Source organism: Scyliorhinus torazame, chromosome 5, assembly GCF_047496885.1.
Source record: "Scyliorhinus torazame isolate Kashiwa2021f chromosome 5, sScyTor2.1, whole genome shotgun sequence".
Lineage (NCBI taxonomy): Eukaryota > Metazoa > Chordata > Chondrichthyes > Carcharhiniformes > Scyliorhinidae > Scyliorhinus > Scyliorhinus torazame.
The window spans coordinates 107,426,180-107,570,358 of record NC_092711.1 but is presented as its reverse complement, the minus strand read 5'-3'; the positions used below and the strand labels follow the sequence as shown (position 1 = coordinate 107,570,358).

General features: G+C 47.5%; 2 protein-coding genes and 1 gene segment (V, D, J or C); 2 read left to right on the top strand and 1 right to left on the bottom strand.

Annotated features, from left to right (window-relative positions):
* Positions 1 to 15,809: 15,809 nt before the first annotated feature.
* LOC140421621 (Ig heavy chain C region, membrane-bound form-like) lies at positions 15,810 to 39,498 on the top strand. The segment is given in 7 exon segments: positions 15,810 to 15,895; positions 31,867 to 32,166; positions 32,366 to 32,677; positions 33,502 to 33,810; positions 35,285 to 35,614; positions 39,207 to 39,334; positions 39,475 to 39,498. Coding segments are annotated over 7 exon segments (1,431 nt in total).
* A 41,277-nt stretch (positions 39,499 to 80,775) lies between these two features.
* On the bottom strand, positions 80,776 to 115,924 carry LOC140417844 (uncharacterized). Its single transcript, XM_072501292.1, has 4 exons — positions 115,852 to 115,924; positions 108,241 to 109,379; positions 92,060 to 92,116; positions 80,776 to 82,529 (listed from the first exon to the last, which is right to left on the bottom strand). The coding sequence occupies exons 2-4, from the start codon at positions 109,270 to 109,272 to the stop codon at positions 81,735 to 81,737; spliced, it is 1,884 nt and encodes a 627-aa protein (XP_072357393.1). The 5' UTR covers positions 109,273 to 109,379; positions 115,852 to 115,924; the 3' UTR covers positions 80,776 to 81,734.
* On the top strand, positions 115,666 to 124,829 carry LOC140421630 (uncharacterized). 11 transcript variants are annotated; one of them, XM_072506414.1, is made up of 3 exons: positions 115,666 to 115,759; positions 117,304 to 118,519; positions 123,631 to 124,637. In XM_072506414.1, the coding sequence occupies exons 2-3, from the start codon at positions 117,411 to 117,413 to the stop codon at positions 123,665 to 123,667; spliced, it is 1,146 nt and encodes a 381-aa protein (XP_072362515.1). In that variant the 5' UTR covers positions 115,666 to 115,759; positions 117,304 to 117,410; the 3' UTR covers positions 123,668 to 124,637. The 11 variants fall into 11 exon arrangements, 4 of the variants coding, with proteins under 4 accessions (XP_072362515.1, XP_072362519.1, XP_072362518.1 ...); XM_072506418.1 differs by having other exon boundaries at positions 117,304 to 118,528; XM_072506417.1 differs by lacking the exon at positions 115,666 to 115,759 and adding an exon at positions 115,802 to 116,204.
* The last annotated feature ends 19,350 nt before the right edge of the window (positions 124,830 to 144,179 follow it).

Below are 144,179 nucleotides of genomic sequence, written 5' to 3'. Positions count from 1 at the left end.
ACATGGGAGAAGAAAGAAAATTCCCTGGCCTGCGGCCTTGCAAACCGCCATGGGTCCACTCCCCCCATCTGATCCATAAACCCCTTAAGTACCTTGGCCACCGCCGGCCTCTTTCCAGTCCTTGATTTGGAGCGGTCCAGTGCTGGATCCAACACTGTATTGAAGTCCTCTCCCATTATCACGCCTCCTATCTCCAGGTCCGGAATGCGCCCCAACATGCGCTTCATGAATCCTGCATCATCCCAGTTCGGGGCGTATACGTTTACCAACACCACCCACGTCCTTGCAGCCTACTGCTCACCATTACATATCGCCCTCCATTGTCCACTACAATAGTCTTGGCCTCAAATGTCACCCGCTTTCCCACCAATATTGCCACCCCTCTATTCTTCAAGCCCAGTCCCGAGTGGAATACCTGTCCTACCCATCCCTTTCTTAGCCTGAACTGGTCCGCCACCTTCAGGTGTGTCTCTTGGAGCATGACCGCATCCTGGAGCATGACCACGTCCGCCTTCAGTCCCTTTAAGTGCGCGAACACTCGAGCCCTCTTCACCGGCCCATTCAGGCCCCTCACATTCCACGTTATCAGCTGGATTGGAAGGGCTCTCACCCCCCCCACCCCCCCCCCCCCCCCCCCCGCCGACTAGCCATCTCCTTTTCTGGGCCAGTCCCGTGTCCACACCTCCCTCGCCCTCCAGTCCCCCAGACGGGGACCCCCGCCCCGACCACCTCTTCTGTGTCCCATTCCCTTTCGGCCAGTGCAGCAGCAACCCTTCCCCCCCCCCCCCCTTCCTCCTCTCCCCTCCCCCCCGCTAGACCCCTGTCTAGCCTTTTTGCTCCCCCCATGTCACTCCCGTAAGTCAGCTGACACCTGCTGACCCCGGCTTCCCCCGGTGTCCCATTGACCTCCCCGTGTGGGAGTCCCCCAATCTATCTGCATTCCTTCGTTCCCCTTCCCGCCTTTCTTCCCAACACCGCGCTTTCCACAGCCCACTCTGCCCCCTCTGGCGCATCTCCTGTCGCGGCCTTGTCTCTCTCCCCCAGACCATGTAACATTCCTGCGCGTGGTTGACCCCCTATATACACCAACCATCACACATCAAACCTCAAACGTCCCCCCCACCCTCACAAACCCTCAGTAACAGTCCAACTTTTCGGTTTGAATAAAGGTCCACACCTCTTCAGGCGTTTCGAAGTAATAGTGTTGGCCCTTGTATGTGACCCACAGTCACGCTGGCTGCAGCATTCCGAATTTCCCTTCTTTCCGGTACAACGCCGCTCTGGCCCGGTTGAAACCTGCTCGCCGCTTTGCAACCTCCGTGCTCCAGTCCGGGTATATTCGGATCTCTGCATTGTCCCACTTACGGCTTCGGTCCTTCTTGGCCCATTTCAGGACCCACTCTCTGTCCGTGAACCGGTGAAACCTCACCAGCATCGCCCTTGGCGGCTCATTTGCCTGGGGCTTCCTCGCCAGCACCCGGTGTGCCCCGTCCAACTCCAGCGGCCTCGAAGGGGCCACCTTGCCCATCATCGCCCCGAGCATCGTGCTCGCATATGCCCCAGCATCGGCCCCCTCCAATCCTTCAGGGAGACCCAGGATCCGCAGATTCTTTCTCCTCGACCTGTTCTCCAGGTCTTCGAGTCTTCCCGCCCACCTCTTGTGTAGCGCCTCATGCTGCTCCACTCTCACCGCCAGGCCCAAGAGCTCGTCCTCGTTCTGACTGACTCTTTTCTCTACCTCCTGGATCTTAACATCGTGGGCCTTCTGGGTGATCCCGAGTCCTTCAATTGCCGAAAGCATAGGCGCCAGCATCTCCTTGCGCATGTCCTCGCGCTGCTCCTCGAAGCAGCGCTTGATGAACTCCTGCAGCTACCCTTTGTCTCTGGCCGCCGCCATTTTGTTTTCTTTCCCTCGCTTCTCCCGCTGCTCCAGTGACGATTTTTTGGCCGTTACACTTCTGGTCCCTTTCATAGAAGTTGGAGGGGGACCTCTCTCTTCCCTTCCCCACGGGTTGACGTCAAAAAAAGTTCCGTTGGGGCTCCTCTAGCGAGCCCGAAAGTCCGTGGTAGCGGGAGCTGCCGAATCGTGCGGCTTAGCTCCGCATAGCCGCAACCGGAAGCAGTTGTGGATTTTATCAGATCAGCCACGATCTCATTGAATGGCAGATCATATTCCATCAGCTGAATGGCCAACATCTGCTCCTCCCTCTTATAGTTTTATGGTAGCTGGGGGAAATAGCAATTGAATGAATTAATAAATCAGAAATAAAAATCATCGTGTCATTCATAATACTCATGAAGCTATCGAAATTTCGCCAAGTCCAGCAGATTCACCAATGTCCTTCAGGAGGAGAAAGCTTCCCTCCTTAATCTCTCTGCCCTATATGTAACTCTAGGTCAACAGTGATGGGTTGACTATTAACTATCTCTGATATTGCCGAGCAAGCAAGTCAGTTGATGGGAAGATGCTACAGAAAGTCAAATGTGAATTAAACCGCCCGAAGTGCACCTTATCAAAAAGGTGGTTCACATCCGGCTCCTCGGGGTGGACAGTTAATGCTGACTGTGTCACTGATGGCCATATGGCGGAAATAAATCCAAAACTGTTCAAAGTACTGCAGATTCTGGAAATCTAAAACTAAAACAACAAAAAAGGCTGCTCAGCAAGTCAGTGAGCATCAGCAGAGAGAGGAACAGATTCACATTTCAGGTGGATTACCTCATTGACATAATTCTAAAGAGCAGAGCTGCTTTTCCCAGTATGCTAGACCAATGTCCGTTCTTCAACTAAAATCACAGATTAGCTGGTCACTTATCACATCTCAGTTTGTGGGAGCTTGCTGTGCACAAATTCCCTGCTCTGTTTCCAACATTACAGCAGTGACTAAATTCAGCAAAAATATATCAGTGAGTTTTAAGGGCGTTGGGATGACCTGAGATCGAGTAAAGCGTTTTACAAAAGCAAGCTCTTTCCAAATGTTTACATTTTAAACTGCAAGTTGTAACATGTCGAATGATCTGAGATTAATGTGACAATAGATCACTCCTCTGCCTTACGTTTTAATTTAAATACTTTAAACTGGTTAATATTTCAATCAAAGTAACATTCAGTGGAAAAGTAGCTGGTTAAAGGTGCTTTATTAATTGAGGCTTCATAACTTTCAGAATGAATATTTAATTTAAATCTATTTTTCTTTCAATTAAGTAACATCTGTTCTAATGGAAGTTTCTATTCACTTTAACCAACTGTCAATATTCTTAAAATAAACCACTATTTGGAGTTGAAACCAATCAATACGTGAATATGTTTATCTCGTTTTGCTGAAATGCACACTTAATTGTGACCAGTGAGGTGTTTAGGTAAATAAACACAGAAATAGAAGTCCCAGTTTAGATTGTGGACTGAGAAAAACAAAACAAATATTTCCCCACCAACACAACACTGAAATAGAGGCAAGGATGCAAATAGATCAACGGATTCCAGTAATGCTTGTTTTTCGACATTTTCTATTCATCAGTTATATGAGAAAAATTTCATGATGATATCCATGTTCAGAATTAGGAAAGATTCCCTCTAATCTCTAAATATAAGGACCTGCGAAATGTGTTCGTGGAGTTTTTCTGTATCCTATCTCCTTCTCTGCCTTTCTGATAACTCTCCACGATGGGTCATTGTGCTTAATCGACAACATGAAGTCAACATGTGGCCAATACATTCTCTCAGCCCAATCGCACCCCATTGGTTTCCAACTAAATGGATTGAATCCAATGAATTGGAATACGTAGAGGGAGTTTAACTCTAATATGTGGTTGGAGCATTCAATGATCTTGGAGTGTTTAATGAGAACTGTAGGAAAATGTTACCCTATCTGGGCTGGGCCTGGTGGCGAGGATTTGATGTGGCAGGGCCGGAGAATCTTTCCTTGTACTTCACCAAGCTGCCGTGACCTTGGAGCATTTGTTTGCCCAGGGTGGAGCAAGCTTTACTTGCATGTAACCTGCACTAAACCTGCCCTGTGAGTGTTTGTTATGGATGTGCACAGGGTGATTTACTCCGTATCTGAACTCTGCTGGACCTGACCTGGGTGAGTTTGATGGAAAAATGCAAGGTTTCTTTACCCAGTAACTAACCCCACTGTCAACCTGGCTTGGGGATCTCGGAATGAAGAGTGCAGAAGAGCTTTCGCCTGGTATAGAACCCTTGATTTCCAGGCCTTTAATGTGTCTAAGCGAGTTATGTAGAGGGAATTTCGTTCCACATAATAATAATCGCTTATTGTCACAAGTAGGGTTCAATTAAGTTACTGTGAAAAGCCTCAAGTCGCCACATTCCACCGCCTGTTGAGAGAGGCCGGTATGGTAATCGAACCCGCACTGCTGGCATTGGTCTGCATTGCAAGCCAGCTTTTTAGCCCGCTGTGCTAAACCAGCCCCTCATGCAATCTGCAGCTTCTCTGGGAATGTTTGATGGGGACAGTATGATTGAAGAAGTCCTGGCAACATCTTGCCTCCAACCAATGATGCAACTGTCCTGCGAGTGTTTGAAGGGACAGTAGGCCCTGCCTCTGTATTGTACCAGGCCGTGAACCCACCTCTGTTTATGTTATACTACCTCGTACCCGTGTCAGTTTATATTCAATAAGGATCTGTTTCTGATTATAGAACATAGAACATAGAACAATACAGCGCAGTACACGCCCTTCGGCCCACGATGTTGCACCGAAACAAAAGCCATCTAACCTACACTATACCATTATCATCCATATGTTTATCCAATAAACTTTTAAATGCCCTCAATGTTGGCGAGTTCACTACTGTAGCAGGTAGGGCATTCCACGGCCTCACTACTCTTTGCGTAAAGAACCTACCTCTGACCTCTGTCCTATATCTATTACCCCTCAGTTTAAAGTTATGTCCCCTCGTGCCAGCCATTTCCATCCGCGGGAGAAGGCTCTCACTGTCCACCCTATCCAACCCCCTAATCATTTTGTATGCCTCTATTAAGTCTCCTCTTAACCTTCTTCTCTCCAACGAAAACAACCTCAAGTCCATCAGCCTTTCCTCATAAGATTTTCCCTCCATACCAGGCAACAGCCTGGTAAATCTCCTCTGCACCCGCTCCAAAGCCTCCACGTCCTTCCTATAATGCGGTGACCAGAACTGTACGCAATACTCCAAATGCGGCCGTACCAGAGTTCTGTACAGCTGCAACATGACCTCCTGAATCCGGAACTCAATCCCTCTACCAATAAAGGCCAACACTCCATAGGCCTTCTTCACCACCCTATCAACCTGGGTGGCAACTTTCAGGGATCTATGTACATGGACACCTAGATCCCTCTGCTCATCCACACTTTCAAGAACTTTTCCATTAGCCAAATATTCCACATTCCTGTTATTCCTTCCACTGATTGTTCATATTAAACTAGGCCACCAATTAGAGGACATGCCTTGATCAATAAGGAGTTCAGGGGTTATTGGAAGAAGGCAGGAGAATGGGGATTCGGAACATATCGGCCAGGATTTAATGGCGGAGCAGTCTCGATGGGTCGAATGGCCTAATTCTGCTCCTATATCTTATGGACACATGGAATCTGTTTGTCTCTGTTTACATTAACCTAGAACCTGACTCTGTTTCTATTAATTTAAACCTGTCTCTGTATTAAATTAGACACAGCCTCAGTTCTGCATTGGGCCATATCTCTGTTCATATTACATTGGGCCCAGCCTCAGTATTTGCTGCGGTACACCATGCACAATAATGTCGAAAGTGGCTGGGGTGGAAATTGTGAAGATAAAGAAAAACTGAGGTAACAGTAATAATGTAAAATTCTTCAGCGAACAATGCTGATCTATGCCCAGATAAACGTCGCCATCTGTCTTGTCAGCACCCTAGTTGTGTGTACATACAACCACAGATCTCCCTGATCTTCTTGCAGCCATTTCAAATTGTGCAACTTAACTTCTATTGCCTGGGCCTAGTGCAATAAACTAAGGGAATGGACCAGTTGTAATTGTGCAACATAAGCAAAGGACCATTAGATAAATAACTGAGTACTTAATGTTACAGCAACATTCATTCTCTTCACAACGGCCACACAGTAGCTGCAGTGTGTAACATCGACGGGATGCACTGCAACAACTCGCCAAGAATTCTTCAACAGCACCTTCCATACCCGAGACCTCCGAGAATCACAAGGGCAGCAAGCACATGGGAACACAATACTCTGCATCCTCCTACACATACAGCTCTCTGGGGCAGAAATTGGTCTTGGGCATTGGAAAAGAAGAAATGCCAACTGAAATCTAATTCCGCTAACTGCACTGAAAATGAATATCAAATGTTGCATCGCACACACTGTAGACACTATACATCCCGTTTCAGGCTGTTGCCATATACTGATTTCTTGTCCAAAATATGTATTTAATATATTATATTTCCATCTCAAAGACATGTGGTATAATGCTCCCACAGTTAAAAACAGAGGTATCATATGGTGCATTAATAAAAGTGAGCAGGTCTCGGAAAAAATAGGCAGATTCAGGATCAAATATCGAATCCCTATAGGTCAGAAGGTCACTCGGCCCATAGTATCTGCACCTACCTATGAAAGATCACCCTCCCCCATCCCCCGCCCTTGCACCATGACCTGCGCAATTTAGAATGGCCAATAAACTTAACCGACGCATCTTTGGACTATGGGAGGAAACCGGAGCACCCAGAGGAAAGCCACTCAGACACAGGGAGAAAGTGCAATCTCGGCACGATAGTCAAGAATTGAACCCTGGAGCTATGAGGCAGCAGTGCTAACCACTGTGCCACCGTGCCGCCGGCACCATAAGCAGAGGCTGGGTCTCGTGCAATCTAAACTGAGTTCTGGTCTAGCGGAGTGTCGACTGATACAAATTGAGACATAAACAATGCAGCAATAAGAAGGATATTGTACAATACAAGAATAACAGGCAGGGCCTAGTGTTATATAAACAGGGACATGGGCAGGTGTAGCATTAACTAAAGCATGATTGAGTTTATTAGAATCTAAATATCTAGTAGAGTAATAATTGAGACAGAACCACATGTGATGCAAACAGAATGTTGTTCCAGTTTATGATGCACAGATAAAAGTTCTGATGCAGTAACGATTGTGACGCATTTCTTACCAGATTCACCGAGACATGGGTCAGTGCGTCATAATTAATGATTTGTAATATAAACAGGGTGTGGGCTGGTATATTAACAACTGATATTCAGCCGAGTGCAGGAAAACTGAGAGAGAGCCTGTTGCAATGTGATAGAGACACGGCCGAGTGTAATGTAATCCGAGGCGGGGGCTGGGTGAATGTAAGTTGAGCGATATGTTTAAAATGGTTTAGTGGGATCTTGGCGTCACCAGTAACGTCAACATTCGATGCCAATTCCTAATTGCCCTTGAGAATGAGGTGCTGAGCCCACTTATTGAACCATTGCATTCCATACTGACTAAGTACACCCACAGTGCTGATAGGAAGGGATTCCAGGATTTTGACCAGTGACAGTGAAGGAACAGAAACATAGTTCCCATCAAGATGGTGTGTGGCTTGGCGGAGAACTTGCAAGGCCTGCTGTTGTAATGCATCGGTCGGGCCTGGTCCTTTTAGATGGCTGAGTTTGTGGGTTTGGGAGGAGGCAGTTGCTGCAATAGATCCTTGAATATCGTTCACGCTGCTAGAATTGTACACCCGTGATTCAGGCAGTGAATGTTTAAGCTGGTGGATGGGGTGTTCGTCGAGTCGGCTGCTTTGTCGTGGATGGCGTCGCGATTCTCGAGTGTTGCTTGATGGGCACACTTCAGACAAATGGAGAACATTCAGTTAAACTCCTGACTTCTGCCTTATCGATGATGGATCTGGGTTAGGAGGTCAGGAGGTGAGATGCTCACCGCAGAATTTCCAGCCACTGAGCTGCTGTTGTAGCCATAGTATTTAAAATATTCTTCCAATTCAGTTATTAATCAATGATAATACAGAGGATGTTGATAGTGAGTGATTCAATCGCGGTGGTGTCATTTAAAATCCTGGCGAGATGGTTAGAATCTCCCTTTTTGGGATAGTCATTGCCTGACACTTGTCAGTCCAAGTCTGAATGTTGTCCAAGTCTTGCTGTATATGAAGACAGACTGCTTCAGTATTATAGGAGTCGAATATGGTGCAGAACACTGGGTAATCATCAGCGAACATCCCACTTCTGACGTTATGATGAATTGTGAAGCTGTGGCCGGGGACATTATGCTGTGGAGACTATATGTGACAGGGTGATCCTTGACACTTCTCATAAAGTTGCTGATAATCGAATGCGGACTGATAGGGAAATAATTAGCTGGGTTGGATTTATCCTGCCTTTTGTGGACGGGTCATGTTTGGCAATGATACACATTGTTGGGTACATGCCAGTGCTGTACCTGTACTGGAGGAACTTGTCTGGGGCGCAGCCAGTTCTGGAGCACAAACCTTCAACATTGTTGCTGGAATGTTGCCAAGGATAATGCATTTGCAGCGCCGTCTGCCATTTCTTGATATCGTGTGGAGTGAATCAAATTTCCTGAAGACTGACACCCATGATGATGCGGACCACCGGAGGAGGCCGAGATGGATCATCCTCTCGACACCTCTGGCAGAAACTTTCAGTCTTGTTTTTTGCTCTGACGTGCTGGGGTCCCCCATCATTGAAGAGGGAAATTTTATTGATGCTCCTATTCCGGCTACTTGTTTATTTATTCATTAATATTCAGGACTGGATGTGGCAAAACTGCAGAGATAGATCCTGTATATTGAAAATAGGATCACATTGATTGTGTGATATAAACATTGACAAGTACTGGTGCAGTACTAATTGAAACAGAGAGTCGCGTATTATAAACAAAGACAGAGTCTAGTCTGACAAAAATACAGATGGAGTCCAATTTAAAATGAGCAGAGACAGCAGTAATTATTGAGGCAATGTCTGCTTCATGTAATGTGAGGCATTTCGATTTAAATTCCATCTGCTGGCCAAACTTTGCAATTGCAGTTACTGTGAAAATGTCGCTGTCAGGTATAATCTATGATGTTGATGTATCCATAATCCATTCCCACAAATGTAAAATCACATCGCCTTCTGCGGGAGGTGCCAACATTTAAAGTGTAACTAATTGCAGGTGTCGCTGGCTGATTCTCCCACATTGAGATCAGCACCAGAGCAAAGCGGCTCAATTCCTGGTAATGCATTTTTGTTCATCTTTGTTAAATGGAGGAATCTTTACCTGGGCGCTTAATGGAGTCCGTGGGAAATGTAACATTCATCTAACAAACATAGTGTTGGGGAGAGTTTATTGATTCATTATACCACCTGGAAAATGGTTGGGGTCATTGTCTCCGACGCTTCCCAGGAAGTTAACATGGGATTTTAATTTTAAAGGGGAAATGTGGGTGTGCGTGTAAGACAGAGAGAATGCGTGTGTGAGAGACTGTGTGTGTGTGTGTGTGTTTGTGTGAAACACATGTTGCGTACAACTAAATTTCACAAAGGCCACGGCATCCTTCTTTTTCCAATAGATACACAGCAAATAGTTCCACAAATGTTGCACCTGAAGCTCCCAATTGTCTTCTGGGTTGTCATTTTCTCGGTTTGTGTCTATTTCAAAGCTGCTCAATCCACTGGTCCTGGTGGTTCACACCAGCCCGCCGGAGGTGTCGCCATTATTTTCCGTTTGCAGCTGGTGACACCCAAGTGTGATGATCAATGTTTAGGTTTAGGGACATTATGTCAAACTTGGAAGAATCATTGAAGCGGATATCGGGCTTCCCACTGGATGCGTGGCTCCGGCTACTTCGCAAAGTGGAAATTCCTTGGTCGTGTGACCATGTCACATTTAGGGACCATACTGGAAATGTGCAAACCACCTATTTTTAATTGTCTTGGAGAGACTTGGAAGCTCTGACTTTGAGAGAACTGCCGCATTTCTGATTTTGTCCCGCCAGTAAATATCCATAATGCATTGCGGACAACAAAGATGAAATTGGCTGAGCTATTTTTCTTGACAGCTGGAAGTCGTTGTTTCACATCCATACAACAAGGTTCTGAGAACTCGGGCCTTATAAACCATCAGCTTGTTCCAAAGGGTCAGCTTGATATTATTCCATGGACATTCAATGAGTAAAACAAAGGTCGGATCTGCTTTCCCCATGTCAGCATCACATTCTACTTCAAGGCAGCCTCTCAGCGCGGAAACTCGGCAGCAGAAATTGCTCGCCTGCTCTTATTTTGCGTGACCATTGGCGAAAGTGCAACACCTTGTCCCACGACCACGGTTTTCCTCATACTACTCATTGGTAAGGAAGAACAAATTACAGGCACCGGAGACATAGTTTCTGTAGATGATGTTTTGTTTGGATGATTCCGCGTAGAGGAATTCTCTGTGGAGGATGTATTGTGATTATGTCTCCGTTTTGATGACTGGAAGGTTGTAGAGGTTGCAGCCTGGCCTAGTGTGCAAGTGGACTTCATCCATATCTTCAGGGAAGACGAAGATCAGCAGGATGCTGTCCAATAAAGTTGGGTGTGGGACACGGTCCTCTTTCATTCAATTATTCACTTAGAATCTGTCGGAAGTGGAATCATCAATCTGTACAGTGTTTTGCCAGGGAAAGAGTGAATGAAACAGTGGAGCTTTAGCAGACTGCCAAATGTCTCCAAATCGGATAGTCCCTGCTCTGCTGACGGTGTCGAAAGTTTATTGAGATTGACGAAAGTAAGGTGAAGAGGTAGACGTGTGGCAGAGAGAGCAGATCATGTCCAGAGTAAATCTTGCGACATGAATACCGTGCCTTGCTTCGAGCTACATTCGGCCTGCAAGCAGATGAAGTATTTAAAGTGTGAAACTAGCAGAGGCCTTCCCAGTACTGCTATGAGTGAGATATGTCAATAGTTGCTGCAGTTTCCTCTGTCCACTTTGCTTTCACATATTGGTTATGATTTTACATCATGAATCTCCTGAGAAGGAGAAGGCCATAAATGTTCAGAAACATAGTAATTATATTCACAGTTTTTCATTTATTTAAGAACATAAATAATTAGATTCACCAACTCCCATCGTTTCACAAAGATTACAACAGTTTTAAATTAAGTTATACGGTGTGGCCGTCGCAGGCTCGCCATGATTTATTGTCCATCGCTAATTACCCTTCACAAAGGGCGGTGAACTGCGTGTTTGAACCTCTGCAGTTACTCTGGTGCAGGCACACCGACGATGCTGTTAGGGAGGGAGTTCTAGTCATTTGAACCAGCGACAGCGAAGATTCGGCGATATATTTCCAAGTCAGGGTAGTCAGTGATTTGGAGCGGAATTTCCAGGTGGTGATGGTAGAAATGAAAATGTCTGTACCTAATGTGACGTTATTGCACCTTTAAATCCCGATTTGTTATTACACTGTTTTGGAAAGTAATTCAAAGTCTGCAGCTGTCCACTGAGTTTCGCGGTATTTCTGTTTTCACATTAATATGTTTTTAGTCTGGTGTCTTCATTAATTTGGGTGAGGACATCTTGAGTGACTTGTACATGAAATGACCACATGTTCCAAATATTACCGTCCCTCCTCAACGTAATCATGTTCCCGCTTTCTGTCATTGAGATGAAGATTCACCATCAGCAGAGAAGAACACCAGCACCACAGGAGTATCTCCAGTTTCCTCCTAGTAACGCCCAGCTGGTCTGTTCCCAATAGTCTGGGGATGGAATTCACACAGAAAATCTTCAGCCACCGATTGTATCATTCTGACGCAAATTATAAAGGACCAGCTTTAATTTGTGAAGTCATCAAGCGCAAAACTGAGAATGTAGAACAGCATCTTTCAGGACCATCTATCCATCCATCCATCAACCCCATTCACTGATTCCTCAATCAACATATTTAGGCATCCAACCAACATCCATCCCTACATCAAAGCCGTAATCCTTTTATCTTTTGGTTGGGCGGTGGGGGAGTATTAATGCCATTGAACCAATAATGCAAAGGCTCAGGCTAATTCTGTGGGAACTCGCGAACAAATCCTACCATGGCCGGTGGGGGAACTTGAGTTCAATTAATAAATCTGGAATATAGACTAACTGTGTCCATGGAATCCCCTCTGCTTCACCAATGAAGGAAATGTGACATCCCTCCCTGGTCTCACCTACATGTGGCTCCAGTCAGACAGCAACATGTCTGACTCTTCAGTTCCTTCTGAGCTGCCCCAGCAAACCACTCAGTTCAACAGCAATTAGGGACAGGGAACACACGGTGGTCTTGCCAGTGAGTCTCACATTCCATGGAAGCATGTAGGAAAAAAGACAGAATATACATGTTGATCTGTTACAAATGGGCCCCTGTCTGATAGTCTAATTGTATTTCTATCCATCATCACAATGTTATGAGATGTGGGAGAGATCTCCAGCCGGCTGTTGTTGCTAAGAGGGACAAGAAAAGCTGGATAACTCTCCTTTCCTGAGATGGGAACAGTTCAGATAGGTTCGCAATTTAAAACGTAAAATGATGTCCAGTACTGTTGCTGGGTAGATTTGTTTATAAATAGTCCTCATTGACAATGTTAAGAGTTTGAAGTTGGCTTGCAGCCAAACGGTCAGTACTGAGGAAACAGATCTCTGAAGAAAAATCCAGATGCTTCCTGTAAACAACTTTGAACATTCGAGCCTGCCTGCTGCAGGCGGCTGGATTGCTGCCAAATACTGTGTGGGGCAGATTAGCCTGAATATGAATGGATAAAATGGGATTTATTCATTTAAACAATAAATGTTTCAGTCGCACATGAAGTAAACGTTTTAAATGGTGTTCCATCTAAATAAATATATTCAGTGAATGCTGTGATCACGCTGAGGTTAGACGCGATTGGAACATTGTAAACTGACCAGATGCTATTTAATTTATATTAGTTCTGAGTAAAGATCACTGTAGTTATTGAAGTCCGTTTGTTAAGTACCTAATGAAGTGAGAGTGAGTGGTGTTCATGGACCCAATCCACAAGCCCAATAAGACGAGGTACTTAAATAAAATCATAAAACTGCCTTGAACCCGCCTGAATTCCTGGAATATTCTCCGAGTTGTTCACTTCATTTAAACGGAGGCGTCTCTTATACCTGATTAACACCGTGTTCTGTACAGTTTAATTTGTGCTGATTTCCATTATTATTTAACAGTCCCTCTCATTGCTGCCAATGAGTGGAGAAATGACCAGTTCATGACCTGCTTCAGTGGAAGATAAAACATTTATTCTTGTGATATTGTGTAACATTCCGCAAAATCCTGTGTTCCCAACATAGCGAAAGTTAGACAGCCGGTGGCCAGTGAAATTAGCGGCATTGATTTGGATGCTGAAGGATAACTTTGCTGATCGCCCTGTCCGTTCTGATTCATTCTGTCAAATGTTAATGTCAATTTTATGTTTGCAAGCGGGTTTCTTTTACCGCTAATGTTCACAGGACTGTCTGAGGCTCAGGGGCAGTTCCGGAAATGTAAGGAGAGACGTTGTGTAATGTTAGGAGCCTTGTCTGCAGACCCGCAATGCTCAGTGATAGCCATCCGCACTGCAAATGGAATCACCTTATTCATTCCCGCATTCCGACATAAATCGTCAACAATTCCTCTGATAAATGATACATGTTTACAAATGGAATAGGGACCCGGAGTGTTGCAAATCAGACTGACATACAACCTATTCCCTGACAAAATAATTAGTCTTTTTAAGATCATCTCAATATATTGGAGTAGAAATAAAGGGACTGAATTTGCAATGGAATCGTTATTTTCTTAACAGATGAGCAAACGTAATTTCGCAATGGGGACATTATAAAGAATCGATTCAGAGAAACAAATATCCCGCTACAGATAAATGTCTATTTAATAATAACCCATAGTAAATCTCTGGGTCCATTCTGTAGGGGGGGGGGGGGGGGGGGGGCGGGGCGTGGATCCAGTCGCCGCCTCCACCAGGGAATCAACAGGCGGCGCCTGGAAACCCGCCCCCTTCTGCCGGGTATTTAAATGCCGCTCACTGGGACCCGAATCCAACAGTCCGGGAGCTGGTTTGTTCACTGAGTTCCTGACACAACCATTTCCCCCAAATGACCAGAAGGATGAGGTGGGCCATTTCTCTCAGTTTGTTGCTGACCTTCGTATCCCGTGAGTAGTTTTTACTGTCCAAGTCTCTCACTGTTACTGTCTCAGTGTTAGTCTCTCTCTGGAATGTTCCAGAGTCACCAATCATTTCACCAGCATTAATCCTCGGGCTTTTTGATATATTTTTATAGGTGTCCAGTCGGAGGTTGTGTTGACTCAGCCAGAGGCAGAGAGCGGGCGTCCCGGAGGCTCCCTGAGGCTGACCTGTAAAACCAGCGGGTTCAATCTTGGCAGCTACCGTATGCACTGGGTCCGCCAGGTCCCCGGTCAGGGGCTGGAGTGGCTGGTTTACTACTATAGTTCATCCAGCAACAACTACGCTCCAGCAATTAAAGATCGATTTACTGCGTCCAAAGACACTTCGAACAACATCTTCTCTTTGGCCATGACGAACCTGAAGACCGAAGACACCGCCATCTATTACTGTGCAAGAGACCACAGCGAGAGGAACCAGGGCTGGACCCGCACAAGAACAGCTCGAGAGGGAATTCAGCAACTTGCACCTTAACCTGAAGGTCAGTACTTGATCCAAATGTAATTATTTATGGCAGTGATCAGAGTCAAAACACAAGCTGCTTCTTACATAACTGACACAGGGAAAATTAAACAGTAAAACCGAACAAACCAATCGATCTGCAAGTATTAGCTTTTGTCTGTTGATGTTTACTGTTAACAGTTTCAGTAAATCCAGGCCTGGATATACTCATCGTTGTATTATTTCTGATACTTGGAGAAAGTATCTGTACATTGCGTTTTATGAACTGCTGTCTAAATTGTAAATTAGATCAGAAGTAATCGTCTATTTGAAGTGAATATTGAGCGGCAGGGCTGAACAGGGAGTGAGTGCAGTTTTTGTGCGGGTGTCTGTCACTGTGACTACAGCAGTGGGGTCACGGTGCTGTGCACAGCGACATCCTCATACAAAAACCTCAGTGAAAGTGTTTGTCCAAATTGGTGATCATTGCCACAGCAGGATTGTCAACGTAAATGAGGCTTAAATAAAACACAATATTAGTTTGTGAAAAGGTAGAACAATCTTCCACTTTATCTCCGTGGAACGACACGCTAAATGTGCCCAGAGGGTTTAAAAGTGTTCCGATCCTCTTTATAAATGTATTGACCAGGACAAGCTGAAATAACTCAGATTCGCTCTTGGAAGAGACAGAGTTCGTTTTTTGAACGCGCAGTGAAATTAAATCTCTGTATTTTACAATTAACAGTCTGCCGCAGTATTTGACACGCTGTGTCTCACTGTGATAACTGGATCACAGCAGTTACTGTCAATACAAAAAGCCCCTCAGCACCAATTAACTGAGGCTGGCTCAGTGATCGCTTTTACAATCCAACTTTATTTACAGTGAAGTATTATTCATGTCCAGCATTGACAAAATGACAATAATTAATATGGAAATCTGTGACAATTATTCACTCGTTAGTTGGTGATTTCAAGAACATGATCATGTGTTACTCTGAAATATAAAACATTAGGGTCGTTTCTGAACAGCAAGCGATCTCCACAAGTACAATTCTAGTTTAATGAAAATGTACCGCGATTTTACCTTGTCTCTGGTTTGTGAATATTTAAAATAATGGTGGATTTCTGTCTATTTTGTGCAGGTCCGGTTATTGTACGGAGCTGCTCAGGGAATGTGACACTGTGACGCTATGGACTACTGGGGACAAGGCACCATGGTGACGGTGACTGCAGGTAAGAATCATTCAATTATTTATGAACTGTTTTACTTGAGTCTATGTTTTATTTATTTTTCTATTTTAACTATGCATTCGTTCACTGAATTGCGGGTTTGCTGGATTCTGTATTGAGATTTTGTTGTCATGTTTTATGTGATTCTGCTGGAAAAGGAATTATTCTGCCTCTTGACAAAAGGTTCTGCTGAGGGATTCAGTCCCTGGTTGTTGTGATTTGATGTTTATTTGCTGAGGATACTGTGGCCGGGTTACTTTAAATACCTAACGCCTGTTAAACAGTTTGGTATTTCTGCAATGTTTAATCTCGGTGACACCTGGTGGCTGCAGATTTTACCGCCTCCTGCACAAGTGTTAGAAATCTACCCAATATTCACAAAATATGCTGAAGTATCTGTGTCAATTTATTGAACACTTCCCGCATATTGACAATGCTGATGATATTCTTCCATATTTCTGTTTGTTTTAATTGTTCATTCACTTGCTGAAAGGCGGATTTGGTGGGTTCTAGATATAAATTTTCTTGAAATGCTGTTTGATTCTATTGAAAGTGTTTGAAGAATTGAGCTGGTTCTCCATGAGACGAGTTTCAGCCCCTCGGTGATGTGATTTGGTGTTTTTCTGCTGAGGAGATTGTGTCTGGGTGATTTTGAATGAGTAAAGTTTGTGAAACGGTTCTGGCGTGTCTATACTCTTTAAACTCGGTGATATTGAGCGTTTCCATGTTTTGTAATTGAATGAAAATAAGACACGTGTTTGAAACTGCTTGGCACACGATTGTGGGTGGACAACGGTCAGGATTTTAGAGTTTTTTAAAAGTGATGATTGCAGATTAAACTAAGCCACAGTTTAAAATGCTCTTTCCGAACATAATTTGTTCCTGCAATCACAGCCTGGCTTTTCTTCAATGTTCCATCTTGGTGGGATTGATGGATGCAGCTTTTATCTCTCCTGTCAACTGTTGAAATGCGTTTGAAATATGGTCCAACATGAATAAAATATGGTAAAGTTTCAAAAATATTTTGGATATACCCCACCTGCTCACAGTGATATTACTGTTGTTCTGTATTTCTATTTAGTTTGATAATTCATACATTTGGTGCCGAACTGATTTGCTGGATTCGATATTCAGATGTTTTTGAAATGTTACGTTTGATTCTGTTGAATGTAGAATTGAGCTGCTTCTCAATGAAACGGGTTCAGTCCTCACGATGAGTTTTGGTGTTTTGCTGCTGAGGAGATGGTGTGTCTGGGTGACTTTGAATAAGTACAATTTGTGAAGCGGTTTTCTGTTTCTACGTTGTTTCTGCATTGTTCAAACTGGGTGACATTGAGCAGTTACACGTTTTCTGGTTAAATGTAAAAAGGTTTGCGCGTTTGAATCTCCTTGAAACACAATTGTGGGGAGTAAACGTGGCCGGTTTCGAAAATAAAGAAAGGAATTAAAGATTTGATTGACATTTTTAAATTTTACCTAATGATTACTGATTAAACTAAACCATAGCGTCATTAAGAACGCAATTCGTTACTGCAGTCTGAAACTATTTAATTAAAACGTTTTCAAATTCGTGAGTAAAATTAATATAACTTAAACAATTATAATGCGGTATTATCACCATATTATCCAAATATGTTTCCATATTAATATCATTAATCATCAATCTCCTTCCACAATTCTGCTGTGCTTTGCACACCATCAGCATGACCGGAAAAGTTTGTAGGCTGGGAATATTTTGTGATTATTTATGAAACTGTTTTAATAATAACATACTGATTCTACAGCACTGTTCAATTACACAAGATATATTTGAATTAATTTTTATTTCTCTGATTACGTTTGCAGTTACTTAAATAGGAGTTTTATATTGCAGTTTGGCAATTTATGTATCCGGTTATAGTATTATTTATGTGCAGCAGCAAGAATATTAATTATTTCTTCAACGTCATTTGTAGTTGTCTCTGACCTAATCATAAAGAGTTTTCTCAGAGGTGGAAGTCGCTGACAGTGCAGGAATTGTTCTTATGATTTTATCTGAATTGTAGGAATGTCCAGACTGCACAGTGCTGGAGCTTGACAAGTAAAAGCTTGAAATTCAAAGAGATTAATTTAATTACAAAAAGAGAATATTAGCTTTGCAAAAAATAATAACATCCTGTCTCGCAGAGCTGTGCTGTACACAATATAACATTATTGAAATAAAACAAATTATACAATCGAAGAATAGATTATATCTGAGCCTCAAGCTTATTTCTTCTTAACTCGTAAATTGAACAAAAACATTTCTCCATCATTTTCTAGATATTACACATGTCTGAATTATTCCATCCGATAATTTGAAGTTTAATATTTAATTAAATCCAAATATTTATCAAATTTCAGGCAGGAGCAGGTTTTGAATTACAGAGAACCATGTTTTATTATTTATATTATAGAGTACAAATCAGCTGACAGGTCAACTAATTGACAATTGGCAATAACTTGCAATGCGACTTTAGTACTAACTAATTCAACATAAATTAACTGCTACAATTGAGTAGCATACTGGCGTGTTATATCAAAGCTATTGGAGAATGTTTAATTGCCCTGAAAATAATTTAGAAAACAATACATTTATTTGCTCCGGTTGAATAGGTGGCCCGCCTCCATTGTTTTGTTGATTGTATTTAATTAAGACATTGGATCAAATCGGGTAATCAGTTTCCAATGTGAATGTTTCCTGGTTTGTTTATTTCTTATCAAACACTGGATCCCTGTCACAGACATTAAACTCCCCTCAATCTGTTCTATTTAATGTGTTCATTCTCAGTGAAAATACATTCTGCCCAGTTCAGACAGGAGAAATAGCTGAAAGGCGAAGGGAGTTTGAAATTTATATCAGTTTAATTTCACAGTGGTTATTAATTTCATTTGTCGTAAGTTGACCATTTATCAATTAGAATCAAGCAGTTTGAATGATTCGATCCCCTGTGTTTCAGAGTGAAATTTGACACACTAGGTACACTCTCATCCGCACACTGTTTCTCCCTCACACACTCCCTCTCTCCCAGAAACCCGGACTATTCCTCAAACACACAGACACTCTCTCTCACAGACACTCTCACATCCACGATAGCTCTTCAAAAACACACAGTCTCTCTCACACACATACTCGGTCACACACGCATTGCCTCACACACTCATTCTCTTACATACTCTCTGTCTCCAACTTTCTCTCTCTCCAACTCTCCCTCACACACCAACAGACTGTCACTCGCTCTCTCACAGACACAGGCACATTATCCCTCTCTCTCTTTCAGACAATCTCCCTCTCTCACACTCTCACACACACTCTCTCTTACACGTTTTACCAATCTCACTCACATACACAATCATTCACAGACACACACTCTCGCGCACATGCACTCTCGCACACATTATCTCTTGCACACACGCTCGTTCACAAACATGCCCTGTCACACACATCTCTCCAACACAAAAACGCTCTCTCACATACAGGCTCTCTCACACATCCGTTCTCTCACACATACACTCTCTCACACATACACTCTCTCACACATACACTCTCTCACACATACACTCTCTCTGACATGCATGGTCTCTTGCAGGCATGCTCTCTCACACACATGCTCTCACACACACGCTCTCTCGCACACACACAGCCTCTCGCTCACACATGCTCTCTTGTACTCCTGCTCTCTCACACATATATCCTCTCTTGCATACATGCTCTCTCATACACATGCGCTCTGATACTCACACTCTCTCGCACATTCACTCACTTGCTCACTCACACTCATGCTCGTTTACACACATGCTCTCTCACACACATGCTTTCTCACACACTTGCTCTGTTGCACACATGCTCTCACACCCATGTACTCTCCCACACATGCTTTCTCACGCACACTCTCTCAATCACATATCTCTCACATTCACGCTCTCTTGCACACACGCTCCCTGACACACATGCCCTCTCACTCACATGTTCTCTCATACACTTGCTCTCTCACATACACACTCTCTCATACACTCACTCTCGACACTCATGCTCACACACACACACACTCTGACACACACGCTCACACCCACACACTCTCTCTCATTCTCTCTTGCACACACGCACTCTGACACACCTCATGGTCTCTCTCGTACTCATGATTTCTCGCACACATGCTCTCTCACACATGCTGTCTCGCAGTGATGCTCTCTCACACATGTTCTTTTGCACACATGCTGTCTCATGCACACGTTCTCTCACACACATGCTCTCTCACACATATGCTCTCTTGCACACATGCTCTCTCACACATATGGTCTGTTACACACTCACACACACGTGTTCTCACACACATGATCTCTCGCACACATGCTCTCACATACATGCTGTCTCACTCACATGCTTTGGTGCATACATGCTCTCTCACACACATGCTCTCTTGTGAAAGCACTCTTTCACTCACATGCTGTCTCACACACACAATTTTGCACATGCAGTCTCTCTCCTGTGCACACTATTTTGCTCCCTCACACACACAGATATCCTGTCGCTCGCAGAAATACACACAATCGCGCTCTCACACACAGATATTCTCTCACACACAGATACTCTCGCACACAGATACCCTCTCGCACACACACACTCACACGTGTACTCTCTCTCTTCCACTCTCTTGATCCATCTCTCGCAGAAACAATCACACGCATGCATGCAGACACATGCATACACACAGTCACGGGCTCTCACATACCCAAATTCTCCCTCACACACACACACACACACACACACACACTCTGACACGCACACACTTTCAGATACACAGGTGAGAGCGACTGAACTAACATCAATAATAATAATCATTATTATTGTCACAAGTAGGCCTACATTAACACTGCAATGAAGTTACTGTGAAAAGCCCCCAGTCACCACACTCTGGCGCCTGTTCGGGTACACAGAGGGAGAATTCGGAATATCCAAACCACCTAACAGGTCGATTTTCGGGACTTGTGGGAGGAAACCGGATCACTCGGAGAAAACCCACCCAGACTCCGGGGAGAACGTGCAGACTCCGCACAGGCAATGACCCAAGTGGGAATCGAACCCGGGTCCCTGGTGCTGTGAAGCAACAGGGTTAACCACTGTGCTGCCGTGCCGCCAAATCAAGGCAGCATTGAAACGTGAGACCTCAAGCAGCCCAACCAAAGAATGAATGGATGGGAATCAGGGGAAGAATCTCCGCTGGTTGGAGTCACAACCAGCACCAAGGTGGATGGATTCCATTGCTGGAGGCCAATCAGCTCAGTTCTAGGACATCACTGCGAGACTTCTTCAGGGCAGTGTCCGAGGTCCAACCGTCTTCAGCTTGTTCATCAATTACCTTCTTTCCATCATCAGGTCTGAACAGGGGTTGATGGCAGATGATTGCACCATGCTCAGCACAATTTGCAACTGTGCAGTCACTAAATAAACATGTAAATAAAGCAACATGGAGGCTCTATCCGGTTCTGGCTGACAAGTGGTAAGTAACAGTCAAGTCACCCAATTGAAGGCAATGCTCACCTCCAGTAAGAACGGATCTAACCACCGCCCCTTAACATTCACTGGCATTACCATCAGTGAATCCTCACTAACAACCTCCTGGTGCTTAACATGGACCAGAAAGTGATCTGGGCGAGTCATAGAAATTTTGAGGCCAGAAGAACAGATCAAAGGTGAAAAACCCATCTTCTGACTCCCCAAAGCCTGTCGACTGTCTAAAGATCCGCTGCAGAAGCTCATCGTGTCTCCGTAGGCAGCATCATCCAAACCGTTGACAGCGGCCATTTGGACAAGGACAATAGACACATGGGAACATCACCAACTGGAAGGTCCCCTCCTCACCATTCACCATCATGACTATGTAATATATCTCCGTTCCTGCACTGCCGCTGGTTCAACATCATGTATCGGACTCGGGGAAACACCACATGGACTGCAACGGTTAAAGAAGGAAGCTCAGCACCTTCTCAACGTCAATGAGGGATGGAAGATAAATGCAGGCCGAGCCTACATCACAAGAATGAATAAACACAACACACTGTCTCTGACACAATATGACAAGACTTTTACGGGCACAAAAATCCCATTTGCAAAATGAAAATCCGTTAAGTCGCAGGAATGTTCATTGTCCCAGTTCTAAATTGTTTTCTCACTCAACTTTTTTCAGCACCACGCACTCACCCACTCTAACACATCAACCCTAAATCACACATCCCCACTCACTCATCCTCTTTCAGCAAAGTGCATTCACCCACTCTAACACATCAAGCCTCACTCACACACGCTCACTCACCCTTTCACACACACACCCTCATTCACACACCCTCACTCACACAACCTTACTCACACGCCCTCACTTACACCCTCATTCGCACACCCTCACTCACACGCCCTCACTCACACACCCTCAATCATACACCCTCACACACACACCCTCACACACACACACACCCTCACTCACACACCCTCACTCACACACCCTCATTCACACACACTCACTCGCACACCCTCTCACACACCCCCTCTCACACACACCGTCACTCACACACCCTCACTCACACACCCTCACTCATACACCCGCAGTCACACACACCCTCATACACCCTCACTAACCCACCCTCTCACACACACATTCACACACACACCGTCTCACACCCTCACTCACACACACTCTCACACACCCTCACTCACATACCCTCTCACACAACCTCACTCACACACCCTCTCACACACAGACTCACACAACCTCACTCGCACGCCCTCACTTACACCCTCATTCACACGCCCTCACTCACACACCCTCACTCACACACCCTCACTCACACACCCTCACTCACACACCCTCACTCACACAACCTCACTCACACAACCTCACTCACACAACCTCACTCACACACACACCCTCACACAACCTCACACACACACCCTCACTCACAAACCCTCGCTCACACACCCTCACTCACACACCCTCATACACCCACACTCACATACCCTCACTCGCACACCCTCACTCGCACACCCTCTCTCACACACCCTCTCTCACACACACCGTCACTCACACACCCTCACTCTCATACCCTCACTCACACACCCTCTCACACACCCTCACTTACACATCCTCTCACACACCCTCACTCACACACCCTCACTCACACACCCTCTCACACACACAAACTCACACACCCTCTTACACACCCTCTCACACACACACACACTCACAGCTCCCACTCTCCCACCCAGACACACCCTCACTCACCCACCCACATTCATTCGCCCTCACTCATACACCCTCACTCACACACCCTCACTCACACACCCTCATACACCCACACTCACACACCCTCACTCACACACCCTTACTCACACACCCTCACTCACACACCCTCTCACACACACCGTCACTCACACACCGTCACTCTCATACCCTCACTCACACAACCCTCACTCTCTCATCCTCACTCACACGCCAAACTTACACCCTCATTCACACGCCCTCACTCACACACCCTCGCGCACACACCTTCACTCACACACCTTCACTCACACACCCTCACTCAAACAACCTCACTCAAACAACCTCACTCAAACAACCTCACTCACACACCCTCACACACACACCCTCACACACACACCCTCATTCACACACCACCTCATTCACACACCCTCACTCACATACCCTCACTCACATACCTTCACTCACCCACCCACACTCACACACCCTCAAACACACGCCCTCACTCACACACCCTCACTCACACAACCTCACTCTCACACCCTCATTCACACACATTCACTCACACACCGCAACTCACACACCCTCACTCTCATACCCTCACTCACACACCCTCACTCACACACCCTCACTCACACACCCTCTCTCACACACCCTCTCACACACACACTCTCATAGATCTCACTCACTCAACCACCCACATTCATTCACCCTCACTCAAAGTCTCACTCACACACCCTCACTCACACACCCTCACTCACACACCATCACTCTCATGCCCTCACTCACACAACCCTCACTCACACAACCTCACTCACACGCCCTCACTTACACCCTCATTCACACACCATCACTCACACGCCCTCACTCACACACCCTTGCATATACACCCTCACTCAAACCCTCACTCACACACACTCACACACCCTCACAAACACACCCTCACTCACACCCTCACTCACACACTCTCAATCACACACCCTCACTCACACCCTCACTCACACACCCTCACTCTCACACCCTCACTCACACACTCTCAATCACACACCCTCACTCACACACCCTCACTCACACAACCTGACTCACACACCCTCACTCACACACCCTCAATCATACACCCTCACTCACACACCCTCACACACACACCCTCACACACACACCCTCACTCTCACAACCTCACTCATACACCCTCATTCACACACCGTCACTAACACACCCTCACTCACACACCCTCACTCACACACCCTCACTCACACACCCTCACTCACACACCCTCACACACACCCTCACTCATACACCTGCAGTCACACACGTCCTCATACACCCTCACTAACCCGCACTTTCACACACACATTCACACACACCGTCTCACTCCCCCACTCACACACACTCGCTCACATACTCTCTCACACAACCTCACTCACACACCCTCTCACACACGCTCTCACACACAGACTCACACAACCTCTCTCACACGCCCTCACTCACAACCTCACTCATACACCCTCTCACACACACCCTCATACACCCTCACTCACACACCCTCACTCACACACCCTCACTCACACACCCTCATTCACCCTCACTCACATACCCTCCCTCACAGACACACCCTCACTCACACACCCTCACTCACACCCTCACTCACACACCTTCATACACCCTCACTCACACACCCTCACTCACACGCCCTCACTCACACACCCTCACTCACACACCCTCACTCACCCACCCTCACTCACACACCCTCACTCACACACCCTCACTCACACACCCTCACTCACACACCCTCACTCACACACACTCACTCACACACCCTCACTCACACACCCTCGCGCGCACACCCTCACTCAAACAACCTCACTCAAACAACCTCACTCAAACAACCTCACTCAAACAACCTCACTCACACACCCTCACTCACACACCCTCACACACACACCCTCACATACACACCCTCATTCACACACCACCTCATTCACACACCCTCACTCACATACCCTCACTCACATACCTTCACTCACCCACCCTCAAACACACGCCCTCACTCACACACCCTCACTCACACACCCTCACTCACACAACCTCACTCACACACCCTCATTCACACACATTCACTCACACACCGTCACTCACACACCCTCACTCTCATACCCTCACTCACACACCCTCACTCACACACCCTCACTCACACACCCTCACTCACACACCCTCACTCACACACCCTCTCACACACCCTCTCACACACACACTCTCATAGATCTCACTCACTCAACCACCCACATTCATTCACCCTCACTCAAAGTCTCACTCACACACCCTCACTCACACACCCTCACTCACACACCATCACTCTCATGCCCTCACTCACACAACCCTCACTCACACAACCTCACTCACACGCCCTCACTTACACCCTCATTCACACACCATCACTCACACGCCCTCGCTCACACACCCTTGCATATACACCCTCACTCAAACCCTCACTCACACACACTCACACACCCTCACAAACACACCCTCACTCACACCCTCACTCACACACTCTCAATCACACACCCTCGCACACACACCCTCACTCACACACCCTCACTCACACACCCTCAATCATACACCCTCACTCACACACCCTCACACACACACCCTCACACACACACCCTCACACACATACCCTCACTCTCACAACCTCACTCATACACCCTCATTCACACACCGTCACTAACACACCCTCACTCACACACCCTCACTCACACACCCTCACACACCCTCACTCACACACCCTCATTCACACACCCTCACTCACACACCCTCACACACACACCCTCACACACACCCTCACTCATACACCTGCAGTCATACACGTCCTCAAAAACCCTTACTAACCCACACTTTCACACACACATTCACACACACCGTCTCACTCCCTCACTCTCACACCCTCACTCATACACCCTCTCACACACACCCTCATACACCCTCACTCACACACCCTCACTCACACACCCTCACTCACACACCCTCATTCACCCTCACTCACATACCCTCCCTCACACACACACCCTCACTCACACACCCTCACTCACACCCTCACTCACACACCTTCATACACCCTCACTCACACACCCTCACTCACACACCCTCACTCACACGCCCTCACTCACACACCCTCACTCACACGCCCTCACTCACCCACCCTCACTCACACACCCTCACTCACACACCCTCACTCACACACACTCACTCACACACCCTCGCGCGCGCACACCCTCACTCACACACCTTCACTCACACACCTTCACTCACACACCCTCACTCAAACAACCTCACTCAAACAACCTCACTCAAACAACCTCACTCACACACCCTCACACACACACCCTCACACACACACCCTCATTCACACACCACCTCATTCACACACCCTCACTCACATTCCCTCACTCACATACCTTCACTCACCCACCCTCAAACACACGCCCTCACTCACACACCCTCACTCACACAACCTCACTCACACACCCTCATTCACACACATTCACTCACACAACCTCACTCACACGCCCTCACTTACACCCTCATTCACACACCATCACTCACACGCCCTCACTCACACACCCTTGCATATACACCCTCACTCAAACCCTCACTCACACACACTCACACACCCTCACAAACACACCCTCACTCACACCCTCACTCACACACTCTCAATCACACACCCTCGCACACACACCCTCACTCACACACCGTCACTCACACACCCTCAATCATACACCCTCACTCACACACCCTCACACACACACCCTCACACACCCTCACTCACACACGCTCATTCACACACCCTCACTCACACACCCTCACACACACACCCTCACACACACCCTCACTCATACACCTGCAGTCACACACGTCCTCATACACCCTCACTAACCCACACTTTCACACACACAGTCACACACACCGTCTCACTCCCTCACTCACACACCCTCGCTCACATACCCTCTCACACAACCTCACTCACACAACCTCTCTCACACGCCCTCACTCACACCCTCACTCATACACCCTCTCACACACACCCTCATACACCCTCACTCACACACCCTCACTCACACGCCCTCACTCACACACCCTCATTCACCCTCACTCACATACCCTCCCTCACACACACACCCTCACTCACACACCCTCACTCACACACCTTCATACACCCTCACTCACACACCCTCACTCACACACCCTCACTCACACACCCTCACTCACACGCCCTCACTCACACACCCTCACTCACACACCCTCACTTACACACACTCACTCTCACACCCTCACTCACACACCCTCACTCACCCACCCTCACTCACCCACCCTCTCACACACACATTCACACACACACCGTCTCACACCCTCACTCACACACCATCACTCTCACACCCTCATTCACACCCTCACTCACACACCCTCACTCACACACACATTCACACACACACACATTCACACACACACCCTCACTCACATACCCTCACTCACACACCCTAACTCACACACCCTCACCCACACACCCTCACTCACACACCATCACTCACACACCCTCACTCACACGCCCTCACTCACACGCCCTCACTCACAAACCCTCATTCACCCTCACTCACATACCCTCCCTCACACACACACCCTCACTCACACACCCTCACTCACACACCCTCACTCACACACCTTCATACACCCTCACTCACACACCCTCACTCACACACCCTCACTCACACGCCCTCACTCACACACCCTCACTCACCCACCCTCACTCTCACACCCTCACTCACACACACTCACTCACACACCCTCACTCACACACCCTCACTCACCCACCCTCACTCACCCACCCTCACTCACCCACCCTCTCACACACACATTCACACACACACCGTCTCACACCCTCACTCACACACCATCACTCTCACACCCTCATTCACACCCTCACTCACACACCCTCACTCACACACACATTCACACACACACACATTCACACACACACCCTCACTCACACATCCTCACTCACACACCCTCACTCACACACCCTCACCCACACACCCTCACCCACACACCGTCACTCACACACCATCACTCACACGCCCTCACTCACACGCCCTCACTCACACGCCCTCACTCACACGCCCTCACTCACACACCCTCACTCACACACCCTCTCACAGACACATTCACACACACACCGTCTCACACCCTCACTCTCACACCCTCATTCTCACCCTCACTCACACACGCTCACTCACACACCCTCACTCACACACCCTCACTCACACACCCACACTCACACACCCTCACTCACACACCCTCACTCACACACCCTCACACACACACCCTCACTCACACACCCTCCCTCACACACCCTCACTCACACCCTCACTCACACCCTCACTCACACACCCTCACACACACACCCTCACTCACACACACTCACTCACACACCCTCCCTCACACACCCTCAATCATACACCCTCACTCACACACCCTCACTCACACACCCTCACTCACACACCCTCACTCACACACCCTCACTCACACACCCTCACTCACCCACCCTCACTCACCCACCCTCACTCACACACCCTCACTCACACACCCTCACTCACACACCCTCACTCACACACCCTCACTCACTCACCATCACTCACACACCCTCACTCACACACCCTCACTCACACACCCTCACTCACACACCCTCACTCACACACCCTCACTCACACACCCTCACTCACACACCCTCACTAACACACCCACACTCACATACCCTCACTCACACACCCGCACTCACTCACCCTCACTCACACACCCTCACTCACACACCCTCACTCACACACCCTCACTCACACACCCTCACTCACACACCCGCACTCACTCACCCTCACTCACATACCCTCACTCACACACCCGCACTCACTCACCCTCACTCACACACCCTCACTCACATACCCTCACTCACACACCCGCACTCACTCACCCTCACTCACACACCCTCACTCACTCACCCTCACTCACACACCCTCACTCACACACACACACTCACACACCCTCACTCACCCACCCTCACTCACCCACCCTCACTCACCCACCCTCACTCACACCCTCACTCACACACCCTCACTCACACACCCTCACTCACACACCCTCACTCACACACCCTCACTCACACACCCTCACTCACACTCACTCACTCACACACCCTCACTCACACACCCTCACTCGCACACCCTCTCACACACCCTCACTCACACACCCTCACTCACACACCCTCACTCACACACCCTCACTCACACACCCTCACTCGCAAAGCCTCACTCGCACAGCCTCACTCGCACACCCTCACTCGCACACCCTCTCGCACACCCTCTCGCACACCCTCACTCACACACCCTGACTCACACACCCTGACTCACACACCCTGACTCACACACCCTGACTCACACACCCTCACTCACACCCCCTCACTCACACACCCTAACTCACTCACCCTCACTCACACACCCTCACTCACTCACCCTCACTCACATATACCCTCACTCACTCACCCTCACTCACACACCCTCACTCACACACCCTCACTCACACACCCTCACTCACACACCCTCGTCCACACACCCTCGTCCACACACCCTCACTCACTCACCCTCACTCACACACCCTCGTCCACACACCCTCACTCACTCACACACCCTCACTCACTCACACAACCTCACTCACACACCCTCACTCACACACCCTCACTCACACACCCTCACTCACACACCCTCACTCACACACCCTCACTCACACAGCTCACTCACTGACCCTCACTCACACACACCCTCACTGGACTGTGACGTGCACAGCTCAGTTAGCTGGATTGTGACGTACACAGCTCAGTTAGCTGGATTGTGACGTACACTGCTCAGTTCGCTGGATTGTGACGTACACAGCTCAGTTAGCTGGATTGTGACGTGCACAGCTCAGTTAGCTGGAGTGTGACGTACACAGCTCAGTTAGCTGGATTGTGACGTACACAGCTCAGTCAGCTGGATTGTGACGTACACAGCTCAGATAGCTGGATTGTGACATACACAGCTCAGTTAGCTGGATTGTGACGTACACAGCTCAGTTAGCTGGATTGTGACGTACACAGCTCAGTTATCTGGATTGTGACGTACACAGCTCAGTTAGCTGGATTGTGACGTACACAGCTCAGTTAGCTGGATTGTGACGTCCACAGATCAGTTAGCTGGATTGTGACGTACGCAGCTCAGTAGCTGGATTGTGACGTACGCAGCTCAGTGAGCTGGATTGTGACGTACACAGCACAGTTAGCTGGATTGTGACGTACACAGCTCAGTTAGCTGGATTGTGACGTACACAGCTCAGATAGCTGGATTGTGAAGTACACAGCTCAGTTAGCTGGATTGTGATGTACACAGCTCAGTTAGCTGGATTGTGATGTACACAGCTCTGTTAGCTGGATTGTGACGTACACAGCTCAGTTAGCTGGATTGTGATGTACACAGCTCAGTTAGCTGGATTGTGACGTACACAGCTCAGTTAGCTGGATTGTGACGTACACAGCTCAGTGAGCTGGATTGTGACGTACACAGCTCAGTTAGCTGGATTGTGATGTACACAACTCAGTTAGCTGGATTGTGACGTACACAGCTCAGTGAGCTGGATTGTGACGTACACAGCTCAGTTAGCTGGATTGTGACGTACCCAGCTCAGTTAGCTGGATTGTGAAATACACAGCTCTGCTAGCTGGATTGTGACGTACACAGCTCAGTTAGCTGGATTGTGATGTACACAGCTCAGTTGGCTGGATTGTCATGTACACAGCTCAGTTAGCTGGATTGTGACGTACACAGCTCAGTTCGCTGGATTGTGACATACACATCTCAGTTAGCTGGATTGTGACGTCCACAGCTCAGTTAGCTGGATTGTGACGTACTCAGCTCAGTTAGCTGGATTGTGACGTACACAGCTCAGTGAGCTGGATTGTGACGTCCACGGCTCAGTTAACTGAATTGTGACGTACACAGCTCAGCTAGCTGGATTTTGACGTACACAGCTCAGTTAGCTGGATTGTGACGTACACAGCTCAGTTTGCTGGATTGTGACGTCCACAGCTCAGTTAGCTGGATTGTGACGTAGCAGCTCAGTTAGCTGGATTGTGACGTATACAACTCAGTTAGCTGGACGGCTGGTTTGTGATGAAGAGCAATCCCAACAGCGCGGATTCAATTGTTGTACCGGCTGAGGATATTCATAAAGATTTAACCCTCAGGTTAAATCACCACCAGTCAGCTCTCAGAAGGAAAGGGCAGTCCCCGGGACTATGGCAACATTTCTATTTTATTTTACATGGTGGCTGAAATAATGGGGGAAACTCTCTGCTCCTCTCCTTCAATCCAATGACAGTTACATCATTCAGGCGGCATCAAATGTTATTTTTTTGTATGTGTTAGAAACGGAGAAAGGGATGCGAGTTTCTAATGAGGCGGCAAAGAGATGGTGATTCTCAAATCATAGAACTAATAGACGCTGAAATATGGATGTAACAGTTAATGAAAACATGTTAGGTTAAATGCATCGTCACATTTTGATGTGCTTGGTAACTTATAGATCACAAATAACAGAGTCTAACTTGTTGAATGGGCCATTCTTTCCCAGCAACACCGTCTCCACCCACTCTCTACAGCCTGGTCTCCTCCTGTCAGCAACACAACAATGACGGCTCCGTGACCTACGGCTGTTTGGCGATGGACTACTCCCCAGAAATCACCAGCCTTACCTGGAAGAAAGATGGGCAGCTGATCACCACTGGAGTTAAGAAATACCCGTCAGTGAGAAACAAGAAGGGAACCTACACCCTGAGCAGCCAGTTAACCATCACCGAGTCAGAGGGGGGATGCAGCAAAATCAGCTGTGAGGTTCGACACAGCGGCTCAGACAAGAGCATTGGAATTCCATGTAAGTTTTGTGGAATCTGTGAGAAACAGATGCTTTGATTACTTTATTTACATCTTTGGTGATTACACATTTATGGTTCTCTGCATAGTTCTGATTCCTGCGCGAAATAGTGACCACAGAGAAACTGTTAAAATATAATTCGTCATTTTATTCGTTACAACATCTTCTTCAAGAAATGTCTAACTTGTGTTTCTTGAAGGCCCTCCACCTGTCAACACTCCAAATGTTCTCCTCACCGTGAGTTCCAATGAAGAAATCTCAAGACAGAAATTTGCAACCATGGTCTGTTCAATCAACGATTTCCAGCCAAAGTCAATGACGGTAAAGTGGCTGAAGAATGGACAACCCATGGGTTCAGGATTTGTCACCTCGCCCCCCTGTGAAGTGAACGGGAACTTCTCGGCGAGCAGTCGGCTGACAGTCTCCGCTCGGGAATGGTTCAGCAAAGCCGTCTATACCTGCCTGGTCACTCATCAAGAGGTCACCCAAAGTCACAACATCACCGCGTCTGGTAAGAGACTCAAACAGAGGAAACAATAAATCATCCTGCACTCTGATGTTAATCCAAATCAGGAATTTACTGAAGTTAGTGTAAAGCACAGAATAACTTCTAATTTACTGCCATGTCGTTTGTGTTTCATTCTGATGTAAGAGCTGCATGAGGGTTGCTAATCATTCACGATTTTATGAATATAGAAATAAATGTATCCGTATAATTTGAAGTCATTTAGTGAGTGAGGTGAATGAATGAAATGAAAATCGCTTCTTGTCACAAGTAGGCTTCAAATGAAGTTACTGTGAAAAGCCCCGAGTCGCCACATTCCGGCGCCTGTTCGGGGAGGCTGGTATGGGAATTGGATCCGCGCTGGTGGCCTGCCTTGGTCTGCTTTAAAAGCCAGCTATTTTGCCCTGTGCTAAACCAGCCCCTGGGGTACTTGATGCCAGCTTTATCCTGAGACAGCTGATTATATTTGAGTCAGTGGGTGTCTCAAACACTTAACTGATAACAGCTCCGGGGGAAAGTGTTGGAAAGTTCATCCAACCTATTTATGGATCAGCCGCCAGTACTTCGTTCCTGAGATCAGGAATGGAATATTTGTATTGGGAATGCTGAAATACTGATTCGTTAGAATGATATCGGGGCTGACTGTATTTCACAATGAGAATAGTTTTCACAAACCAAACTGGTTTTCCATTGCTTACAGAAGATTAAAGGCGATCTTTAGAGGTTGATGTTTCTAAGTTGATTTATTCCCATGTAGAGTTCAGGCTGAATCCTGCTGCCCTGATTCTGAAGATCAAACTTGGGTTAATTTCCACTTTTTTCATTCGCAGATCCTTCCGGTTGCACTGATGCCTCAGTAACAATACTGCCACCACCAATAGAACAGGTCTTATTGGAGGCGACTGTAACCTTAACCTGCGTCATTTCGAAGGCTCCTTATGGAGTCAACGTGTCCTGGAGTGAAGCGAAGAAGCCGCTGAAATCAGAGATTGCCGACCAGCCTGGGGCAGATACTGAAAGCGTGGTCAGCAAATTAAACATCTCGACACAAGCCTGGCTGAGTGGTGCTGTGTTTGACTGTGTGGCGAGCCATCAGGACCTGCCAACTCCTTTAAGAATTTCAATCCACAAAAAAATAGGTGGGTAGAGAGATTGAAGCAATAAGTGAGTCATTGTGTCTATTTCTAGTGTCAGTGCAGCGGTCAGTATTTAGCATTCAGGGTATTTATGGTCCATTCTGATTGGGAATTCCACTAACTAAATACTCTGGGCGTTTAGAGTTTAAGGGGGAAATTGATATGCAGATGATCGAACAATGAATTGAAAGCAGTGATATTGGGTTTAGATGGAGCGAGACCATAGACCACAAGACTTAGGAACAGACATAGGCCATTGGGCCCATCAACACCGGTCCAGCCGGCAGTGAGGTCATGACTGATCTGATGTGATAATCTTCAACTCCTCTTTCCCGACTTATCCCCATATCTCTTGACGCCTTTACTGATTTAAAATATTTCTCTCTCAACCTTGAACATATTGAACAACCCAGAATCTACTGCCCCCGGGTTAAATAATTCCACAGCTTCACTACTCTCTGAGAGAGGAAGTCCACCTCATCTCTTTGTTAAATGGGAGAACCCTCACTTTGTGATCCTGCGCTCTGGTCCTAGACGCTCCCACAGGGGAAAACAACCTCCCAGCGTCTATCCTAAGAAGCTCCCTGAAAATCTTTCATGTCTCGATTAGGTCGCCTTCATTCTTCTAAACTCCAATCAGTACAGCCCAGCCTACTTACCCTCTCCCCATAAGAAAATCCCTCCATACTCGCGATCAACCTCGTGATCCTTCTCTGGACTGCCTTCAAAACCAATCTGTCTTCCGTAGATAAGGGCACCGAGACTATTCAAAGTATACCAGGTGTCGACTAACTAGTGCCTTGTATAGTTTTAGCCAGACTTCCCCATGTTTATATTCTATTTCCTTTGAAATAAATGTCAACATTCAATTTGTCTCCATATTACCTGCAGAACTTGCTTTGTGTGGTTTCTGCACGAGGGCCCCCAATTCCCCCGTTACTTCAGCTTTATCCAGTCTTTCTCCATCTAAATTTGTTCGGCACTGATTTCGCCTTCACGAGGCCGCGCTGACTCTGTTGATTATATTGTGTATTTCTAAATGCTCAGCGATTGGATCCGTTATAATGGACTCTAACCGTTTCCCACTGACAGATGTTAAGGTCACTGGCCGATAATTACATGTTTTTGTCTCCCTCCCTTTTGAATAAGGGTGTTACATTGGCAGTTTCCCAATCCTTTGGGAGTAAGGTGGGAGGGGCTTGGTGTGGAGCTTATACACCAGCACAGAACAGGCGGGCCGAATGGCCTGTTTCCCTGCTGTACACTTTCTGAAACTTTCGAATCCAATATCCGTAAATTCTCAGGGAAAAGGCTTGTGTCCGCCTCAGCTCCGAGCTGGGAAACCGGACAGATCCCAAAGTGGAAAATGGAAACCTTTAAAATCCAACACAAAACACATTTCTCTCACATCTAACCCGCGGTTCCAATGTCTCCCGAATTCCCCATTTTACTGACATCTATTGTACATCTTCTGCAGATCCCAATCCGCGGGAACCGTCCGTCTCTGTCCTCCTGCCCTCGGCTGAAGACGTCTCCGCTCAGAGATTCGTCTCCCTCAGCTGCTTAGTGAGAGGTTTCTCCCCCCGAGAGATCTTCGTCAAGTGGACCGTCAATGACAAGCCGGTGAATCCCGGGAACTACAAGAACACCGAGGTGATGGCGGAGAACGGCAATAGCTCCTTCTTCATGTACAGCCTGTTATCCATTGCAGCGGAGGAGTGGGCCAGCGGCGCTTCTTACTCCTGTGTGGTGGGACATGAAGCCATCCCCTTGAAGATCATCAACAGAACGGTTGATAAATCCAGCGGTAAACCCAGTTTTGTGAACATTTCCCTCGCTCTGATGGACACCGTTAATTCATGTCAATGAGAATCTATCAATTGCATTTCGAACTAAATTAAAAATAATAAAGTTTTTTTTCCTCTAATTGTGATTTAAATGCACAGCCGCTTAATTAATGGAGCTTCGACTTTGCTGATATTAGATCTGTTCAAGGAGACCAAGATTTCTACAGGTCTCAGCCCCAAGTCTGATACAACCAGAGCTCCGAGCTCAGATACACCCTGGGTCAGAGACAGAGTAAAATTCATTCATTGCAGTATTCACAAAATATATTCATTGACTTTCTTCTCGCTGAGGAGAAATCGGACAATTTCCCATTTCAGACAGACAAACACATCACATTTAGATCTCGGTGTTCCTGCTTCTCCCATTGCCCATCCCTTTAAAATTGATGTCAGCTTAAAATTGCTGCATCACACCCACTGGGAACTGAATTGAGAATCAAACAGAAACAAGGACCAACAATCGCCCATCACGGAGAGGGAAAAGAGAAATTGTTAATCCATTATATCTCCACCTCTCCTACAAAATCAGGAGGAGGGGCGTTAGTTAATCCACTGTCCCCCCCCCCCCCACCTCCCCAACAGAGACAGGAGGAGGGGCATTAGTTAATGCACTCAACTGCCACTTCCTCAAAAGAGAGAGGAAGGGGCATAAATTAATCCACTGCAACCACACTTCCCAAACAGAGAGGGGGAGGGGTTATAGTTAATCGACTGCACCCCCACTTCTCCAACAGAGAGTGGGGAATGGACGTTCGCTAATGCCCTGCACCCCAACTCCCTAACAAAGAGGAAGGGACTTAGTGAACCCACTATACCCCTCACTTCCACACCAAAGCATGGGGGCAGTAGTTAATCCAGTGTATCACCACGCCCCAACAAATAGTGGGGGAGGAGCATTAATTAACCCTGTACCCCCACTTTCCCACCAAAGAGCTGGGGCATTAGTTAATTCACTGTACAGCCGCTTCCAACAAAGAGAGTGGGAGGGCCTAAATAAATGCACTGTCCGCCCACTTCCCCAACAGAGAGAGGGGGATGGGCATTATAAACCCATTTTACCTCCACTTTCCCGACCAAAAGAGAAGGAATGTGATGAGTGAACTCTCTGTATCTCCACCTCCTCAGCAGGGGGAACCCAAAGAGAATTTGTTCAGCTGGCCAGAGAGGGAGAGACTATTAAATCACTATCCACCTACTCCCCAAGCAGGGAATTTGGGAGTGGATGTGTCTCTACACTAAGGATTCAGTTACTGACATTACAAGATGGCTTGTAGCTTACTGGCTGAAGATTTTAAAAGCCCATCATGCTAAATATGTTCTTAAACTATCTATTCACGCAACATATTTTTCTTTAGCACCCTTGTTCCTCTTATCCATATGCGACAACTGATTTCCCAAAATCCAAATCCAGATGGTGATTGAATTCTCCCTGGGTTTTCACTGTTCTCTCCTGAGGCACTTCCTTGTATTTTTGCATTCTGTCAATGATGTCAGCTTGCACCTCACAGAAAACACATTTATAAGCAGAAAGTTCAACATATTCCACATCGGTACCAATAATACCCACAACTGGCAAAGCTACAGGCAGCTGATACAAATACACAGACAGATAAAGACACAAACACTAAACATACATGCACACGTACACACACCCACAACCATATACATGAGCACACATAGACACAAACACACACATAGATGTACACATAGAAACACATGCATACATATACACACAAACAAACAAAAATTTACAAACATGCACATAAACACAAACAAGCACACGTTTATGTACACAAAGACACTCGTGTACACACACACACAAATCCACACACACAAGCCGGCATGCACAAACATCCACATGTCCACACAGACACACAAATATGCAAACACAAACATATAAAACCATACATGCAGACTGACCCAAGAATATGAAACACAACTGTAAGCAATAACATATACATAATAGTAAAAATAAAGTTTATTGTCACAAGAAGGCTTACATTAACACTGCAAGAGGTTACTGTGAAAAAACCCTAGTCGCCACACTCTTGGCGCCTGTTCGGGTACACAGAGGGAAAATTTTGAATGTCCAAATTACCTCACAAGCACATCTTTCGGGACTTGTGGGAAGAAACCGGAGCACCGGACGAAACCCACACGGACACAGGGAGAACGTGCAGACTCCGCACAGACAGTAACCCAAGCCAGGAATCGAACCTGGGACTCTGGCGCTGTGAAGCAACAGTGCTAACCACTGTGCTACCGCGCCGCCCGTAATCGCACAATTTCACAATGACAGAAATATTTCCATTAAAACAGAGACAATAATCCACATTAACACACTAATGGGCACATGTAGTTACATATTAACAGATTCGTACACACGCTCATACAAACACACATGAATACACATGGAGGCGTCAATACACAGCAATAGATATAAACAAACATCAACGCACAAATAGCACTGCTGCCTCACAGCGCCAGAAACCCGGGTTCAATTCCAGCCTCGGGTGATTGTCCGTGTTGAGTTTCCACATTCTCCCGTGTCCGTGTTTCCTCCGCGTGCTCCAGTTTCCTCCCACAGTCCAAAGATGTGCAGGTTAGGTGGATTAGCCACGCTATATCACCCCTTCGCGCCCAAAACGTTAGGTGGTGTTACGAGGTTCTGGGGATAGGCAGGGCGTGCACCGTTCTCCTCGGGAGGGTGTTCTTTCGGAGGGTCGGTGCAGACTCAATAGGCCGAATGGCCTCGTTCTCCACTGTAGGGATTATATGATGATGATTCTGTGATGAAATACGCGCATTGACACACACACACACAAACGCATTTATCCAGACACAAACATTAAGACACTGGCATGCATGTTGAACGCAAAAAGACACATTAACACATATATTACTAGACAGGAAAGTATAAACACATATTAACACAGGCAATAATATATAAACATAGATTTCAACACATACACATACAATATATCACTCATATATACACATTGACAGAAGACAAACAAAGTTCACACACAGGCGCTGACACACAAATACACAGACCAATACTCATTGACACGATGAACACACAGTGAACCTACACAGACATCTGGACACACAACAGGGGAGTAAATCAAAACACGGAATTTCGCATCGACACAGACACAAAAGCGAAGGAACAAACAGAAACGGCAGGCAATGGCGGCACGGTGGCATAGTGGTTAGCGCTGCTGCCTCACGCCACCATGGACCTGGGGTTGATCCCGCTCCTGGGTCCCTGTCCCAGTGGAGTTTTCACATTCTCCCCATGACCCGTGGGTCTCACCCCGACAACCCAAAGATGTGCAGGGTAGGTGGATTGGCCATGCTAAATTGCCCCTTAATTAGAAAAAAAAAGTTAAAGACATCAATTTCTGAGTGTCATGAACGCAACAGTAGATATGCAATGACAAATATATTAAAGAATGAATTAGCAGCTGGAGAAAATGAAACGAGAATATTAAAAATAAATCGTGGATTAATGAACAATCTGATTATACTTATTCGGCTCTATCTTCGTAGATACCACAGAACACACCTGGACTGAAGACGATGAGGATGATAACGGCAACATCTGGACAACCGCTTCCACATTCATCACCCTGTTCTTCCTGAGCATTTCCTACAGCGCTGCAGTCACTCTGGTGAAGGTGAGAAGATTCAATCCACTCACACTTCAAACTGACAGAAGCCGTTTCAAAAATCTCTAAATGTTTGATTGATTAAAAACTCTAACATCAATGTCCCAGATTATAAACATCTGCTTCATCATTCTCTCTCTCTTTTACAGATCAAGTGATCGGTTGACGTTCGGACGCTGTAGATTTTCCTCAGCTGTTTATTATGATCTGTGTGTGACACAAATACAATATTTCCTCTTGGTGACTCTAACAGTAAAATTCTCTCAGTTTATTATTCTGCATCTGTAACTGAGACAATCTTGGACAGTATTTCTGTTTCCCAGTTTGAAATGTACGAGATAATTTTGGCTGTAATGTAATTGTAGCTAATAATTTCCCTCAATATCATGTCTAAATAAAGTAACTTATCTCGTTCCTTACTCATAACTTTGGCCTTCCCTTTACATTGAGCTCCTGTTCTCTCTTTCTGGTGTCTGTTACAGTTGTACATACATTTGGCAGCTCAGAGGGCATGTGTTCTGTTCTCACTGTGACCCTCAATCGTTATGTTTCCTTTCGTCAACTTCAAAATAAACTTTTGTGTAATATTTTCTCTGAAATTTTAATAAATATTGAATGAAAAATGAAGAAAATAAGACTTGTCTGAATCCTTTCTCTCAGGCCAATCGGCACCGCTCCATTTCCCCGATTATCCAGTTTTCTCCCCTTTCCCAGACAGATATTTCTCACCAGTCCTGTCTGGGATGTGTCTGAACTCAAGGCCCCTCAGTGAAAGAGCCACTGCGCCACCAAGCGGTCCATCCGGGTAAACACATCTTCACCTTTGCCTTTTTCTGGTTAAACTCCAGCGACAGGATGATTGCACAGCTAAAGAATTCCACAGATTCACTGCGCTCTGAGAGAAGAAATGTCGCCTCATGTCTGTCTTAAATTTGAGACCCGTTACTTTGAGATTATGCCCTCTGGTCCTGGACTCTCCCACAAGAGGAAACATCCTCTCAGCATCTACCCTGTCAACCCCCCTGAGAATGCTTATGTCTCAAAAAGGTCACCTCTCATTCGTCTCAACTCCAATGAGTACAGGCCCAAACAACTCAACCTCTTCCAATCAGAAAATCTCTCCATATCCGGGACGAACCTTTAGTTAATTGGATTAGGCCAGTTTTCAGAGGCTAGATTCACAGTATAAAAGTGATCCACCGACAGTGCAGACTTTGTTTGCACTGAGTGCTGAATTTGGTGCATTTGAGTGCTATAGTGAGAGTTTGGTGACTGAGGGAGCTGGGGGAGGAGGGAGTAAGGTGCTCCTTTCATTTTGTTTCCTACATTTCCTCAAAGAGTGAGAAGGGAGCCAGGAGTTTACAGAGAGTGCAACTGACTGGGAGCAGAGTCGGAGGGCGGAGGTCCAGTTGGTCCACAGGGCAGCTATATTCTGTAAGGTAAGAGGGGATGGAGGCTAGGCCAGTTGCATGCTCCTCCTGTAGGATGTGGGTGGTGAGGGATACCACCAGTGTCCCCGCTGACTATACCTGTGGGAAATGCACCCAACTCCAGCTCCTTAGAGACCGTGTTAGGGAACTGGAGCTGGATGAACTTCGGATCATCCGGGAGGCAGAGGGGGTTATAGAGATGAGTTACAGAGAGGTAACCACGCCCAAGGTATAGGACAAGAGTAGCTGGGTTACAGTCAGGGGAAAGAAAACAAACAGTCAGACAGTGCAGGGATCCCTCGTGGCCGTTCCCCTTCAAAACAAGTATACCGTTTTGGATGCTGTTGGGGGGGGGATGACCTACCGGGGGAAGGCCCTAGCGGCCAGGTCTCTGGCACTGAGTCTGACTCTGGGGCTCAGAAGGGAAGAGGGGAGAATGGAAAAGCAATAGTAATAGGAGATTCAATGGTGAGGGGAATAGATAGGAGATTCTGTGGTCGCGAGCGAGACTCCCGGAAGGTATGTTGCCTCCTGGTTGCCAGGGCCAGGGATGTCTCGGATCATGTCTTCAGGATCCTTAAGGGGGAGGGGGAGCAGCCAGAAGTCGTGGTGCACATTGGTACCAACGACGTGGGTAGGAAAAGGGGTGTGGAGGTGATAAACAAGTTTAGGGTGTTAGGCTGGAAGTTAAAAGCCAGGACAGACAGAGTTGTCATCTCTGGTTTGTTGCCGGTGCCACGTGATAGCGAGGCTAGGAATAGGGAGAGAGTGCAGTTGAACACGTGGCTGCAGGAATGGTCTAAGAGGGAGGGCTTCAGGTATTTGGATAATTGGAGCGCATTCTGGGGAAGGTGGGACCTGTACAAGCGGGACGGGTTGCATCTGAACCAGAGGGGCACCAATATCCTGGGAGGGAGGTTTTCTAGTACTCTTCGTGAGGGTTTAAACTAATTTGGCAGGGGAATGGGAACCGGATTTGTAGTCCAGCAACTAAGTTAGCCGATATTCAGGACGCCAAAGCGTGTAGTGAGGCAGTGGGGAAGGGAACACTGACAAAGGAGAGTACTTGCAGGCACGGAGATGGGTTGAAGTGTGTATACTTCAACGCAAGAAGCATCAGGAATAAGGTGGGTGAACTTCAGGCATGGATCGGTACTTGGGACTACGATGTGGTGGCCATCACGGAAACTTGGATAGAAGAGGGGCAGAAATGGTTGTTGGAGGTCCCTGGTTCTCGATGTTTCAATAAGATTCGGGAGGGTGGTAAAAGAGGTGGGGGGGGGGGGTGGCATTGTTAATTAGAGATAGTATAACAGCTGCAGAAAGGCAGTTCGAGGAGTATCTACCTACTGAGGTAGTATGGGTTGAAGTCAGAAATAGGAAAGGAGCAGTCACCTTGTTGGGAGTTTTCTATAGGCCCCCCAATAGTAGCAGAGATGTGGAGGAACAGATTGGGAAACGGATTTTGGAAAGGTGCAGAAGTCACAGGGTAATAGTCATGGGTGACTTCAACTTCCCAAACATTGAGTGGAAACTCTTTAGATCAAATAGTTTGGATGGGGTGGTGTTTGTGCAGTGTGTCCAGGAAGCTTTTCTAACACAGTACGTAGATTGTCCGACCAGAGGGGAGGCCATATTGGATTTGGTACTTGGTAATGAACCAGGGCAAGTGGCAGATTTAATAGTGGGGGAGCATTTTGGAGATAGTGACCACAATTCTGTGACTTTCACTGTAGTAATGGAGAGGAATAGGTGCGTGCAACAGGGCAAGGTTTACAATTGGGGGAAGGGTAAATACGATGTTGTCAGACAAGAACTGAAGTGCATAAGTTGGGAACATAGGCTGTCAGGGAAGGACAGAAGTGAAATGTGGAACTTGTTCAAGGAAAAGGTACTACGTGTCCTTGATATGTATGTCCCTGTCAGGCAGGGAAGAGATGGTCGAGTGAGGAAACCATGGTTGACAAGAGAGGTTGACTGTCTTGTCAAGAGGAAGAAGGAGACTTATGTAAGGCTGAGGAAACAAGGTTCAGACAGGGCGCTGGAGGGATACAAGATAGCCAGGAGGGAACTGAAGAAAGGGATTAGGAGAACTAAGAGAAGGCACGAACAATCTTTGGCGGGTAGAATCAAGGAAAACCCCAAGATGTTTTACACATATGTGAGAAATATGAGAATGACTAGAGCGAGGGTAGGTCCGATCAAGGATAGTAGCGGGAGATTGTGTATTGAGTCTGAAGAGATAGGAGAGATCTTGAACGAGTACTTTTTTCAGTATTTACAAATGAGAGGGGCCATATTGTTGGAGAGGACAGTGTGAAACAGACTGGTAAGCTCGAGGAAATACTTGTTGGGAAGGAAGATGTGTTGGGCATTTTGAAAAACTTGAGGATAAACAAGTCCCCCGGGCCTGACGGGATATATCCAAGGATTCTATGGGAAGCAAGAGATTAAATTGCAGAGCCATTGACAATGATGTTTTCGTCCTCACTGTCAACAGGGGTGGTACCAGGGGATTGGAGAGTGGCGAATGCCGTGCCCCTGTTCAAAAACGGGAATAGGGATAACACTGGCAATTACAGGCCAGTTAGTCTTACTTCGGTGGTAGGCAAAGTAATGGAAGGTGTATTGAGGGATAGGATTTCTGAGCATCTGGAAAGACACTGCTTGATTAGGGATAGTCAGCACGGATTTGTGAGGGGTAGGTCTTGCCTTACAAGTCTTATTGAATTATTTGAGGAGGTGACCAAGCATGTGGATGAAGGTAAAGCAGTGCATGTAGTGTACATGGATTTTAGTAAGGCATTTGATAAGTTTCCTCATGGTAGGCTTATGCAGAAAGTAAGGAGGCATGGGATAGCGGGAAATTTGGCCAGTTGCATAATGAACTGGCTAACCGCTGGAAGTCAGAGAGTGGTGGTGGATGGCAAATATTCAGCCTGGATCCCAGTTGCCAGTGGCATACCGCAGGGATCAGTTCTGGGTCCTCTGCTGTTTGTGATTTTCATTAATGACTTGGATGAGGGAGTTGAAGGGTGGGTCAGTAAATTTGCAGACGATATGAAGATTGGTGGAGTTGTGTATCATGAGGAGGGCTGTTGTCGGCTGCAAATTGACATAGATAGGATGCAGAGCTGGGCTGAGAAGTGGCAGATGTAGTTTAACCCTGAAAAGTGTGAGGTTGCCCATTTTGGAAGGACAAATATGAGTGCGGAATACAGGGTTAACGGTAGGGTTCTTGGCAATGTAGGGGAGCAGAGATCTTGGGGTCTATGTTCATACATCTTTGAAAGTTGCCACTCAAGTGGATAGAGCTGTGAAGAAGGCCTATGGTGTGCTCGCGTTCATTAACAGAGGGATTGAATTTAAGAGCCGTGCGGTGATGATGCAGCTGTACAAAACTTTGGTAAGGCCACATTTGGAGTACTGTGTACAGTTCTGGTCACCTCATTTTAGGAAGGATGTGGAAGCTTTGGAAAAGGTGCAAAGGAGATTTACCAGGATGTTGCCTGGAATGGAGAGTATGTCATACGAGGAAAGGTTGAGGGTGCTAGGCCTTTACTCATTAGAACGGAGAAGGATGAGGGGTGACTTGATAGAGGTTTATAAGATGATCAGGGGAATAGATAGAGTAGTCAGTCAGAGACCATTTCCCCGGGTGGAACAAACCATGACAAGGGGACATAAATTTAAGGTGAATGGTGGAAGACAGAGGGGGTATGTCAGAGGTAGGTTCTTTACCCAGAGAGTAGTGGGGGCATGGAATGCACTGCCTGTGGAAGTAGTTGAGTCGGAAACATTAGGAACCTACAAGCGGCTATTGGACAGGTACATGGATCATGGTAGAATGATACAGTGTAGATTAATTTGTTCTTAAGGGCAGCACGGAAGCATTGTGGATAGCACAATAGCTTCTCAGCTCCAGGGTCCCAGGTTCGATTACGGCTTGGGTCACTGTCTGTGCGGAGTCTGCACCGCCTCCCCGTGTGTGCGTGGGTTTCCTCCGGGTGCTCCGGTTTCCTCCCACAGTCCAAAGATGTGCAGGTTAGGTGGATTGGCCATGATAAATTGCCCTTAGTGTCCAAAATTGCCCTTAGTGTTGGGTGGGTTACTGGGTTATGGCGATAGGGTGGAGGTGTTGACCTTGGGTAGGGTGCTCTTTCCAAGAGCCGGTGCAGACACGATGGGCCGAGTGGCCTCTGTCTGCACTGTAAATTCTATGATAATCTATGATTAATCTAGGACAAAGGTTCGGCACAATATCGTGGGCCGAAGGGCCTGTTCTGTGCTGTATTTTTCTATGTTCTATGTTCTAACCTAGTGAACCTTCTCTTGACTGTCTCCAATGCCCGCATATCTTTCCTCAGGAAAGGGGACTAATGTTGTTCACAGTATTCCAAGTGTGGTCTAACTATTGCCTTGTATAATTCCAGCTGGACTTCTCTATTTTTATGCTGCATTCCCTTTGAAATAAAGGCCAACCTTCCATTTACCTTCCCAATGACCTGCTGAACCTGCACGCTAGCTTTTGTGATTTATGCCCAAAGACCCCCAGGCCCCTCTGTGCTGCAGTTTTCTGTAGTCTTTCTCACTTTGAATAATATTCAACTCCTTTATTCTTCCCATCAAAGTGCATACATTTTCGGTTTCCTACATTATATTCCATTTCTCAAGTTTTTGCCCACTCAACTAACCTGTTTATAGCCGTGTGTAGACTTCCCACCTATTTTTGTGTCATCCACAAAGTTTGCAAAAGTGCATTCGCTTCCCTCGTCCAAGTCATTAATATATATGGTAAATAACTGTGGCCCCAGTATGGATCCCAGCGGCACTCCGCTAGTTACGTTGCCATTCTGAAAATGCCCCCTTATCCCAATTTCCTGTCTTTTATAATAGTAATAATTATTGTCACAAGTAGGCTTCCATTAACATTGCAATGAAGTTACTGTGAAAACCCCCTGGTCGCCACACACCAACGCCTGTTCGGGTACACTGAGGGAGAATTCAGAATGTCCAATTCACCTAACAACCACGTCTTCGGGACTTGGGGGAGGAAACCAGAGCACCTGGAGGAAACCCACGGAGACACGGGGAGAACGTGCATTATCATGGTCAGTTTCCCAACACTATGAGCTCTTATCTTATTATGTAGCCGGTTGTGTGGTACCTTATCAAACACTTTTTGGAAATCCAAGTGTATTAGATCTACTGGCTCCCCGTCATCTATCCTGCTTGTTACCACCTCAAAAATTTCTAAAAATGTTTCAAACATGATTTCCCCTTCATGAAGCCATGCTGACTCTGTTTGATGATATTATGCTTTTCAAAATGTTCTGCTATTACATCCTTTATAATGGGCTCTTAACATTTTCCCGATGACAGATGTTAAGTTTATTGGCCTATCGTTATTGGTTTTTGTCTCCCTCCTTTATTAAATAACGATGTTGCATTAGCAGTTTTCCAATCCTTCGGGACTTGTCAAGAATTTGACCAGGGCATCCACTATCTCTGCAGCTACTTCCTTTACTATCCTGGGATGCAACCCGTCAGGCCAGGAACATAGCAGACTTTTGCTCCATTCGTTTCCAGAATACTTTTTCTCCGGTCTAGTTATTGTGTTTATTGCCTTCCCCTTTTGCCTTTGATTATTTAGTATTTGTGGAATGCTATTACTGTCTCCTACCATGAAGACTGACTCACAGTATTTATTTAACTCCTCTGCCATTTCCTGACTCCCCATTATTCTTTCCGCAGTCTCATTCTCTCAGGAACCGACGTCCACTTCAGTGCCTCTCTTCATTTTTAAGAATTTAAGGAAACTCTTGCAGTCCATTTCTATATTACTTCCTAGTTTATCCTCATGGTATATGTCCTCCCTGTTTTTGCTCATCTATTGTTTTTTTTCTGAAAACTTTCCCAAACCTCTGGGAATATATTTGCCAAGATACGTTTTAACTTTGAGTTTAAGACTATATTTAACTTGGCAGAGCTGCCTCACAGACTAGTTAAGCAACAACCTGACATAGTCATACTCACAGAATCATACCTTACAGACAATGTCCCAGACAGCACTGTTACCATTCCTGGGTATGTCCTGTCTCACCGGTAGGACAGATCCAGCAGGGGCAGCGGCACAGTGGTATACATTCAGGAAGGAGATGCCCTGGGGGTCTTCAACATGGGCTCTGTTGAGAACATGAAGACAACATGAAGTCCCACGGCTTCAGGTTAAATATGGGCAATGTACCGGCCACCATCCGCTGATTACAATGTACCGGCCACCATCCGCTGATGAATGATGTACGCCTCCATGTTGAACACCACTTTGAGGAAGCACTGAGGGTGGCAAGGGAGCAGATTATGCTCTGGGAGGGGTACTTCAATGTCCATCACTAAGAGTGTCTTGGTAGTACCACCACAGACCGAGCTGGCCGGGCCCTAAAGGACATAGCCGCTAGACTGGGACTGCAGCAGGTGGTGAGGGGACCAACAAGAGGGAAGAGCATACTTGACCTCATCCTCACCAATCTGCCTGCTGCAGATGCATCTGTCCATGACAGTATCAGTAGAAGTGACCACCGCACAGTCCTTGTGGAGACAAAGTCACGTCTTCAGATTGAGGATATTATCTCCATCGTGTTGTGTGGCATTACCACTGTGCTAAATGGGATAGACTTCGAACAGATCTTGAAACTCAAAACTGGGTGTCTATGAGGCTATGTGGGCCATCAGCAGCAGCAGAATTGTATTCAACCACAACCTGCCACCCTCATGGCCACCACTCTACCATTACCACCAAGCCAGGGGATCAACACTGGTTCTATGAAGAGTGCAGGAGAACATGCCAGGAACAACATTAGACATACCAAAAAATGAGGTGTCAACCTGGTGAAGCTACAACACAGGACTTCTTGTGTGCCAAACAGCATAAGCAGCAAGTAATAGACAGAGCTAAACGGTTCCATAACGAACACATCAGATCCAAACTCTGCAGTTCTGCCACATCCAGTCACGTATGGTTGTGGACAATTAAACAATTCACTGGAGGAGGAGGCTCCACAAATACCTCCATCCTCAATGATGGAGGAGCTAAGCACATATGTGCAAAAGGCAAGGCTGAGGCATTTGCAACAATCATCAGCCAGAAGTACCGAGTGGATGATCCATCTCGGTCTCCTTCGGAGGGCCCCAGCATCACAGATGTCAGTCTTCAGCCGATAAATTCACTCCACGTGATATGAAGAAACGGCTGAAGGCACTGGATACTGAAAAGGCTATGGGCTCTGACAATATAGGGACAATAGTACTGATGACTTGTGCTCCTGAACTTGCCGCACCCCTAGCCAAGCTGTCCCAGCACAGCTAGAACACTAGCATCTACACTGTCGAAAATTGCCCAGGTGTGTCCTGTATACAACATGACAAATGCAATCCAGCCAATTATCACACTGTCAATCTACTCTCCATGATCAGCAAAGTGATGGAAGGAGTCATCAGTAGTGCGATCAAGTGGCACTTACTCAGCAATACCCTTCTCTTGGATGCTCAGTTTGGGTTCCGCCAGGGTCAATCTGCTCCTAACCTGATTACAACCTTGGTTCAAACATGGACACAAGAGCTGAATGTGAGAGGTGAGAATGACTGCCCTTGACATCAAGGCAGCATTTGATAGACTATGGCATCAAGGAGCCCTAGGTAAACTGGAGTCAATGGGAATCAGGGGGGAAACTCTCCACTTACTGGAGTCATATCTGGCACAAAGGAAAATGGTTGTGGTGTTTGGAGGTCAATCATCTCAGCTCCAGGACATCACTGCAGGAGTTCCTCAGGGTAGTGTACTAGGCCCAATCATCTTCGAACCCAGGTCCACAGGTCATTATCCTGGGGATCTGGATCATTAGTCCAGCGACAAGACCACTACGCCACCATCTCCCCTATACACCGCCTCTGAAACTGGGATAACTGAGTGAATCGCTTCTCACACATGAAGCAAATGAATGGTCTCTCCCCAGTGTGAACCCACTGGTGATTCAGCAGGGTGAATGACTGAGTGAATCTCTTCCCACACACAGAGCAGTGAACGGTCTCTTCCCGGTGTAATCTGGTGTTTCAGCAGGCTGAATGATTGAGTGAATCCCTTCCCAGACACGGAGCAGGTGAATGGTCTCTCCCCGGTGTGAATTTGGTGGTGTTTCAGTAGGCTGAATGAGTGAATCACTTCCCGCACACGGAGCAGGTGAATAGCCTCTCCCCACTGTGAATTCGCCGGTGAGTCAGCAAAAGCTTGTTACTTTTAAAGCTCTTTTCCCAGCTGGAGCATTTAAACGGCCTCAAGTCAGAGTGAAGAAGTCGGTTTGAAGTGAGGTCAGTTAGTTGATAATTCCTTCTCACAAATAGAGCAGATGAACAGTTTCTCGCCGGTGTGAGTTCTCTGGTGTTTATGTAAGTTGGATAGCTGAGTGAATCCTTGACCACATGCTGAGCAGATGAATGGCCTCCCCCGGTGTGACTCCATTGATGAGTTTCCAGCACAGACAGGGATCTGAATCTCTTCCCACAATACCCACATTTCCATGGTTTCTCCATGGTGCCAGTGTTCTTGTGTCTGTCCAGATTGGCTTCAAGAAGACCACCATCATACACCGGTGCCAAAGAAGAACCAGGCAGCGTGCCTCAATGACTACCAACCGGTGGCCCTGACTTCAGTCATAATGAAGTACTTCGATAGGTTGGTCATGAAGCGCATCACCTCCATACTCACAGAACGCCTTGATCCACTGCAATTCGCATACCGCCACAACCGGTCCACAGCAGATGCCATCTCCTGACCTCTCGTCTGGGCCACAAACATCCCACTTTTCCCCATGAATCCTCATAATTTCTTCCATCCCCTCTATTGGGTCCGATACATACAGAAGCAGAGCATCTGCATAGAGCGCGACTCTGTGCTCCAACCCCCCCCCCCTCGGACCAGCCCCTTGAGGCTCTCAGAGCAATCGCCAGCGCAAACAACAGTGGGGAAAGGGGACATCTCTGTCTCGTCCCTCTGTGCAGTCTAAAATAGTCCGATGTTGTCCTATTCATCGGTCCACTTGCCACAGGAGCCTTATACAGCAACCTGATCCAGTCAATAAAACCCTGCCCAAATCCGAACCATCCCAGTACCTCCCACAGATAATCCCATTCTACCCGATCAAAGGCCTTTTCTGCATCCATTGCGATCACTACCTCCAACTCCCTACCTTCCGGGGGAATCATGATCACGTTTAACAACCTTCTTACATTGGCCACCAACTGCCTACCCTTAACAAACCTCGTCTGGTCCTCCCCAATAACATCAGGAACTCAATCCTCAATCCTGGAGGACAAAACTTTGGCCAGCAATTTGGCATCCACATTCAACAGGGAGATCGGCCTGTAGGATCCACACAGCTCCGGGTTCTTGTCCCGCTTAAGGATCAGCGAAATCGTGGCCTGTGACAACGTCGGGGGCAGCACCCCTCTTTCCTTTGTCTCATTGAACATCCTCAACAACACCGGCCCCAATATCTCAGAGAATCTTTTATAAACCTCCACTGGGTACCCGTCTGGCCCCAGGGCTTTACCCGACTGCATGGCCTTCAGACCCTCCGCTATCTCTTCCAACCCAATCGGGGCCCCCAGCCTTTCTACCAGCTCCCCGTGCACCTTTGGGAAATGCAGTCCCTCCAAGAAGTGCCTCAGCACCTCCGTCCCAGCTGGGGGTTCCGATCTATACAGCCTACTGTAGAAATCCCTGAACGCCTTATTCACCCCTGCTGAATCTCCAAACAGGTTCCCATCTCCGTCATTTACTTTCCCTATCTCCCTGGCTGCCTCCCTCTTTCTAAGCTGCTGTGCAAGCATTCTGCTGGCCTTCTCTCCATACTCATAGATCGCCCCCCTCGCCTTTCTCAGCTGCTCCACCGCCCTCTCTGTGGTTAACAAGCTGAACTCCGATGTAGCCTCCGCCATTCCCTTCAAAGCCCTGCCTCTGGGGTCTCCGCATACCTCCTATCAATCTGTAGTATCTCCTTTACCAGTTGGCCCGTCTCTGCTCTATCCACCTTCTCCCTCTGGGCCCGTAACGAGATCAGCTCCCCTCTGACCACTGCCTTCATTGCATCCTAGACCATTGCTGCTTAAATTTCCCCCATGTCATTGACCTGCAGGTAATTCTGAATACATTTCCTCAGCCGCTCACACACCCCTTCGTCGGCCAAAATTCCCACATCTAACCTCCAGTGTGGGCACTGGTTACTGTCTTTACTAACCTGCAGGTCAACCCAGTGTGGAGCATGGTCTGAGATTGTGAGCACCGAGTACCCTGTGTCCACCGCCCCTGTCAATAAGGACCTACTCACCTACTCAAAAACAAAGAAGTCAATCCGGGAGTACTGCACGTGTGAGTAGAAGGAGAACTCCTTCACCCTCGGCTGCCCAAAATTTCCATGGATCCCCCCCCCCCCCTCCATCTGCTCCATGAACCCTTTAGTTCCTTTGCCATTGCTGGCACCCTGCCCGTTTTCGAGCTTGACAGGTCCAAGCCAGGGTCAATAACTATGTTGAAATCCCCTCCCATGACCAACTTTGCGAGTCCAGGTCCGGTATCTTCCCCAGCGGCCTCTTTATAAACTTCACATCATCCCAATTTGGCACGTACATATTTACTAATACCACCTGCACCCCCTCCAGTTTCCCACAGACCATAATGTACCGACCTCCCACATCTGAGACTATTCTACCCGCCTCAAACACCAACCGCTTATTGATCAGGATCGCAACCCCTCCAGTCTCTGAGTCTAGTCCCGAGTGGAAGGCCTGGTTGACCCAGCCTTTCCTCAATCAAATCTGATCAGTTACTCTAAGGTGCATCTCCCGCAACATTACCACATCCACCTTCAGTCCCCTAAGATGTGCGACACACATGCCCTCTTGACCGGCCCACATAACCCTCGAACAGTCCAGGTGATCAGCCTAGTTGGGGGGCTCATTGCCTCCCCCTTTCACCGATCAGCCATCCCCTTTTTTGGGCCCACCTGCAGCCCATGCTCCACGCCTCCACCAGCCCGCCCCCAGACAGCCTCCATCCCCAACCTCCTCTCTGTCCCTTAGCCCAAATCCCTCCTTCGTCAGCAGAACATTCACCCCCTCCCTCCCCCAAGTAACCACACTCTGTAACCCAAATTCTTTAATAAACCGAACATATGCACACCCACCACTGCGCTTTCGTGAGCAAACCCGCCCAGCTCGCTTGGTGGCCCCATCCCTGGCGCTGGATAGTCTCCCACCTATTGTTCCCTCACCACCCTCCCCTTGCTCATACAAACAAACTCCAACGTCATACAATCCCCACACAATCCCCGACAGAAAACACCAAAATCTAAACAAGCATACCTCCATCCCCAACAGTGCAAATGAAAACCTTAACTCACTCAGCTCTACCGCTGGTCCCAAATCAATGCAAAATGCATTACAAACAGCTTCCATAAAACGAGAAACAAGAAACTTTTTTTTAAAAGAAGAACAGAAAAGCCAAAAAAAAACATGAACATTGTAGCAAAGTTCAAAAGTTCTCAGTCCACCACCAGTCCTTTCCTTTTCGCGAAGTCCAGCGCGTCCTCGGGCCACTCAAAATAAAAGTGCTGCTCCTCGTGCGTGACCCGAAGTCGGACCGGATACAACAGTTTGAATTTCACCTTTTTCTTAAAAAGGATCGACCTGATCTGGTTGAAGCCTGCTCTTCTCCTGGCCACCTCCACACTCAGGTCCTGATAGATCCGCAGGATACTGTTGTCCCACTTACAGCTCCGTGTCGGCTTGGCCCACTGTAGAATGCGCTCCTTATCCAAGCACCTGTGGAATCTCACCACCATTGCCCTCTGGGGGTCTCCCATTCATGACTTCCTCGCGAGCGCTCTGTGAGCCCTGTCCACCTGAAAATGAAAATTGCTTATTGCCACAAGTAGGCTTCAAATGAAGTTACTGTGAAAAGCCACTCGTCGCCACATTCCAGTGCCTGTTCGGGGAGGCTGGTATGGGAATTGAACCGTGCTGCTGGCCTGCCTTGGTCTGCTGTAAAAGCCAGCGATTTAGCCCAGTGTGCTAAACCTCCAAGGGTCGGGGGAATGTCCCATCCCCCAGCAGCTTCTCAAACATGTCCGCGATGTATGCCCCAGCGTCCGCGATGTATGCCCCAGCAACCACTCCTTCAGACCCCTCCGGGAGCCCAACAATTCTCAATTTCTGCCGGCGAGACCTATTCTCTTGGTCCTCCACCTTCTCCAGGGGCTGCTTCTGCTGGTCTCTCAGCATCCCCACCTCCAACTCCACTGCAGTTTGATGTTCCTCCTGCTCAGCCAGTGCCTTCTCTACCTTCAGGATCGCCCAATCTTGGGCGTCCAATCTAAGCTCCAGCCGCTCAATTGACACTTTTATCGGGTCCAAGCTGTCCAGTTTCTGCTAAGCAAAGCCTTCCTGAATAACTTGCATCAGCTGCTCCAGAGACTGCTGGGTTGACAAACCAGAGGTCCGGTCATCCGCTATGCTGTCTCCCGCTGCAGCTTCAGCCCAAGCCTTCTCTGTCTTTCTGTTTCTGCCTTGATGAGCATGTCTAGTCCTTCTCTCCATGCACCAATGTGGGAATTCAGTACACAATTGCCTCTGTCATCAGTTTTACAATTCAAGTCCGGTAGAAAATTGGGGGGAAAGGCCCAAAATGCTGACTCGAGTGGGAGCCAGCAAGTGTGTGACTTACTCCTTCATAGCCACCACCAGAAGTCCTCTTCTTCCCGCTGTTACCAGACTCCTAAACAACCCTCTTATGTACTGATCTCATTGACACTACACCTCTGTATGCTTCATCCGATGCCGGTGCTTACACAGTTGCATTGTGTACCTTGTGTTGCCCTGTTATGTATTTTCTTTTATTCCCATTTCTTTTCATGTACTTAATGATCTGTTGAGCTGCTCGCAGAAAAATACTTTTCATTGTATCTCGGTACACGTGACAATAAACAAATCCAATCCAATCCAACCCAATGATCAGTTGAATCCTCGTCCACACACAGAACACGTGTGCAGTCTTTCCTTGCTGTGAATGGTGTGATGTTCTTTCAGGCTGTGAAACTGGTTAAATCTCTTTCCACAGTCAATTCACTGGAACCTTCTCACTTGGGTATCACACTGATATTTGAAATCTTTGCCCCCAGACAGAACAGGCAAACACATTGAAAGTTTGTGTTTTTTAGGTCGTAATGAATTGAATGACACTGTCAGATCTCAATATGATGTTTGGTTCGAGTTGCCCAGCTGCCAAACCTCCCATTTTAATGCTCTGAAAAAGAGTTTTCCAAACATGATCACTGTACGAATAGGATAGAAATTCACAACAGATCATTCTAGTTTCTATAGAACCTTCTTTCCTCTCTTGCTTTCCCCAAGCATGTGGTCCAGTCAAACAAAAAGACCAAAATCAGCTAGAAGTCCCAACAAAAGTGTAGGGAACCTTCCTAACTGAACCAGAATATTGTTCCCAGTGTCTCTGAAACAGCTGTCCGCTGAGGTGTGGTTGTGGAAGGTGTCAAGCATTCCACTGGTTGTGGAAGGTGTCAAGCATTCCGGTGGATACCGCATGCTCCCTCTGCAGAGCCACTGGGAATAGACAAAACCACGCAACACAGTCAGCAGCCAGAGTAACCACCCACCCACCTCCAAGGTCCTCACCCAGCTACAATGCACTGTTTTATCCAGACCCAAGAGTAGATTCAGGATGTCACGTTCGGCACAAGGATACTAGATATTATAGACTGTAAGATCCACAAACTCTGCCAAGATGACTGCAATTTAACAGGTTATTATGGACATTAAACTGTGGGCAATATTCGATTCTGTGACCAATAATTAGTTAAACACGGTCCTGAATAAGGAAACTTTGAGCCACCTGTGAAGTTTAAATGTCTCGTTGTGTCACGGTGAACCAGCATTTGAGGAATATGAAATCTCGGGACTGTTAGTCGCCAAGTGCCGTATTGAACACTGGAGAATGAGCTCGAATTGGGATAGAGATAAGCGTGAGTGAGCATCGTAAACTGCTATTGTATCGGGATGTTCTGGGTCTCAGAGTTTTAACTCTGCAGTTAATCGTCAGGGATGCAGTACAATAAACCCTGAACAAAGAAAATGTGTGTGTGTGAGAGGCAACTGAAGCAGCAGGAAACAACTGAAACAGCAGAGCTGAATGTTTTCCAGTGCAGCCACAGTACTGAACTTATTCCAACTTCCAAACCCACCTGAGAACCAACCTCCTGGCTATTCATCTACAAGAAGCTTCAAAGCCTCATGAGAATTATTTGTTTCTAAAAACCCTTCACTCCAACTAAAGGATCAGCTCAACAAGAAGACAACAGACCTGCAGCGATATAAAGATTGCAGTCTACATTCCATTTTCATCATTACAGCTTTAACTTGATCTGTACCTAATTTCTGTGTATGTGTCAGTGAGTGTGAAAGAGACGAGAGACTGAGATGTTCAAACATCCAGGGAAAGGGTGTGATAATAAATAACCTCCTTTCCATTAAAAATGACCAGTAAGCCTGCTGCTGAAATGTATTTTAAATAAAGAAATATCACACTGAGGGTAAGAAAATATCACACAAACATCCTAATAATGGACTGGAAGGGATGTAATCAAACGCTGTATAACCCCCTTCAGGTAGCTATATAGAGGCTGCAGCCTCTCACACTGAACGTACACGTGATCCATAGACACCTCCAGGCGACAAACATCAGCTGGAGCCTGGGAGTGGGTGAAACGTATTAAAAACCTTTTCGCCTGTAAACCGCTCACCGGCACTAGGACACGCCTGGGAACAGAAACCTTAAGGCCCCACCCACTAGCTGATGCGTCACCAAGACGCCAGCGCATGCGCTCTGTTTCCCCAAGATGGCGGCTGTGAACCAGGGCCTGGTCCCGGGAGAGAGCTGACCGGCGGTGATGTGACCTGAGGATCACCACATCTCAGGCAAGGGGGCAGGTTGGGAAGGCGGTGCCTTCAGGAATAACTGGGAAGGTGATGTTTGGTCAGTTGCTGCAGTCTGTGTAGTGAAGGTGCTGTCACAGTGGTGTGAGGTGAGGAAGTACAGGATTATCACCCAGCAATGATCAATTAAGGGGAATGTAAATCCAGCTCAGGCTGCTTTCAGATTGGAAAGGGAGCTACGGTGTGTCCTCAGAGCTGGTGATTGTTGTGGCTTTGGTCGTTTCTCTATAGACTGAGAGCTGAGCGGTAACAGGCCCGGGTTACCGGCCGCCATCTTCACAGAGGACAAGTTGCCACAGGGCGCATGCGCTGCGAGCCTGGACCGGATGCCAACTCTCGCGGATTCACTGAGTGGAGTGTACAGGATTTTATTTTTTTCAGAAATTTAGTGCATCCAATTAATTTGATCCAATTAAGGGGCAATTTAGTGTGGCCAATCCACCTACCCTGCACATCTTTGGGTTGTGGGGGCGAAACCCACGTAAACATGGGGAAAATGTGCAAACTCCACACAGACAGTGACCCAGAGCAGGGATCGAACCCAGGTCCTCAGCGGCGTGAGGCAATAGGGATCGCCCACTGTGCTGCCCCCAGATTTTATTTTAATCATTTGTGGAAGTCACTGGCTGGGTCAACATTTATTGCCCATCCCTAATTTCCCTTGAACTGAGCGGCTTGCTCGGCCATCTCGGAGGGCATTTAAAGAGTCAACCATATTGCTGTGATTTGGAATCGTGTCGGCCAGACCAGGTAAGGATAGATTATTTCCTTCACTGAAGGACATGAGTGAACAGATGGGTCTTTACAACAATTGACAATGGTTTCATGGTCATCAGTAGACTTGCAATGAATTCAAATGTTACCTTCTGTCTTGGTGAGATTCATACCTAGGAAATCATTAGGACAGTGGAAAATATTTTTGGATCTTTGGAAAATGATTAGGGTTGTAAAAAATAGTTTTTTGAACATTTCTCTTAAGCGGATATAAAAATATTGAAAATGGGATACAGGTTGATTGGCTGACAGTCAAACACTGTCCTTTGAGGTAATTAGTCATTTTGCTTCCCAATTGGCCAAGGAAGGCAGTGTGTCACAAGGATGGATGTGTTGACCGATTAATGGCTGGAGGATGGGGGTCAGGTCATGTGATCAAACCTCCAGGAATACGTTTAATCAAAGTTGGTGAGGAGAGAATGTTGTGAATTTCTATCCTAAACTGACAGTGAGGTTTCTGTAAATCTGCAGGATACTGGAATTGGAGGTTTAACAGACGGGAAACGCAAACCAAACGTCACATCGCGATCTGACAGAGTCACTCGGTTCATCAGAAACTGAATATCAGCAGCATCTGGATGTGGAAGGTAAAAGGTTTGTCTGTGAGGGAAGATTTCAGGTCTCAGTGTGATTAGAAAAGCCCTGAGATTCACAAACCCTGGTTCGACCAAACCTGGAGAACTGTGTTCAGTTCTGGGCAACAGACCTGAGGAAGGATAGAATGGCCTCGGAGGGAGTGTAGCACAGATTTACCTGAGTGATATGTTAACGCCCCGGGGTTAAATTACAAAACTAGATTGCGCAAAAAAATCTGTCAGTATGGAGAAAAGCAATCGGTCCATGCCAGCTCTCTAATCGGCACGGTAGCACCATTGCTTCACAGCGCCAGGGAACCCGGTTTCTTTCCTGGCTTGCGTCACGGAATGGGTGGAGTCTGCACGTTCTCCCCTTGTTTGCGTGGGTTTCCTCCGGTTGCTCCGGTTTCCTCTCACAAGTCCCGGAAGATGTGCTTGCTAGGTGAATTGGACATTCTGAATTCTCCCTCTGTGTACCCAAACAGGTGCCGGAATGTGGCGACTAGGGGCTTTTCACAGGAACTTCATTGCCGTGTTAATGTAAGCCTTCTTAGAACATAGAACAGTACAACACAGAACAGGCCCTTCGGACCTCGATGTTGTGCCGAGAATTGTCCAAAACCAAGATCAAGCTATCCCACTCCCTGTCATTCTGGTGTGCTCCATGTGCTTAGCCAATAACCGGTTGAAAGTTCCTAAAGTGTCCGACTCCACTATCACAGCAGGCAGTCCATTCCACACCCGAACCACTCTCTGAGTAAAGAACCTACCTCAGACATCCCTCCTATATCTCCCACCCTGAATCTTATAGTTATGCCCCCTTGTAACAGCTACATCCACCCAAGGAAATAGTCTCTGAACGTCCACTCTATCTATCCCCCTCATCATCTTATAAACCTCTATTAAGTCGCCTCTCATCCTCCTCCACTCCAAAGAGAAAAGCCCTAGCTCCCTCAACCTTTCTTCATAAGACCTATCCTGCAAACCAGGCAGCATCCTGGTAAATCTCCTTTGCACCCTTTCCAATGCTTCCACATCCTTCCTATAATGAGGTGACCAGGATTGCACACAATATTCCAAATGTGGTCTCACCGGGGTCATGTATAGTTGCAGCATAACCCTGCGGCTCTTAAACTCAAGCCTCCTTTAATAAACGCTAACACACTATAAGACTTCTTCACGGCTGTATCCACTTGAGTGGCAACCTTCAGAGATTTGTGGACATGAACCCCAAGATCTCTCTGTTCCTCCACATTCCTCAGAACCCTGCTGTTGACCCTGTAATCCGCATTCAATTTTTTTCTGCCAATATGAATCACCTCGCACTTATCAGGGTTAAACTCCATCTGCCATTTTTCGGCCCAGCTCTGCATCCTATCAATGTCTCTTTGCAGCCTACAACAGCTCTCCACCTCATCCACTACTCCACCAATCATGGTGTCATCAGCAAATTTACTGACCCACCCTTCAGCCCCCTCCTCCAAGTCATTGATAAAAATCACAAATAGCGGAGGACCCAGCACTGATCCCTGTGGTACACCGCTGGTAACTGGTCTCCAGTCTGAAAATTTTCCATCCACCACCACCCTCTGTCTTCTATGTGATAACCAGTTACTTATCCAATTGGCCAAATTTCCCTCTATCCGACACCTCCTTACTTTCTTCATGAGCCGACCATGGGGAACCTTATCAAACGCCTTACTAAAATCCATGTATACGACATCAACTGCTCTACCTTCATCTACACACTTAATTACCTCCTCAAAGAATTCAATCAAATTTGTGAGGCAAGACCTACCCTTCATGAATCCGTGTTGATTATCACGGATTAAGCTGCATCTTTCCAAATGGTTAAAAATCCTATCCTTCAGGACCTTTTCCATTATCTTACCGACCACCGAAGTAAGACTAACTGGCCTATAATTACCAGGGTCATTCCTATTCCCTTTCTTGAACAGAGGAACAACATTTGCCACTCTCCAGTCCTCTGGCACTATCCCCGTGGACAGTGAGGACCCAAAGATCAAAGCCAAAGGCTCTGCAATCTCATCCCTTGCCTCCCAAAGAATCCTTGGATATATCCCATATGGCTCAGGGGACTTGTCAACCCTCAGGCTTTTCAAAATTGCCAATACATTCTTCCTCAGAACATCTACCTCCTCCAGCCTACCCGCCTGTATCACACACTCATCCTCAAAAACATGGCCCCTCTCCTTTGTGAACACTGAAGAAAAGTATTCATTCAACACCTCTCCTATCTCTTCTGACTCCATGCACAAGTTCCCACTACTGTCCTTGACCGGCCCTACCCTCACCCTGGTCATTCTTTTATTTCTCACATAAGAGTAAAAAGCCTTGGGGTTTTCCTTGATCCGACTCGCCAAGGACTTCTCATGCCCCCTCCTAGCTCTCCTCAGCCCTTTTTTCAGCTCATTCCTTGCTGCCTTGTAACCCTCAAGCGACCCTACTGAACCTTGTTTTCTCATCCTTACATACTCTTCCTTTTTCCTCTTGACAAGACATTCAACCTCTTCTGTGAACCATGGTTCCCTCACACGGCCATTTTCACCCTGCCTGACGTGGACATGTGTATGAAGGACACGCATTATTTGTTCCTTGAACAAGCTCCACTTTTCATTTGTGCCTTTCCCTGACAGTTTCTGTTCCCATCTTATGCTCCCAATTCTTGCCTAATCGCATCATAATTACCCCTCCCCCAATTATAAACCTTGCCCTGCCGTATGGCCCTATCCCTCTCCATTGCAATAATGAAAGACACTGAATTGTGGTCACTATCTCCAAAGTGCTCTCCCACAAACAAATCTAACATTTGGCCCGGTTCATTACCCAGTACCAAATCCAATGTGGCCCCCCCTCTTGACGGCCTATCCACATATTGTGTCAGGAAACCCTCCTGCACACACTGTACAAAAACTGCTCCACCCGAACTGTTCGACCTCTCGAGGTTCCAATCAATATTTGGAAAGTTAAAGTCACCCATGTTAACTACCCTGAGACCTCCACACCTATCCAGAATCTGTTTTGCAATTTCATCCTCCACATCTCTATTACTATTTGGGGGCCTATAGAAAACTCCCAACAATGTGACAGCTCCTTTCCTATTTCTAACTTCGGCAGATCCCCTTCAAACTGCCTTTCTGCAGCTGTTAAACTATCCTTAACAATGCTACTCCTCCACCTCTTTTACCACCTTCCCTACTCTTACTGAAACATCTATACCCCGGAACTTCCAACAACCATTCCTGTCCCTGTTCTAACCATGTCTCCATAATGGCCACAACATCGTACCAAGTACCAATCCACACTCCAAGTTCACCTACCTTATTCCGGGTGCTCCTTGCATTGAAGTAAACACACATCAACCCACCTTTCTGTCTGCCGGTACACTCCTGCGACCTTGATACCCTCCTCAGTACCTCACTACTCTCAACACTGGCTTCTGGACTACAGCTCGTTTCCCCAGCCCCCTGACAAATTAGTTAAAACCCCCCAGAAGAGCCGTCGGAAATTTCCCTCCCAGGATATTGGTGTCCCTCTGGTTCAGGTGCAAACCGTCTTGTCTGTACAGGTCCCACCTTCCCCAGAATGTGTTCCAAATATCCACGTACCGGAAACCCTTCCTCCTACACCATCCCTGCAGCCACGTGTTTATCTGCACTCTCTCCCTGTTCCTCACCTCCCTAGCACGTGGTACCGGCAACAAACCAGAGATAACAACATGGTTTGTTCTGGCTCTCAGCTTCCACCCTAGCTCCCTAAATTCCTGTTTTAAATCCCCGTCCCTTCTCTTACCTATGTCGTTGGTACCGATGTGTACCACGACTTGTGACTGCTCCCCCTCCCCTTTAAGGATTCTGAAAACGCGGTCCGAGACGTCACGGACTCTGGCACCCGGGAGGCAACATACCATCCGTGAATCTCTTTCGCTGCCACAGAACCGTCTATCTGTCCCTCTAACTATCGAGTCCCCAATAACTATTGCTCTCCTGCTCTCCCTCCTTCCCTTCTGAGCCACAGGGACGGACTCAGCGCTGGAGATCCGTTCACCGTGGCTTACCCCTGGTAGGTCGTCCCCCTCAACAGTATCCAAGACGGTATACCTGTTACTGAGGGGAACGACCACAGAGGATCCCTGCACTGACTGCTTCCTCCCAGCCCCTCTCACCATCACCCATCTATCTTGATTCTTCGGAGTAACTACATTCCTGAAGCTACTTTCTATGACCACCTCTGCCTCCCGAATGATCCGAAGTTCATCCAGCTCCAGCTCCAGTTCCTTAACGCGGTTTCTGAGGAGCTGGAGATGGGTGCGCTTCCCACCGGTGAAATCAGCAGGGACACTGACGGCGTCCCTCACCTCAAACATTCATACTTGTGAGACTAATAAAGATTACTGTTATCTGGAGCAATCCAGTCAGTCTCATTCTCCTGCTTTATCCCTGTATCCTAACAGCTTTATTTCTCTCAGGTTTCTATCTAATTTTTAAAAAAATCATTTAATTGGTGTCTATTTCTAAACTCCGTCATAGGCAGCAAGTTTAAGGTCATTGCCACTGGCTGTGTAAAAACATTCTTCCTCATACCTCCTGGACCATTTACGTGCATAGACACAGAGCAACGTAGAAAATAGGAGCAGGAGGTCATTTTCCCCTTCGAGCCTGCTCCACCATTCATTACGATCAGAGCTGATTAGGCTCAATCACCTAATCCCGCTTTCCCCCCATATCCTTTGATCCCCTTCACCCTGAGTGCTGTATCTAACTGCTTCTTGAAAACATGAAATGTTTTGGTCTCAATTCTTCCTGTGGCGACAAATTCCACAGGCTCACCACTCTCTGGGTGAAGAGATTCCTCCTCACCTCTGTCCTAAATGGTCTGTCATAGAACATACAGTGCAGAAGGAGGCCATTCGGCCCATCGAGTCTGCACCGACCCACTTAAGTCCTCACTTTTACCCTATCCCCGTAACCCAATAACCCCTCCTAACCTTTTTGGACACGAAGGACAATGTAGCATGGCCAATCCACCGAACCTGCACATCTTTGGACTGTGGGAGGAAGTCGGAGCATCCGGAGGAAACCCACACAGACACGGCGAGAACGTGCAGACTCCGCATAGACAGTGACCCAGCAGGAATCGAACCTGGGACCCTGGCGCTGTGAAGCCACAGTGCTAGCCACTTGTGCTGCCCGTGCTATCCCGTATCCTCAGACTGTGACCCAGGGTTCTGGACACACCCACCATCGGGAACATCCTTCCCGAATCTAATCTGTCTCGCCCTGTTAGAATTTTATAGGTTTTCTTTTTTTTAATATAGATTTAGAGTGCCCAATTCTCTTTTTTTCCAATTAAGGGGTAATTTTAGCATGGCCAATCTACCTACCCTGCACATCTTTGGGTTGTGGGGGTGAGACCCACACAGACACAGGGAGAATGCGCAAACGCTACACGGAGAGTGACCCGGGACCGGGATCGAACCGAGGTCCTTGGCGACGTGAGGCAACAGTGCTAACCACTGCACCATCGTGCAGCCCACATTCTATAGGTTTCTATGAGATTCCTCCTCATTCTTCTGAACTCCAGCAAATACAATCCTAACTGATTCAATCTCTCATACGTCAGTCCCACCATCCCAGGAATCAGTCTGGCAAAACTTTGCTGCTCTTTCTCTTTAGTGAGATCATCTTTCCTCAGATAAGGAGACTAATACTGCACACAATATTCCAGGTGTGGCCTCACCAAGGCCCTGTACAATTGCAGCAAGACATCCCTACTCCTCTACTCGAATCCGGCTATGAAGGCCAAAAAACCATTTGCCTTCTTTACCGCCTGCTGTATTTGCTTGCTTCCATACAAACTAGGAGCAGGCCACTCGGCCCCTCGAGCCTGCTCCTTGCAGACAAACTAGGAGTCGGCCCCTCGAGCCTGCTCCTTTCACACAAACTAGGAGTCAGCCCCTCGAGCCTGCTCCTCACACACAAACTAGGAGTCGCCCCTCGAGCCTGCCCCTTACACACAAACTAGGAGTCAGCCCCTCGAGCCTGCTCCTTACACACAAACTAGGAGTCGGCCCCTCGAGCCTGCTCCTCACACACAAACTAGGAGTCGCCCCTCGAGCCTGCCCCTTACACACAAACTAGGAGTCGGCCCCTCGAGCCTGCTCCTTGCAGACAAACTAGGAGTCGGCCCCTCGAGCCTGCTCCTCACACACAAACTAGGAGTCGGCCCCTCGAGCCTGCCCCTTACACACAAACTAGGAGTCGCCCCTCAAGCCTGCTCCTTACACACAAACTAGGAGTCGCCCCTCAAGCCTGCCCCTTACACACAAACTAGGAGTCGCCCCTCAAGCCTGCTCCTTACACACAAACTAGGAGCCTGCCCCTCGAGCCTGCTCCTTACAGACAAACTAGGAGCCTGCCCCTCGAGCCTGCTCCTTACACACAAACTAGGAGTCGGCCCCTCGAGCCTGCACCTTACACACAAACTAGGAGCCTGCCCCTCGAGCCTGCTCCTTACACACAAACTAGGAGTCGCCCCTCAAGCCTGCTCCTTACACACAAACTAGGAGCCTGCCCCTCGAGCCTGCTCCTCACACACAAACTAGGAGTCAGCCCCTCGAGCCTGCTCCTTACACACAAACTAGGAGTCGGCCCCTCGAGCCTGCACCTTACACACAAACTGGGAGTCGGCCCCTCGAGCCTGCTCCTTACACACAAACTAGGAGTCGGCCCCTCGAGCCTGCACCTTACACACAAACTGGGAGTCGGCCCCTCGAGCCTGCTCCTTACACACAAACTAGGAGTCAGCCCCTCGAGCCTGCTCCTCACACACAAACTAGGAGTCGGCCCCTCGAGCCTGCTCCTTACACACAAACTAGGAGTCGCCCCTCGAGCCTGCTCCATCATACAATAATTCTAACCGTAACTCCACATTCCTGCCGACCCCGATAACCTTTCACCTCCTTGCTTATCAAGAATCTATCCAGCTCTGCCTTAAAAATATTGAAGGACTCTGCTTCCACTGCCTTTTAAGGACGGAAGTTCTAAGTTGTAGAATCCCAACGGTGCAGAAGGAGCCCAAGTCAGCACCAACCCTCCGAAACCCCCGCCCCCCCCCCCCCCCCCAACCCTGCCCCATCCACATATCCCACCCAACATGCACATCCTTGGAGATGAAGGGGCAATTTAGCACCTAACCTGCAAATCTTTGAACTGTGGGAGGAAACTGGAGCACCCGGAGGAAACCCACACAGACACTGGGAGAACGTGCAAACTCCACACAGTCACCCAGGGTCAGATGTGAACCTGGGTCCCTGGTGCTGTGATGCTGCAGTGCTAACCACTGTGCCACCCCCTCTTTTACAACCCTCAAGAGAAAAAAAAATCCTCATCCCCATCTGAAATGGGTGACCCCTTATTTTGCAACAGTGACCCCCTTGTTCCCACAAGAGGAACCATCCTCTCCACATCCACCCTGTCAAGACCCCTCAGGATCTTATATCATTCAATCTAGGTTTTACCCAAAACTTTAAATCTGTGTCCTGACTGCTTGTACGATCAGTGAATGGAAACAGAGTTTCTTTGTCCACCCGATGGAAACCTGGCATAATCTTGTGTACCTGAATCAAATCTCCCCTCAACCTCCTTTGCTGGAACCATTCTGGTAAATCTCCTCTGCACCTTCTCCAAGAACCTCCATATTCTTCCTGAAGAGTGGTGACCAGAGCTTTAGAAAGATTCATAGAATAGAATTAGAACCATAGAATTCCTACAGTGCAGAAGGATGCCATTCGGCCCATCGAGTTTGCACTGATTCTCTGAAAGGGCACCCTGCCGAGGCCCACACCCCTACCCTGTAACCCCATAGCCCCACCTAATCTGCACATCCCTGGACACTAAAGGGTAATTTATCAAGGCCAATCCACCTAACTTGCTCCCGGATCAGCCTCCCGAACAGACGCCGGAATGTGGCGACCAGGGACTTTGGGGCTGGTATAGCACAGTGGGGTAAGGCAACTGGCTTGTAATGCAGAACAAGATCAGCAGCGTGGGTTCAATTACCGTACCGGCCTCCCCGAATAGGCGCCGGAATGTGGCGACTAGGGGCTTTATACAGTAACTTCATTGAAGCCTACTTGTGACAATAAACTATTATCATTATCATTATTTTTTGGTCTGTTGGAGAAATCCTGAGCACCGGGTGGAATCCCACGCAGACACTGGGAGAAAGTGCAAACTCCACACAGTCAGTCATCAAGGCCAGAATTGAACCCGAGTCCCTGGCACTGTGAGGCAGCAGTGCTCATCACCTTGCCACCAGAAGCATAGTTTCTGTGTCAGTATTACTGTTTATGAAGCTCAAGGTCGAATTTGCTTTGCCAACTACTCTCTTAATATGTCTTGTAGATATACAAAATTCCTCTTCACCTCTTCCTCTCTCCTCCCAAAGAGGCCAGTTGGGTTTTTACAACAATGCAGCAGTTTTCATGGTCACTTTTTCCCAGTGCCGGCCCCACAAATTACCAGATTCATTCAGCTCAATTTCACAACCTGCCTTTGTGTTTTTGTGGGTTCTCTTTCACTCCCTATTTTCTGTTTTCAATCAGTTTCACAGGATATTTGAAGGGGAGACTGCAAAGTCTGGAAACTCAAACCAAACATCACATCAGGATCTGACAGAGTCCTCAATTTATCATATCCTGAATATCATTATATTTTGAACATGGAAGGAAAAAGCATCGTTCACAGTGGGGAGAAACCATACACATGTTGTGTGTGTGGACGAGGATTCAGTCAATCATCAGGCCTAACGAGACACAAATGCAGTCACACTGAGGAGAAACCGTGGAAATGTGCGGACTGTGGGAAAGGATTCACTTATCCATCCAAGCTGGAAACTCATCGGCGCAGTCACACTGGGGAGAGACCATTCACCTGCTCCAAGTGTGGGAAGGGATTCACTCAGCCATCCGCTCTGTCCACACACCAGCGAGTTCACACTGGGGAGAGACTATTCACCTGCTCCAAGTGTGGGAAAGGATTTACTATTTCAGCCCCCTTGCTGAGTCACCAGCTAGTTCACACTGATGAGAAACCGTTTCAATGTCTGGACTGCGGGAAGTGCTATAAAAGATCGGGGGAACTGATGCTTCATCAACGTGTTCACACTGACGAGAGACCGTTTAGGTGCTCTCACTGCGGGACAGGGTTCAGACGATCATCTCACCTCACTGTACATCAGCGAATTCACACAGTGGAGAGGCCATTCGTCTGTGCCAAGTGTGGGAAGGGATTCACTCAGCCATCCGACCTGCAGAAGCACCAGCGAATTCACACTGATGAGAGACCGTTTCAATGTCCAGACTGCGGGAAGTGCTATAAACGTTTTGGGGAACTGTTACAACATCAACGTGTTCACACTGACGAGAGACCGTTTAGGTGCTCTCACTGCGGGACTGGGTTCAGGCGATCATCTCACCTCACTGTACATCAGCGAATTCACACTGGGGAGAGGCCATTCGTTTGCTCCGAGTGTGGGAAGGGATTCATTCAGTCATCCGAACTTCTGAATCACCAGCGAATTCACACTGATGAGAGACCGTTTCAATGTCCAGACTGCGGGAAGTGCTACAAACGTTCTGGGGAACTGATTCGCCATCAACGTGTTCACACTAACAAGAGACCGTTTAGGTGCTCTCAATGCGGGACTGGGTTCAGACAATCATCTCACCTCACTGCACATCAGCGAATTCACACTAGGGAGAGACCATACACCTGCTCCAAGTGTGGAAAGGGATTCACTCAGTCATCCGCCCTGCAGAAGCACCAACGAGTTCACACTGGGGAGAGGCCATTCATCTGCTCCATGTGTGGGAAGGGATTCACCACTTCATCCTACCTGCTGAGACACCAACGAGGCCACAAGTAACTACAGTGATTGGATTTTGCTGTTCCTCACATTCAGGACTGAACCATGTTCATTTGGGTCTCTTTCTGCTGATAACAAACTCCAGCCCATTTACAGGGGCTAATATTCTGGCTAAAAGTCAAATAAATTAGATTTGTGTGAAATACGCAGTGTGTTGAAACTTTCTAATATCTCTGACACAAGTTAGTTCCTTTTGAAGTACTCTCTCTCTCCCCTGTCTCTTCCATCCTCACCTCCAACAAGAAATGTGAGGAGCTTGTGGAGCTTCTTTGTGACTGAGATTGAGTAAATCCGATCAGCTGCCTCTGCTGCTTCCCTCCCTTCCACGAGCCCACCGGACCAAACTGTCTCTAAATTTCATCCTTTCCCGAGCCCTGAACCCACATCTTTCTCTATTTTCTCTCCCATCTCCCCTCATGCCCTCTCAGAGCTCATCTTGTCCATGAGACCCAGCTCCTGCTCCATCGACCCTATTCCCACTGAGCTACTGATCAGCTAACTACCCTGTGCCAAGAGTTTTGTCAACATTTCTCTATTTTCAGGTACTGTCCCTCTGTCCTTCAAATCTGCCATCATCACCCCCTCCTCAATAAAATAAATCCTTGACCCTGCCATCCTTACAAATTACTGCCCCATCTTCAACCTCCCTCTCCTCTCCAAACTCCTTGAACATGTTGTCACCTCCCAAATCCTTGACTATCTTTCCCAGAATTCCCATGTTTGAATCCTTCAATCAGGTCTCTGCCCTTAGTGTTGTGTGGGGTTACTGGGTTATGGGGATAGGGTGGAGGTGTTGACCTTGGGTAGGGTGCTGACCTTGGGTAGGGTGCTCTTTCCAAGAGCCGGTGCAGACTCGATGGGCCGAATGGCCTCCTTCTGCACTGTAAATTCTATGATATCTAAATTCTATGATAGTAGTGAAATAAATACAGAATCTTACCCGGAGAGAAATTCAGACAATCCAGGAGCTTGGATCCAGCACGGATATGTTCATAAGACCAGAAGACAAGGGTAGCAGCACAGTCATTATCGAGAGGCAACAATACCTGCTGGAAACAGACAGACAATAGAACAACACGAATCACACCAAGCTACCTACACCCATACACCCGAGGCAGGAAGGAGAATTGGAGATAGACTGAAAGAACTCAAAGACTCCAGACACATTAACCAAAGACACAGGTAGAACCAAGGAAGTTCTACCTGCTCCCTAAAATACCCAAACATTCAAATACATGGACAGTACCAGGGAAATACCACCAGACAGACCCACTGGGTCAGACTGTGGGAGAGAAATTCCAACAGAATCATAGAATGTACAGTGCAGAAGGAGGCCATTCGGCCCATTAAGCCTGCACTGGCCCACAGAAAGTATCCTACTTCAGCCCATCCCTGTAACCCAGTAACCTCACCTAACCTTTGTTTGGACACAAAAGGGCAATTTAGCATGGCCAATCAACCTCAATTTGGATGGTGGGCGAAAACTGGAGCACCGGGAGGGAACCCACACAGACACGGGGAGAATGTGCAAACTTCACACAGTCACTCAAGGCCGGATAGCTGAAACGTAACACTGCACCAGGTAGTTGATGGTATAGTGGCTCAATAAATATAATGAGTGGATTAAAAATGTGTGTAATATAGAGTAAAACAGAAAATGCTAGATTAACTCAACAGGTCTGGTCGTATCATAGAATTGCTCCAGTGAAGAAGGAGGCCAATCGGTACATCGCGTTTGCACCAACCTTCAAAAGAGCGCCCCACCCAGGTGCACTTCCCCCACCCTCTTCCCCCTAACCCCACTTCACCTTTGGACACTAAGGGACAATTTAGCATAGCTAATCCACCAAGACTGCACATTCTCGTGAGAGAAAACCGGAGCACCCGTCGGGACCCACGCCGACACGAGAAGAATGTGCAAACTCCAAACAGTGATCCAAGGCCAGAATTGAACCCTGGTCTCTGGCGCTGTGAGGCAGCAGTGCTAACCACTGTGCCACATCTGTGGCGAGAGAAACAGTAAACGTTTGCTGTTCCTTGTAACAGTTCTGTCGAAGGGTCAATGGATTCTAAAGAAAAGTCCATTGAAGTGGAAAGAAAACGTTTTACTCAGATGTTTGACACAGGAACATGTTTCAGTCTGTGTGAAGCTCCATTTTTATTCACACAAAGCCGGCAGGTCTGACTGGCTGGAGGAGCAGACTCCATCCAGTCCTCCAATTCCTCCCATTGGTCAACATCTCTCAGACAGGAAATGAGGTTTTTGAACCCACACCCGTGGCTAATGGGAAGAACTCAAAATGATGCAGAGTCTCAGTCTATGAGGGAGATCTGAGAGCAGCCACGCCCCTCATTCACTCCGATTGGTTGGAGGACCAGCAGCTGTCGTTCGGTCCAGCAGTCCCGCCTCCTCTTCCTATTGGTGCAAAGCTACCGTCAATCACTCGCCGGGCATTGTGATGTGGAGCATGGGCACTGCGGCTCATGCCCAGGGACAGACGCTTGTTTGACTCATCTTCAGGCCATGATGTGGAGATGCCGGCGTTGCACTGGGGTGGGCACAGTAAGAAGTCTTACAACACCAGGTTAAAGTCCAACAGGTTTATTTCGAAGCACTAGTTTTTGGAGCACAGCTGAGGAAGGAGCTATGCTCTGAATGCTCGTGATTCGAAATAACTCTGTTGGACTTTAACCTGGTGTTGTAAGACTTCTCACTGTGCCCACCCCAGTGCAACGCCGGCATCTCCACGTCCTGGTGTTTAGTAAATTACAGCATGATTTAATCAAAGACAGAGAGGGGTGATTTCTGCTGACTGGGGAGTAAGGACTTGGGACATTGCCTAAAAATTGTAGCCAGGTCACAGAACTCAGTGTGAAATGAGGGAATACTTGTTGACACACAGTCTGGGAAACATTTGGAATTCTCTCCCACAAATGACAATTCCTGTGGGAATCACTGGTGAATCCACTATTTGTTGCCGATCCCGAATTGCCCTTGAACTGAATGGCTTGCTGGGCTATTTCAGAGGGCAGATTTACTGCTGTGGCGCTGGAGTCACATGTAGGCCAGACCAGGTAGGGATGGCAGATTTCCTAAAGGCCATTAGTGAACCAGATCCGTTTAAACACAACCAGTGATAGCTGCCTGGTTACCAGTACTGATGCTAGTTTTCACTATGTTTTATGAATTGAATTTAGTTGTTTGGTAACTGGGAATATTCCACTAGCTCCTCAGACCATTACCCTCGGGGACTCAGTAATACCCGCCCAGGGACATTCCCACTCCACCAACATCTCATCCCTGGTTCCCAACCTCCCGCTTTGTTCACAACTCCTCTTCCCCCCCCGGATTCACTTCTCACCCTTTGTGACCTCAACCCGACCGCCTTCTTCCGGCCCTGGGGCTCGTATGGCTCATGCTTCAGTCAGTGCTGAGCACCCCCCTTCATTCAATCAAATCGGTGGGAGGACAACCCGCTGCCGCTCAGTCCTCCAGTCCCACCCCCTCTTGCTATTGGCCCGGAGCTGCCGTCAATCACTCCCCGGGCATTGTGACGTTGAGCATGTGCAATGCGGGTGGTGTGCAGGGACAGAAGCTTGTTTGTCAGATCCACCGGCGGTGAGGGAAGTGGCGGAATGGAGGGAGAAACGGAGCCGAGGGGTGGACGGGGAGAGTGTGGTAAACCACTGTGTTCTGATATTAGAGGTTGTACGGTAGAAGCTGCACTACAGGTTCACCTGTGACCCCTGCATGCTAGCTCCGCCCAGGAGGCGGGGTATAAATATGCATGGCCTCCAGCTCGCAGCCATTTCGCCAGCTGCTGTGGAAGGCCACACATCTGATACTAATAAAGCCTCATTTTGGATTCAACTTCGTCCCCAGCCAAATTGATCGTGCCTCAATTTATTCGTATCAGATTCTGAAGATGGACCTCTGGATTAAACCAGATTACCTGGAGCTGGATCCACACGCAAGCGACGCCAGAAAGGACTTCCAGCACTGGCTAGCTTGTTTTGAAGCGTATATCAACGCGGCGCCGACCCCTGTTCCAGAGGCTCAGAAGATTCAAATATTGTACTCCAGACTCAGCTCCAAAGTCTTCCCGCTGATCCAGGATGCGCCCAATTACGCTACCATGACTCGACTCAAAAAAAATTATGAACAGAAGACGTACATGCTCTTCGCCAGACACACGCTCGCAATGCAGATTCAACTACCTGGTGAGTCAATCGAGGACTTCTGGAGGGCCCTGATCCCACTAGTTCCAGACTGTGACTGCCAGGACGTGGAATTGGTTCTGATGCTATCAGGCAGCGGCTCCTAGAAGGGGCCACACGTGACCTCGCAGAGACTAAAACTCGAGCGCTCTCCATGACGGGTGCCCTGCGCAATGTCCAGTCCTACGCCCCCAACCGCACGGCCCACTCCTCCTACGCTTCATGGGCCCCACATGCAGCCGCCCCAGCGGGGGCGCTATCCACCCAATGCGCCTGCGCTACCCGCCAGCCAGTGATCTCCGGGGTGCCCCGAAGCTATTTTTGCGGCCAGCAAAAACATCCCTGCCAACGCTCCCCGGCCCTCGCTGCCCTTTGTAAGGCCTGCGGGAAGAAGGGCCACTTTGCTGCGGTGTGCCAGGCCCGCCCAGCGGCCGCGGTCGTCCCCACCCCCCGCCGGTAACAGACAATGGGCGCTGCCATCCTCCTCTTCCCCCCCCCCCCAGGCCATGTGCGACCAATGGGCGCCGCCATCTTTCCCCCGCACAACGCGTGCGTTTCATGGGCGCCGCCATCTTGCTCCACCCCCGCAACATGCGTTCCATGGGCGCTGCCATTTTGTAATCCCCAGGATCTCCGGGCGCCGCCATCTTGTCCACCCCGCAGCACATGTACACCAACGGCGTTCCAGGACCACAACTCATCGGCCGCCTCACTACCCGACGATTAACCACGGCTCGCCTCCATGGGAATCGACCAGTCCCGACCACATAACCTGACCAACGCATCCACCAGTGTGAAAGTCAACTGCCATATGACCTCCTGCCTACTGGACTCCAGGAGCACCGAGAGCTTTGTACACCCAAATACGGTAAGGCCTCCGGATCCCATCGCGTAGTGATCCGGGGGTACTGCACGGTCACACTCACAGTCTAAGGCATAGAGTTCCACGGCTTTCGCCTCTACGTCCTCCCTAACCTCTGCGCAGCACTTATCCTCCGCCTGGACTTCCAGTGCAACCTCCAGAGCCTGACCCTTAAATTCGGCGGACCCTTACCACCCCTCACTGTGTGCGGCCTTGCGACCATAAAGGTCGATCCTCCTTCCCTCTGCCAATCTAACTCCAGATTGCAAACCCGTCGCCACCAGGGAGCAGACGGTAGAGCACCCAGGATAAGGCCTTCATCAGGTCCGAGGTCCAGCGGTTGCTTCGGGAGGGCGTCATCGAGGCCATTAACAGCCCCTGGAGAGCTCAAGTGGTAGTGGTTAAGTCGGGGGAGAAAAACCGTATGGTCATGGACTACAGTCAGACCATCAACAGGTACACGCAGCTCGACGCATACCCCCTCCCACGCATAGAATCTGACATGGTTAACCAGATTGCACAGTACCGGGTCTTCTCAATGGTAGACCTGAAATCCGCTTACCACCAGCTCCCCATCCATAAATCGGACCGGCCATACACTACCTTCGAGGCAGACGGCCGGTTATATCACTTTCTTAGGGTCCTCTTCGGCGTCACCAATGGGGTTTCGGTCTTCCATAGGGAGATGGACCAAATGGTCGACCGGTACGGCTTGCGGGTCACGTTTCCGTACCTAGACAATGTGACCATCTGCGGACATGATCAGCAGGACCACGACGCCAAACTCGCTAAATTTCTCCGCACCGCCACTCTCCCCAACCTCACGTATAACAAGGAGAAGTGTGTGTTCCACACAAACCGCTTAGCCATCCTCGGCTACGTGGTCCAGAACGGAGTTCTGGGGCCCGATCCCGACTGCATGCTCCCCCTCATGGAGCTCCCCCTTCCCCACTGCCACAAGGCCCTCAAACGCTGCCTGGGGTTCTTCTCATATTACGCGCAGTGGGTCCCAAACAATGCGGACAAGGCCCGCCCACCCACACAGTCCACTCATTTCCCCCTGACGGCTGAGGCCCAACAGGCTTTCGCCCGGATCATAGCTGATATTGCCAAAGCTGGAATGCACGCTGCAGGCGAAACACTTCCTTTCCAAGTAGAAAGCGTCGCATCGGACGTCTCCCTTGCCACCACCCTCAACCAGGCAGGCAAGCCCGTGGCATTCTTTTCCCACACCCTCCATGCCTCCGAAATTCAGCACTCGTCCGTCGAAAAAGAGGCCCAGGCTATCGTTGAGGCTGTGCGACATTGCCCGGCAGGAGATTTACTCTCCTCACTGACCAACAGTCGGTAGCTTTCATGTTCAACAACACACAGCGGGGCAAGATCAAAAATGATAAAATCTTGTGGGTGAGAATCGAGCGCTCCACCTATAATTATGAGATTAAGTATCGCCCTGGCAAACACAACGAGCCCCCAGACGCCCTATCCCGAGGTACATGTGCCAGCGCACAGGTAGACCGACTCCGGACCCTGTACAACAGCCTTTGTCACCCAGGGGTCACTCGGTTGTACCGTTTCATTAAGGCACGAAATTTGCCCTACTCCATTGAGGAAGTAAGAACAATCACCAGGGACTGCCAGGTCTGTGCGGAGTGCAAGCCGCACTCCTACCGTCCGGACCGCGCGTACCTGGTGAAGGCCTCCAGCCCCTTTGAACGCCTCAGCGTGGATTTCAAAGGCCCCCTCCTCCGACCGTCACATATATTTCCTCAGTGTGATCGATGAATACTCCCAGTTTCCCTTCGCCATCCCGTGCCCCGACATGACGTCGGCCACCGTCATTAAGGCCCTTAATTCTATCTTCACTCTGTTCAGCTTCCCCGCCTACATCCACAGTGACAGAGGATCCTCATTCATGAGTGATGAGCTACGTCAGTTCCTGCTCAGCAGGGGTATCACCTCCAGCAGAATGACAAGTTACAACCCCCAGGGAAATGGACAGGTAGAAAGGGAGAATGGGACGGTATGGACTGCCGTCCAGCTGGCCCTGCGGTCCAGAAATCTCCCGGCCTCCCGCTGGCAAGAGGTCCTCCCTGATGCACTACATTCCATTCGCTCATTACTCTGCACTGCTACTAACAGTACACCACATGAACGTCTTTTTGCCTTCCCCAGGAAGTCCACATCCGGGGTATCGCTCTCAACTTGGCTCACAGCTCTGGGAACCGTGCTTCTCCGTAAACATGTGCGTCTCCACAAGGCGGATCCATTTGTAGAAAGGGTGCACCTGCTCCACGCACACCCACTGTATGCCTACGTGGCGTACCCTGACGGCCGCCAGGATACCGTCTCCCTCAGGGACCTGGCACCAGCAGGTTCAACCCTCACACCACCCCCGGTGCCACCCTCCCCTCCCCCGCCACCCCCATCACCCCCCCCCCCCCCCCCCCCTAGGACCGTCCGTCCTCCCCCTGCCCACCCCCATTGATAAAGAGGATTTTGGCATGCTCCCGGAGTCAACTTCGACCACGACAGCGCCAACATCACTGTCACCACTTTGTCGATCTCAAAAGACCATCAAGGCACCGGACCGGCTGAACCTCTGACCGGATCGCCTGATGACCAGAGTCATTTTTTTACTACTCTGTAAATATAAAAAATTGCTAATTGTATATGGTTATCCACCATCCCTGCCGGACTCAATTTTAACAGGGGGTGAATGTGGTAAACCACTGTGTTCTGATATTAGAGGTTGTACGGTAGAACCTGCACTGCAGGTTCACCTGTGGCCCTTGCATGCTAGCTCCACCCAGGAGGTGGGTTATAAATATGCGTGACCTCCAGCTCGCAGCCATTTCGCCAGCTGCTGTGGGAGCCCACACATCTGATACTAATAAAGCCTCAGTTTGGATTCAACTTTGTCTCCGTCAAATTGATCGTGCCTCAGAGGGTCCGTGAGTCCCTGATGCAGCTCTGACACTGGAATAATAAGCTGCCGGTGTTGGGTTTATATCTGTGCGGCGGAGGCGGCGGAACCGCATCTGGAGTGAGAGGCCCGGGTTCTGGGCGCATGCGCGATACTCCCTGTCCTGTCAGCAGGAGGAGAGAATGTTGTGAATTTCTCTGCTGGACTGACAGGGATGGATTCTGCAAACTCCTTTCACAGGGGGTTGGGATGGCTGGATTTACACACAGAAAACTCAAATCAAAGATCACATCAAGTTCGAACAGAGTCACTCAGTTCATCAGAACCTGAACATTATCAGAATTTGAGTATAATTAAGCTCCAGGGCAGTCCCGCTCACTGCATGTGAAATGAAATGAAATTAAAATCGCTTATGGTCACAAGGAGGCTTCAAATGAAGTTACCGTGAAAAGCCCCGAGTCGCCACATTCCGGCGCCTGTTCGGGGAGGCTTGTACGGGAATTGAACAGTGCTGCTGGCCTGTCTTGCCGAGGTCCCAGGTTCAATCCCGGCTCTGGGTCACTGTCCATGTGGAGTTTGCACATTCTCCCCATGTCTGCGTGGGTTTCGCCCCCACAACCCAAAGATGTGCAGGATAGGTGGATTGGCCACGGCAAATTGCCCCTTCATGGGAAAAATGAATTGGGTCCTCTAAATTTATTTTTAAAACGGTCCACTTTTCTCCTCATATTTGAGACAAATCAGTTTTCAAAATTATGCAGAGATTCAGCCAATGAGGCAGATCCGGGCTCAATCCCGCCCCTCATTCATTCCGATTGGTTAGAGGACCAGTTGCTCCCGCTCGGTCCTCCAGCCCAACTGCTGCTTCCTATTGGTCCAGAGATGCCATCAATCCGAACTCGGGCATTGTCAGCTACCATGCGCAGAGCGGGTTCATGCTCTGGACTCAGGTGGATAAGGAGAGCCCCCCCCCCCCTGCTATAAGACCCATTGACTTTATTGTCAGTTTGCAGACAGGAGCTGGAGAACTGAACCCAGGCAGAGGAAAGGGAGGGAGAAAACTGGGAGTGGAGGAAAGAAATGGTGCAGATGGTGAGATGGGTTTGGATTTCAGCCCAGGGAGGAGGGAGAGTGTGGGACGGGGATTTACAGCTTTGACTTTGGTAATCACCATTTACAGGATATTCAACGGGGATAATTTACAGACGGGAAATTCAAACTAAGCATCACATCAAGATTCAACAAAGTTGCTCGATTCATTGGGACCTGAATCTCATTGGCCTTTGAATGTGGAAGGAGAAATGTTTGTCTTCTGTCTGTGGGAAAAGATTTCAAATATCAGTGTGACTGGAAAAGCACTGAGACACATACACACACACACACCCGAGTGAGAGTGTTCCAGTGAACTGACTGTGGAAAGAGATTTAACCAGTTACACAGCATGAACAAAAATTCCACCATTCACAGTGAGAAGAAACCATACACGTGGTCTGTGTGTGGACAAGGCTTCAACTGACCATCCAACCTGGAGAGACACAAGGACACCGGCACCATGGAGAAACCGTGGAAATGTGGGGACTGTGGGAAGGGATTCAATTACCCATCCCATCTTGAAACTCATCGACCCAGTCACACAGGGGAGAGGCCGTTCACCTGCTCCTTGTGTGGAAAAGATTTCATTCAGTCACAACACCTGCAGTCACACCAGCGTGCTCACTCCAATAAGAGACCTTTAGAATGTTCTGACTGTGGGAAGAGCTTGAAAAGCAGAAAGAACCTGATGCAACACCAACACACACACACTGGAGAGAGGCCGCTCACCTGCTCCATGTGTGGGAAAGGATTCACTCAGTCAGCCACCCTGATGAGGCACCAGCAGACTCACACTGGAAAAAGGCCATTCACCTGCTCTGTGTGTGAGAGGAGATTCATTCAGTCATCCACCCTGCTGAGGCACCAGCGGGTTCACACTGGGAAAAGGCCATTCACCTGCTCTGTGTGTGAGAGGAGATTCATTCAGTCATCCACCCTGCTGAGGCACCAGCGGGTTCACATGGGGGAGAGGCCATTCACCTGCTCTGTGTGTGGGAAACGATTAACTCAGCCATCCACAATGATGAGGCACCAGCAGACTCACACTGGGAAAAGGCCATTCACCTGCTCTGTGTGTGAAAAGGGTTCACTCAGTCACAGCACCTATTGTGAGAGCGGTGAGTTTACATGTGGTTGCAGGGGTGGGACTCTGCTGTTCATCACTTTCACTGTTTGTTTCTGCTGATGGGAAACTCCAGCCCCATCTTGGAGGTTATTGAAATTTTAGATGAAGACGTTCTCCCCGTGTCTGCGAGGGGCTCACCCCCACAACCAAAGATGTGCAGGGTAGGTGGATTGGCCACGCTAAATTGCCCCTTAATTGGAAAAGAAAATTGGGTACTTTAAATCTATTTCTTTTTAATTCTAGATGAATGTGAGCTTGGTCAGCTGTTGAGCAAGTACACGGTGTTATGTTCCATTTTTCTCCAATGTAAGAGGAGATTCACTGATGTCCTGTTGCCGACTGCTTCATTTTTGGGGCCTTTTCTCTTTTCTAATCCGAGATTATTTCAGATCTGAGTTTCAATCACTCTCGTGGACAATTCCCAGCTCTCCATATCTTGCAGACTGATGATAATCATAATAATCTTTATTGTCACAAGTAGGCTTACATTAACACTGCAATGAAGTTACTGTGAAAAATCCCTAGTCGCCACATTCTGGCGCCTGTTCGGGTACACAGAGGGAGTATTCAGAATGTCCAATTCACCTAACAGCTCGTCTTTCGGGCCTTGTGGGAGGAAGCAAGAGCACACGGAGGGAACCCACGCAGACAGGGGACAACGTGCAGACTCTGCAGACAGTGACCCAAGCCGGGAATCAAACCTGGGACACTGGCGCCGTGAAGCAGCAGTCTGCAGACTGATGAGACTGTTACACTGTCAATGTGCTCCTGTACTGCTCTGTATTTAACAGGAGTCTGCAGACTGATGAGACTGTGTTACACTGTCAGTGTGCTCCTGTACTGCTCTGTATTTAACAGGAGTCTGCAGACTGATGAGACTGTGTTACACTGTCAGTGACTCCTGTACTGCTCTGTATTTAACAGGAGTCTGCAGACTGATGAGTATGTGTTACACTGTCAGTGTGCGCCTGTACTGCTCTGTATTTAACAGGAGCCTGCAGACTGATGAGTTTCTGTTACACTGTCAGTGTGTTCCAGTACTGCTCTGTATTTAACAGGAGTCTGCAGACTGATGAGACTGTGTTACACTGTCAGTGTGCTCCTGTACTGCTCTGTATTTAACAGGAGTCTGCAGCCTGATGAGACTGTGTTACACTGTCAGTGTGCTCCTGTACTGCTCTGTATTTAACAGGAGTCTGCAGACTGATGAGACTGTGTTACACTGTCAGTGTGCTCCTGTACTGCTCTGTATTTAACAGGAGTCTGCAGACTGATGAGACTGTGTTACACTGTCAGTGACTCCTGTACTGCTCTGTATTTAACAGGAGTCTGCAGACTGATGAGTATGTGTTACACTGTCAGTGTGCGCCTGTACTGCTCTGTATTTAACAGGAGCCTGCAGACTGATGAGTTTCTGTTACACTGTCAGTGTGTTCCAGTACTGCTCTGTATTTAACAGGAGTCTGCAGACTGATGAGACTGTGTTACACTGTCAGTGTGCTCCTGTACTGCTCTGTATTTAACAGGAGTCTGCAGACTGATGAGACTGTGTTACACAGTCAATGTGCTCCTGTATTGCTCTGTATTTAACAGGAGTCTGCAGACTGATGAGGCTGTGTTACACTGTCAGTGTGCTCCTGTACTGCTCAGTATTTAACAGGAGTCTGCAGACTGATGAGACGGTGTTACACTGTCAGTGTGCTCCTGTACTGCTCTGTATTTAACAGGAGTCTGCAGACTGATGAGACTGTGTTACACTGTCAGTGTGCTCCTGTACTGCTCTGTATTTAACAGGAGTCTGCAGACTGATGAGACTGTGTTACACTGTCAGTGTGCTCCTGTTCTGCTCTGTATTTAACAGGAGCCTGCAGACTGATGAGACTGTGTTACACTGTCAGTGTGCTCCTGCACTGCTCTGTATTTTGCCTGTAGTAGAAAATGACTGAATCTTTGTTCCAGTGGAAACTTTGCTGTTCTGAAATGTGGGTGAATATTTTTGAGCCTCACATCCTTGCTCATATTGCTGCAGTTGTGTGGAAAGGGGATGTGTAAAGCGCTGGTCTGTGTGTGGAGATGTGAACCAAGGAAATGGTATCTGTGTGTGTGACAGAGACACAGCCTTGTGCTCACACTCAGAACAAAGATATCCTTGTGGTGAGGGTTTGAAAGGGTCAGATCACAAATGTTCTGGAAAAGTTAAATATAAATATCTCCAGTGTGGCTGCAGCTTGTTAGATCAGAGCTGAGGAAAAGGGAGCTCTGAATCCCTGTATTATCTCTGTTCCCCAGAACAAGGAACTTTACTCTCTCTGTATTATTGCAGAACTGTTAATAAAGTCAGTAAATGACAATCTGCTGTTGGGAGTTTTGATTCTCTGGTGTCTGAACCACAAGATTCAATGTTTAGAGTCAACAAGATGAACAAGGAAACACATCAAGGCCCAAAACTCCAGTTGGATATTCACAGGAGAAAGTCTGTTATCAAACACCTCGAATGGACAGAACAGAGAAAAATCCCAACTGTCAGAAATTCTCAAACCATTTGTAAATATCTTTCAAATCCTGACAGGTTCCTGCAGTCAGTTTCCATTCAATTGAAATTAATGAAAGATGAGAGACTGGGTTGGAAGCAGAGCTGGGCCCACTTGTACCGAGACACTAAATCCAGGGACCACTTACGCCGAGACACCAAATCCAGGTGCGGCTTACACCGAGACACTAAATCCAGGGACCACTTACGCCGAGACACCAAATCCAGGTGCGGCTTACATCGAGACACCAAATCCAGGGACCACTTACACCGAGACACCAAATCCAGGTGCGGCTTACGCTGAGACACCAAATCCAGGGACCACGTACGCCGAGACACCAAATCCAGGGACCACTTACACCGAGACACCAAATCCAGGTGCGGCTTACACCGAGACACCAAATCCAGGGACCACGTACGCCGAGACACCAAATCCAGGAACCACTTACGCCGAGACACCAAATCCAGGTGCGGCTTACGCCGAGACACCAAATCCAGGTAACATTTACATTTTGAGGTTGACTTATGGGTACAGATTGTTTGCAATAAATCCCCAGCTTTCAATTAAATCAGATTATACAAGATTTAACTATCTGACAGAATGATCACTTTAAATAGTAAATTCAAATTATTTTTAAACCATTAAAAGGTAGAAAGGAAACACGTTGGGGGCGGCATAGTTGTACAGTGGCCAGCACTGCTGCCTCATGGCGCCGAGGACCCAGGTTCGATCCCGGCCCCGGGTCATTGTCCATCTGGAGTTTGCACATTCTCCCCGTGTCTGCGTGGGTCTCACCCCCACAATCCAAAAATCTGTGCAGGGTAGGTGAATTGGCCACGGTAAATTGCCCCTTAATTGGAAAAAAATAATTGGGTGCTCTAAATTTTCAAAAAACGTAACAAGTCAGAAAGATTAAAAAAGAAAGTTTAATGGACAGTAATTGACAGAGAAGATTATCTTTAACAATTAAACAGACTTCTTACAACTTTCCTCAGTTGAGCAGACGAAAGACATGAAGTAATAATCCCAAAACGTGGTAACATGTTAACAAAATGGTTCATCAAAACATTAGTTTTATCCCCTCAGCTCAACTTTTCTAATCTCTAATTAGCCAAAGTGTCAACAATAATTGGTTAACTTAATGGACTGCTGATTTATATTTGGCCCGACATCTGCTCGTGTACAAAATGGCATTTTATCCTTTCATGACAATGACTCTAAAGTGAATTAACCTGAAAATAGTTGGGTTACGTTAAAACCATTGATTTGAAAACTACCAACACAGCGGAGTGAAGTGATTAGAGTTCTGTGACCAGGCTGCCTGTACAGATGGCAATGGGCGGCCATGTAGAGTTGACAAGAGACTAAATGAAAGATCAATTTAGGATTGAACTGTAAGTTCATAATTTTGTGAATGAGTTCTTGTTGAGACTTTTTAAAAAATCCTTCATGGGATGTGGGTGTCGCTGGCTCGGTCAGCAGTTATTGTCCATCCCTAATTGCCCTTGAAAAGATGGAGGTGAGCAGCCTTCCTGAGCCGCTGCAGTCCAACCATGTTAGGAAGGGAATTCCAAGGTTTTGATCCAGCTGCAGTGAAGGAATGTCGATATAATTCCAAGTAGAGATGGTGAGTGACTTGGAGGTGAACTTCCAGGTGGAGGCGTTCTTGAATCAAAGGGAAACATCACAGACGGTGCATTCAAAAAAGGACACCACAGCCCCAAAGATCAGTGACATGTCTGAAGGTATTTAAATGCCTGCCATTTATAGGATCTGTCAACATCAGCAGGAGCAAACCAAATATTATCAGACTAACAATCCTGGATGTGATTAACAGCAGCGAAACTAATGAATCCAACCCCTGCAGTTACTTATGAATTTGCTGGTGTGTCAGCAGGTTAGATGGCTGAGTGAATCCCTTCCCACACACGGAGCAGGTGAACGGCCTTTCTCCAGTGTGAGTGCGTTGGTGTATCACTAGGTTAAAGGACTTGGTGAATGCCTTCCCACAGTCGGAACAGGTGAATGGCCTCTCCCCTGTGTGAGTTCGCTGGTGTATCAGCAGGTTCGATGGGTGAGTGTATTCCTTACCACACACAGAGCAGGTGAATGGTTTCTTCCCAGAGTGAACCCGTTGATGTGCAATGAGATTGGGTGAAGACCTGAACCTCTTTCCACAAGTGGTGCAGCTGAACGGCCTCTCCTCGCTGTGTGTTTGCTGGTGTTCCAGCAGATGGGAGGACCGAGTGAATCCCTTCCCACATACAGAGCAGCTGAATGGTCTCTCCCCAGTGTGAACTCGCTGGTGTGCAGTGAGGTTGGATGAAGACCTGAACCTCTTTCCACAGGAGGTGCAGCTGAACGGTTTCTCTTCTGTGTGGGTTTGTTGGTGTGACTGGAAGCAGGATAACTGAGTAAATCCCTTTCCACACACAGAGCAAGTAAATGGTTTCTCTCCAGTGTGAATGCGTCGGTGGTTTTCCAGCAAGGATGGATAATTGAATCCTTTACTACAATCTTCACATTTCCATGGTTTCTCCATGGTACTCGTGTCCGTGTGTCTCTCCAGGTTGGAGATCAGTTGAAGCTTCGAAGACACACAGAACACGTGTACGGTTTCTCCCCACTGTGAATGGTGATGTTTTTCAGACTGCGTAACTGGTTAAAGCTCTTTCCAGTCATTTCACAGGAACACTCACACCCGGGTGTTATGTGCGTCTCGCCGCTTTTCCAGTCACTGATGCTTGAAATCTTTTCCCAAAGACAGAACAGACAAACATTTCACCTTCCACGTTCAAATTTTGATGTTTAGGTTGTAATGAATTGAGTGACTCTGTGGGAGCTCGATGTGATGTTTGGTTTGAGTTTTCTGTTGGCCAATCCTCCACTTCCAATATCCTGTAAAAAGAGTTTACAAAAGCCATCACTGTCAGTCCAGGGTAGAATATCTGAACAGACATTTCTAGTTTCTCTGGAACATTTTTTCCTCTCTTGTTCCCTCAAAGCTGTCAATCCCCGTCCTACACACTCTCCCTCCTCCCTGGGCTGAAATCCAAACCCATCTCACCATCTGCACCATTTTTTTCCTCCACTCCCAGTTTCTCCCTCCCTCTCCTCTGCCTGGGTTCAGGTCTCCAGCTCCTGTCTGCAGACTGACAATAAAATCAATGGGTCTGATTGGGGGTTTGGGGCCTCCAGCGGGTGTTTGTGAATACTCCCCACCCACCTGCCAGGGTTTCCTTCCTTGCCAGAGATCAGGGTCCTTAATGATTTGAGTGCAAAGTGTAAGCTCTTATTTATTGTGCCCATCCACCGATGTGAACCATCCTCCAGTGTCTGAAGCAGAATGGTGCCCGTTAACTTGGGCCTGTTCCCGCATTGCGTTTTGGACTTTAACCTGGTGTAAGACTTCTTACTGAGCTCACCCCAGTCCAACGGTGGCATCTCCACATAATGATTGTGAAGGGTTTGCTCCAGCTCACAATGCCCAGGGAGTGATTGACGGCAGCTCCGGACCAATAAGGCGAAGGCTCGGAACTGGCGGGCCATGTGGGAGCGGCTGGTCCTCCAACCAATCACAGTGAATCAGGGGGGGGGCTGAGCCCGGATCTCCCTCATTGGCTGAGAATCTGCATCATTCTGAGTTCTTCCCATTGGCCATGTGAAATGAAATGAAAATAAAAATCGCTTATTGTCACAAGTAGGCTTCAATGAAGTTACTGTGAAAAGCCCCTAGTCGCCACATTCCGGCGCCTGTTATGTGGCAGCGGGTTCCACAATCTCATTTCTTGCCTGAGAGGTGTTGACCAATGGAAAGATTTGGAGGACCGGATGGTCTCGGTCCTCCAGCCAATCAGACTGCGGGCTGTGTGTGAATTACGACTGAGCTTACAATTGAAATGTCTTCCTGAGTCAAACCTCGGAGTAAAACACATTCTTTCCACTTCAGCGGACTTTAAAAAAAGGGTCCATTGACCCTTCCATAGAACTGTTACAAGAAGGAACAACAAACGTTAACTCTGTTTATCTCACCATAGATATGGCACAGTCGGTACCACTGCTGCCTCACAGAGCCAGCGACCAGTGTTCAATTCCGGCCCGGGATGACTGTGTGGAGTTTGTACATTCTCCCCGTGTCCGCGTGGGGTCCCTCCGGGCGCTCCAGTTTTCTCCCATGTGCAGGTTTGGTGGATTGACTATGCTAAATTGCCCCTTAGTGTCCAAGGATGAGGTGGGGTTATGGGGAGAGGGGAAGGGAACTGCACCTGGGTGCGGTGCTCTTTTGTGGGGCAAGTGCAAACCCGATGGGCTGAATGGCCTCCTTCTGCACTGTAGGGATTCTATGATGCAGTCAGACCCGCTGGGTTAATCTAGCATTTACTGTTTTCACTCTACATTATACACATATTTAATCCACTAATTATATTTATTGAACCACTGTACCATCAACTATTCGGAACAGCGTGTTGATGTTTCAGCTACTTTGTAGGATTTTCGCTCAGTCTGATGGGTCTGTCTGGGGGTATTTCCCTGCTCCTGTCCATGTGTTTGGGTGTTTGTGTATTTTAGGGAACATGTAGAACTTCCTTGGTTCTGCCCGTTGTCCCCTCGGATATTCCCCCTGTTTTTGGTTAATGTGTCTGGAGTCTGCGTTCTTCCAGTCTGTCTCCAATTCTCCTTCCTGTCTCGGGTATATTGGTCTAGGTAGCTTTGTGTTGTTTGGTTGTCTGTCTGTCTCCAGCAGGTATTGTTGTCTCTCGACAATGACTGTGCTGCTACCCTTGTCTTCTGGTCTTATGAACATATCCGTGTTGGATCCAAGCTCCCGGATTGTCTGTCTTTCTCTCCGGGTAAGATTCTGTTTGTCTCTTGTATTTCACTGTGACAGGGCAGAGACCCGATTGAAGGGATTCAAACATGGGAGTTCTGGGAAAGCTAGTCAAGGATTTGGGAGGTGACAACATGTTCAAAGAGTTTGAGGAGGAGAGGGAGGTTGAAGATGGGGCAGTAATTTGTCAGGATGGCAGGGTTAAGGGTTTGTTTTATTGAGGAGGGGGTGATGGTGGCAGATTTGAAGGACAGAGGGACAGTACCTGAAGAGAGAGAAATGTTGACAATATCCGTGGACACAGGGTAGTTGGCTGATCAGTAGCTCAGTGGGAATAGGGTCGATGGAGCAGGAGCTGGGTCTCATGGACAAGATGAGCTCTGAGGGGGCATGAGAGGAGATGGGAGAGAAACTAGAGAAAGATGTGGGTTCAGGGCTCGGGAAAGGATGAAATTTAGAGACAGTTTGGTCCGGTGGGCTCGTGGAAGGGAGGGAAGCAGCAGAGGCAGCTGATCGGATTTACTCAATCTCAGTCACAAAGAAGCTCCACAAGCTCCTCACACTTCTTGTTGGAGGTGAGGATGGAAGAGACAGGGGAGAGCGAGAGTACTTCAAAAGGAACTAACTTGTGTCAGATATTAAAAAGTTTCAAGATGCTGTGTATTTAACACAAATCTAATTTATTTGACTTTTAGCCAGAATATTAGCCCCTGTAAATGGACTGGAGTTTGTTATCAGCAGAAAGAGACCCAAATGAACATGGTTCAGTCCTGAACGTGAGTAACTGCAAAATCCAATCGCTGTGATTACTTGTGGCCTCGTTGGTGTTTCAGTAGGTGGGATGAAGTGGTGAATCCCTTCCCACAGTGGGAGCAGGCGAATGGCCTCTCCAGAGTGTGAATTCGCTGGTGCTTCAGCGGGTTGGACGAATCACTGAATCTCTTCCCACATTCGGAGCAGGTGAATGGCCTCACTCCGATGTGAATTCGCTGATGTACAGTGAGGTGAGATGAGTGTCTGAACCCAGTCCTGCAGTGAGAGCACCTGAACGGTCTCACGTCAGTGTGAACACGTTGATGGCTCATCAGATCCCCAGAACTTTTATAGCACTTCCCGCAGTCTGGACATTGAAATGGTCTCTCCCCAGTGTGAACTCGCTGGTGTCTCAGCAGGTTGGCTGAAATAACAAATCCTTTCCCACACTTTGAGTAGGTGAATGAACTCTCATCAGTGTGAATTCGCTGGTGATTCTGCAGGTTGGACGACTGAGTGAATCCCTTCCCACACTTGGAGCAGGTGAATGGTCTCTCCCCACTGTGACTGCGTCGATGAATTTCCAGCTTGGATGGGGAAGTGAATCCTTTCCCACAGTCCGCACATTTCCACGGTTTCTCCTCAGTGTGACTGCATTTGTGTCTCGTGAGGCCTGATGATCTACTGAATCCTCGTCCACACACACAACACGTGTACGGTTTCTCCCCACTGTGGACGATGCTTTTTCCTTCCATGATCGCTGATATTCAGGATATGATCAATTGAGGTCTCTGTCAGATCCTGATGCGATGCTTGGTTTGCGTTTCCGCACTTTGAAACATCCCCTTTGAACACCCTGTGAAACTGATTTAAAACAAAAAATAGGGAGTGAGAGAGAACCCGTAAAAACACACAAAGGCAGCTTGTGAAATTGAGCTGAATGAATCTGGTCATTTGTGGGGCCGGCACTGGGAAAAAGTGACCGTGAAAACTGCTGGATTGTCACAAAAACCCAACTGACCTCTTTGGGAGGAGAGAGTAAGAAGAGGGATTTTGTATATCTACAACACATGTTAAGTGAGTAGTTGGCAAAGCAAATTCGATCTTGAGCTTCATAAACAGAAATATTGATACCAAAACTATGCTTCTGGTGGCATGGTGGTTAGCACTGCTGCCTCACAGCAATTCCGACCTTGGTGACTATGTGGAGTTTGCACTTTCTCCCCGTGTCTGCGTGGGTTTCCACCCAGTGCTCAGGTTTCCTCCAACAGTCCAAAGAAGAGCAGGTTAGATGGATTTGCCTTGATAAATTGCCCCTTGGTGTCCAGGGATCTGCAGGTTAGGTGGGGCTATGGGGTTACAGGGATAGGGTAGGAGTGTGGGCTTCGGCAGGGTGCAGTTTCAGAGAATCAGTGCAGACTCGATGGGCCGAATGGCCCCCTTTTTCACTGTAGGAATTCTTTGGTTCCAATTCTATTCTCTGAATCGTTGTAAAGCTCTGGTCACCACTCTTCAGGAAGAATATGAAGGTTCTTGGAGAAGGTGCAGAGATTTACCACAATGGTTCCAGCAAAGGAGGTTGAGGGGAGATTTGATTCAGGTACACAAGATTATGCCAGATTTCCATCAGGTGGACAAAGAAACTCTGTTTCCATTCACTGATCGTACAAGCAGTCGGGACACAGATTTAAAGTTTTGGGTAAAACCTGGATTGAACTACATAAGATCCTGAGGGGTCTTGACAGGGTGGATGTGGAGGGGATGTTTCCTCTTGTGGGAGAATCTGGAACAAGGGGGTCACTGTTGCAAAGTGAGGGGTCACCCATTTCAGATGGGGATAAGGATTTTTTTTTTCTCTTGAGGGTTGCAAGACAGGGGGTGGCACAGTGGTTAGCACTGCTGCCTCACAGCACCAGGGACCCGGGTTCAATTTCCACTCTGACTGTGTGGAGTTTGCACTTTCTCCCCGTGTCTGTGTTGTTTTCCTCTGGTTTCCTCCCACAGTTCAAAGATGTGCAGGTTAGGTTGAATCAGTTAGGAGTGTATTCACTGGAGTTCAATGAGGGGGGATCTCATAGAAACCTATAAAAAGTGGGCGGCGCAGTGGTTAGCACTGCTGCCTCATGTCGCCGAGGACCCGTGTTTCATCCCTACCCCGGGTCACTGTCTGTGTGGAGTGTGCACATTCTCCCTGTGTTTGCGTGGTTCTCACCACTATAAATGCAAAGATGTGCAGGGTAGGTTAATTGACCATGCTAAAATTGCCCCTTAATTGCAAAAAAAGAATTGGGCACTCAATTTATGTTGAAAAAAACAGGGCGAGACAGAGTAGATTCAGGAAGGAGGTTCCCAATAGCGAGAGTGTCCAGAAATAGGGTCACAGTCTGAGGATACGGGGTAGACCATTTAGGACAGAGGTGAAATGAAATGAACATGAAATGAAAATCGCTTATCGTCACAAGAAGGCTTCAAATGAAGTTACTGTGAAAAGCTCCTAGTCGCCACATTCCGGCACCTGTTCGGGGAGGCTGGTACAGGATGAGGAGAACTGTCTCCACCAGAGAGTGGTGAGCCTATGGAATTCGTCGCCACAGGAACTAATTAAGGACAAAACATTGCATGTTTTCAAGAAGTAGTTAGATACAGCACTTAGGGTGAAGGGGACCAAAGGATATGGGGGGAAAGCAGGATTAGGCTATTGAGCCTAATCAGCTCTGATCGTAATGAATGGTGGAGCAGGCTCGAAGGGCCAAATGGTCTCCTCCTGCTCCTATTTTCTATGTTGCTCCGTATCTATGCATGTAAATGGTCCAGGAGGTATGAGGAAGAATGTTTTTACACAGCCAGTGGCAATGACCTTAAACTTGCTGCCTATGATGGAGTTTGGAAATAGACACAATAAATTATTATTTTTTTTTTTAATTGGGGAGAAACCTGAGAGAAATAAAGCTGTGAGGATACAGAGACAGAGCAGGAGAATGAGACTGAATGGATTGCTCCAGATAATAATAATATTTATTAGTGTCACAAGTAGGCTTACATTAACACTGCAATGAAGTTACTGTGAAAAGCCCCAAGTCGCCACACTCCGGCTCCTGTTCGGGTGCACTGAGCGAGAATTCAGAATGTCCAATTCACCTAACAAGCACGTCTTTTGGGACTTGTGGGAGGAAACCGCAGCACCCGGAGGAAACCCACGCAGACACGGGGAGAATGTGCACACACCGCACAGACAGTAACCCAAGCCGGGAATCGAACCCGGGTCCCTGCCGCTGGGAAGCAACAGTGCTAACCACCGTGCCGACTGGAGAGCCAGCATGGACTCAATGGACCGAATGCCCTTCTCTGCCCTTTTTAAAAAATAACTTTAAAGTATCCAATTCATTTTTTCCAATTAAGGGGTAATTTAGCATGGTCAATCCACCTTGCTTGCACATCTTTGGGTTGTGGGGGCGAAACCCACGCAAACATGGGGAGAATGTGCAAACTCCACATGGACAGTGACCCACAGCAGGGATCGAACCTGGGACCTGTGAGGCAGCAGTGCTACTCACTGCGCCACCATGCTGCCAGCTGACTCTGACATTTCTGTCTAATCTCGCCTTGTAATTTACCCGGGGGGGGGTTCAGATATCACTCAGGTAAATCTGTGCTACACTCCCTCCGAGGCCATTCTATCCTTCCTCAGATTTGTTGCCCAGAACTGAACACAGTTCTCCAGATTTGGTCTAACCAGGGTTTGTGAATCTCGGGGCTTTTCCAGTCACACTGAGACCTGAAATCGTCCCTCACAGACAGAACAGGCAAACCTTTTACCTTCCACTCCCAGATACTGCTGCAATTCAGTTTCTAATGTATCAAGTGATTCTGTCAGATTGTTTGGTTTGCGTTTCCCGTCTGTTAAACCCCCACTTCCAGTATCCTGTAAATTTACAGAAACCTCACTGTCAGTTTAGGATAGAAATTCACAACATTCTCTCCTCGCCAACTTTGATTAAATGTATTTCTGGAGGTTTGATCACATGACCTGCCCCCATCCTCCAGCCATTAATCGGTCAACACATCCATCCTTGTGACACACTGCCTTCCTCGGCCAATTGAGAAGGAAAAGGACTCCTTACCTCACAGGACAGTGTTTGACTAGGGCAGCATGGTGGTGCAGTGGTTAGCACTGCTGTCTCACGGTTCGATCCCGGCTCTGGGTCACTGTCTGTGTGGTGTTTGCACATTCTCCCAGTGTTTGCATGGGTTTCACCCCCACAACCCAAAGATGTGCAGTTAGGTGGATTGGCTAAGCTAAATTGCCCTTTAATTTGAAAAAAATGAATTGGGAATTTTAAATTTATTTTTAAAAAGTAGTGATTGACTGTCAGCCGAACAACCTTTATCCCATTTTCAATATTTTTATATCCGCTGAAGAGAAATGTTCAAAAATATTTTTTACTGTCCTAATGATCCAAAATTTATATTTTTACTGTCCAAATCATGTTCCAGAGTCACTGAAATATTTTGTACTGTCCCAATGATCTTCCAGACACCCAGGTGTGAATCTCACCAAGACAGAAGGTAAAATTTGAATTCATTTAAAGTTTCCTTTTTTAAAAATAAATTGTGTGCACCCAATTCATTGTCGCGTGACGTCCGTTCATCTGCTGTCGCAGCGTCTGCATGGTCTAGCCAATGTACCAGGCTTCGGGAGCTTATTGGGGGTTTGTGAATCCTCCCCGCACACCTGCCAGGGTTTCCTACCCCGGCAGGAATGATCCCTTTCAGTCAGGGAACACTTCAGCAGTCAAAGGCATTCAGCCTCTGATTTCCGGGTAAGCGTTCTCCAAGGCAGCCTTCAGGATGCGCGACAACGTAGAATCGCCGAGCAGACACTTATAGCCAAGTCCCGCACACATGAGTACAGCCTCAACAGGGACATTGGATTCATGACGCATTACATTCACCCCCACCATCTGGACTGGGTTTGCGAAATCCGACCAACTGACCTGGCTTGAGACAATTCACACCTCTTTAACCTGGATGCCCCCTCTCTCTCGATCTGTCAAGACTTAATTACCTGCAAATGCTCGCATTCAAAGCGTTGTCTTGCATCTTTGACTTTGCCTAAATATATATTTCTGGAACCTACCTCTTCATTCACCTGAGGAAGCAGTGCTCCGAAAGCTAGTATTTGAAACAAACCTATTGGACTTTAACCTGGTGTAAGACTCTGTGCTCACCCTAGTCCAACGCCGGCATCTCCACATAATGATTGTGAAGGGTTTGCTCCAGCTCACAATGCCCGAGGGCTGATTGGCGGCAGGTTCAGACCAATAGGAAGAGGGGGCAGGTCTGGAGGACCGTCTGGAGGAGCGGCTGGTCCTCCAAGAATTCCGAATGAATGGGAGGCGGAGCAAAGCCGTGCTCTCGCTCCCTACGCATGCGCCCCGCCGCACACTTCGTCTTCCGGGCCTGTCACGGGGAAAAGCCCGAGCAGCTTTTGCTGATTCAACTCCCGTATCCCAGCTTCGTAATCCGAGCTTGGGGCCTGCACGGAGTGTTTATGAAGCCTCCCAACCCATCCACCGGCTCCATCCATCCCTCATGACTCACCGGGCTGAATTTGACCGGCCGAGGATTTCCACCCGACTGCCAAAATCCTGATCCATCATCGGCACTGCGCATGCTCCAATTCACGATGGTGATTGGGTCTCAATCCCGCCCCTCATTCACTCCGATTGGTTGGAGGCGCAGCTGCTCCGCTCGGTCCTCCAGCTCCGCTCGGTCCTCCAGCTCCGCCCATTTCTTCCTATTGGTCCAGAGTTGCCGTCAATCACTCCCCAGTCATTGTGAGCTGAAGCAGGCGCAGTACCGAAGCTGGACGCGGCCGGGAGGTTTCACTAAACCCAGTGGAGGCTTCAAACCCCAATAACAAGTTTCCGGGCCCGGGTTTGCATCGAGCGGGGGGACAGCTGCGGCCTGCTCCCGGTGACAGGCCTGAGTTAACGGCCGCCGTCTTTATAGAGGCTGCAAACCCGCAGGGGGCAAAACATCAGAGATAGAGTTTGTTGTGAAACCAATGGGATGTAAAACAGGAGGTCAGGGTTACAGTCAACAACAACAACTTCTATTTATATAACACCTTTAACATCATAAATCATCCCAGTCAACCTCACAGGAACATTATAAAACAAAGTGAGACACCCAGACACAAAAGGAGATATTAGAAGAGATGACCAAAAACCTGATTAAATATGTGAGTTTTAAGAGAGTCTTAAAGGAGGAAACTGAGGTTTGATTCCCGCTTGGGTCACTGTCTGTGTGGAGTCCGCACATCCTCCGTGTCCGCGACGGTTTCCTTCGGGTGCTCCGGTTTTCTTCCACAAGTCCCGAAAGAAGTGATGTTAGGTGAATTGGTCATTCTGAATTCTCTCTCTGTGTACCCGAACAGGCGCTGGAATGTAGCGACTAGAGGCTTTTCACAGTAACTTCATTGCAGTGTTAATGTGAGCCTACTTGTGGCAATAAGATTATTAATGAACTTCAAAAAAGAACTGAGCAGACAGGGAATGTCTACAGTGTCTTGTTTTTGGGTCACTGTGCATCAGTTTTCTCTCACTCACCGTTACCTGTTTAAAGGTGAAGGAGCTTTTAAAGAATGGCACACTGTAACTGTCACCCTGTTCACAATGAAACTAAAGTTATTATAAGACCATAAGACATAGGAGTGGAAGTAAGGCCATTCGGCCCATCGAGTCCACTCCACCATTCAATCATGGCTGATTTCAACTCCATTTACCCGCTCTCTCTCCATAGCCCTTAATTCCTTCAGAAATCAAGAATTTATCAACTTCTGTCTTAAAGACACTCAACGTCCCGGCCTCCACCGCCCTCTGTGGCAATGAATTCCACAGACCCACCACTCTCTGGCTGAAGAAATTTCTCCTCATCTCTGTTCTAAAGTGACTCCCTTTTATTCTAAGGCTGTGCCCCCGGGTCCTAGTCTCCCCTGCTAATGGAAACAACTTCCCTACATCCACCCTATCTAAGCCATTCATTATCTTGTAAGTTTCTATTAGATCTCCCCTCAACCTCCTAAACTCCAATGAATATAATCCCAGGATCCTCAGACGTTCATTGTATGTTAGGCCTACCATTCCTGGGATCATCCGTGTGAATCTCCGCTGGACCCGCTCCAGTGCCAGTATGTCCTTCCTGAGGTGTGGGGCCCAAAATTGCTCACAGTATTCTAAATGGGGCCTAATTAATGCTTTATAAAGCTTCAGAAGTACATCCCTGCTTTTATATTCAAAGCCTCTTGAGATGAATGACAACATTGCATTTGCTTTCTTAATTACGGACTCAACCTGCAAGTTTACCTTTAGAGAATCCTGGACTAGGACTCCCAAGTCCCTTTGCACTTCAGCAGTATGAATTTTGTCACCGTTTAGAAAATAGTCCACGCCTCTATTCTTTTTTCCAAAGTGCAAGACCTCGCACTTGCCCACGTTGAATTTCATCAGCCATTTCTTGGACCACTCTCCTAAACTGTCTAAATCTTTCTGCAGCCTCCCCACCTCCTCCATACTACCTGCCCCTCCACCTATCTTTGTATCATCGGCAAACTTAGCCAGAATGCCCCCAGTCCCGTCATCTAGATCGTTAGTATATAAAGAGAACAGCTGTGGCCCCAACACTGAACCCTGAAGGACAGCACGGTAGCCTTGTGGATAGCACAATTGCTTCACAGCTCCAGGGTCCCAGGTTCGATTCCGGCTTGGGTCACTGTCTGTGCGGAGTCTGCACATCCTCCCCGTGTGTGCGTGGGTTTCCTCCGGGTGCTCCGGTTTCCTCCCACAGTCCAAAGATGTGCAGGTTAGGTGGATTGGCCATGATAAATTGCCCTTAGTGTCCAAAATTGCCCTTAGTGTTGGGTGGGGTTACTGGGTTATGGGGATAGGGTGGCGGTGTTGACCTTGGGTAGGGTGCTCTTTCCAAGAGCCGGTGCAGACTTGATGGGCCGAATGGCCTCCTTCTGCACTGTAAATTCTATGAAATCTATCTATGAAATCTATCTATGACACCACTCGTCACCTGTTGCCATTCCGAAAAAGAACCTTTTATCCCAACTCTCTGCCTTCTGCCTGACAGCCAATCGGCAATCCATGTTAGTACCTTGCCTCGAATACCATGGGCCCTTATTTTACTCAGCAGTCTCCCCTGAGGCACCTTATCAAAGGCCTTTTGGACATCAAGATAGATAACATCCATTGGCTCTCCTTGGTCTAACCTATTTGTTATCTCTTCAAAGAACTCTAACAGGTTTGTCAGGCACGACCTCCCCTTACTAAATCCATGCTGACTTGTCTTAATCCGACCCTGCACTTCCAAGAATTTAGAAATCTCATTCTTAACAATGGATTCTAGAATCTTGCCAACAACCGAGGTTAGGCTAATTGGCTTATAATTTTCCATCTTTTTCCTTGTTCCCTTCTTGAACAGGGGGGTTACAACAGCGATTTTCCAATCCTCTGGGACTTTCCCTGACTCCAGTGACTTTTGAAAGATCACAACTAACGCCTCCACTATTTCTTCAGCTATCTCCTTTAGAACTCTAGGATGTAGCCCATCTGGGCCCGGGGATTGATCAATTTTTAGACCTCTTAGTTTCTCTAGCACTTTCTCCTTTGTGATGGCTACCATATTGAACTCTGCCCCTGACTCTCCAGAATTGTTGGGATATTACTCATGTCTTCTACTGTGAAGACTGACGCAAAGTACTTATTCAGTTCCTCAGCTATTTCCTTGTCTCCCATCACAAAATTACCAGCGTCATTTTGGAGCGGCCCAATGTCAACTTTTGCCTCCCGTTTGTTTTTAATGTATTTAAAGAAACTTTTACTATCATTCCTAATGTTACTGGCTAGCCTACCTTCAAATTTGATCCTCTCTTTCCTTATTTCTCTCTTTGTTATCCTCTGTTTTTGTTTTTGTAGTCTTCCCAATCTTCTGACTTCCCACTATTCTTTGCCACATTATAGGTTTTCTCTTTTGCTTTGATGCATTCCCTAACTTCCTTTGTCAGCCATGGCTGCCTAATCCCCCCTCTGATAACCTTTCTTTTCTTTGCGGTGAACCGCTGTACTGTGTCCTCAATTACTACCAGAAACTCCTGCCATTGCTGCTCTGCTCCCAGTTGATTGGCGTCAGTTCCTCCCTCATGCCCCTGTAGTTACCTTTATTTAACTGTAACACCTTTACATCTGATTCTACCTTCTTTCTTTCAAATTGGAGATTGAATTCGACCATATTATGATCACTGCCTCCTAAGTGCTCCCTTACTTTAAGATGTTTAATCAAGTCTGGCTCATTACATAACACTAAGTCCAGAATGGCCTGTTCCCTCGTGGGCTCCATCACAAGCTGTTCCAAAAAAGCCCTCCTGTAAACATTCAACGAATTCCCTTTCCTTGGGTGCACTGGCAGCATTATTTACCCAGTCCACCTGCATATTGAAGTCCCCCATGATCAGTGTGACCTTGCCTTTCTGACATGCACTTTCTATTTCGTGGTGCATTTTGTGCCCCCGGTCCTGACCACTGTTAGGAGGCCTGTACATAACTCCCATTATGTTTTTTTTGCCTTTGTGGTTCCTCAACTCTACCCACACAGACTCCACATCATCTGACCCTATGTCGTTTAGTGCTATTGATTTAATTTCATTCCTAATTAACAAGGCAACCCCGCCCCCTCTGCCCACCTCTCTGTCTTTTTGATAGGTTGTGAATCCCTGAATGTTTAAATGCCAGTACTGAACCCCCTGCAACCATGTCTCTGTGATGCCTACCACATCATACCTGCCAGTCACAATCTGGGCCACAAGCTCATCTACCTTGTTCCGTACACTGCGCGCATTTAAATATAGCACCTTTAATTCTCTATTGACCGTCCCTTTTTGTTTTCTTAGTGTGGTGGACCTTGGTTTACTGAGCCTTTCCCTACACTGTCATATTTTGTGGGATGGGGACAATCGTAACCACTCTTGAGTTTTGTCTGTTCGTGTTTTTTTGTATTCCTAAGCAGCTACGCTCTCCGCTGATTACTTCACCTCTTGGTTCCCTGACTTTCCCTTCCCCCCAATCTTTAGTTTAAAGTCCTATTGACCACCCTATTTACTCTTTTCGCCAGAACACTGGTCCCAGCTCGGTTCAGGTGGAGGCCATCCCAACGGTATAAGTCCCCCCTGTCCCAAAACTGATGCCAGTGTCCCATGAAAAGGAACCCCTCATTCCCACACCACTCTTTCAGCCACGTGTTAACTTCCCTTATTCTTGCCTCCCTATGCCAATTTGCACGTGGCTCGGGCAGTAATCCGGAGATTATGACCCTTGAGGACCTGTTTTTTAAATTTGAATCCTAGCTCTTTATAATCTCTAAACAGGTCCTCTTTCCTAGACTTGCCTATGTTGTTGGTACCGACATGGACCACAACAACTGGATCCTCCCCCTCCCTCTCCAGTATCCTTTCAAGCCGGTCAGAGATGTCCCGCACCCTAGCACCGGGCAGGCAACATACCATGCGGGACTCTTTATCCTGCTCACAAAGGATACTATCTATCCCCCTGATAATAGAATCCCCTACAACTACAACTTGACTATTTACTCCCTCCCCTTGAATGGCCTGCTGAACCATGGTGCCTTGGTCAGCTGACTCATCCTTCCTGCAACCCTGTTCGCCATCCACACAGGGAGCAAGTGCCTCATACCTGTTGGGCAGAGTCAAGGGCTGAGGCTCCTGAGTTCCTGCTGGTTCCCTTTACCTGCCTGACTTGCAGTCACACCCTGCTGTCGCTGGCCACTGGCAGGATTTAAACTACTTACTCTGACAGGTGTGACTGCCTCCTGAAACACAGTGTCCAGGTAAGTCTCCCCCTCCTGGATGTGCCTCAGTGTTTGAAGCTCAGACTCCAGCTCATCAACTCTGAGCCAGAGCTCTTCGAGCAGCCAACACTTACTGCAGATGTGGTCGCTGCAGCTCGCAATGGGATCTGCCAGCTCCCACATCAAGCAGCTCAGGCACATCATCTGACCAGCCATCACCAATTAATTAATTAGTTTAATTTAAGTTTATGGTGGGGGTAGCTTCAGCCAATCAGACACTCATCTACACTGCACTTTTTACTGAAAAACAGCACAATTAGATTAACCACTTACCTTTCCTGGTTACCTCACTGCACCAAATTACCAAATTCTCACTGTCTGTATCTCTCTCACTCAGGCTGTGTCTCCTTGACCTGCGCAATGCTTATAATATAATAATGCTAATAATATAATATGGCACTTACCTCACACCAATGGATCTTATTATTAGGTTAGAGGAGGAGGGTGGGTGGGAGACACTACACGTGTAGTGTCTCGGGTTTCCTCTCCACCAGAAACCAGAATTTATTGGTTGGGGGGGGGGGGGGGGGGGGGCTTCCCAGAAGTCGAACTTCCGGTTCCCGCCTTGTTTTAAAAAAAAATTAAAAATAAAACAGAAAAGAAGAACAGAAACGGGACTAGGCAAGTGTTTTTAAAGGAGAAACTTACCTCCCAGAAATCACTTGCGCACCGCTCCCGCCAGTTAATGACCTTGAAACCATTGTGGCGAGTTTATCGGAAAGGGAAAGTGTGGGACTGGGATTTGCAGCTTTGGGAAATGAGAGAATCAATTATTCCCCAGAAACTAGAATTATCTGTTCTGAATTTCTGACCTATGTAAACTGATTTTACAGGGTTACAAGGAATGGATTGACAGACAGGAAACTCAAATCAATCATCACATCAAGATCTGACAGTCACTCAATTCATCAGGATCTGAATATCATCAGCTTTTGAATGTGGAAGGAGAAATGCTTGTCTGTGGGAAAAGATTTCAAACATCAGTGTGACTGGAAAAGCACCGAGACCCACACAACACACGCCCGAGTGAGAGCGTTCCAGTGAACTGACTGTGAAAAGAGCTTTAACCAGTTGCACCGCCTGAAAAACAGCACACGCTCACTGTGAGGAGAAACCATACACGTGTTCTGTGTGTGGAAGAAGCTTCAACTGATCGTCCAAAATGGAGAGACACAAGGACGCTGACACCATTGAGAAACCGTGGAAATGTGGGGAGGGATTCAGTTACCCTTATAGAATCATAGAAGTTTACAGCATGGAAACAGGCCCTTCGGCCCAACCAGTCCATGCCGCCCAGTTTTTACCATTAAGCTAGTCCCAGTTGCCCGCACTTGGCCCATAACCCTCTATACCCATCTTACCCATGTAACCATCTAAATGCTTTTTGAAAGACACAATTGTACCCGCCTCTACTACTACCTCTGGCAGCCCATTCCAGACACTCACTACCCTCTGAGTGAAGAAATTGCCCCTCTGGGCCCTTCTGAATCTCTCCCCTCTCACCTTAAACCTATGCCCTCTAGTTTTAGACTCCCCTACCTTTGGGAAAAGATGTTGACTATCTACCTTATCTATGCCCCTCATTATTTTATAGACCTCTATAAGATCACCCCTAAGCCTCCTACGCTCCAGGGAAAAAAGTCCCAGTCTATCCAGCCTCTCCTTATAACTCAAACCATCAAGTCCCGGCAACATCCTAGTAAATCTTTTCTGCACTCTTTCTAGTTTAATAATATCCTTTCTATAATAGGGTGACCAGAACTGCACACAGTATTCCAAGTGTGGCCGTACCAATGTCTTGGACAACTTCAACAAGACGTCCCAACTCCTATATTCAATGTTCTGACCAATGAAACCAAGCATGCCGAATGCCTTCTTCACCACCCTGTCCACCTGCGACTCCACCTTCAAGGAGCTATGAACCTGTACTCCTAGATCTCTTTGTTCTATAACTCTCCCCAACGCGATACCATTAACTGAGTAGGTCCTGGCCTGATTCGATCTGCCAAAATGCATCACCTCACATTTATCTAAATTAAACTCCATCTGCCATTCGTCGGCCCACTGGCCTAATTGATCAAGATCCCGTTGCAATCCTAGATAACCTTCTTCACTATCCACTGTGCCACCAATCTTGGTGTCATCTGCAAACTTACTAACCATGCCTCCTAAATTCTCATCCAAATCATTAATATAAATCACAAATAACAGTGGACCCAGCACCGATCCCTGAGGCACACCACTGGTCACAGGCCTCCAGTTTGAAAAACAACCCTCTACAACCACCCTCTGCCTTCTGTCGTCCAGCCAATTTTGAATCCAATTGGCAACCTCACCCTGGATCCCGTGAGCTTTAACCTTCTGCAACAACCTACCATGCGGTACCTTGTCAAAGGCTTTGCTAAAGTCCATGTAGACAACGTCTACTGCACTGCCCTCATCTACCTTCTTGGTCACCCCCTCAAAAAACTCAATCAAATTTGTGAGACATGATTTGCCACGCACAAAGCCATGCTGACTGCCCCGAATCAGTCCTTGCCTCTCTAAATGCTTGTAGATCCTGTCTCTCAGAATACCTTCTAGCAACTTACCTACTACAGACGTTAGGCTCACCGGTCTGTAGTTCCCAGGCTTTTCCCTGCTGCCCTTCTTAAACAAGGGCACAACATTCGCCACTCTCCAATCTTCAGGCACCTCACCTGTGGCTGCCGATGATTCAAATATCTCGGTTAGGGGACCCGCAATTTCCTCCCTAGCCTCCCACAACATCCTGGGATACATTTCATCAGGTCCCGGGGATTTATCTACCTTGATGCGCTTTAAGACTTCCAGCACCTCCTCCTCTGTAATATGCACACTTCTCAAGACATCACTATTTATTTCCCTTAGTTTCCTAACATCCATGCCTTTCTCCACCGTGAATACCGATGAGAAATATTCATTCAGGATCTCACCCAACTCTTGTGGCTCTGCACATAGATGCCCTTGTTGATCCTTAAGAGGCCCTACTCTGTCCCTAGTTACTCTTTTCCCCTTTATGTATCTGTAGAATCTCTTTGGATTCTCCCTTGCATTATTTGCCAAAGCAATTTCATGTCCCCTTTTTGCCCTCCTGATTTCCCTCTTAACTCGTTTCGACAATCTCTATACTCTTCAAGGGATCTACTTGATCCCAGTTGCTTATGTACGTCATATGCCTCCTTCTTCTTTTTGACCAGAGTGTAGAAGCCAAGTATTTCAAATACAACTAGTATAGGTAAAAGATAGCTGTTTAAGCATAAATGTTGAGCCCCAGTTTTAAATACCCATTTATACAGCATAATTCACTTTCACTGAAGTCCGTTGTTCTGGCAAATGCATATTTTCAAGATAATGACACTGTCTTGTGCTAATTGTCAAGGTCAAGGGATTGAATACACAGCACCATTGTTCACAATGCAGATAACAGCTAGGTCAGAAAAGCTGATGTTGCACATTGAAGATGGACGGCTTGCCATCAAATCAAATGTGTTTGAGTCTAACCCAAACCAATTAGGATTATATTGGGGTGTAATTAGACGATTTAAGACAGATATGAAAGTGTATAACTGAAAAAGTTTCTCCCGGCCATTTTAGGTTGGGTTAGGTTGGGTTAGGTTAGGTTAGGTTAGGTTGGGTTAGGTTAGGTTAGGTTGGGGTTTTGTTGTCTTTGTGAGTATTGTCTTTGTAGTTTTAAGTTTTGTCTTTCTGTTAGTTTAGTCAGTTTTTGCCTTTGATTCTAGTCTCCATTTTAGTTTATGTCTTTTGGGGGTTGTCAGTTTAACAGTCTGTGCCAGTGATGTTAGTCCACTTTTCACTTTGAGTTTGAGTTTAGCTGAAGATTAGCTTTCTCTCTCTCTTCATGTTTCATTACCAGACTTTGACCTTTAAAAAGTTACTTTCGAGCTGTCTGCCTAAGCAAAGAAAGATAATGTCTGTAATTCTCTGAAAGCTTCGAATTGTCTACGAATTGCCTTTTAAATGACTTTCAAATTGTAATCAAGCGACTACAAATAAAACAATTCTTTTTGGCACCTGAGGAGTTTATACTGCAAATTTCTGCTGAGTTCCAGTATTCGCAAAGTGCTACTGATAACCGAATAGCAGAGATGATATAAATTCCTTCAACTTTACACAGTCGAATAATACAAGGAATCAAACAACTTAACACAGTCTACAAGTATTTCAAATCTTATAACTTGTCGTATTGCGCCAGGACTTGATTCATCAACTAAGCTTCCCCCAAACTTGGCGTAGTTCGACAGGTTAAGATTCCCTTAAATTATAGATTCCTTTAATTGGCGAGCCAGCCAGGAGTCGAACCTAGAATCTTCTGATTACAAGTTATTCCTATAATTAAAAATTCCTTTACAGAGTCTCAATATCTCGAGTCTTCCAGGGTTCCCTACTTCTACCAGCCTTGCCCTTCACTCTAAAGGGAATGTGCTTACCCTGCACCCTGGTTAACACATTTTTAAAAGCCTCCCATTTACCAGCCGTCCCTTTGTCTGCCAATAGTCTCCCCCAATCTACCTCTGCAAGTTCCTGTCTGATACCATCAAAATTGGCCTTGCCCCAATTAAGAATTTTAACTCTTGGGCCAGACCTATCATTCTCCATAGCTATCTTAAAACTAATGGAATTATGGTCACTTGTCCCAAAGTGATCCCTCACTAGCACTTCTGTCACTTGCCCTTCCTTATTTCCCAAGACGAGGTCAAGTTTTGCCCCCTCTCTAGTCGGTCCATCCACATACTGAATGAGAAATTCCTCCTGAATACACTCAACAAATTTCCCTCCATCCAAGCCCCTAATGCTATGGCTGTCCCAGTCAATGTTGGGAAAGTTAAAGTCCCCTACTACTACCACCCTATTATTCTTGCCGCTATCTGTAATCTCCTTACATATTTGCTCCTCAATTTCCCGCTGACTATTTGGGGGCCTGTAGTACAGTCCTACCAAGGTGATCTCTCCCTTCTTATTTTTCAGTTCCACCCATATAGACTCAGTGGGCGAACCCTCGGATATATCCCCTCTAAGTACTGCTGTGATGTTCTCCCTAATCAAAAACGCCACTCCCCCTCCTCTCTTACCTCCTGTTCTATCCTTTCTATAGCATCTGTACCCCGGAACATTGAGCTGCCAGTCCTGCCCCTCCCTTAGCCATGTTTCAGTCATAGCTATAATATCCCAGTCCCATGTGCCCGTCCATGCCCTGAGTTCATCCGCTTTGCCCGTCAGGCCCCTTGCATTGAAATAAATGCAGTTTAATGTAGACCTTCCTTGCTCTCTGCCCTGCTTTCTCTGGTCATGCTTTACACACTCTCCCTTCCTGCCTTTTGTTTCTGTCCCCACTGACTTCCTACATCGGTTCCCATCCCCCTGGCACATTAGTTTAAACCCTCCCAACTGCACTAGCAAACACCCCCCCGAGAACATTGGTTCCGGTCCCACCCAGATGCAGACCGTCCGATTTGTACAGGTCCCACCTCCCCAGAATCGGTCCCAATGTCCCAGGAATTTGAAACCCTCCCTCTTGCACCATCTCTCAAGCCACGTATTCATCCTAGCTATCCTGTCATTCCTACTCTGACTATCACGTGGCACTGGTAGCAATCCTGAGATTACTACCTTTGAGGTCCTACTTTTTAGTTTAACTCCTAACTCCCTAAATTCAGCTTGTAGGACCTCATCCCGTTTTTTACCTATATCGTTGGTGCCTCTATGCACCACGACAGCTGGCTGTTCACCCTCTCCCTCCAGAATGCCCTGCAGCCGCTCCGAGACATCCTTGACCCTTGCACCAGGGAGGCAACATACCAACCTGGATTCTCGTTTGCGTCCGCAGAAACGCCTGTCTATTCCCCTTACAATTGAATCCCCTATCACTATAGCTCTGCCACTCTTTTTCCCGCCCTTCTGTGCAGCAGAGCCAGCCACGGTGCCATGAACCTGGCTACTGCCACCTTCCCCTGGTGAGCCATCTCCCCCAACAGTTTCCAAAACGGTAAATCTGTTTTGGAGGGAGATGACCGCAGGGGATCCCTGCACTGCCTTCCTACTCTTCCTCTGTCTGTTGGTCACCCTTTCCCTATCTGCCTCAGTAATTTTAATCTGCGGTGTGACCAACTCACTGAATGTGCTATCCACAACTATCACAACTAACTTCTGAGCTGGAAACTCATCACCGCAGTCACACCGGGGAGAGACCATTCACCTGTTCCTAGTGTGGAAAGGGATTCACTCGACTAACACATCTGACTGCACACCAACTTGTTCACTCTAACATGAGACCTTTCAAATGCTCCGATTGTGAGAAGAGCTTTAAAAACAAATGTAATCTTCTGACGCACCAGCGAGTTCACACTGGGGAGAAACCATTCGCCTGTTCTGAGTGTGGGGTGACATTCGCTCAGTTATGCAAACTGTTAGATAATCAGCGGGTTCACACTGGGGAGAGACCATTCACCTGCTGTGTGTGTGGGAAGGGATTCGCCCAGTCATCCACCCGGCTGAGACACCAGCGCATTCACACTGGGGTGAGATAGTTCACCTGCTCTGAATGTGGGAAGGGATTCACTCAGTCTGCCCAACTCACCTCACACTAGCGTGTTCACTCTGACACGAGACATTTTAAATGTTCAGACTGTGAGAAGAGCTTCAAAGGCAAATGGATCTGCTGATTCACCAACGCAGTCACACTGGAGAGAGGCCATTCACCTGCTCCGTGTGTGGGAAGGGATTCACTCAGCATTCCCTCTGGCTGAAACACCAGCGCATTCACACCAGGGAGACATTATTCATCTGCTGTGTGTGTGGGAAGGGATTCACTCGTTCATTCACCCTGCAGAAACACCAGCGAGTTCACAGGCGATTACAGGGATTGGATTCTGTTATTGCTGCAGTTAAACACATCCAGGACTGAACCATGTTCGTTCTGACGGTTGGAGTTTGTTTCAGTTGATGTTAATCATTCCTGTGACTTGGCCGGAGTTTAATATTCTGGATATAGATTAATAAAATTAGCTTTGTGTTAACGACAGTGTTCCAGTCCTTCATTTCTCTAAGATAAGAGGAGACTGTCGATGTCCTGTTACCGACTGTTCCATTGTTGGGTGTTTTCTGATTTGTTTTGGAAGATGTGGTAAAGCAAAGAGTAAGACCAGAGAGAAAGGTAAGGATATGGGAAATGATAAACAGATTGAGGCAGGAAGAGACAGAGATAAACGCGACAAAAATAATAAAAGCAAAAAACTAAAGGCTGTGTATCAAAACACAAGTAACATTTGAAACAAAACTGATGAATTGCCAGCACCTATAGAAATAAGTAAGTACGACCTGATGGCCATTGCAGAAACATAGATTGGGACCTGAATTTTTTTATATGCATTCATGGGTGTCGCTGGCAAGTCCAACATTTATTGCCCATCCCTCATTTCCCTACAAAAGGTGGCGGTGAGCTGAATATTGTAGTGTATGTGAAATTTAGGAAAGACAGAAATCACGGAAAAGGTGGAAGAGCGGCTCTGTTAATTGTTGATGGTGTTAGCACATTAGACAGGGGTGAGCGAAGTTCAGGAAATCAGGATGTAGGAGTGGTTTGGTTTGAGAGAAAAAATGGGAGAGGCAAGAATTTACTTCGAGGAGTTGTGTGCAGGCCTCTTAATTGTAAGTAATTGTAGACGTCTACAAAATTATGAGGGGCATAGACAGAGTGGATAGTCAGAGGCTTTTCCCCAGGGTAGAGGGGTCAATTACTAGGGGGCATAGGTTTAAGGTGAGAGGGGCAAGGTTTAGAGTAGATGTACGAGGCAAGTTTTTTTACACAGAGGATAGTGGATGCCTGGAACTCGCTACCGGAGGAGGTGGTGGAAGCAGGGACGATAGTGACATTTAAGGGGCATCTTGACAAATACATGAATAGGATGGGAATAGAGGGGATACGGACCCAGGAAGTGTAGAAGATTGTAGTTTAGTCGGGCAGCATGGTCGGCACAGGCTTGGAGGGCCGCAGGGAAACATCTCTTTGTTCTTTGTTCCGCCGTTACCAAATGTTGCTGCTGCTGTGTCAGAAATGATTCAACTCCGTGACTTCCAAACTTCATCAATAACAATGTTGCTGTTCAGTGATTATGTCCATTTTCACAGTGCCTGTAAAATATTTAACTGTTTTGTTTTGCTTCCTTCACAATTTAATTTCCTAATGGACATAACACTGAAGAAGTCAGTAAGAATTGTCAGGAAAGATTAACCTGCTGATTGGAGATGTTGATCAGTGGAACCGTTCAGACACGGATTTGCATCAAAGATCAATTTAGGATTGAAGTACAAGTTCATAATTTTACTGTAATGGTGTTTCTGTTGACAGTTCTTGAATATAGGAGAAAAATCACAGGCGCTGCTTTTAAAAAGGGGCATTTTTAAAATCAGTGACATCTCCAGAATATTAAACTGCAGCCAGTTGAAGAGATTGTTAACATCAGCAGAATCAAACCAGATATTGTCAGACTATCAATCCTGGATGTGATGAGCAGCAGCAAAACAGCAGGTTCCAGTCCCTGCACTCACTTGTGAACTCGCTGGTGTCTCAGCAGGTGTTGGGACTGAGTGAATCTCCTCTCACACACAGAACAGATGAATGGCCTTTCCCCAGTGTGAACGCGTCAATGGATTTCCAGCCGGGATGAAGAACTGAATCCTTTACCCCAGTCCTCACATTTCCACGGTTTCTCCATGGCGCCCGTTTCCTCGTATCTCTCCAGTTTGGACAATCAGTTGAAGCTTTGTCCGCACACACAGCACGAGTACGCTTCCTTCCCTTTGCGAATCGTGCGATGATTTTAACAGGCGGTTTAACTGTTTAAAGCTCTTTGTACAGTCAGTGTACTGGAACACTCACTCCAGTGTGTGTCTTGATGCTTTTCCAGTCACAGATGTTATAAATGGTGTCGCACAGACAGAACACACAAACATGTCTCCTCCGGAATTCAATTTCTGATGATATTGAGGCCGTGGTGACTCAGTGACTTTGTCAGACCATGCAGTTCGAGCTTCCTGTTTGTAAATCCACCAAATCTATTACCCTGGAAAAGGAGTTCACAAAACTTGAGAAATATTGAACATATAATTCTATTTTCCATGAAAGATATTTTCTTCATTTGTACCTGTAAAGCAGTAAATCCCAATCCCATGCACTCTCTCACCTCCCTTGCTGGATGCAAATCCCAGGGTGACTAACAGTCCCATATTTTACTGAATGTATTTGTGTCCTCTGTCCCAGGCTGCATGCTGCCTGGATGTTGTCTGTCATACAAATTGGACCTTTCTCAATGCACAGGATCATGTTCCTTACTGTTTCTGTGTTCCAACAGCTCTGGCAGACACTTACCCCAGGCGGACTGGTCCCAGCTCTGGCAGAACGCCAGCCTTTCAGTGCAGGCTGGACCTTAATTTTCACCATGAGAGTTGGTCAGCCCGGCAAATCCTGCACACCACCTTCACAATTCTTTTCCTTACAGCTCACCCCCTCCCTCCCCTCTGGCTGGGATCAGTTCTCAAACCCCTCTGTGCAAAGTGAGAATAAAATCAATTAATCAATAATCATTTTGCCTCCTGGTCATTGGGACCCTGAAGCCCCACCCACTCTATGTTCCTTTACCAAGATGGCTGCACTTGAAGCCACCAATCCCCCGGAGCTGGAAATCCAGGGGCTGCAGGTTCTTTATTGGGGGTTTGGGGCCTCCAGCGGGTGTTTGTGAATCGGCCCCGTCCACCCCCCAGGGTTTCCTTCCTTGCCAGAGATCGGAGTCCTCATTGATTTGAGTGCAAAGTGGAAGCTTTTATTTATTACCCTTCCTCCCCCATCCTCTGATGTGAACCATCCTCCAGTGTCTGAAGCAGGATGGTGCCCATTAACCTGGGCCTGTTCCCGGGAGGGTGGGAGAAGCCCCGCAGCTGCAAACCAGGGAGCTGACAATGATTGTGAAGAGTTTGCGGATCCACAAAGTGTTTCCAAATCCTCCCACCCACCGCCTGACGCTGACTCCGCTTCTCCAGGACAAACAAGTGGCGAAATCCATGTCCAGCAGCCACACTGCGCGTGCTCCGGATCACAATGCCCGGGGGTGATTGACGGCAGCTCCAGACCAATAGGAACAGGGGGCGGGTCTGGAGGACAGAGCGCGAGCGGCTGATCCTCCAGCCAATCAGAGTGAATGAGGGGCGGGGCTGATCTGGATCTCCCTCATTGGCTGAGACTCTGCATCTTTTGAGTTCTTCCCATTGGCCATGTGGGCGCGGGTTCCAAAAACCTAATTTCATCCCTGAGATGTGTTGACCAATGGGAAGGATTGGCGGACCGGATGGACTCTGGTCCTCCAGCCAATCAGACTGCGGGCTGTGTGTGAATGAAGTTTGAGCTTCACACAGACACTGAAACTGAATTGCTGATTTCCGGCAGCATTTTGTGTTTGGGATCTGGGTTCAATTCAGTGTGGAGTTTGCACATTCTCCCTCTGTCTGCGTGGGTTCCCTCCGTTGTGTTCCAGTTTTTACCCACCATCCAAAGATGTGCAGGTTAGGTGGATTGGCTATGCTAAATGGCCCCTCAGTGCCCAAAAAAAGGTTAGGTGGGTTACAGGGATAGGGTGGAGGCATGATCTTAAGTAGGGTGCTCTTTCCGAGAGCTGTGCAGGCTTGATGGGTCGAATAGCCTTCTTCTGCACTGTAAATTCTATGATTCTGTTGGACTTTCGCTCTCAGTCTGATCCGATGGATCTGTCTGGGGGTATTTCCCTTGTACAGTTTAGTGTTTGGGTATTTTAGGGAACAGGTAGAACTTCCTTGGTTCTACCGGTTGTTTTTGGTTAATGTGTCTGGAGTCTTTGAGTTCTTCCAGTCCATCTCCAATTCTCCTTCCTCTCTCGGGTATATGGGTCTAGGTAATTTAGTGTTGTGATTAGTGTTGTTTAGTTGTCTGTCTGTCTCCAGCAGGTATTGTTGTCTCTCGATAATGACTGTGCTGCTATCCTGATCTTCTGAACATATCAGTGTTGGATCCAAGCTCCTGGATTGTCTGTCTTTCTCTCCGGGTAAGATTCTGTTTGTCTCTTGTACTTCACTGTGACAGGGCAGAGACCTGATTGAAGGATTCAAACATGGGAGTTCTGGGAAAGATGGGCAAGGATTTGGGAGTTGGCAACATGTTTAAAGAGTTTGGAGAGGAGAGGGAGGTTGAAAATACGGCAGTAATTTGTAAGGATGGCAGGGTCAAGGGTTTGTTTTATTGAGGAGGGGGTGATGATGGCAGATTTGAAGGACAGAGGGACAGTGACTGAAGAGACAGAAAGCTGATCAGTAGCTCAGTGGGAAAAGGGTCGATGGAGCAGGAGCTGGGTCTCATGGACAAGATGAGCTCTGAGAGGGCATGAGGGGAGATGGGAGAGAAACTAGAGAAAGATGTGGGTTCAGTGCTCGGGAAAGGATGAAATTTAGAGACAGTTTGGTCCGGTGGGCTCTTGGAAGGGAGGGAAGCAGCAGAGGCAGCTGATCGGATTTACTCAATCTCAGTCACAAAGAAGCTCCACAAGCTCCTCACACTTCTTGTTGGAGGTGAGGATGGAAGAGACAGGGGAGAGCGAGAGTACTTCAAAAGGAACTAACTTGTGTCAGATATTAAAAAGTATCAACACTGCGTATGTAACACAAATCTAATTTATTTGACTTTTAGCCAAAATATTAGCCCCTGTAAATGGGCTGGAGTTTGTTATCAGCAGAAAGAGACTCAAATGAACGTGGTTCAGTCCTGAATGTGAGGAACAGCAAATTTCAATCACTGTGGTTACTTGTGGCCTCGTTGGTGTCTCAGCAGGTTGGATGAGTCAGTGAATCCCTTCCCACACTCGGAGCAGGTGAGTGGTCTCTCCCCAGTGTGAATTCGCTGGTGCTTCCGCAGTGCGGATGACTCAGTGAATCCCTTCCCACAGTTGGAGCAGGTGAATGGCCTTTCTCCAGTGTGAATTCGCTGATGTACAGTGAGGTGAGATGATTGTCTGAACCCAGTCCCGCAGTGAGAGCACCTGAATGGCCTCTCCCCAGTGTGAACTGGCTGGTGTCTCTGCAAATCGGATGACTGAGTGAATCGCTTCCCACACTTGGAGCAGATGAACGGTCTCTCCCCAGTGTGAACTCGCCGGTGTCCCAGCAGGGCCGATGACCGAGTGAATCTCTTCCCACACCAGGAGCAGGCGAATGGTCTCTCCCCAGTGTGAATCCGCTGATGTGCAGTGAGGTGAGATGATTGTCTGAATCCAGTCCCGCAGTGAGAGCACCTAAACGGTCTCTCGTCACTGTGGACACGTTGATGGCGCATCAGATCCCCAGAACCTTTATAGCACTTCCCGCACTCTGGACATTGAAACTGTCTCTCATCAGTGTGAACTCGCTGATGCTTCTGCAGGTTGGATGAAATAGCAAATCCCTTCCCACACTCTGAACAGGTGAATGGCCTCTCCCCAGTGTGAATTCGCTGGTGACTCAGCAGGTCGGATGACTGAGTGAATCCCTTCCCACACTTGGAGCAGGTAAATGGTCTCTCCCTAGTGTGAACTTGCCGGTGTCTCAGCAAGTCGGATGACTGAGAGAATCCCTTCCCGCACTTGGAGCAGGTGAATGGTCTCTCCCCAGTGTGGCTGTGTTGATGAGTTTCCAGCTTGGATGGGGAAATGAATCCTTTCCCACAGTCCCCACATTTCCACAGTTTCTCCCCAGTGTGACTGCATTTGTGGCTTGTAAGGCCTGATGATCGAGCAAATCCTCGTCCACACACACAACACGTGTACGGTTTCTCCCCACTGTGAATGCTGCTTTTTCCTTCCATGTTCAAAGTACGATGATATTCAGCAATGATAAATTGACGACTCTGTCAGACCCTGATGTGATGTTTGGTTTGAGTTTCCGGACTTTGAAGCCTCCAATTCGAACACCCTGTGAAATTGATTGAAAACAGAAAATAGGGAGTGAGAGAGAACCCACAAAAACAGGTTGTGAAATTGAGCTGAACGAATCTGGTCATTTGTGGGGCCGGAACTAAGAAAAAGTGACCATGAAAACTGCTGGATTGTCATAAAAACCGAACTGGCCTCTTCGGGAGGAGAAAGAGGCGAATAGGGATTTTGTATATCTACAAGAGAGTAGTTGGCAAAGCAAATTATTCGACCTTGAGCTTCATGAACAGTAATATTGATACCAAAACGATGCTTCCGGTGGCACAGTGATTAGCACTGCTGCCTCACAGCACCTGGGACCCGGGTTCAATTCCGGCCTTGATGACGGTCTGTGTGGAGTTTGCACTTTCTCCCCGTGTCTGCGTGGGTTTCCACCCAGTGCTCAGGTTTCCTCCAACAGTCTAAAGAAGGACAGCTTTGATGGATTGGCCTTGATAAATTGCCCCTTAGTGTCCAGGGATGTACAGGTTAGGTGGGGCTATGGGGTTATAGGGCCAGGGTAGGGGTGTGGGCCCAGGCAGGGTGTCCTTTCGATTGGATTGGATTGGATTTGTTTATTGTCACGTGTACCGAGGTACAGAGAAAAGTATTTTTCTGCGAGCAGCTCAACAGATCATTAAGTACATGAGAAGAAAAGGGAATAAAAGAAAATACATAATAGGGCAACACAAGATATACGATGTAACTACATAAGCACTGGCATCGGATGAAGCATACAGGGTGTAGTGTTAATGAGGTCAGTCCATAAGAGGGTCATTTAGGAGTCTGGTGACAGTGGGGAAGAAGCTGTTTATGAGTCTGTTCATGCGTGTTCTCAGACTTCTGTATCTCCTGCCCGATGGAAGAAGTTGGAACAGTGAGTAAGCCGGGTGGGAGGGATCTTTGATTATGCTGCCCGCTTTCCTCAGGCAGTGGGAGGTGTAGATGGAGTCAATGGATGGGAGGCAGGTTTGTGAGATGGACTGGGCGGTGTTCACGACTCTCTGAAGTTTCTTGCGGTCCTGGGCCGAGCAGTTGCCATACCAGGCTGTGATGCAGCTCGATAGGATGCTTTCTATGGTGCATCTGTAAAAGTTGGTAAGGGTCAATGTGGACATGCTGAATTTCCTTAGTTTCCTGAGGAAGTATAGGCGCTGTTGTGCTTTCTTGGTGGTAGCGTCGACGTGGGAGTGGTAGCACGACCTTTCAGTGAATAGGTGCAGACTTGATGGGCTGAATGCTCTGCAGGAATTCTATGGTTCTAATTCTATGCTATGAATCTTTATAAAGCTCTGGTCACCACTCTTCAGGAAGAATGTGAAGGTTCTTGGAGAAGGTGCAGAGGAGATTTCCCAGAATGGTCCCAGCAAAGGAGGTTGAGGGGAGATTTGATTCAGGGACACAAGATTACGCCAGGTTTCCATCGGGTGGACAAAGAAACTCTGTTTCCATTCACTGATCGTACAAGCAGCCGGGACACAGATTTAAAGTTTTGGGTAAAGCCTGGATTGAACTATACAAGATCCTGAGGGGTCTTGACAGGGTGGATGTGGCGAGGGTGTTTCTTCTTGTGGGAGAATCTAGAACGAGGGCATTACTGTTGCAAAATAAGGAGTCACCCATTTAAAATGGAGATGAGGATTTCTTTCTCGAGAGTTGGAAAACTTTGGAACGCCTGCCGGAAAAGGCAGTAGAAGCAGAGTCCTTGAATATTTTTAAGCAGAGCAGGATAGATTCTTGATGAGCAAGGGGGTGAAAGGTCATCAGGGGTAGGCAGGAATGTGGAGTTGAGGTTAGAATGAGATCAGCCGCAATCGTATTGAATGCGGAGCAGGCTCGAGGGGCCGAGTGGCCTGTTCAGAGTTTGTATGTAAAAGTTACAGGAGATAGAACATAGAAAAATACAGCACAGAACAGGCCCTTCGGCCCACGATGTTGTGCCGAACCTTTGTCCTAGATTAATCATAGATTATCATTGAATTTACAGTGCAGAAGGAGGCCATTCGGCCCACTGAGTCTGCACCGGCTCTTGGAAAGAGCACCCTACCCAAGGTCAACACCTCCACCCAACACTAAGGGCAATTTTGGACACTAAGGGCAATTTATCATGGCCAATCCACCTAACCTGCAAATCTTTGGACTGTGGGAGGAAACCGGAGCACCCGGAGGAAACCCACGCAGACACAGGGAGGATGTGCAGACTCCGCACAGACAGTGACCCAAGCCGGAATCGAACCTGGGACCCTGGAGCTGCGAAGCAATTGTGCTATCCACAATGCTACCATGCTGCCTATATCATTTTACCGTAATCCATGTACCTATCCAATAGCTGCTTGAAGGTCCCTAATGTTTCCGACTCAACTACTTCCACAGGCAGTGCATTCCATGCCCCCACTACTCTCTGCGTAAAGAACCTACCTCTGACATCCCCCCTATATCTTCCACCATTCACCTTAAATTTATGTCCCCTTGTAATGGTTTGTTCCACCCGGGGAAAAAGTCTCTGACTGTCTATCTATTCCCCTGATCATCTTATAAACCTCCATCAAGTCGCCCCTCATCCTTCTCCGTTCTAATGACAAAAGGCCTAGCACCCTCAACCTTTCCTCGTAAGACCTACTCTCCATTCCAGGCAACATCCTGGTAAATCTCTTCGCACCTTTTCCAAAGCTTCCACATCCTTCCTAAAATGAGGTGACCAGAACTGTACACTGTCCTCCAAATGTGGCCTTACCAAAGATTTGTACAGCTGCATCATCACCTCACGGCTCTTAAATTCAATCCCTCTGTTAATGAACGCTAGCACACCATAGGCCTTCTTCACAGCTCTATCCACTTGAGTGGCAACTTTCAAAGATGTATGAACATAGACCCCAAGATCTCTCTGCTCCTCCACATTGCCAAGAACTCTACCGTTAACCCTGTATTCCGCATTCATATTTGTCCTTCCAAAATGGACAACCTCACACTTTTCAGGGTTAAACTCCATCTGCCATTTCTCAGCCCAGCTCTGCATCCTATCTATGTCTCTTTGCAGCCGACAACAGCCCTCCTCACTATCCACAACTCCACCAATCTTCGTATCGTCTGCAAATTTACTGACCCACCCTTCAACTCCCTCATCCAAGTCATTAATGAAAATCACAAACAGCAGCAGACCCAGAACTGATCCCTGCGGTACGCCACTGGTAACTGGGATCCAGGCTGAATATCTGCCATCCACCACCACTCTCTGACTTCTATCGGTTAGCCAGTTTGTTATCCAACTGGCCACATTTTCCACTATCCCATGCCTCCTTGCTTTCTGCAGAAGCCTACCATGGGGAACCTTATCAAATGCCTTACTAAAATCCATGTACACTACATCCACTGCTTTACCTTCATCCACATGCTTGGTCACCTCCTCAAAGAATTCAATAAGATTTGTAAGGCAAGACCTACCCCTCACAAATCCGTGCTGACTATCCCTAATCAAGCAGTGTCTTTCCAGATGCTCAGAAATCCTATCCTTCAGTACCCTTTCCATTACTTTGCCTACCACCGAAGTAAGACGAACTGGCCTTTGGTTATCCCTAGTCCCTTTTTTAAACAGGGGCACGACATTCGCCACACTCCAATCCCCTGGTACCACCCCTGTTGACAGTGAGGACGAAAAGATCATTGCCAACGGCTCTGCAATTTCATCTCTTGCTTCCCATAGAATCCTTGGATATATCCCGTCAGGCCCGGGGACTTGTCTAACCTCAAATTTTTCAAAATGCCCAACACATCTTCCCTCCTAATAAGTATTCCCTCGAGCTTACCAGTCTGTTTCACACTGTCCTCTCCAACAATATGGCCCCTCTCATTTGTAAATACAGAAGAAAAGTACTCGTTCAAGACCTCTCCTATCTCTTCAGACTCAAAACACAATCTCCCCCTACTGTCCTTGATCGGACCTACGCTCGCTCTAGTCATTCTCATATTTCTCACATATGTGTAAAAGGCCTTGGTGTTTTCCTTGATCCTACCCGCCAAAGATTGTTCATGCCCTCTCTTAGCTCTCCTAATCCCCTTCTTCAGTTCCCTCCTGGCTATCTTGTATCCCTCCAACGCCCTGTCTGAATCTTGTTTCCTCAGCCTTACATAAGTCTCCTTTTTCCTCTTAACAAGACATTCAACCTCTCTTGTCAACCATGGTTCCCTCACTCGACCATCTCTTCCCTGCCTGACAGGGACATACATATCAAGGACACGTAGTACCTGTTCCTTGAACAAGTTCCACATTTCACTTGTGTCCTTCCCTGACAGCCTATGTTCCCAACGTATGCACTTCAATTCTTGTCTGACAACATCGTATTTACCCTTCCCCCAATTGTAAACCTTGCCCTGTTGCACGCACCTATCCCTCTCCATTACTAAAGTGAAATGGAGGTGATATGAGATATGTTTTTACACAGCGAGCGGCAATGACCTGATACTCGCTGCCTATGAGGGAGTTTGAAAATAGACACAATGAATGATTTGATTTCAAAAGGAAATTGAATAGACATCTGAGGGAAATAAACATGCGAGGATACAGGGAGCAGAAGAATGGGACTAACTGGATTGCTCCAGAGAGCTAGCATGGATTCAATGGGCTGAATGCCATTCTCTGTGTCATCATGTCTCTGACTCTTTTGTGTGATCTAGTTTTGTAATTTAACCCCGGGGGGTGTTCAGATATCATTCAGGTAAAAAATCTGTGCCACACTCCCTCCGAGGCCATTCTATCCTTCCTCAGGTTTGTTGCCCTGAACTGAACACAGTTCTCCAGGTTTGATCTAACCAGGGTTTGTGAATCTCGGGGCTTTTCCAGTCACACTGAGACCTGAAATCTTCCCTCACAGACAGAACAGACAAACCTTTTACCTTCCACACCCAGATGCTGCTGAAATTTAGTTTCCAATGAACCGAGTGACTCTGTCAGATCGCGATGTGACATTTGGTTTGCGTTTCCCGTCTGTTCAACCTCCACTTCCAGTATTCTGTAAATTTACAGAAACCTCACGGTCAGTTGAGGAGGCCAAATCACTCTGTTATTATTATTTTTTAATTTTAAAAATCAATTCAGAGTACCCGCCCACTCACCTAACCATTTGTTTATTTCTTATTTCCTCATTGCAACTTGCTTTCCCACCCATTTCAGTGTTAGCTGCAAATTTGGCTCTCGTACATTCTATCTGTCCCATAGTCATTAACTTGGATTGTAAATAGTTGGGGCCCGAGGACCGAACCCTGTGGCACACCACTAGTTACAGCTTGCCAACCAGAAAAAGACAGATCAGCATAATCCAAGTCCCCTCACACCTGCTATTCTCTCTTCCATCGTGCAGAAAATATAAAAGTCTGAGAACACGCACAAACAGATTCAAAAACAGCTTCTTCCATGTTGTCACCAGACTCCTGAACCACCCGGTCATGGACTGAACTGACCTCTCCACGTATCTTCTGTACTGAAGATGTAGTACTACACTCCAGATGCTTCGTCCAATGTCTATGCATTTACATTGTGTATTTATCGTTATGTCCTATGTCTTTCATGTATGGAACTGTACGCAGAACAATTCTTTTCACTATACCCAAGTACGTGTCAATAAATCTAATATGATATCATGCCCTCTCTGCTGTCTGTTGTTTAGCCAATCCTCAATCCAAACTAATATATTACCTCTCAACACCGTGGGATCTTACCTTGTTTATTATCTTTTATATGACACCATATCAAATGTATTCTGGAAGTCCAAATACATCTACAGGACCTCCATTATCCACTTGGCTTGTTACATCTTCCAAGAGCTCACAACAAATTTGTCAAACACGATTTACCCTTCACAAAACCACTGATGGATTGCGGTTTGACTTTCCAAATGTCCAGTTACTACTTCCTCAATAATGGATTCCATTCCCAACAGGCTTTAAACTTACTGGTTTCCTACTTTCTGCCTTTTTGACTTGGAGGGGTTACATTAGACTTTTCCTCGAATGCAGTGACATTGTCACTGGGTCAGTGTCTCCCTCCTGGTCTCTGTGAGGTTGTTTGTGGAGAGAAGCCGGAAGTGGCGGACAGTGAGAGTGGAGAATGTTCATTGTTTCACATTCAGCTCTGGGGCCCCACTGGGGTTGGTAAACCCCGCCCCCGACACTGACCCCTCACCTGACACCTCACAATGCGCGGGGTGATTGACGGCAGCTCCAGGCCAATGAGAGGAGAGGGGGCGGAACCGGGGGACCGAGCAGGAGCGGCTGGTCCTCCAACCAATCGGAGCGAATGAGGAGGCGGGACTGGTCTGAGTGAAGCATGCGCAGTGTCATTAATGGCGACGTGAAGAAGGTTCTTTCTCGGATTCGCAATCAGTAAAGGTGGGAATGGCGGGACGGAGGGATCAGCCGGGTCGTTAGACACGGTTCGAAAACATGTTATAGAAACAGGAAACCAGAAAAAAAAAACCTACCGGTACCCGGTGACCTGAGCGGTGGCTGCAGCTTTGTCACAGACAGAACTAAGCGGCCGCCATCTTGTTTGCGTATTCCCAGAAATCCGCATGCGCACAAGCCTTTTTAATTGGGTACTCGCAGCAGTCAAATGATAAAAGGCCAGTAATGGTAGAGAGGTTAAAATATGGAATGCTATAGTGGCTGGAATTAAATGAGTGCAGAGATCTCAAAGGGGTGTGGAGGAGATTACAGAGATCAGGATGATCACAATTAGAGGAAAAGAAGAATGGGAAATTTCAACTTTCGGTGCTTCTTAAAAGGAATCGTTTGTAGATCAGTGAGCACAGGGGATGGATAAACAAGACTTGTTGTGAGTAAGCACATGGGTAGCAGAGTTTTGGATGGGATGGAGGGGTTGTTGGAGGCCGGCTGGGAGTGTGTTAGAATAATTTGGCCGAGAGATACCAAAGGAATGAATGATAATTTCTGCAGCAGATAAGAATACACTAAGGCGGAGTCAGGCTGTGTTACTGAGGTGGAAATAGGTGATCTTGGTGGTGATGTGGATATGTGTTTGGAACCTCATCAGGTGTCACATATTTCACCAGCGTTGTGAACAGACTGCTTCAGCCGTACACATTTGACAGGGATGGAGTTGGTGGCAAGGGAGTGGAGTTTGTCGAGGGGATGAAGAGAATGGGTTTAGTCTTCTCAATATTTAAATAGTGGAAATTTCTGCTCCTCCAGTACTGGATGTCAGACAAGTTCGGATGGTGTGTGTCTTGGAGTGAAACTTGCAGGTGATGGTTTTCTCATACATCTGCTGTCCTGGTCCATCCAGGTGGTGCAGGTTAAGGGTTTAGGAGATTTTGTCAAATTGTGATTCAGTTGTCGGTTGAGAAAATGTCTCTCCATTGCTCCTGTCACTCCCACTCCCTTCTTTCTCTCATCATTTCTGTCTCTCCCTCTCTGTCTCTCCACCACGACTCACTCTCTTTTTCTCTCCCTTTCTGTCTTTCTTGTCACATGGAATTCCCTCGCCCAGATGATTGTGGATGATCCACCATTGAATATATTTAAGGTTAAGATGGTGAGATTTTTGGTCTCTCAGGAAGTCAAGGAGATGGGGAGCTGGCGGGAAAGGGGAAGGAAGACCAAGATCAGCCACAATCGTGTTCAATGGCAGAACAGGTTTGACGGGCCGAATGGTCTACTGCTGCTCCTGTTTCTTGTATTCTTGCAGAGGCCCAAGTCTTGTGTGGGCTCAGACTGGGTGGCAGGTTGCCTTCCCTGAAATACATTAGTGAACCAGTTGGGTTTTATAACAATCCAGCAGTTTTCATGGTCACTTTTTCCCAGTGCCGGCCCCACAAATGACCAGATACATGCAGCTCAATTTCACAACCTGCCTTTGTGTTTTTGTGGGTTGTCTCTCACTTCCATATTTCTGTTTTAAATCAATTTGACAGAGTGTTACAAGGGGAAGATTTGCATTCAGGAAACTCAAGCCAAACATCACATCAGGATCTGAGAATCGCTCAATTTGTTGTAACGTGAATATCGGTGAATTTTGAACATGGAAGGCAAAAGCTCCGTTAACAGTGAGGAGAAACCATGGGAATGTGAGGAGGGATTCAGATCCACATCTCAACTGGAAATTCATCATCCAAGACACTCTGTGGAGAGGCCATTCACTTGCTCTGATTGTGGGAAGAGATTCTCTCGATCAACCAGCCTGCTGCAACACCAGCGAGTGCACACCGGGGAGAAACCATTCAACTGCTCCCTCTGTGGGAAGGGATTCACTCAGTCATCCAACCTGCTGAGACACCAGCTAGTTCACACTGGGAAGAGACCATTCATCTGCTCAGAGTGTGGGAAGGGATTCAGTCGGTCATCTGACTTGATGACGCACCAGCGGGTTCACATGGACGAGAGACCATTTAAATGTCCAGACTGTGGGAAGTGCTATAAAAGTTCCCGGGACCTGATACTCCATCAACGTGCTCACACCAACGAGCGACCGTTCAGATGCTCTCACTGTGGGACTGGGTTCAAGCAGTCATCTCAACTCCGTGAACACCAACGCACTCACACTGGGGAGAGACCTTTCACCTGCTCCGCGTGCGGCAGTGGGTTCAGTAGGTCATCAAACCTGCGGACACACCAGCGCACTCACACTGGGGAGAGACCTTACACCTGCTCTGAGTGTGGGAAGGGATTCACTCAGTTATCCACTCTGCTGAATCACCAGAGTGTTCACAATGAGAAGAGACCATTTAAATGCCCAGACTGCAGGAAGTGCTACAAAAGTTCCCGGGAACTGCTCCACCATCAACGTGTTCACACTGATGAGAAACCTTTTAAATGCCAAGACTGTGAGAAGTGCTTTAAAAGTTCCGGGGAACTGATGCGTCATCAACGTATTCACACTGACGAGAAACCTTTCAGGTGCTCTTACTGCGGAACTGGGTTCAAGACATCATCTGACCTCACTGTACACCAGCGAACTCACACTGGGGAAAGACCGTTCACCTGCTCCCAGTGTAGGAAGACATTCACTCAGTCATCCAGCCTGCTGGCACATCAGCGAGTTCACACTAGGGAGAGGCCATACACCTGCCCCAAGTGTATGAAGAGATTCACACAGTCATCAAACCTGATGAGACACCAGCGAATTCACAAGTAATTACAGTGAGTGGACAATCTGATCAGCTGCTCTGCTGCTTCCCTCCCTTCCACTAGCTCCACTGGGCCAAACTGTCTCTAAAAATCCCCCTTGTCTGAGTGTGAACTCGGATCTATCTCCGGTTTCTCTCCGATCTCCTGTCATGTCCTGTTCAATCTCATCTTGATTACGAGACCTGCCTTCTGCTCCCTTGACCCAATTCTCACTAAACCGCTGACCATCCAACTTCCCCACATTAACTGATATCGTTAACAGTTCTCTCTCTCTTCTGGCTTTGGCCCTCTCACTTTTAAATACACTATCTTCACCTTTCCTGAGAAAACAACCTTTGACCCTAACTTCCTGCAAAGTACCACCCCATCTCCAAACTCCCTTTCCTCTCCAACATGGTGTCCCCCAAGGATCTATCCTTGGCCCCTCCTATTTCCCATCGACATGATGGCACTAGAATCCATAGAATCCCTAAAGTGCAGAAGGAGGCCATTCGGCCGCTCAGGATTGCACTATACGCCTGAAAGAGCGCGCTAGCTAGGCCCATAACCTCACCCTATCCCCATAACACCACCTAACCTGCACATCTTTGGACTGTGGCAGCACCCGGAGGAAACCCACACAGATTTGGGGAGAATGCGCAAACTCCATACTGACAGTCATCCAAGGCCAGATTCAAACCTGGTCCCTGGTGCTGTGAGGCAGCAATGCTATCCACTGTCCCACCGTCCAAAAGTACCATGTTAGTTTTCACATGGACACTGACAACACCAAGCCCTACCTCACCACCACCCCTCTCCATTCCTCCACTGATACTAAATTATCAAACTGTTTATCCCACATCCACTGGATGAGCAGAAATTTCCTCCAATTAAAATTTGGGAAGATCAAAGCCGTTATCTCCAGTCACCATTTGAAATTACGTTCCCGAACTCCCGGGCCCATCCCTCTCCCTGGGAACTGTCTGAGGCTGAACCAATCCGACGAGTTTCTGATTACATATCTACACCATCGGAAACACCACGGAATTCCACCTCTGTAACGTTACCTGTCTCCAGCCTGCCCCAGCTTGTCTGCTGCTGGAATCCTCATTCAAACCCACGTCAACTTGAGGTTTGACTATTCCAATGCATTCCTGACCAGCCTCTCTCATTGATCCTGCTTCCCAGCACCTGGAAAGCTGAAATCATCCAAAACTCTTGCTGCTCATATGCTTTCCCACCCCAAATCTATTTCATTTTTATTAATTTTTCCACTTAAGGGGCTATTTAGCATGGCCAATCCACCTATCCCGCACATCTTTTTTGTTGTTGGGGTGAGACCCACACAGACACGGGGCGAATGTGCAAACTCCAATGTACAGTGACCCGGGATCAAACCCGTCCCCAGCACTGTGAGGCAGCAGTGCTAATAACTGCGCCACCATGCTGCCCTTTTCTCACCCCAAGTTGAGGGGAGAATATGGTGTAGTGGTCATGTCATCTGGACTAGTTATACAGAGGCTCAGGCGAATGATCTGGGGGCACGGGTTCAAATCTCAGCATGTTGACAGGATGTGGGAGTGGGTAGAACATATTCCAGAGCTTTGTGTCGAGGCAACTGAAGGGGCAGGGCCACCAATGGTGCACAATTGAAATGGGGGGCAAGAGGGGCCACAATTAGAGGAGGGGGGGGGTTGTGTAAATAGATGGCTGTCTGCAAGTTGAGACATTGGTCTGCAGAATTTTGAATGACCTCAATTTTATAGATGGGAGAATGTGGCAGAGCCTTCAGGAGTACATTAGAATTGTCAACTCTGGAGGTAATCCACAGTATGTACTATGTTTTCATGTATGGAACGATCTGTCTGGACTGTACACAGAACAATACTTTTCACTGTACCTCGGTACCCGTGACAATAAATCCAAATCCAAGAATCATAACAGAATGCAGCAACCTGCACACAGGGGAACTTGGACAGCCAGCACGGGGATCAACCCTGTAACCCTGGCATTATTAGCACCACACTCTAATCATTCTCGATTCACTGAATCGTCGACCCTGCAGAATGGCCACCATCAGTGTTAGAAATCTTTCTATATTCCCAATTGCCATTTCATTTTGCCTTGCATCCCTTTCACCATTTAATCTCTCCTGCATTTCATAGACCTCTCAGAGCCTACTTGTGACAATAATAATAATTATTATTATTACACAATCGAGTTCAGGTCAGATTCCTGACTCAGGAGCATTAAAAGGCCCCTGGATAGAAAGAACCACTGGCTTATGCACAATAATAATAATAATCTTTATTATTGTCACAAGTAGCCTTACACTACACTGCAATGAAGTAACTGTGGCACCTGTTCGGGTACATGGAGGAAGAATTCAGAATATCCAAATTATCTAAAGGAAAGGTTCACTTAGGTAGGTGTATAATTTGATTCTTAATTTTATTGATTCCCGTCCCAGCGTACCCATTCGCCACATGATATCAAAACAATTCACTGTTCACTGGTTTTAACATTCAATGGCAGTGTTTATACCCAGTATCCCCCGCGGTGGGGAATGTCCTCCATTCACACCACAGGAGAGTAGTGCGCAAACGCAGTACCGCCCGGTGTCTGGAGCATGTGCAGTGATAGCGATGGCAAGTCTCTTGTCTGTCATATCGCCAAATTGGTGAAGATGTGGAATGCGGAGGGAGCAATGGAGCTGGTGGGTGGACGTGGAGGGTTTCTAAACACCTGGTGAATGCCTCAAACCCCGAATATGAACCTGCGGGTCCCTCATTTGCAGCTTCGGGCTTTATCCCCCCAAAAGCCCAAGGTTAACTGTTGATTTAACGGGGAGAGAGCATTTGCGCCGGGTTTTGGAGATGTAAAATATGGTGGGCGGGGCTTCAGCACATGTTCCCACCCGGGTCCTAGCGCCTGACAAAAACATCAATTTAATTATTTTCTCACTCGTGTTTCCATAGCGAGCAATTCCTGGAACTGGTCACTAGTCTGATACCAAGGGTTTATAACTTGAGAGGCTCACACGCAACATGTGGCTGACCAGGACTCTCTCCCACTCTTGCCGTCAGACATTGGTGTGCTGAGAAGCATTTGCAGGTTGACACACTCAACCTGTTTGACCGGGTTATGAACATACTTTCCTTGGCCATCATGTCCTGGGGTAGAACTCAAATCCGGAGATTCCAGCTCAGAGGCAACCACACTGCTCCACAAGACCCCCCCCCCCCCCCCCCCCCCACCTTGCCAGGCTATTTAATAATAATGATCTTTGTTGTCACAAGTAGGCTTACATTAACATTGTAATGAAGTTACTGTGAAAAGCCCCCAATCACCACACTCCGGCACCTGTTCGGGGACACAGAGGGAGAATTCAGAATGTTCAAATTACCTAACAGCACATCTTTTGGGACCAAAATTAACCAAATATTGAGGAGCAGTCCCTTCAGGTAACTATTCAGGGGCTGCAACCTTTGAACAAATACTTGGCCCATGGACTCATCAAGGCTAAAAACATCACTTGCAGCCTAATGAACGGTCGCACAGTTGTTAGCACTGTTGCTTCACAAGGTCCTGGGTTCAATTTCCGGCTTGGATCACTGTCTATGCGGAGTCTGCACGTTCTCCCCATGTATGCGTCGGTTTCTTCGGGTACTAATGTTTCCTCCCATAAGTCCCAAAAGACGTGCTTGTTAGGTGAATTGGATGGGAATAGAGGGATACGGACCCAGGAAGTGTAGAAGATTTTAGTTTAGATGGGTAGCATGGTGGGCACGGGCTTGGAGGGCCGAAGGGCCTGTTCCTGTGCTGTACTTTTCTTTGTTCTTTGTTCTATTCTGAAGTCTCCCTCTGTGACCCGAACAGGCGCCGGAATGTGGCGACTAGGGGCTTTTCATAGTAACTTCATTGCATTGTTAATATACGCCTACTTGTGACAGTAAAGATTATTTTTTAAAAATAAAATTTCCCTACTAGAGCTGATGAATGGTGGCCATTGTTCCCACAATCCCCCGCGGCCCAGAAACCGCTCGATCCAACTGACTCATTGCGCAGGTGCTGAGTGCGCATGCTCCAGGCCCAGCCAGCCGCGGGGCATTCTGGATGGCTCCTCTGTTCCGAGTCGGAGAGGACCGGGAAGCGGTGGTGCAGATGGGCTGCAGTAAACTGGTTAGGATATGGAATCCAGGGGGAGTGATGGAGCCAGCTCTGGACGGAGAGAGTTTCTCAACTCCTCAGTGAACGCCGTAAACCCAAAATAAGACGCTGCCGGAGCGAGTTTGTGGCTCCGGTTCCTGAGCCTGGGATCAGGGCCAGGTGAACGGCCGCCATGATGGTTCTGAGAAAGGAAGAGCGCATGCGATGGTCTCTGGGTGACGTAGGAGAGAATGGGCAGAACCTTCAGGGTCTCTTTTCCAACTGGGTCCTAGTGCCCGGAAATATTCAGTATAGTTTAAAGTTGTTAATTGGAACTGCCTCACAGCGACTGAGACCCGGATTTGAATCCGAACTTGGGTGGCTGTCGTTGTGAAGTTTGCACATTCTCCCCGTTTCTGCCTGGGTTTCTTCCGGTGCTCTGCTGTCCTCCCACAACCCAAAGATCTGCAGGTTAGGTGGGGTTATGGGGATAGGGTGGGGGAGTGGGCTTAGGCAGGATGTTCTTTTGGAAGGTCAGCTTTGCTGCACAGAGGGGTCTGGGCCAGTCGGAGCGGAAGAAGATCTGCTCCTGATCTGTTTAAAACACCAATTTGTAGATCCAGATTGGAGCCCTATGGGGGGAGAATGTAGGGCTTCCTCTGGCTGCTCGCCTCTCTTCCGTGGTCTTGTCCATGTTCAGGTGGCCCTGGAACGGAAACATGAGGTGTCCTCCAGTACACTTGACACCTTCCACAATGGTTGGTACCTCAGGGTGCAGAGTGCTTCTGAGACACTGAAAACAACATTCTGGTTTAGTTAAAAAGTTTTCCTTGTTTTTGTTGTGATTTTGCCTTCTTTTACTTTGATTGGGCAACATATTTGGGGAAATAAGAGAGAGAAGAATATTCCATTGAAATTAGAATTATTTGTTCTGAATTTCTATCTTGGGCAGACAGTGATACTGACACAGTGAACTCCTTTTACAGGGGATTGGAAGGAGAGGATGTCACACATTCACGATGAGTTGAAGATCACCAGCCGTTGATGTAGGAAAGGATCTGAAACATCAGTGTGACTGGAAAAGCACCGAGACCCACACCGACACACACCCGAGTGAGAGGAACTATTACACAACCTGAAAAACCATCACATCATTCACAGCGGGGAGACACTGTACAATTATTCTTTGTGTCAACGAGGCTTTAACTGATTATCCAATCCAGTGACACCATGGTGAAACCGTGGAAATGTGGGGACTGTGGGAAGGGTTTCAGCTCCCCATCTGCAGTGGAAACTCATAAACACAGTCACACTGGAGATAAGTTGTTCACTTGCTCCAACTGTGGAAAGGAATTCACTCAGTCATCCAGCCTAATGACACACCAGCGAGTTCACACTGGAAAGAAACCATACGATTGCTCTCAGTGTGGGAAGAGCTTCCGGTGTTCATCCCACCTCACTGAACATCTACGGGTTCACACTGGGGAGAGACCATTCCACTGCTCTGAGTGCGGGCAGAGATTCACTTGTTCTTCCCACCTCATTCTACACAAGCGTGTCCACACTGGTGAGAGGCCATATGTCTGCTCTGTGTGTGGGAAAGGATTTATTAGATCATCACATCTTCTTAGACACCAGCGTGTTCACACTGAAGAGAAGGCATTCACCTGCACTGAGTGTGGGAAGAGTTTCACTAATTTACCTAATTTTCAGAATCACCAGCGAATTCACAATGGACAGAAACCCTTTACCTGTGCTGAGTGTGGGAAGGGATTCGCTGCAAAATCGCAGCTTAGGACACATACACTTGTTCACACTGATGAGAGACCATTTCAATGTTCTGACTGTGAGAAGAGCTTTAAAAGCAGAAGGGAGTTGATGAACCACCAGCGAATCCATTCAAACAAAGAACAAAGAAATGTACAGCACAGGAACAGGCCCTTCGGCCCTCCAAGCCCGTGCCGACCATACTGCCCGACTAAACTACAATCTTCTACACTTCCTGGGTCCGTATCCTTCTATTCCCATCCTATTCATATATTTGTCAAGATGCCCCTTAAATGTCCCTATCGTCCCTGCCTCCACTACCTCCTCCGGTAGTGAGTTCCAGGCACCCACTACCCTCTGCGTAAAAAACTTGCCTCGTACATCTACTCTAAACTTTGCCCCTCTCACCTTAAACCTATGCCCCCTAGTAATTGACCCCTCTACCCTGGGGAAAAGCCTCTGACTATCCACTCTGTCAATGCCCCTCATAATTTTGTATACCTCTATCAGGTCGCCCCTCAACCTCCTTCGTTCCAGTGAGAACAAACCGAGTTTATTCAACCGCTCCTCATAGCTTATGCCCTCCATACCAGGCAACATTCTGGTAAATCTCTTCTGCACCCTCTCTAAAGCCTCCACATCCTTCTGGTAGTGTGGCGACCAGAATTGAACACTATACTCCAAGTGTGGCCTAACTAAGGTTCTATACAGCTGCAACATGACTTGCCAATTCTTATACTCAATGCCCCGGCCAATGAAGGCAAGCATGCCGTATGCCTTCTTGACTACCTTCTCCACCTGTGTAGCCCCTTTCAGTGATCTGTGGACCTGTACTCCTAGATCTCTTTGACTTTCAATACTCTTGAGGGTTCTACCATTCACTGTATATTCCCTACCTGCATTAGCCCTTCCAAAATGCATTACCTCACATTTGTCCAGGTTAAACTCCATCTGCCATCTCTCCGCCCAAGTCTCCAGACAATCTAAATCCTGCTGTATCCTCAGACAGTCCTCATCGCTATCCGCAATTCCACCAACCTTTGTGTCGTCTGCAAACTTACTAATCAGACCAGTTACATTTTCCTCCAAATCATTTATATATACTACAAAGAGCAAAGGTCCCAGCACTGATCCCTGTGGAACACCACTGGTCACAGCCCTCCAATTAGAAAAGCATCCCTCCATTGCTACCCTCTGCCTTCTATGGCCTAGCCAGTTCTGTATCCACCTTGCCAGTTCACCCCTGATCCCGTGTGACTTCACCTTTTGTACTAGTCTACCATGAGGGACCTTGTCAAAGGGGGAGAAGCCGTTCACTTGCCCCGTGTGTGGCAGAGGATTCACTCAGCCATCCGCTCGTCTGAGTCACCAGAGAGTTCACATGTGATTACAGGGATTGGATTCCTACACCCAGGAATGAACCATGTTCATTCTGACAGTTCAGATTTATTTCCATTGATGTTAAACTCCAGCCCAGTTAATGGGATTATCAGAATGGACATGAATTGCATTAAACACAGTGTGGGAGTCCTTGATTTCTCTAAGATAAGAGAAGACTGATTGATGTCCTGTTACCGACTGTTCCATTGTTGGGTCTTTTCTCCTTTGTTAATGGAACACTTGGATTTATGTAGCACCGCTCAAAACTTCCAGGATGTCCCAAAGTGCTTTACAGACACTGAGGTTCTTTTGAAGTATAGTCACTGTTGTAATGTGGGAAATGCAGCAGCCAGATTGTGTACAACAGGCTCCTACAATCACAAATAAGAATGCTGGAAATACTCAGCAGGTCAGGCAGCATCTGTGAAGCAAGAAAGTGAGTTCAAAACAGAACTATGATTATGACCAGATTATCTGTTCAGTGCTCATCACCGAGGGCTTTATATTGAGCAGTTCACCCGAGAGAACTTCCTTCGAAATATCATCAAGGGAACTTTTACATCTAGCTGCAAGAGCAGATGGGGTTATAGTGGAAGGTTTCCTCTGAAAGACAGTGCAGTATTCCCTCAGTACAGTGCTGTATTCCCTCTGTACAGTGCTGTATTCCCTCAGTACTGTGCTGTATTCCCTCAGTACAGCATCGGAATACCAGCCGGATTTTATGGTCAGGTTTCTGGAGCTGAAATTGAACCCACATCATCCTGACTCAGATGGGAACATAACCACTGAACAATAACACCTCATCGTTAACTCGAGATTATTTCCACTCTCTCATCCTTGGTTGCTCTCCTGAACACATTAATCCATTGGGCTCTCAGACAAATCCAAGTGGATTCAACAGGTTTCCAGGGTTTGTGCTGATGCTACAGCAAGAGATCGAGAAGGTTTTTATTTCTGAATTCAAGAACTGGCATCAAATATCACAACATGGTGACAATTTGAACTCAAGGCTTTGCCTTTCAGAGACTTTGGCCTTAACCATTCAGGCCATTTGCTACTTTCTGAGAGAAAGAGCTTGAGATGGGAGAGATGGAACTTGCCTCCAAACCAATTGCCAAGACTCCTGATTCTGATGTAAAAATACCATTTAAAACCAGCAAGTCAGAGTAATTGTTGCCAAAATTGATAAAGTAAAATTGTAGCTTTTCTATTTCAAACTTCTAAATGGAAATTTACCTGAAGCTGAGTGGGATTATCAAATATTCAGAACAAAACCTGATGACAAACAGTCTGGGTGGTTCCCGGGAATCGGAAAAGAAGGTTTCCTTTTGGGAAATAAATTGAAGATTAAGAAAACCCGCCAGCCCCACAATACTGGAAATTGAATTTGAACTAATTTTGAAAATAAAAACATTTAAACTGTTGATACCTGGAATCAAATTGGAAAGTCTGATTCCTGTTTTAAAGGTAGTAGGAGTACTGGACAGTAATGTTTCTCTCAGCCTCATGAATGAGATATCTAATGGGATATGTAAAATTGTATAAGAGGAAGTGATTGAGCACAGAATAAAGTTAAGGAAAATTAACTCCACTAAATGGGAATTGGAATACCTCACTGTGGGTGTAGTTCAGTGGAATATATCAATGTGGGATTGATGTATATTTTAATGAAAGGAAAGTGTAGATGAGACTAATAAATTGATGGCTCTCTTGGAGATGTTTGCATCGTTGTGGATAAACGTTCAAAGAGAATTGCATTTGATAAACTGGCCACTGCCGAGACATTGAAGCATTCAGGGGGAGATGAGCAAAGATATTTACAGACACATATAAGTGGGAGTAGGCAGTAAGTTTCAGTAGAAATGATTCATTTTCAGGTGAGGTACATTTTATGTTTACTGAAGTAAGCTAATAAGATCAAGGAAGCCATTTTGAAACTAACATTTAAATGAAAAGGGCATTTTGTATTCAGCAATTGATCTATTGTATTAGTCAATGATGTGTATTAATTATTCACTAGTCAGAAACAAATTATTAATTAAGTAGTGTGCCTCAGTTGATTTTAATTGAAGATTTAATAATCTGGAAGTGGTTGTGTTAAAAGACTTGGTTGTACCTAAAACTGTAAGCCTGTTTTAAATTCTATATGACAGCTTCTGTGAGAAGGAATGTATGATCTGATATGATGGTTAGCAACAAGTCTTCATACCCTTGGTAACCTTATTTGTAACTGGAAGGTCACACAATGATGGGAGGGATACATTAAACATTCCCATTGTATCCCGATCTGCGACATTTACCCAAATGGTTAAAACCCAATCAAACCGATTCAGGTATGAAATTGACCAACCATTGAGTTCTAATCAGTTTATTCAAACTGAGGTAAGAGCGACTGAGGGATTTAAAACCCGAGGAGAAGGTCTGTTGCCAGCCAAGTACTGGAATCCCCAAAGCAAGATTCCCATCAAGAGCTGTTGTCAAAGAAGGGGTACAAGAGGGATTATGTTTTTACAGCCTGATCAACCAAGAGAAATGGTAAAAGTCTGTTTTGTATCGATCAGTTTACTCTTTTCCTTCTGTATTGCTGTGTATCTTTATTTTAAATAAATTAATTTCAATTTTCCATCTGAAATTCCTGTCCTTCCTAATCGTTCAGTCTTGTTCAAACTAAAACAATCGAGTGAACTATTTACAAACACTGGTGGATTGGTTGATTGCAATTAGACTTACATAATTCTATATTTTAATATGAGATCACCTGAAAGTCTATGAATTGTCTGCATTGGATGGAGCCCTTGTAGCCTCATGTGAGGATATTGGTGTGAGTGTGCAGCTGTGATTTGTCAAATGTAAAATAACTTATTCAGAAATGCTTTGTGAAATTCACTGAAGAATGAATCCCAGACATGCTCAAACTGTGTCTGAGGCCAAACTAGTTTCAGCTGATGCTTCATCAATGACCGTACTCCCATGATAAGGTCAGAAGTGGGGATGCTCGCTAATGACTGCACAATGTTCACCATTTGCGACTCCTCAGTTACTGAAGCGTCCATGGCCAAATGCAGCGAGATAATATCTAGGTTTATACAGACAAGTGGTAAGTTGCATTTGTGCCACACAAGTGCCAGACTATGATCATCTCCAACAAGAGAGGATCTAACAATTGCCCCTTGACATTCAATAGCATTACCATCATTGAATCCCTCGCTGTCAACATCCTGGGGGTTACCATTGACCAGAAACCAAACTGGACTAGCCATAAATGGTGTCTACAAGAGCAGATCAAAGGCAAGAATCCTGCGGCGAGTAACTCGCCTCCTGACTCCCTAAAACCTGTGCACTATCTAAAAGACACAAATCAGGAATGTAATGGAATACTCCCCACTTGTCTGGATGGGTGCAGATCCAACAACACTCAAGAAGGACAAAGTAACCCACTTGATTGGCAACCTATCCACAAACATTCACTCCCTTTACCACATATGAAAAATGGCAGGTGTGTGTACTTTCTACAAGATGCACTGCAGTAACTCACCAAGGCTCCCTAGGCAGCACCTTCTAAACTCAGGATCACCACCATCTAGAAGCAGAATGGCAGCAGATACCTGGGAACACTGCCACCTCCAGGTTCCCCTCCAAATCACTAACCATTAGTGATTAGTTAGACCAGAAGGGCTTGCGGTTCATAAGGAGGAGGTGTTAACAATTCTGGAAAGGGTGAAAATAGATAGGTCCCCTGGGCCGGATGGGATTTATCCTAGGATTCTCTGGGAAGCTAGGGAGGAGATTGCTGAGCCTTTGGCTTTGATCTTTAAGTCATCTTTGTCAACAGGAATAGTGCCAGAAGACTGGAGGATAGCAAATGTCCCCTTGTTCAAGAAGGGGAGTAGAGACAAACCCCGGTAACTATAGACCAGTGAGCCTTACTTCTGTTGTGGGCAAAATCTTGGAAAGGTTTATAAGACATAGGATGTATAATCATCTGGAAAGGAATAATTTGATTAGACATAGTCTCAGAGCTTATAAAAAGCTGGATTAGCCAAAATTCACTGTGAGAAATGTTGGGGAATGCAGGATTTAGTGAGAGGAAGGAACTGAAGGAGATCAATATTAGTAGAAAAATAGTGTTGGGGAAAATGATGGGATTGAAGGCTGATAAATCCCCAGGGCCTAATAATCTGCATCGCCAAGTAATTAAGGAGGTGGCTCTAGAAATAGTGGATGTATTGGTGGTCATCTTCCAGGATTCTATAGTCTCTGGAACAGTTCCTGCGGATTGGAGGGTGGCTGATGTAACTCCACTATTTAAAAAGAGAGCTAGAGAGAAAACGGAATTATAGACCAGTAAGCCTGACATCGGTAGTGGGGAAAATTCTAGAATCCATTATCAAGATTTTATAGCTCAGCGCTTAGAAAGCAGTGTCAGGATCGGACAGAGTCAGCATGGATTTATGAAGGGAAAATCATGCTTGACAAATCTACTGGAATTTTGAGGATGTAACTGGTGGAGTTGACGAGGGAGAGCCAGTGGATGTGGTGCATTTGGACTTTCAGGTGGCTTTTGGCAAAGTCCTCCTTAGGAAATTAGCTTTTATAATTGAAGCACATGGAATTAGGAGTAGTGTATTGGTATGGATAGAAAACTGGTTGGCAGACAGGAAACAGAATGGGAATTAACAGGTCTTTTTCAAATTGGTAGGCAGTGACTACCACAGGGATTGCTGATCAAACCCCAGCTATTTACAATATCTATAAATGATTTAGATGAGGGAACAAAATGTAATATCTGCAAAATTACAGATGACATCAAGTTGTGTGGGAGGGTGAGCTGTGAGGAGGGTGCAGAGATCCTTCAGTGTGATTTGGACAAGTTGAGTGAGTGGGCAAATGAATGGCAGATGTAATTATACAGGGCCTTGGTGAGGCAACAACTGGAATATTGTGTGCAGTTTTGGTCTCCTTATCTTTATTCTTCCTCGAGGGGGAGTGCAGCGAAGGTTTACCAGACCAAATCCCGGGATGGCAGGACTGATGTATGAGGAGAGATTGAATCAATTAAGATTTTATTCTCTGAAGTTAGAAGAATGAGAGGGGATCGCATAGAAACCTATAAAATTCTAACAGGATTGGACAGGGTAGTTGCAGGAAGGATGTTCCGATGGTGGGTGTGTCCACAACCAGGGGTCACAGTCTGAGGATATGAGGGTAGCCCATTTAGGACAGAGATGAGGAGAAATATCTTCATCCAGAGAGTGGTGAGCCTGTGGAATTCGTTGGCACAGAAAGTAGTTGAGGCCAATTATGTAGAATGTATGTTTATGTAGAATGTATGTTTTCAAGAAGCAGTTAGAAACAGCACTAAGGGCGAAGGGGATCAAAGAATATTGGGGGGAGGCAGGATCAAGCGATTGAGTTGGATGATCAGCCATGATCATAATGAATGGTGGAGCAGGCTCAAAAGGGCCGAATGGCCTCCTCCTGCTATTTTCTGTGTGAGAAGTCAATACGGATGTTTTCTATTCATAATAATAGTGAGATCTGCAAGAAAGTTGTTGTATAATCTAAAATAGTTTAAAAATAATTAATATTATTGAAATCTTATGAAGAAATATCTCACTGCAGCTTGCTGGTGAAAAACATAGGACATGCTTGTTACTTTAAAATCACTCGTTAGCTGGGCAGCACGGTGGCATAGTGGTTAGCACTGCTGCCTCACGGCGCCGAGGTCCCAGGTTCGATCCCGGCTCTGGGTCACTGTCCGTGTGCAGTTTGCACATTCTCCCCGTGTTTGCGTGGGTTTCACCCCCACAACCCAAAGATGTGTCAGGTAGGTGGATTGGCCACGCTAAATTGCCCCTTAATTGGAAAAAATGAATTGGGCACTCTAAATTTATTTAAAAGATAAAAATAAATAAAATCATTTGTCAGCTTGCTCTAACCCCATTCCCCCACTCCACTTTGTGGGTAATCTGAGAATCCCAAATTCGAAATTAAGAGTCCCAGCTTGCCATACCCTCCATACTGTCTCTCCGAGCTTTTGCATCCAGGGATTGTTTTGCTAACCTGCCTGTGTATCTGCAACTGGCAGTGTTTGATGATAGAGGATAACTGGGGATTTGCTCTGTATCTAACCCTGTGCCGTACCTGGCCTGGGAGTGTTTTTTAAAATAAATTTAGAATACCCAATCCATTTCTGGCGTGCCTTAATTCCACTAGTCAGAGACTGTGACTGCCAGGCCATTACGGCCACTGAACATTCGAACTTCCTTATGCAGGATGCTTTTGTTACGGGGATTGGGTCGGACCTCATATGCCAGCGACCTTTAGAGGGGGCCACCTCGATCTCGCAGAGACAAAGAAACTAGCGCTATCCATGACTGTCACCTCGCACAATATTCATACCTACACCCCCAGCCGCGCGGCCCACCCCTCCTACACATCGTGGACCCCACAGACGGCTGCCCCAGTGGGGGCCTTACCCAGCCAATACGCCTGCGCTGCGTGCCAGCCAGCCAACTCCAGGGGTCCCTGATGTTACCTTTGCGGCCAACAAAAACACCCCCGCCAACCCTGCCCGGCCCGTGCTGCCCTTTGTAAGGCCTGCGGTAAGAAGGGGCACTTCGCCGCAGTGTGCCAGGCCCACGCAGTCGCCGCTATCGCCCTGACCCCCCCTCATTTATGCACAATGGGCACCGCCATCTACACCTCCCTGGACCACGCGCGGCCAGTGGGCGCCGCCATCTTCTCCTCCTCAGACCACGTGCGGCCAGTGGGCGCCGCCATCATCCCCTCCGTGGAACACGTGTGGCCCATGGGCGCCACCATATTTTTCAACCCCCGCCACGTGCGGCCAGTGGGTGCCACCATTTTGTCCACCCCAAGATCTCCAGGCGCCGCTATCTTGTCTTCCCCACGGCACATGGACACCACCATCGTTCCAGGACCCGGGCACCCCATCGTCCGACACCAGCCACGACCAGCCACGACTCGCCTCGGTCACCATCGACCAGTCTCGCCCGCACAACCTGGCCACCGCATTGACCAGTGTTAAGATCGATGGGCACGTGACCTCTTGCCGACTGGACTCCGTGAGCACTGAAAGCTTCATCCACCCAGATACGCTAAGGAGCTGCTCCCTCGCGGTACACCCCACCAATCAAAGAAACTCCCTTGCCTCTGGGTCCCACTCCGTGGCGATCCGTGGGTACTGTATAGTCACGCTCACGGTCCAGGATGTAGAACTCAGCGGCTTCCGCCTCTGCGTCCTCCCCAATCTCTGCGCTGCCCTGCTACTCAGCCTGGACTTCCAATGTAACCTCCAGAGCCTAACCTTGAAATTCGGCGGGCCACCTTCCCTTTTCGCAAATCTAACCCCGGATTGCAAACCCGTCGCCACCAGGAGCAGATGGTACAGCACCCAGGACAGGACCTTCATCAGGTCAGAGGTCCAGCCGCTGCTTCGGGAAGGCATCATCGAGGCCAGCAACAGCCCCTGGAGAGCCCAAGTGGTAGTGGTTAAAACTGGGGAGAAACACAGAATGGACGTCGACTACAGACAGACCATTAACAGGTACATGCAGCTCGACGCGTACCCCCTCCCACGCATATCTGATATGGTCAATCAGATTGCACAGTACCGGGTCTTCTCAACTGTAGACCTCAAATCCGCCTACCACCAGCTCACCATCCGTAAGGCGGACTGTCCATTCACTGCCTTCGAGGCAGATGGTCACCTCTATCACTTCCTCAGGGTTCCCTTCGACGTCACCAACGGGGTCTCGGTCTTCCAAAGGGAGATGGACCGAATGGTCGGCCGGTACGGATTGCGGGCCACCTTCCCGTACCTAGACAATGTCACCATCTGCGGCCACGATCAGCAGGACCACGAAGCCAACCTTGCAAAATTCCTCCACACCGCCACTCTCCTAAACCTCACCTATAACAAGGAGAAGTGCGTGTTCAGCACAAACCGCTTAACCATCCTCGGCTATGTGGACCAGAACGGTGTTCTGGGGCCTGATCCCAACCGCATGCGCCCCCTCATGGAGCTCCCCCTCCTCCACTGCCCCAAGGCCCTCAAACACTGCCTGGGGTTCTTTTCATACTACGCCCAGTGGGTCCCAAACAATGCGGACAAAGCCCGCCCACTCATCCAGTCCACCCATTTACCCCTGACAGCCGAGGCTCTACATTCCTTCGACCGTATCAGAGCCGATATCACCAAGGCCGCGATGGACGCAGTAGATGAGACGCTGCCCTTTCAAGTGGAGAGCGACGCATGCGACATCGCCCTAGCGGCCACCCTCAAACAGGCAGGCAGGCGGGTGGCATTCTTTTCCCGCACCCTTCATGCCTCCTCAATTCGGCACTCCTCCGTCGGAAAAGAGGCCCAAGCTATCGTTGAAGCTGTGCGGCATTGGAGGCATTTCCTGGCCGGCAGGAGATTCACGCTCCTCGCTGACCAACGGTCGGTAGCCTTCATGTTTAATAACACACAGCGGGGCAAGATCAAAAATGATAAAATCTTGAGGTGGAGGATCGAGGTCTCCACATACAACTTCGAGATTATGTATCGCCCCGGCAAGCTCAACAAGCCCCCAGATGCCCTATCCCGAGGTACATGTGCCAGCGCACAGGTAGACTGACTCCGGACCCTGCACGACAGCCTTTGTCACCCAGGAGTCACACGGTTGTACCATTTCATAAAGGCCCGCAATCTGCCCTACTCCGTCGAGGAAGTGCAGACAAATACCAGGGACTGCCAGATCTGTGCAGAGTGCAAACCGCACTTCCACCAGCCGGACTGCGCACGCCTGGTGAAGGCCTCCCGCCTCTTTGAACACTTCAGCATGGATTTCAAAGGGCCCCTCCCCTCCACCGACCGTAACACGTATTTCCTCAGTGTGGTCGATGAGTACTCCAGATTCCCCTTCGCCATCCCATGCCCCGACATGACATCTGTCACCGTCATCAAAGCCCTCAACACAATCTTCGCTCTGTTCGGTTTCCCCGCCTACATCCACAGTGACAGGGGGTCCTCATTCATGAGTGATGAGCTGCGTCAGGACTTGCTCAGCATAGGTATCGCCTCCAGCAGGACGACCAGCTATAACCCCCGGGGAAATGGGCAGGTAGAGAGGGAGAACGGGACGGTCTGGAGGGCCGTCCAACTGGCCCTATGGTCCAGGAATCTCCCGGACTCCCGCTGGCAGGAGGTCCTCCCCGATGCACTGCATTCCATTCGGTCACTACTATGCACCGCCACTAACGACACACCCCATGAACGTCTCTTTGCCTTCCCAAGGAAGTCTACATCTGGGGTGTCACTCCCGACTTGGCTCGCAGCTCCAGGACCCGTACTCCTCCGACTCCACAAGCCGGACCCTTTGGCAGAAAGGGTGCAGTTGCTCCCTTCGTGAACCCCCAGTATGCCTACGTAGCATACCCCAACGGCTGCCAGGATACTGTCTTCCTCAGGGACCTAGCACCAGCAGGTTCCACACACACACACACACACACACACACCTCTGACCTGGCTCCACCCCACCCTCTCCCAGCGCTCCCAGAAGCAACCACTCCAGGACAATCCGTCCTTCCCCTGCCCACGCCCGAGGATGAAGAGGATTTTGGCATGCTCCCAGAGTCACCGAGGACCAGACCGACATCAGAATTATCGCCGCCACCACTGTGTCACTCCAAGCGGTACATCAAGGCCACGGACCGACTAAATCTATAACTGGTTCGGGACTGCCTAACCACTGGACTTCAACATTTATTTTGCAATGCTGTACATTAAACTCAAACTTTCTGTATATAGTTCTCCAGCACCCCCGCCGGACTCAATTTTTACAGGGGGTGAATGTGGTAAATCACTGTTGTACATATATTAGGATATGTCTGGTAAGACCCTGTACTACAGGTACAGCGGTAGTCCCTGCCTGCTGGCTCCGCCCAGTAGGCGGAGTATAAATATGTATGTCCTCCATACAGCAGCCATTTTGCCAGCTGCTGTGGGAGGCCACACATCTTAGAGTAATAAAGCCTCATTTGTATTCAACTCTCAACTTTGTCCAATTGATCGTGCATCCGTAGTTTAGGGAGAATGAGAAACTCAAGCAGGTGCTTCAGTGCAGACAGGTCACCGTGGAAATGTTGATAAGACATTCCTTCACTGCAGACAGGTCATCGTGGAAACGCTGATAAGACATTCCATTCCACAGAATCGACTCATTGGAAACTCTAATCGGATCGGGGAGACGACAGAGTTTGTCTGTTATTAACCTCAACATAAACTTAAACCAGAGTGAATAATGGAACAGATTAAATTCTAATCTGTGATGTTTATAGCTACAGTAATGGAATTATCAGAATAATAGAATCAACAGGCAGGGTAGTTTAGGGAAAATGAAGAAATTACAGAAGAAACGTAATTGTTGGGAACCGGAGAATGTGTCCTTGTAAATCACAGATGAGAGAAATTCCTGCTGTCTTTTCCTCACTTGCTGCATGAACTGTGTCCCATACTGGGCCCCAAACCTCAGGAAATATATATTGCATTTGGCAACAGTCCAGTTCAGATTGACCATGAAGAAGTTAGGCTGGTGATCTGAGTGAATCCCTTCCCACACACGGAGAACATTAACGGTAACTTCTCAGTGTGAACAGGCCGATTAATTTCCAGGTCTGATTAAATCTATTCCACAATCCCCAGATTTCCAAAGCTTCTCCCCAGCGTGACTACATACCGTTCGAAAGGTCAGATCATCGGCTAAAACACCATCTACATTCAGAACAGATGAACTGTTTCTCCCAACATTAAACTGGGCTTTTTGCTTCCATGGTTAAAGGCTGATAATGTTCATGACCATGGAGGGATTTGACAACCTGAATACAAATTTTATAATGGAGGCTTTGCTTAATCAGAGCTTGAGTAGGTCAATGAGCACAGTGGTGATGGTGAACAGGACTTTGAATGATCTCATATTTCCGTGTGCGGGTGCGGTGAATGAGAGAGGCTGGACAGGAATGTATTGGAATCAAGTCTGAAGGTAAAAAAGGGAGGACACAATCTCAGACTCAAGGAACAATCCTTTAAAACAGAGATGAGGAGGAATTTGTTCAGCCAGAGGGTGGTGAATCTGTGAACTCTTTGCTGCAGAAGGCTGTGGAGCCAAATCACTGAGTATCTTTAAGACCGAGATAGATAGGTTCTTGATTAATAAGGGGACCAGGGGTTATGGGGAGAAGGCAGGAGAATGGGGATGAGAAAATATCAGCCATGATTGAATGGCGGAGCAGACTTGATGGGCCGAGTGGCCTAATTCTGCTTCTATGTCTTATGGTCTTATGGTAACAGGGGCACGGATGAGCGTTTCAGCAGCAGATGAGCTGGGGAGTGGTGGACACAGGCGACATTGGTATCAGTGATGGTGTGGAAATGTGTTCAGAAACTCATCTTGGGGTCAGATCTAACACGGAGATTGTGCAGAGTGTGGTTCAGCCTCAGACAGTTCCCAGGGAGAGGGATGGACTCAGGAGTTAGGGAACGGAATTTCTAATGGTGACTGAAGACAATGGCTTTGGTCTTTCCAATTTTTAATTGGAGGAAATTTCTGCCCATCCGGTGGATGTGAGATAAGCAGTTTGATAATTTAGTAACAGAGGAAGAATGGAGAGGGATGGTGGTGAGGTAGAGCTGGGTGTTGTCAGTGACATGTGAAAACTAGCACGGTGTTTTTGGATGATGTCACCTCGTGGCAGCTTGTAGATGGGAAATAGGAGGGGCCGAGGACAGATCCTTGGGGAACACAGAGTACAGGGACTTGGAGAGGAAAGGGAGGTTTTGATGTGGTAGTTTGCAATGATGGTGGGGTAAAATATTGTTTTAGGAAGGGTGCGTTTAAAGATGAGCGACAGGACCAAGAGACAGAACTATGAACAAAATCACACAACATGGAGATCTTGAATGGTCAGCAGTGTTGTGAGAATGTGGTTAAATAATAATAATCAAACAATCTTTGTCACAAGTAGGCTTACATTAACACTGCAATGAAGTTACTGTGTAAATCCCGTAGTCGCCACACTCCGGCGCCTGTTCGGGTGCACAGAGGGAGAATTCAGAATGTTCAATTCACCCAATAAACACGGCTTTCGGGAATTGTGGGAGGAAACTGGAGCACCTGGAAGAAACCCACGCAGACATGGGGAGAACGTGCAGACTTGACACAGACAGTGACCCAAGGCGGGAATCGAACCCAGGACCCTGGCGCAGGTGGCAGGTCTAATGGACAACATGAGCTCTGAGGAAGATGGAGGGTAGGAGAGAAACTGGGGAAAGAGGAGTTCAGAGCTCAGACCAGGTGGAATTTTAGAGACAGGTTGGCCCAGTGGTAGAGAGGAAAGCAGCAGAGGCAGCTGATCAGATTGTCTCAATCTCAGTGAGAAAGACGTTTATGAACTCCACACACTTGAGGTGAGGATGGAGGCGACAGGGGAGAGGGAGAGACCTTGAAACAGAACAAACTTGTGATGGGATGTTAAAAGATTCGACAAACTTGTGTTAAATAATTGACTTTTATCCAGAATATTATCCCTTATAACTGGGTTAGCGTTTATAAATATGAGTCAAACCCGAGTCCAATGAACATGGTTCAGTCCTGGATGTGATTAACAGCAAAATCCAATCACATCAGTTACTTGTGAACCCGCTGGTGTCTCAGCAGGTTGCCTGAATGAATGAATCCCTTTCGACACTGGGAGCAGTTGAATGGTCTCTCCCCAGTGTGAATCCGCTGGTGTAGAGTGAGTTGAGATGATCGTCTGAACCCAGTCCCACAGTCGGAGCACCTGAATGGTTTCTCGTCAGTGTGAACATGTTGATGGGATACCAGTTCCCCGGAACTTTTAAAGCACTTCTCACAGTCTAGGCATTTAAACGGTCTCTCGTCAGTGTGAACTCTTTGATGGGACACCTGGAGCGAAATTCTCCATCCCGCCCCGCCACATTTCTGCCCCGACCCGCCGGCGGGATGCTCCGTTACACCGGCCGGTCAATGGGGTTTCCCATTGTGGGGCAGCCCCACGCCGTCGGGAAGCCCCCGGGCGCCGGCAAAACGGAGACTCCCGCCGGCGGAGAATGACGACCCAGATCCCGAGAACTTATAAAGCACTTCCCACATTTTCTGCATTTAAAAGGTCTCTCATCATTGTGAATCTGCGGGTGTGTCAGCAGTTGGGATGAAGAGTGAATCCACACCCACACGCAGGGCAGGTGAAAGGCCTTTCCCCAGTGTGAACTCGCTGGTGCATCAACAAGCTGTATGACTGAGTGAATCCACGCCCACACTCGGGGCAGGTGAAAGGCTTCTCCCCAGTGCGAATGTGTCGATGGGTTGCCAGGTCAGATGGGTAATTGAACGCCTTGCCACAATCCCCACATTTCCATGATTTCTCCCTGCTGTGACTGCGCTTGTGTTTTGACAGGCCAGATGATCGGCTGAAGCTCCGTCCACATACAGAACACGTGTACGGTTTCTCCCCACTGTGAACTTCCTTTTCCTTCCATGTTCAAAATCTGATGATATTCAGGTTCCAATCAGTTACACGACTGTCAGATTTTGATGTGGTGTTTGGTTGGACAATTGCACATCCTTCCCTGCTGATACCCTGTGAAATTGAGTTAAAACAGTAAAAAGGGAGTGAGAGAGATCCCACAAAACACAAAGGCAGGTTGTGAAATTGAGCTGAATGAATCTGGTAACTTGTGGGGTCGGCACTGGGAAAAAGTGACCACGAAAACTGTTGAACCTTTTGTGAAAAGTGAACCAGTTTGTTAATGGCCTTCAGGGAAGGGAACCTGCCCCCCGGCCTGAGCCCACACAAGGCTCGGGCCTCTGCAAGAACACAAGAAATAGGAGCAGAAGTAGAGCATTCGGCCCATCGAACCTGCTCTGCCATTGAACACGATTGTGGCTGACCTCCATCTTCAATTCCACTTGCCCGTGAGCTCTCTGCGTCCTTTGACTTCCTGAGAGACCAAAAATCTCACCATCTCAGCCTTCAATATGTTCAGTGATGGTCACAGTAACTTCATTGCAATGTTAATGTAAGCCTACTTGTGACAATAATGATTATTATTATCCACAACCCTCTGGGCTAGAGAATTTTATGTGAGAAACAGAGATGAGAGAGAGAAAGAGAGTGAGTAGTGGGGGAGAGAGAGAATCAAAAAGATTGATGGAAAGGGAGAGAGAGTGAGAATGGAGTGAGGGTAACAGGAAGCAATGGACCAACAACTGAATCACAATTTGACAAAATCTCCTGAACCCTTAATCCCCACCACCTGGATGGACAGGACAGCAGATGTACGTGAACATCACCACCTGCAAGTTCCTTTCCAAGAAATGAAAATGAAATGAAAATTGTTTATTGTCACAAGTAGGCTTCAAATGAAGTTACTGTGAAAAGCCCCTAGTCGCCACATTCCGGCGCCTGTATGGGGAGGCTGGAACAGGAATTGGACACACTGTCCGATCTTGTCTGACATCCAGTGCTGGATGAGCAGAACTTTCCTCCATTTAAATATTGACAAGACTGAACCCATTCCCTTTCATCCGCTCTACAAACTCCATTCCCTCGTCACCAATTTCATCCCTATCAAATGTCTGAGGCTGAAGCAGACTGTTCACAACCCTGGTGAAATATTTCACCCCTAGATGAGCTCTTGACCACAGATCCACACCATCACCAAGATTGCCGATTTCCACCTCAGGAACACAGCTCGACTCCACCTTCGTCTCTGTTCATCTGCTGCAGAAACCATCATCCATTCTTCTGTTACCTCTCAACCAGATTATTCCAATGTTCTCGCAGCCAGACTCCAACATTAAACAACCCCCTCCAAAGCTCTGCTACCCAAGTGCTTACTCACACCAGCCCCTGTGCCCACAATTCTACAAATGCTTCCTTTTTAAAAGGCACAAAAAGTTTAAATTTCTCATTGCTTTACTCCATGGTAATGATCACCCTGATCTCTGTAATCTCCTCCACACACACCCCTTTCAGATTTCTGCACTCATTTAATTCCAGCATTCCTGATTTTAATCTGTCCACCATTACTGAGTTGCCAAGGCCTCAATTTCTGGAATTTCCTCCTTAAAACTCTCCGACTCTCTTTCCTCCTTTAAGATTGTCCTTAAAATCTAATATCTCGTCATGTGGCTCAGTGTCAATTGTTATTTTGTCACGTTTCTCTGAAAGTCGAAAAAGTTTTATTCTGTTCAAGTCATAATATAAATTCGAATTATTGTAACAGTCCTCGGCATATATTCTGCCCCCTAAATAGGAATTTGTAACTGAGTGAAATAGTTGGATGGACATTCTGTCATGAAGACACATTTCAAAAACGTTGCCCCCAACAATGATGGCGACTGAGCCTGCGCTCTGATGCTTGTGCCCCAATAAAGACGGTGGGTGCGCGTGCGCAGTGAGCTGCCAGTGATCCAAATAAGGATGCCGAGGGCGCATGTGCACTGCTGCGAGGAACCCAATTTGAGACGGCGCATGCGCACCGCTGCCAGTACCAAATAAAGAACAAGAACAAAGAACAAAGAAATGTACAGCATAGGAACAGGCCCTTCGGTCCTCCAAGCCCGTGCCGACCATGCTGCCCGACTAAACTACAATCTTCTACACTTCCTGGGTCCGTATCCCTCTATTCCCATCCTATTCATGTATTTGTCAAGATGCCCTTTAAATGTCACTATCGTCCCTGCTTCCAGCACCTCCTCCGGTAGCGAGTTCCAGGCACCCACTACCCTCTGTGTAAAAAACTTGCCTCGTACATCTAATCTAAACCTTGCCCCTCTCACCTTAAACCTATGCCCCCTAGTAATTGACCCCTCTACCCCGGGGAAAAGCCTCTGACTATCCACTCTGTCTATGCCCCTCATAATTTTGTATACCTCTATCAGGTCTCCCCTCAACCTTCTTCGTTCCAGTGAGAACAAACCGAGTTTATTCAAGCGCTCCTCATAGCTAATGCCCTCCATACCAGGCAACATTCTGGTAAATCTCTTCTGCACCCTCTCTAAAGCCTCCACATCCTTCTGGTAGTGTGGCGACCAGAATTGAACACTATACTCCAAGTGTGCACTATACTCCAAAGATGGCGGCCGCATAGTCCTGTCTGTGAGAAAGCTCCAGGCCCCGCTCAGATCCCCAGGTACCGGTGGATTATTTTTCCGGATTTTTGCTTTATTTAACATGTTTACGAAGCGTGCCTAACGACCCGCATGATCCAGCTCTCCCTCCGTCCCGCTATTCCCACGTTCACGAGTTGTGCATCTGAGAAAGAACCTTTTCTGCTTCGCCATTAATCACACTGCGCATGCTTCACTCGGCCCAGTCCTGCCCAGATTCACTCCGATTGGCTGGAGGACCAGTCACTCCCGCCCGGTCCCCCGAACCCGCCCACTCTTCTCCTAATGATGTGGAGATGCCGGCGTTGGACTGGGGTGAGCACAGTAAGAAGTCTGATAACACCAAGTTAAAGTCCAACAGGTTTGTTTCGATGTCACTAGCTTTCGGAGTGCTGCTCCTTCCTCACTGATGGTCACAGTAACTTCATTGCAATGTTAATGTAAGCCTACTTGTGACAATAATGGTTATTATTATCCACAACCCTCTGGGCTAGAGAATTTTATGTGAGAAACAGAGTGAGAGAGAGAAAGAGAGTGAGTAGTGGGGGAGAGAGAGAGAATCAAAAAGATTGATGGAAAGGGAGAGAGAGTGAGAATGGAGTGAGGGTAACAGGAAGCAAGGTGAGGAAGGAGCAGCGCTCCGAAAGCTAGTGACATCGAAACAAACCTGTTGGACTTTAACCTGGTGTTGTAAGACTTCGTACTCTTCTCCTATTGGTCGTGCGATGCCGTCAACCATTGTGAGGTGTCAGGTGAGAGGTCAGTGTTGGGGGGCGGGGTTTACAAACCCCAGTGGGGCCCTGGAGCCGAATGTGAAACAATGAACATTCCCCACTCTCACTATCTGCCGCTTCCGGCTTCTCTCCACAAACAACCTCGGGGGGGGGGGGGGGGGGGGGGGACACTGACCCAGTGATAATGTCACTGCATTAGTCACCTAGTGAGACAGGAAAATGTTCTGGGGACATGGGCTCCAATCCATTAAATTAATAAAATCTGGAATTTAAAGTTGGTCCCCCCCCCCCCACCCCCACCCCCAAGTCCTGGGCTGCTGCTGCTGCCTTCTTTTTTCCCCCATCTATCTTTCCGCAAGATATTCGACGAACGGTTGCCACCGCCTGGTAAACCCTTGAGCCGACCCCCTTAGGACGAACTTAATCCGCTCTAACTTTATGAACCCCGCCATATCATTTATCCAGGTCTCCACCCCCGGGGGCTTGGCTTCTTTCCACATTAGCAATATCCTGCGCCGGGCTACTAGGGACGCAAAGGCCAAAACATCGGCCTCTCTCGCCTCCTGCACTCCCGGCTCTTGTGCAACCCCAAATATAGCCAACCCCCAGCTTGGTTCGACCCGGACTCTACTACTTTCGAAAGCACCTTTGTCACCCCCATCCAAAACCCCTGTAGTGCCAGGCATGACCAAAACATATGGGTATGATTCGCTGGGCTTCTCGAGCACCTCGCACACCTATCCTCCACCCCCAAAAATTTACTGAGCCGTGTTCCAGTCATATGTGCCCTGTGTAATACCTTAAACTGAATCAGGCTTAGCCTGGCGCAAGAGGACGACGAGTTTACCCTGTTTAGGGCATCTGCCCACAGCCCCTCCTCGATCTCCTCCCCTAGCTCTTCTTCCCATTTCCCTTTTAGTTCGTCCACCATAGTCTCCCCTTCATCCCTCATTTCCCTATATATATCCGACACCTTACCGTCCCCCACCCATTTCTTCGAGATGACTCTGTCCTGCACCTCTTGCGTCGGGAGCTGCGGGAATTCCCTCACCTGTTGCCTCGCAAAAGCCCTCAATTGCATGTACCTGAATGCATTCCCTTGGGGCAACCCATATTTCTCAGTCAGCGCTCCCAGACTCGCGAACTTCCCATCCACAAATAGATCTTTCAATTGCGTTATACCTGCTCTTTGCCACATTCCATATCCCCCATCCATTCCCCCCGGGGCAAACCTATGGTTGTTTCTTATCGGGGACCCCCCCAATGCTCCGGTCTTTCCCCTATGTCGTCTCCACTGTCCCCAAATCTTCAGTGTAGCTACCACCACCGGACTCGTGGTATAGTTCCTTGGTGAGAACGGCAATGGGGCTGTCACCATAGCCTGCAGGCTGGTCCCCCTACAGGACGCCCTCTCTAATCTCTTCCACGCCGCTCCTTCCTCCTCTCCCATCCACT

Bases quoted from the DNA above. Each gene is read 5' to 3' on its own strand.
- LOC140417844 (XM_072501292.1), bottom strand. From the start codon at position 109,272: ATGGAAGGAAAAAGCAGCATTCACAGTGGGGAGAAACCGTACACGTGT. The intron at 92,117-108,240 runs AAGTAACCACAG...CATTGTGAACAG, and splicing joins TGAGACACCAACGAGGCCAC to GGTGACAGTTACAGTGTGCC. The intron at 82,530-92,059 runs GTGAGTGAGAGA...AAAGAGCTTTAA, and splicing joins TCACCTTTAAACAGGTAACG to CCAGTTACGCAGTCTGAAAA.
- LOC140421630 (XM_072506414.1), top strand. From the start codon at position 117,411: ATGGAAGGCAAAAGCTCCGTTAACAGTGAGGAGAAACCATGGGAATGT. The intron at 118,520-123,630 runs GTAATTACAGTG...CTCCTTTTACAG, and splicing joins AGACACCAGCGAATTCACAA to GGGATTGGAAGGAGAGGATG.